Source organism: Lissotriton helveticus, chromosome 4_1, assembly GCF_964261635.1.
Source record: "Lissotriton helveticus chromosome 4_1, aLisHel1.1, whole genome shotgun sequence".
Taxonomy (NCBI): Eukaryota; Metazoa; Chordata; class Amphibia; order Caudata; family Salamandridae; genus Lissotriton; species Lissotriton helveticus.
Window position 1 is genome coordinate 58202998 of NC_136063.1, and position 144179 is coordinate 58347176.

Below are 144179 nucleotides of genomic sequence, written 5' to 3' on the forward strand. Positions count from 1 at the left end.
TACTATCTGGTCGATTGCCTGACTCAGAATCCGCATTAAATCCTTATAGTGCTGGTCTAAATCTCCTTTTAAGACTAATGTTTGGACACGGTCATGAAGGCTACAGGTCAAGGCTTGTGAATCCACTTTTGTCCACTGCCGGACTTTTTTCGATTTAGTTTTTTTTTGGGACAAATAGCTTTCAATCGGGATCTCACAGTTCACCAGGTAGTGGTCCGACCAAATACAAGGTACAATGTCCACAAGGTTTACCCTTGGGTCTGATGTCCAAATGAGGTCTAGGATGTGCCCCTTAACGTGAGTAGGGGCATCCACAAGCTGTCTAATCCCCAATGAGGACATAGTATTCTCCAGACGTCTAGTTGGCAGGTCTTTTTTGAACTTTATCCCAATGCATGTTAAAATCTCCTGTCACCACAATTTTTTGGTATCTAGTACATAAATTCGACATAATCGGAGCAAACAAATCATTAAAAACTGAAGTGGAGTTTGGGGGACGGTACACGGTGAGGATCATTAAGCATGAATTATTCAGCATGATCTTCACTCCAAGTGTATCAGCTAGTTCTATAGTTTCAGCAATTATTTTGACAACTTTTAGGTTTTTCTTAAACAGAATTGCTACTCCCCCACCCCGGGCATTTTCCGCACGGTTGTGCCATACCGCATCATAGTTACTGGGAAGGGCAGCTATAATATCTGGCAGGGAGTTTTCACCCAACCATGTCTCCGTGAGAGTTAGAATATCAATAGCATCATCCTGAAGAAGAGTAAAAACCTCAAGATGGTGCCTTTGAAGAGACCTAGTATTTAAACAGGTTACTTTCAAGGAGAGAGGGGCTAATCCGGAAAGACCCCTACAAGGTCGGAGAATATTTAAATCATTTAATGTGGTCACCATAACAGGATCCAGAATCTGCCTGCCCATATCCATATCTCGCAAGTCCTTAGATGAAAATACCTGTCGTCGACCAGAAGGCCTGGCCCCTGACCCCGACTGAGCACGGACGGGCGCAGACGGGCAAGACTCTGGCACGACTCTGGCGCAGATCCGGCGCGGAGTCATAGCCATCTTATTTAAGCGCTGCTAGAGCGCGTCACCTGCCTGACCCTCACCCAATATGGCCGCCAAAGAACCGGGAACCAGCCCTCGGTGTCGATACTCGGCCGAGAGCGGTCCGGAGGCAGAGGGAGGGGGGAAAGGGACACAGAGCGCAAGGAAGCGCTAAAGGAAGTCTCCAAATGCTTATTAAGTCAAGCTATTAAAAAACACGAATAAAATGCAGTTGAATGCAAATATCACAAAGTAAAGGAGAGAGACCTCCCGGCTTCCGCCTCAGGAGGGAAAAGTTGCTGCAATTAGTTGCTACATACGACCTGCATACAAACACAATATTTTCACAGATCAAACTGCATCAGAATTTTTATTTAAATGGCAAATATAAAAATATAATTGTTCAATACCTGAAAATGATTCCGCTTGGCCAAGTGAATATCCGTAAGATATATAAGATTCAACTCCATATACATAAATTTCAAATGTCTCCGACTGATGGGAAATTTCATGTTGCCCACCGATTTTTCCTAAATTCACTTCCCAACCGGTGAAGGCTTCCAGGCCCCGCACGGTCGATACATATTCACTCAGTGGTCTGTTGTCGAGAAGAAAGTCGGATGACGAGTTGGATGAGCGAGACACAATAAATAGGGAGTTGTTAAAAAAGGCATTGGTAACAAACTTGTAGTATCTCCTTGAAAAGTTGCTGGGTGGAACGGTTGCTATGAAAGGATCGAATATGAATGGTAATGAACTGTAGCCCCCCTGGAAGAGATATCCGACCATGATTGGCTCGGTTGCATTCACAAGCATCCCTGTTTCTAAGTCCATGCTGACCTCAGACCCAGGCTGAAGACTGTACTGTAGGGTGGTGCTTTTATCACGAAGAGTGACTGTGGTGTTTGGTCTTGCAGCGATGATAAAAATACGGTCTCTCACACCTTTAGTCATCAGCGGGAATACAACAAATTGTTGCCCCCAACTTTGCACAGGATATAGCTGTTCAATTAGAGTGTCACAGCCACTAGACGGGATAAAGTAACATTTACTACCACTGAAAACAGCCACAGGTGTTGAAGAAGCAACTCTGGTGCCAGTCAAGTCATTAGCGTCACTGAGCAGAATGACCTCCTGTGGAGCCAGTGTGATGGTGACCATCTGTTTGTCTTCATATCTGGTTCCATTAACGAGTAAGGAGCCGGACACTGTAATATTAACTTGAGTCTCAACATTTTCGCCATTGCCAACAGCAAAATGGCTTCCATAGGTACTTGCGGAGGTGGCTGTGAAAACGAAGTACTCTTTGCCCAAGACTTGTTTGGAGAGGCAGGCGAAGGCATCCGCAGTGTACTCACCTATGTTAAACGCAATGACTGAAATATCTGCATCTGAGCTCACCGTCACAAGCTTCCTTGATCTTTCACCCTCAGTGAGCATGTAGTTTGAAGGTAGGACCACCTCTGTTGTGCTGTTCTTCGCCAGGAGCACAGTCTGATTGTAGGGTGGAGAGGGGACTGTGATCTGCACCATGCATGGCTCATCATAACTGCTCAGCTCTAGTATGAGGTTGGCTGGAGTTACATAATTTTGCATGAAGGCTACAATAAAACTTCTTCCTATATAGCCAGAAAGAATACAAGGAAACAAAAAACAAATTTTTTAATGTGAGACCTTTTAATATGTAATGTTTGTTTATTGACAAAAAGGTACATAATGATAACAAAAAACATAAATGTAAGTAGATAAAAGTCTTCCACTTTTCGTGTGTCCAGAGTTCTATTAGCCCTACTTTCGCTCTATCGAAGACTGTTGGGTATATTTACTAAAGGCTCAGGCAACACATCTCAGCAACAAAAAATACAGTTTTTAATGAAAGGGAGAGAGCAGAATGGCAAAATATCCAAAGGGATATGGTAGTATCCTTCTCTCTCCCTAACGTTGGTGCATACAGCTTTTCACCATAGTACATAGTATCTGCCATAGGTTTTGTACTGAAAGAGAACCCTTCCTTTTTTTTTTTTTTTAGCAAGTAACCATTGGCAGAAAACATATATATAAACCATGAATACAGGAGAATAATAACAAAAAAAGAGGAAGACATAGAGCATTATACAAGTTGATCCTTCAGAGGATCATCTTAATGTATTGCAGATGTTAAGTGCTCAATAAGAGACCCACAGATCTTCATACTCAGTCTCTGTTTCTGTAACCCTTTGATGGCATGAAGGCTAGTTTCCAGTTTACATATATCATACAACCTTCCTCTCCACATTTCAAAGGTGGGAGGTTCTTTCTGCCGCCACAGTGATGCTATAGATAGTCTAGCCACTGCAACAGCAATATCTTTTAAGTATCTAAAAGTATACATTCCCTGTGCTAGCACACCATCTTCTAATACCCCCAGTAACATACCTGTAGGGGTTATCACAATCTGTTCCCCTGTAACTTCCGTCAAGAAGGTCTGCATTATATTAATTAATTGTTTCAGTTCTCGACATGGAGAGGACATATGGACTATATTTGTCTGATCCATTCCACACCGAGTGCACTTATCTTCATTCACCCCCCCCAGCAAGCAATTTTTGCAGGTGTGTAATACAAATTAAACAAGGTCTTGTACTGGTGAGTTTTGAGACTAGAGGAGAATAAAAGTTTTTCAGCTAATATAATAAATTCTTGTAGGATTTTTCCTCCGAGGGACAGCCTGCTGTTCCATTTAGCATTCTGTTCCTTTACATCATTGTTTTGTATTCAATACGGGCTTGGTATAAAGCCCCAATCCTCCCCCGTCCCTTTACTACCTCTAGTAAGTTATTTTTCTGTGCTAGGCGTGAAACAACACCTCTTTTAATCAAATAGTCACAAATCTAGCATCTTCGTTGAAAAGTCTTCTTTAGGAAGATCATACTTAGACATTAACAAAGCGTATGTCCTAGCACCACTGCTTTCTACTTAGTCTCCTAGAATGCCTTCACATTTCCATCTATTTATAATACCATCTGAAAAAATAGAGGGAAGTAGAGCTGGAGTATCCGTGGGGGTATAATAATTAATCCGACCAATGTGCAGATATCTCCGAATCTGAAGCCAAGCCTAATGGGCAGCCTGGACCACCTTGAAACCCATTATTTGTAATAGTTGGGCTGAAGAATCTTAAAAAAACTTCTCTCTGCTGTAGAATCCAATAATATCTTGAAAATATGCGGTATTTCATCTACAATTTCCTCTTTCTCCCCAACTAATAAGATTCCTATATGTAGTAGTAAACATGCCCAATAGTAATACTGAAAATTGGGAACCGCCCAGCCTCCTGGTACTTGCGGAAGGTCCTAAATGTCATAGCTCGGCAGGGTTTACCCTGAGCCCACAAGAAGTCACTACATATAGATTGTAATTTCTGATTCTATATCCCTGCAATTTCTAATGGGACCGGCCTGAAAAAATAAAGGACCTATGGGAGAATATTAATTTTAAAGACATTACATCTTCCCAGCATTGACAAGTGTAGGCCTTCCATCCTATCTAATTCCTTTTTAATCTTGTGTAACATAGTATCTCAATTGGATAGAACCATCGTATCAAGGTATGCATTCAAACACACCCCCAGATACGTTGCCTCCTTCAACACTCTCTGATCATTAAAGTGTGCTTGGTATGTACATATAACCTGTCTCTTGGCCAAATTTAATGTATAGCCTGAGCTCATCAGATATATCGATGCTAATTGTTCTGTCTCTACCAATGTGGTAGCAGGGTCCGGCAGATCTATTGCTATATCATCTGCGTACGCTAATATATTAACCCGCTTCTGCCTGAGGCTCTTTAGTTGTGTATTTAGCCTATATTCCAGTACGTTTAGGAGCGGGTTAATACATAACGCAAATAACAGAGGAGAGCAGGGGCAGCCCTGTCGGGTACCCCTTGATATTGCTATGGGGTTCAATTCAAGTCCCCACGCACAGACCGGTGCATTTGGGGATCTGCACATAGTTTTAACGGCCTGGATAAATTCAGTTCCGAACCAATGCCACCTCATAGTTGCCATAAAAATTGCTGTTATGGTATTTTTAGCCTCCTTTCATTTAATTTTCTTGGCCTAGCATCTACCAGTTGCCTCGCCAAACTCATAACACTCTCTCCTGAAAAGATTATATGTCTTTGCTATGTCTTTGACCCACTCCACATTTATCCTGGCTTTACAGCATGCAACCTCAGTTTGTACCTGTGTGGTGTCAAGTTTCCCCTTAACCGCCTTTATCAACGCGTATTCAACACATTGTAACTTAGATGCTGCCTAAGTTATTTTTGTACATGTGACCCAAAGCTCAATATATCTTCCTGGAGCCCTGCTTTCATAGCATCCCAAACTATGTCACATTTGGTGAAGTTTCAATTTATGGCTAAAAATTTGGTTCAGCATTGTTGTATATGACAAATAAATTCTTTATTTAAAAATTCCTTCCTATCAAAAGAAAATGTTCCTCGGGAGCGTGCCAGACCATACATTGTAAGTTTTAAAAGAACAGGGTTATGATCTGATGTAATTCAGGGAAAAGTCTGTTTATGTGCATCTATTAAATAAGTTTTGGTTACAAAGAAAGATTCTAACCTGGATAACTTTTGATGTGGGCAGGACTACTGTGTGTATCCTGGATCTGGATGTTTCAACCAGGACCAAAAATCAACTAAGACATGTTTGTAAATAAGCTGTTGTAAGGCTTTAAAGACCCGAGGATTCCTGCCATAATATTTATCCCCATAATATTTATCTCCCCCGGCCCATGGGTCACTTCTCCCAATTGAATATTAAAGTCCCCCGTCAATATCAAGGGAGTTGCCCAGGCAGCCAATTCTATATTCAAATATTCAATGACCTGAGTATCATCAGCGTTAGAGCCCTATACAGAACATATTGTAAATTTCTCATTAGCCACTACACACTCAATCATAGCCCAGCGATCATACTTGACTGCTAGACTTTTAGTTACTTTTAATAAATTATTATTGGCGAGGATAGCGACACCTCTGGTGGTAGTACCTTGAGAAGTACAAACTAGAAGCTCATTCCCTAACTTCTTTCGTATGTTATGTTTACTCCATGGAACGTGTGTCTCTTGGAGACAGACCACATCAGGGGACATATTCCTAATTTCTCATGCCACTCTTTGCCGTTTGGTCCTTTCTTTAGGGCCTCACACATTAAATGTAAATACTAATAAAGGTGCCATTTTTAGCCTAGTTCAGTACTACAGAAAACACTCCCTTTCTCTCTCAACATCTCTCTTCCTTTTATAAGTTCTGCACTAGCTTTTTCATAATTTTTACTCTACCTTCCCCATCTCGTTTGGTAGCCACCCCCCTCCCCATACCGACAGCCCACCCCTCCTCCCCTCGACTGTCTCCTCTACCAGCGAAGGCCTCCTCTCCTACCCTCCCCAACTTAGAGGCTGGTAGACCCAACAGTCTACAGTGATGGAGAGCCTCGTAAAGAACACCTATCCCCCTTATCCCCCCAGTTCACCAATACCTCCAAACAGTGTTTATTAAACAAAACAACTTAAGAAAAACATATAACTATAGCGGAATAGCCATGAACAAAAATCTAGAATACGGTTTAGCATGAACTTCTTGTAAATACTCTTTGGCTTTTAGCTCCGATGTAAATAAATCTCGTCTTATCTTTATATATTTTTTTCAATTTATCTGGATTTAAAAGAAATGCTTGTGTGCCTTTGTCCTGAAAGGGACTATTTAACTGTCGTACCTGCCACCTTTTTTCCACCGAAACATGGCAAAAATCCAGATGAGCAAAGAACTCAGTTCCTGCCGCTCTTCCCTGTCTATCTGGCCTGGTCAGGTCATATAGAGCCTGTCTGGACAGAAGGGTGGATAAACATATCAGAATAGCTCTAGGTCTCGTATTAGATTAATTTGATCCTGCCTGATTCTTCAGCCGGAAGGGTAACCGATGGGCATGTTGAATCTCCATGTCCCATATCCACTGTGTCAGTTCCGGGAAGGCTTCAGTAAAAAGTTTCACCACATACTTCCTGGGGTCTGAGCATTCAACCCCTTCAGGTACACCATGAATTCTTAAATGATTGCGCCAGAGGCGGTTTTCCATGTCATCAAGCTTTCAGGATATATCATTCCTTTGCGTTGTCAACGCATCCATGGCTGCTTACTGTACAATTATTTCATCTTCAAGAGTGGATGTTCGATTCTCGGCTTCGGAAATCCTTTCTGCGATCGCTGAACAGGATTTACCCACCCGCCGGATTGACTTTTGTAGTTTTCTACAAGCGCCTTGAGTTTTTTGGCTTTTCGTCCGACTTTCTTCTCTGTGCGACATCATTGTTGCATATATTACTGCTAGCGAAATTTCGCCTGGGCATTCTGATGGAATGTCCTGATCCTGTCTCGGGCCCCGTCCTCCTAGTGTACTCCCATAGTTGGCATCCTCACACTGCTTTTCCCCCGGCAGTTGACCAGAGATGGCAGGCCGTTGTGGTATAGATAACATGACAGGTACATTTTTTTAGGAATTGTCCCGGAGCTAGATATCCTATTATGCTTTCCAGGTGTCTCCCCTTCCTGACTTCTACTATTAGTTCAACTCCACCGCCTATTTGTTGTACCAAGAGGGTCGTCAGATATCTGTAGTGATTCCTCCCCTGACGAGTTGGAATGATTCAACAGTGAAAAAAGGGACCCTCGATATCCGTCTCCACCGGGTTTAAACCCTCTTTTAAACCATCATTGCCTTTTATTACTGGCAGCCTGTCCTCGAGTGCACTTAAGACCCCTACTTCTTGCCACTTGCCTGCTGACACTACAGACACCATGTTTTCTTTTTTTTAGTAGATTTGTCATGAAAAAAATGGGTGGCTGAATGGGAAAAGCCATGTATTACCCATGGAACGCACCTTTAATGCTAAATAATTCAAACCCCTGCTAGGCGTTGCTTTGTATAACTTTCAGGCTAATTTCCAATGCAAAATCAGTAAATTAGAAAAAAGATGTGTGCCATTGTGCAGCACTTTTATAATGGCAACACTACACTAAATCTTAGTAAATATACCCATTTGTGTTAGTGGTAAAAGAAGGTACAAGCACTCTTTACACCACATAAAGAAGAATGTGCTATTTAGAGGTGGGATGCTATAACAACAGGTTATACTGCTCAAGGTACTCACAGAGCAATCAAATAATAGTCTGTCTCTTACTTTGAGCACCACATCTCCTTTTCTAGCACTATAACATGGTGATGTGTCTCAACACTCCGACACCTTGGTTCTTAAAAGTAGACATCATTATCAAACCTGAACTTGGAGCTCAAGGCTGGGACCTAACTTGAATTCTGAGCTGTGTCCTGGCAGCTTAAAAATGACCAGCAGCAGTTTCATTTGCTTTAAGGAAGCAGTAGGCACAGGTCAATTAGATGTGTGTGACCTTGGGGAGGTCTTAGGTCCTCACTGGTCACTAAATCATTCTCCTATTCGTCTTTCCCACTTTACTGATGATGGAAACACTAATAAGATTGAAGATCATTTGAAGTCATAAATCATGATATACACAACCCTACTGCTCCTAATAAAACGTATGGGCCTGCATCACAAACATTTTTAGGGGCATTGGTGTGAGTTGCACCTACTCCTGAATTTCCAAGCTGCTGATGGAAACCAGATGCATGAATTGTTCTCCAAGCTTGTGATACAAATACGAGTTCAACTAACATTGAAAACTTTGAGCCTGTCTGTGCCAGAATTCCCAGCAAGTCATGTCACCATTTCTCACCACTTTGGAGCACTAGGGCCTTAATTAAGGTTGGGCCGATGGGTATACCGTCAGAAATGTGACAGGTATTCCATCTGATGCAGGGGCGTAACACAGGCCCCCGCAGCCCACGCGGTGCGGGGGGGCCTCTAAGCTCCAGGGGGCCCCTCGGGAGAACAGACACCACACCAGGCTGTGCCTTGTGTTGGTTATAAACTTCGCCACTGGCGCCACCCAGCACTATCATCAGTTTGTGCTGGTTTCATTATAGCTGATAAATAAGTGGAAGCAACTTCAACTTTCGCTTTGTATTGCGCAGCAGATTGAGGGTGTGTGCGAGGCCCGGGTTCACGTGACATGAAATTGTCAATGTATTTGAGCCTTTACAGGGTTGTTGGCGTACGTGACTGCCGCCCCCTGATTTGCTCTCTAGCCTGCTTCAATGCTGCTTGGCCCACCGGAAAATAACTTTCCAGTGGTCCCCTAATCACTGAAAACTACCACCAGCCAGAGCGAGATACTGCTTAGAGCTGCCTCTGTGTGACTCGCCGTGTGCTCTGAGACATACTGAAATGGCAGCACCCGGGTGAGTCATGCATTTCAGTTTAATGTTGACATCTTTCCGAGAGAAAATTACCGGGCATTAGTTGTATTTTCAAGTCTGCAAAGGCCTGGATTCTGGACATGACTTATACTAATTGGAAACAAAATCCTATGTATTCATTTGCAATTTCTTTACTTTAAGTATTAGTCCCTATAACACATTTAAACATGCTTTCTATTTATATATTTTCCATGAAGTATACAGATAAATGGTAAAAATATGTACCAGCTGTGATTTTGCTTTTCTTGTACTGGCTGGAACATCAGAATATCCACCCTGTGTTTATTTGATCTCTGAAGCAGGTACCTAACTGTATTATTAGGACACAGTGAAGTGCAATGACATGGAAGGGGGGTATGTAAGATGTTTTATGATGATGGCTTTACTTTTATATTTTCTTAGTATACCAAGCTTTGTATCAATATTTTAACCTTCAATTTCAGGGGGTTTGCTGCAGTTCAAAGATATTTTAGGGCTTCTCATTGATCAAAAAAGTGTCATTTCTAATATTTATCTTTTATCAACCACTTTTGCTTGGTTTTGCTTGCAGGAAAATGTTACACAAAGTGACACACATTTTGCATTTGAGTGTCACTCATGCACTGAAACCATGGAAATGTTGCACAGTCTGAAAACTTGGCAACATTGTGTATGAAGCTTTCTCACACCCCTCTGTCTCCAGGCAGCACCCCAATGTATGGAACCTTCTCCAACCTCCTTTCCTCAGACTCCTGAATCTGGTGACTGACTGCAGCGGCCCACAATCTCCAGGCAGCAAACCCATGTATCCTTCTTACACCTCTTCCTTCCCTCAAAACCCCTGAATCTGGAGCCTGGCTGCAGTGATTAACACCCTCCGTGCAGCACCCCTATGTAAGGGCACTAGGTTTGTGCCCTTCTATTTATGGTACTATGTAGCAGTTTTTAGCTCTTCTTAGAGTTTCTCATTGCTTCATTGGGTGTAATTGCTGACATTTATGTTTCTCTCGTCCTCCTTGTTGGATTTTGCTCGCGACAAAGTGTCACTCATAGTAGGTGAGTGTCACTCCTAATTACACTAAAGTTATGAAAATGTCACACATAAGCAATCTGAAACCTTGGCAGCTATGATTTAAATGTTAGTTACCAGAGTCGTAGTTATCGATAGTGCTGTAGGTGCACTGGTGCCGAAGCACAAGAGTGTAACGGGGCAGTTGCACCCCAGTACTCAAGGCACACATCCCTTGCTGGCATTGTGGCCTGTTGTGCCCTGGGTGTGCCACAGTTTGTAGCCATTGAGCTTGTGCAGGCGATGTAGTGACGTCGTGTTTGCTTGAAGCAAAACTGGTGCGTGGCGCTTGCCCTGTGTGCATCCCCCACCTGCTTCCAGACAAACTACCACAACAACAAAACAGGCAGCTACATTAGGAAGGCATCACCTCCTGCAACGCATTAGCAAAACATGTTGTCTTTTTTATTACATTAATGCAGGGAAGTGCGTTTTATTTTGTCAGTTTGAGTTTTATTGGCTTCCTCCTGTTGCACTGCGCTCCCCCCCCCCTCTGACGTCCTAAGGGCACCACTAGGAGCCTGGCGACAGCCAAATGTCTCTCCTGTGCAGAGAGCCGACAGTCCGTTGCTTGAGAGGCTCCTCTGCGGACCCCATCACTCCTCTTATTCAGTACTCTATGTGCAGAGGACCCAGGACGCACTCTTGGAATGGAGGTGAAGGAGGTGGAGGCAACCTCAAGTGAAGAGGGCGCTGAGCTGAGATTGGGGTGGAGGTGAGCATATGAAGAAGAGGTGTTGAGATGAAACTTTATTGTGGTTTACATTAAGGGTATACAGTATGTCTGGGCCATGATGCTTAGCCAGCCTCATAATAAACAAGAGGCTATGAGCCCGCGGTGTTCACGCGTTGCCTTGTGAACCAATATGCGTTTGTGCAAAATGTGTACTCTGAAATGTGCTGCTGACTTTAACCTCTTCTCTGCCCAGGGTAATGAATATTGAGCCAGGCCAGCTTTCAGTGAGCATGTTACTAAGGACTGAAAAACAAGCCAGCATGAGCTATGGTTAAAAAAAAACAAATACTATTTAAAGCAGCAGTGTTATGCTTCCACATTCAACAAAATGTTGGGTTTTGGCTTACTATGTATTTTCTAGCCAATGTAGTTTTCCAGGGCTTCAAGATAATTCAAATCATACTATTGACATAGATGGATGTAAAAGGTAGAGCCAAACCTAGCCTTTCAGGAAGGCCTCTGAATAGTACCTGCCCTCCCCGCCTACCACGGGATGATTGTGAAACGCCTGCCTTGGAGGTAGCATGGGAAAAACACAACCTTTAGGCTGCCAAACAACCCTAGGGCCACAACACCTGGCCTGGCCTCCCTGCGTGGCTTCTCAGCCTCCTGACACTCTCTTCTCCCCCGCCTGCCATTGCCTCAGTGCAAGGAGTGCTTGGCAGAGGAGTACTGCAAAGACACTGCTTTTGTGTTTAGCTGTTCCACCTACCGAGCCCCATGTCCCGCAGTGGCCGAGTTGTGAATGGTCTAATGACCAGAGGAACACCTGCCCCACCCCGACCACATCTATTAAGGCACAGTGTGATGGACTGGCGGGAATGAATGTGGAATAGCACTGCTTGTGGGGTCCGGGCTAAGGTGAAGGTGGCCCAAAACTACAGCCACAAAACTGGCCTCTCACTCGTCTCAGCTCCCCACCTCTAAGCACAGCCTTTTGTGCAGCGACCCGCCTACACATTCCATAGTGGCAATGCCGGCTCTAGGACGGTGCGATTGGTGCGACAGAACCGGACATTGACTAGGGGTGGGGACGTCATTAAAAAAAAAGTATTCTATCATTACCTTTTGCCGTGTTCCTGGCCTCCAGCAATTTTCAGACATCAATTAAAACGTCAATATAACTCAGGTGATTTATCATCTTCCTGGAAGGGTTCATTTGGGAAGAAAATAATTCTTATTATGAAAGAGAACTAACAATGATGTTACGTTTTAAATTCTGAATTTGTGCTTTAAAACTAAATGACACGGTTAAAGGGTGCGAGTGAGGGAATCCGTGGCAGAGGTGGTCATTGGGGGGGGGGGAAACAGACATTGTCGCACAGGGCGCCACCAGCGCTTAAGCCGGCTTTGCATAGTGGCCTATTCAGGTGGCCATAGTGGGGGCTGGGTGGCCAGTAGGATATTGTGGTTGGTTGTCCTCCATGGAACCAGCCCACAGGTGACACTAAGGCAGGGCCCATGCGCTTTGCCAATCCATCCCTGGCTGCTGCCCATATAACTAACCTTGATTCCCATCGGCTGTGCTACAATTTCACTGTCGGTACAAAAGGGGGTGGTGATGGACGGAGCATCTGAACCAATCAAACACTCACACCCAGTCAACAGATCTGGGTTTAATCCATCACCGTTCATTAGCCCACTCTGCCACCCCAGTTCAGACATGGCTATATGCAAATTAGTCTGACCCTGTGCCTCATGGGAACAGTCCAGCCCGAACTGCCAAGCCATGCCTTCCCTGGACCAGACTCAAGTTTCCTAGGACCGGTTTCTGGCATTACAGCCGTCTTCAGCCAGGCGTGCTTGAATCCAGTGGCAAAGTGAGCAAGGGACTCATGTCTGAGCAAACCCTGCCAACTTATGGCGAACAAAGTGGTACAAAAGGGGGTGATGATGGACGGAGCATCTGAACCATTCAAACACTCACACCCAGTCAACAGATCTGGGTTTAATCCATCACCGTTCTTTAGCCCACTCTGCCACCCCAGTTCAGACATGGTTATATGCAAATAAGTCTGACCCTGTGCCTCATGGGAACAGTACAGCCCGAACTGCCAAGCCATGCCTTCCCTGGAAGGCATAAGTTGGCAGGGTATGCTCAAACGTGAGTCCCTTGCTCACTTTGCCACTGGATTCAAGAAAGCTTGGCTGAAGACAGCTGAAATGCCAAAAACCGGTCCTAGGAAGCTTGTTTCCAGTCCAGGGAAGGCATGGTTTGGCAGTTTGGGCTGGACTGTTCCCACGCTTGAGTTTTGTATATTGCTGGATTGCTGATTCTTTTATTATGCACTTGGAAAGTATTTGCACTTTTTCCTTTGCTTCACTAGCTACAGTTAGTATCGATTCTGTCATTAGGTGCTTGCTAATATGGTTTGTTATTATCCTACATGATGCGCTATTGATGGTGGTGTTTGCACTTGCCTATAATATGTGCACCTGAAATTGTGGAATTAGCTTTGTTTACAATACAGAAATGATAAATACAGACACACATCTGCATCAATGTTCTGAAGCATCCAATCAGTTTTCATCCTCAGCCTTGTGTGCCTGCCTGTTTATGCCCTGCTTACTAATAAAGCCCTGATGGTAGATATTGAAATTGCATCCTCAGTTCATTTTAAATACTATAGAGTGGTTAATATTGTACAAAATCCCTGACCGACGCAAGTGTGTGGTATGCAGATAATTCACACCAGTTTATTTCTCTTGGTGCTGGCAGGATACTGGGTTATATCTTGTGTACTGCTCATGTATATTGTCAGTCGAGTCTGTTAAATTGAAGATTTGGGTTTGTCTTTCAAAGTTTCAAGTTATTTTCCATCAATGTCCATTCTAATTCAGACCCTATGTAGTTGTTCCTTGTTCTTCAGCGATAGTCAGTTTCTCAAAAATACAACCGCATTGCTCTGATTCCTGTTTCCGTTAAATAATCTGCCCTTGAAAATAATGTTACAAATGGTCTAGCTTATATGGTAAGAGTGTTTCTTACTTTCTTATTAGAATGTTGAGAACGCAAATATAGAGACATTTCATTAAATGTTGGAGTTTCAATTCAAAATATACCAGATTTGTGGGCCGTGGGGCAAAGTGGTGGGCGGTGGTTCAGGGGGGCCCCCTCCATGTACTTTGCAGGGGGGCCCCCTCAGGTTTCGTTACGCCACTGATCTGATGTTTACATATGCAATAGGATAAAATGCACTTGCAATAAGGAGGACGGGATATCAGTCAGGTTTGTGAAGGAGAAACCTGTCTTTCAAGCTATAAATCAGGCCTGTATTTACTTTTCCAAACACTAATTTAGATGTATTTGGCCCTAAATGTTTGTATTACTATTATTGCAGCTTTCATGTGATAAGCCAAAACGTGCATGTTTGTACTCACTTCTAAACGCTAATGTGGCACAGAAACTATATAAGTAGGTGCATGGTGGCTTTGTGTGGTTTCAATAAATCTGATAGAGTCCTGTGTCACACATGTACCACTTTATGTGGTGCAGGTAACGCAGGGCTCTCATATATAAGCCCCTTATTATCTGGAAATGACCCTCACCTACTTAGAAATTCGTGGAAGTACAGCGATGAATGCACCACACCGTAAGATAGCAGACTGAAGCCTGATCACTTCTCTCCAGCTGTAACCTTTCCCAACCTTATCACCCCTCTTAAATCCCTGTGCAGAAATCCATTTTCACTCAAAATCATAATTTATTTGCTGGGGACATCTGGTATTGTATCTCTGTATATTAGGTGTAAACCTGTAAAGTTGACATATCGATACATTGGTTAAAAAACAACTTTATTTCTGAGCAAAGATTTTCTGAAAATGCACAGTTCAATTATGGAACATGAGCTTCAAGGGAATATGTAATTCATTTGTAGCTAGAAAGATAACATACAAAAAACACGTTTTCTGCAGCAGACTGAAAGGCCTGCTTTTAAAAGTATAACATGAATGATACACAAGTTTCACACCTTTTACAAATAAACCACAAACTTCACATTTAAAAAGTGTAGGTCTTCTGGTATGAAAATACCATTGAAATCAGTAGGATTGTGTTATCTATATTTTCTATTTAGTCCATATTTTATATTTATAAAGCTATCCTGCCTGAAACTTAGCAGCAATAATTATGTTCACAATCTGAAACCAACAAGGTGATGGATGGAATGATTGCATTAGTCTCAGCCACTGGCAATCGATTGGTTTTTGCTCACCATGCCACTTCAGTTTGAACCCAGACATATCCAAACATGCCTAGAGCCTGCTACTCAAATGGACAGTACAGCCTGAACGGCCAAGCCCCCTGTTCCGGAAAGGAAGCTGTAAAAACCTTCTCTGATTAATGATTATCTCAAAAATGTATCACTCCTACCTGTCAAAGGCATGGCTTTGGGTGCCAGGATACAATCACCTTTACAATTACCCATTCATTTGCAATACACCTTGCCAGGATTCCCCAATTTAGGGTATCACCATGGTATCTCTGTGCATTTCTCACGAATGGACATCACGATGGTAGCTCGTTGCATTTCTTGAGCATGGGCATCACATGGTAGCTCTGCTACATCTCTCAATAATGGGCATCACATGGTAGCTCTGCTACATCTCTCAAGAATGGGCATCACCATGGTAGCTCTGCTACATCTCTCAAGAATGGGCATCACCACGGTAGCTCTGCTACATCTCTCAAGAATGGGCATCACCATGGTAGCTCTGCTGTATTTCTCAAGAATGGGGATCACCATGGTAGCTCTAGTGCATTTCTCAAGAATGGGCATCACCATCCAGCTCAGCTGAATTTCTCAAGTGTGGGCATCACCCTTTGCTGCTGCCGTGTAGTTCCTATATTACCCATCGAGGACCTGCGCGTTTGGATAACTTAAACTGTAGGGTTGGTAGCAGACTGACTCTGAACACCCCCAGCAAGAATGTTAGCCTTTCTGTTTTAACTAGCTCAAAGTGCCAATAAAATCTCCTCTTATCGGGGAGAGAATAGTTTCTGGCAACTACAGAACATGACAACCCTGATCCCCCAGGATCGTGGAAGCAATGTACTACCTTTCGCTCAGTCACTCGTGCTCACTTATTCTGTCTCAGAGAGTTACACAGAAGAACAGTTGGGCATCTTAAAATAAGAATTTATTGCACAGTTGTTCTTCTAGTGTAAAATAGATGTGCTGCAATAACCGTTAAACAATAGCAGATATAAATGATTAGCAGTACAGTGAGAATGAAAGGATAGTACAGTTCTACCATCTTGAAATAATCATGAATACATACATGAATATAAAATGCATGATAAAAGTGTGTACACTCCTACGTTGCCTATCTAGATGTACCTAAGTGTACTTAGCATGTGAATAGGTGTGAATCCAAGAATCCCTCTAGGATTAAAGTCTAACCCATTACCTGAAGAAAGAGAGTGTGGGAACCCGTCCTGGTCTCGAGTCGGACACCCCACAGGGGTTGTGTTAGACCACTGTCAGCTGGAGCATCTGCATGCAGGCGCCTCAGTGTCTATGGTCAGTGTGTTAGCTTTGGAAGTCTCGGTTCCCTCTATTGGACCATATCAAGATGTGCGGTATGTATACAGAAAGTATCTAGGGATTCTTTGTTGCCAGTGTTGGATTTGAGGATGACGCATGGGATGAACCTTGTACTTAGATATTATGCAGGTGGTGTAGCCTCTGCCTGGTTTCCAAGAACCCTTATGAATATTCATTCATACTGTATGAGTCTATTGATGAAGTTATAGAATGCTATTGTTCAGGGAAAAATCCTCATTCTGTGCCCAATACAAGAACTAGGTAAAGGTTCAATCCTAAAGGCTGGTTACTATGTAGTATAAGGAGATAATGTAGGTGAATGATAGTGGGCCTATGTTAGGGTACCTATATGAAACATAACACCCTCTCCTATTCCGAGCAATCAATAATGATAAAAATGCAAGTGAACTATTCTTTTTACTAGGTAGCAGTGCATAAATCAGTGAGCTTCATAAAATATGTAAAAGCTTTTAAAAATAGTCTAATGGGGGGGAGAGAGAAAAATTATTGTCGAAAGTTAGTATTGGAAAAGTCACTTTAAACCAAAGCCCTAGGCGAGTTTGTTTATATAAATCAAACCACTTCAAGCATCAGAAGGCCATGATTACCCAGTGAAAGTGTCAATTAACCTCTCCCATGCTCGTGAAGTCCAGGAGCCGTCATGCATCAAGGTGGGTGATTGCGCAGGACGGCCCCCAGGCCGTCTGAAACCCAGCCCACTAATGCAAACGCCCGCACAGTGCAGAAATTTAGCGTGCACGGAAGGGTTTAAAGGAAATGTTCCAAATTTAGTTGAGTATTGAAAAAGAAAAATTCTGAATTCTTTCCCAGCATACGATGAGCCAATTACAGATTAAGTGTCCTGGCTAGGAGACATAACATTGTTGTTAGTCGATGTTGCAGAGGACGATCCACGTAATACCTCACAGAGCACGTCAATTGAGCACAGATGATACTCAGAACTGTCAATAGCTGTTGCAGAGGCATCTGGTGCTGTAGTCGATACCTGAGTGCTAGTGAAAGAGCTGGTGCTCAACCCAGTTGTAGCATAAGGCACCTGCGGTGTGGAAATATGCCTTTTAATGTGCAGACTTGTGCAGGGTCACCCTTCGCTTGTCCACGTGTCCATAGACGAATAAATAGATATCTGCACTGGAGTTGGACTCAGAATAACAAGTTTATTAATCACTCATGAGCAGGACTATGTCAATACAACACCCTCAAGTGTTGCAGGAGTTAGTACATTGAATACACCGACCATGGACCTTTTATACACATTTGTTGCAAAGTAAGCATACAGACAGAAATGGAAAGAACGAATTTAGACACAGGAAAAGCTATCGACAAACGAGGGCAGATGGATGACACTTAGACAGCAGAGTGGGAGGAGAACAAAACTGTTTACAACAGCAATCAATGGTCGACAGTTATATCTTTAAGCAAGTGCAATTTAGCAGTTACAAGCCTTTTCTCTGCACGTACATTACTTTGGCTTGGGACAGAAAGGGTTAACTAAAGTTTATGACACAAGCAGAATAGAAGGACAAGCAACAGTGAATACAGAAGGACTACATAGCTAAATAAATGGATGCCACAACCAAGATGGCTTCAGCGTAGGCTGACAAAGATTATTTCAGATTTCCACAGCGGGCTCTCAAGGAATACAGCTATCAAGATAGGAATACGCTGGGGATATTGCCGAGCATGGACCCTCACAGGTTCCAGCATGGTATTTGTTAGACCTGGCACCATTGGCGTAGGTATCCCTTCCATTTTTGCTGTTGCCTGATGTGTTTTTGCTGGTGTTAGATGCTTTGGGCACTGTGCCACTGCTATCCAGTGCCACAGTGCAAGTACTCCCTATTGTAAATTGATGTATGAATCAGAGTTTCCATATTTAGCTATGGGGTTTACTTGTCAGACCCTAGTCTAGTGCACTGATTGTGCCCAGGGCATGTAAATCCAAACGCTGCTGGTGGGCCTGCAGCACTGGTTGTGCCACCAACAGAATCAGCCTGGTAAAATGTGTCTAAGGTCTGCCATTGCAGAGCCTGAGTGCAGTCTGGTACTGTCATGCTGACTGGGCAAGTGCACCCACTTGCTAGTCCCTAAACCTTCCCTTTTCTTCATATCAGTCACCCCTATGGTAGGCCCAACGACAGGGAGCATTGTAAGTATAAGGTAGGAAAAGCCCTGATGTGTGAGGCATGTCCTAATAGTGAATTACAGCATTTTTCGTTTTTCACTTTTGCAAGGCTACCTGTTCTCCATAGGCCAGAATGGGCTGTTAGAGTTATTGCATTTTATAATCCTAACTGTCTCAGAAAACATGGTAGAAATTCGAGTTTAGTATGCCTGTACTCAGAATAAAAAAATACATCTTTTAGTGAAGTTTATTTTAATATTCTGTGTTTGCAAATACCACTTTTAGAAGTAGGTATTTGCTTGTCTATCCATTCAAACCTGCTTCCGATAGGTTGTGTATTCCTTTGTCTGGTTTTGTGAGTGACAGGGCTGGGGAATTCCAAGAGACAGACTGAATCAACCAGTGGTAAATAGAGAGATCTGCATCTAGATGGGAGGGAAGAGTTGCACCTGAACCTTGAATAGGGCTGTTCCTGCCTTCCACACTGCTGGCTCCACCCCCTGGGGAGCAGCTGATGTCTCTGCCCTGCACACTGAAAGAAGAGAAGGAGTCCTGTAAACAAAGTGCTCCAGGATTGTACATGCCTTCCACAATGCTGGCTCCACCACCTGTGTGGCGTCTGATATGCCTGGCCTGCACTGTGAAAGGAAAGGAGAAGTCTGGTAAACAGAGTGTTTCAGAACTGGTTTGGAGTGGGCACAGGCCCCTCTCCCCTCAGAAAACAAAGGATTTTGGGGTATAAATATTGGGACCCTGATCCCATGAGATTAGATCACTTTGGACTACAAGAAGAAACCTTACTGAGAAGAGGAACCTGAAGAAACTGAGGAGAGACTATTCCCAAGCTGAAGTGCTGTTTGGGGAATTGGCTTGCTGCCAAAGGAAGGAGAAAGGAACTTTGTGTATGTTGCTTTCAACTTGTGAAGGATCTCCAAGGGCTTGGAAAAGAGCTTGCCTCCTGCTGAAGTCTCAGGGACAACAGACCTCACCCCCCAGCTCCTCAGAGTTCTTGTGGAAGAGCCTGCTGCTGTTTTGGGCCTTCCAAGGAACAGCGTGCCGCAAGAAGCTGGAAGCGCGATTCATTGAGAAGAGGCATGTCGCCGTCGCAACTTTGAAGGAGGGTGTTGCCGCTGTAGTTGTCGCACTGCACCGCATCAGGAGAAAAATCTTACAACGAGGTCGGAGCGTGTTGCAGTCACCGTGCCTGCTGTCGCAACTCAGAAGGAGGGTGTCACCGCTGGAACTGTAGCATGCACCGCATCGACCAAGAGCACCTTGCATCCCCGAGAACCGTGCCGCCATCGGATCTGCTGCCATCGCATCTTTGATGTCACCGCTGTAGTTGTCGCATCGAGCGGAAGCTTCACGCATCATGGGAGAAGAGCGTCGCCGCTGGAGCTGTTGCTTTTGCATCGTAAAGGTGTCGCCACTGCAGTCCCGCATCAAACCTAGAACTTCTCGCATCCCCGAGAAGCGTGCCGCATCTGGAAGATCTTCACGTCTTAATTTCTTTGCACCTGAACTTTGCCGCAGTTCCCATCACTGCGACATTGCTTGTAGTGGATGCACAACTCAACAAAAGGTACATTGACGCAAAGTGTTGCATGTAAGAACTGAACTGAACTAAGCTTAATCTACCATCTTAAAGTGATAGTATTGTGTATTTTTGTCGTTTATGGTCTTGTGGTAACGCTATATAAAGTATACTTATTTTTGATATAAAACCTGTGTGGTGTCCATTTGTGGTGTTGTCACTGGGGTACTGGATGTGGTCACAATTGCTTAACTTACAACGCCTCTGAAGTAAAGCTCTTCTGCTCGTGCCAAGCTACCAAGGGGGTGACCAAGGGTTATTTTAAGCAGTGTTAACCCCTTGTGATGACTAGTAGCAAGTGTCCCTATTTGTCACAAGTACCTACCTGTGCCAACTACAGACACCCAAATCTAACAGTATTCATGACTGGTGGCATTCCTGATGGAAGTGTCAGACAGAGATCTAAAACGCATTCTTCTCCGTAAAACAGGCATCGAGGAACAGGTGAGATGCAGTCCATCCAACTGGTCTAAATGTTTGGAACCATGAGGCGCTCAGTTCCAGCAGGCTAAGTGTGCCCAGATGTTGTACCATGCGTTCACAGTGTTTACGTTCCAGGAATCCTTTTGCCATCTCGTTGGTGATTGGGCCATCCATGGCGTAGCAGAAAAATAACAATCAGACTACTTGCTATTGAGAGCAGGATCAGCGGAAGACCTCCAAAAATACTTCCCAATACGGAGTGTATAAAGTTTTTAATAACTCTGAGGACTGTCTGAAAGGTGTTTAGAAATCCTGACAATAGGTGTCTTAAATTGTCACGGTCCAACGGCTCCTCAGGATCAGGGTGATGCTAAAAAGGGTTCCACCTCCAGCTTTCCCCGTTCTCTGATTACAATAGCTAACAGAGTACGATAGTAAGCAGGTGAGGGATAAAGCCGGGGCAAGGACTGTCGTGGAAGGGATGCCTGTAACAACAAGAACCGCACATTAATCCTGGCTCTGCGCTGACTATAGAAACAATGCTACAGATGAATACGGTCCCTACCTGATCATTCTCAGGCGTGGTCTCCCTTCCTGTGAATATTGAATAATGAGATAAATCTCTCATTAATGGGACGGTATCCCTGAAAAAGACAAACCCCTCGTTATTCTGATCTCTGATCTATTTCTCCTTCTAGGAAACACACATGACCATTGTGCATACCTACCATTTGTTCTCACCCCTTTTGAACTCCTAAAGAAATCCAGCACCAAAGAAACGATTCTCAATAGGCCCAGAAGATGGCGCTGTTGCTCCGTGTAGCCTGAAGTTAACAGGTCGAAATTACCTGTCGAATTCACTCCGATCGGCAAATCAAACTAAAGAATCCCACCTAATATTCCAATAGCTAGCCACTAATATACACGAATATTCCCGGCCACGGGAGGGGCATATCCGGCGTCTCCCGGCCAGGCAAGCAACTGAATGGTTTTGTACGGACTCGGGAGGGGGAAATCCAGCGTCTCCCGTTCCGGCAATTGCTCTTACTATTTACGGATTCCTGAATGACACGAGAGGGGGCAATCCGGCGTCTCCCGGCCTATTCCGTCTCCGCACTATGTCTCCGGTCACGGGAGGGCGCAAATCCAGCGTCTCCTGTTCCGGCAATGAAACGTTTCGCAAATTCACTCGGGCACCAACTCAGTGTCCCAATTAACACCGCAGCCGCGGGTTCTTTCCAGAAGTCTTCCGATTTAGGATACATTTCACAGGCAACGCTGGAGCAGAGCGTTCGCCATTACCAAATTCCAATCACAGGACAAAATCACGTGCACTGCACCAAACCTCTCACGTGAAGATATAGCTCCTACACTACCTCCCACAACAGATGGCCTTTTGGGAGATGTAGTTTGTTACATTCAGGTAGGCACACCACGAGCCCTGACATAAATGGGTGTACAATACCACTCATATCAGACATATTAAAGATACATCCCACCATTTCTGTGAAATGAGAAGGGCAGTTCATGAATATGAGAACCTGTATCTCAGCCGAGGTCCTTTGCGATTTGAAGATCAAGGGTCTCCTGGGCAGAGGTTAGGTGCACAGTTTGCTGTAAAAGCATGGCTTTCATTCTGCTCAAAGTATCACATTGTATAAAGGAAACATTTAGCGAAGGCCATAGCGTACCTCCCTGACTGTACATGCTGGGGAAAACAATACTTGCATACAGCAAGTCACCCTGGAGTGTACCATGACCAGGTAGGCAATCCCCAGAAGCATCCCACAACAACCTTGATCATTCAGCGTCAAGTAACTCCCATTCGAGAGCAGCTTGAATACTTTTGTAATCACAGCTGCTGGAGTCCCTTGCAGGTGGCAGGACAAGTTTGCTACTTAACCCATACAAGCTCCATGTAGTAAAATATCCTGGAACATGAGAGAACCACTCATTAGTCATTAGTCATAGTTTATTGTATACGATTACCTAAAATCGTTACAATTTACGAAATATAAAAAGTGTCACGACATACACAAAAAAAGGCACCAAATCAAGGTTGCAACCCAATAACAAAAGAACATACAAATATTAAAATCCGAACAACATTGATGAAGCACATAAGATGTTAACTAAAGTGCCAGTGCTAAGCCACAGGCATGTATTCTTTTAGTTTAAATGATTGTGACGTTTCCTAGACAAACGCGCATGGATTACTGAGTGAAAAATACCATTATGAGAATTCATGAACAGACGCCGTCTGCATTCACTGCTTGAGGAAACTCGAGTGGCAGAGTTAATCAAAGGATGTTTGGTGAACCAACCAAAGCGTTCTTGCAGTTTGTACCACTTAGAAACACTTCTCGATCCCCACTTTGGCTTCAAAATCTGTAGGTAATTCTCGAGATTCCTTAATTTAACCCTTACCCATTTTTTCTTATTTGCCAGCCTGCCGTTGCTCAAGGCAATATTGAAACTTAAAATTAGTGACCGGTATAGTTATGTGGCCATGGATTAGCCATTCCGTGGATGGTGATTCAGCTACCGTAAAATGGTAATCTATCTAGTTACGCAGCATTCTATATTTTGCTCACCTTTGTGCCATTTTGCCTGTTTATCAGTTAGACTATATTCAGAAACAGAGATGAACTGTTGATAAAACGGCAAGGCAAATAGCCTGCACCAAAGATTGCAGCTTCCAGCTCAATAACATAATAGAATGTAACTGAGATTGCCCGTGTTGTAATATGCCCAAATTTTGTTCCAGTATGCTTATTGCAGACAATACAATGATGCCTAAGGAATATATCCTGGACCTGTTAACCCATTATCCACCACCGCTAATGCCTTCTCCAAGTTATTATGGTTGATTTCCTGTATTCTCTCTGCAGCATCTTATTGGGATATTTTCCAAATTTCATAGTAGGCAGCATAAATGCCAGCATATATGAAACATCTCTGACATGGTTTCCTGGGGCCTAAGATACATATCATGTGTGAGTAAGGATAAGTGTTGTTTCACTTCTCTGGGTGTTGCGGTTTCTAGCCAATCAAGGCCCAACTTCCCAACACTGTATGCTGTCACTTCACCTGGATGTTTTCTTTGTACATATCATGGGTCTGGCCTGACATCTGTTTGTGTCTATGGGCAAACCAACCATCCTTTCCAATCAGCATCTGGTCCATTGTACCAACAAATGCCATCTACTTCTACCCCTTCTTGTGAAGTTGAATGTTGCCACCCGTCCATCTATGATGGTGTTGGAAACCGAGGTGTGTTCAGGTCCTTGTTCTTGGCTAGTCCAAGATAGGATGTCTGTTGTACAGTGTCATTTAGAAATATCATCTGCTGTGGAATGAGGCATGCTCTAAATAGGGCTTCTGTTCTCTGGAGTTGCCAGTCTCTAGAACCCCACACTGATTTTAAGTCTGTTGTGGCCGTTCATAGGACAAAAGCCTTTTCAGACAATCGGGCGATAAAGGAAATGATAAAGGAAGCAGAGAAAATCTGTATGGTGTTAGTCAACATATTTTTTGTGCTGATGGGGATGCCACTTTATAATAAAATGACGTCTGGTCAGAAGTGTTAAAACCTGAAAAATATGGGAATTTCTGTGCAAATGTTTTGTGAACTACCTTTTGGTGATGTAGGGCAATGTTCCCACTGGTGGTACTTAAACATATTTCTAAGTGTTATGAATTTGTGCAAGAAATGATGACCATAATGTTGGTGACAGTATAAAGTGTCATAGTCTGAAGTACCTTCTAGCATGTCAGTATTTAGAAATGCAGCAGTTTTCTCTAAATCAGACAATATGTTATTAACAGATTCAGAGTACTAATCACCAGAAAATGTACTGGAGGTAATGATATCACTAAATGAAATTTTAAATACATGAGACATTTTTAGAAGTTCGGTAGGACCGAATATATTGAAATTAACCTTGTCCCAAACTATACCATCCGGTATAGGAACTGCTATAATGCTCACTGATGACAAGTCTCTCTGTTCACGATGAGAAGATTGATGTGGCTTCAGAATCAAATCTACTTGTCCATCTGCAGGTCTGAGTTGAAGGTATCGTCCATTAATAAGCATGCGAAATTGTATATATAAGCATATCCAGAAAAGAAAGAACAGTATCCCAGTAATTACCCAGAGTTCTACCTAATGTGATACCAGGTAAGTCTTATTGAGAACATTTTGAAAGATTTTAACTTGCTGCTTGTGTGATTTGTGGTCTGGTGTAGTTTCTGGTTCACTTGGATAAAAAAAAAAGTATCAAAGTTTATGAAGTAGCCAAAAGCAGTTTGATCAATTGTTGGAATTGCATTAGGATTTGTTGAAATCTTAGTTTGCTCTCATCGAGGCATGTTAAATTAAACATCAGTATTTGCTCTTATTGCAACCTATGTGTTATTTTGAGTGTGATTTTGAAGTTGAACTTCGAGGCATGAGAAACAAGTTTCTTAGCATTGTTGCATAGTCCTTCATTACGTACAGGAGGCTCTTCGAAAGGGATGAGACTTTCTGTTTGAACTTCTTGAATTGTAGTGAGAGGAGGGCTTCTGCTACTTTGGAGTCCACGAGGCCTACTGTAGGAAGGTGGATATCTGACTATGGTTACCCCCAAACCTTTTGCCTGGTATTTAGCTGGTTTTTGACTTTAGTTGGCCTGGGATCCTGCTATTCAGGGCCCCAGGCTAATGGCTCTCTCCTTAAAATGAACTCCATGTACCTTAGGTACATACACAATTGGAACTGGTTCACCTTATTGGCCCCTGTAACAGTGTACCCCAGGTACCCAGGGCATAGGTGCTTCCATGGCCTACCAGGGGCTGCAGCATGTATTATGCCACCCCCGGCCTGGCCTCCATATTTGACACAACTGGCTGATCACTCAGCTGGGGTAAGTCGGTGTAATCACCCCTTACTTAGGTATAGTATGTCTATATCTAACCTAAAATGGACACATATGTTCCTATCAGCCACTCCTATGGATGGCCTCATCAATCCTGGTGGCAGAGTGCTTGGAAATATGTGAGATGGTGCTCTGGCATGAGCTGAGCCTGTCTGCAGCTTTCAGAACCAAGTCCTTTAGCTGTTTCAAGATCCTGCCATACCATATACTCTTAAGTGCATTATGAACCTCGCGGTTAAATGCTATCTTTGGTTTGGCTTTATCAAAACATGTCGAGTAAGGTGTCATACGAATTGGAATACGCCCAGTTCTGGCGACGGGGGTAGCATTCCACCCTTCTAGAGGGACACGACATGTACATAACCTGAAACCCGGGTAAAGTTAAACATGAGCCTCAGCATCACAAAATGGATGCTGCCACCACAGACACAAGTCTGACCTCCTGCTTGTGGGAGTCCTTCCAGCGAGGGAGGCTTGGACAATGGGTTTCCTGCCTTGGGAGGTGCTAGCACCACCCCAGACAGGATTTTGTGTATTGGGTACGACAGGGCTGAATAGAATCAGACATGCCTGGGGCACACAAGGTGTCCCTGTGCATTTGCCAGTTCAAACTGGTGCTGGGGCTCTCCAGCCTCAATCTTGGCGCGAAGCTGCACAAAGGAAAGGGGGTGTAACTGCCCCCCTTCCTGGTCCCACCCAGAGGAGGGACCTAGTAGGTGATCCGGCCCCCAGATTTGGAATAAGAGTAGGAGCTGTGTCCTAAGACTTGAGATCATCCTGAACTCGACTTGAAACTAAGAAGAAAACTGGACTTCGACATTCTGCTGCACAGAAGACTGAAGAGAATCTCCCTTGTGGCCAAGGAGTGACCACCCTGTGAATACAGGCACCAACCAGCAACTCGACGTCTGCTTTGCCGCCGCCGGATCCCGAGCCCAGAGGCCGACAAGACCTGGATTCCCAGACATCTCACAGCCCGATCCACAGTCCCTGAAAAGAAGAAACCCGTGGAGGCACCGAGAGACGTGGGACCGGACCTCTTGAAAGACCCCCGAAAAGCTGACTGCGCAGCACCCGAGGCACCCTCGATGCTGTGCTTTGGGGTTTGAGAAGCCCCAACACCGAGCAGCGTTTGCACAGAAGATCTGCCCCCCAGCATCTCCACGATCTGCGTGGGGCCCTTTTGCACTTCGCCACTTGACACGCCATCCCGGCCACTTGCCACGTGGCTAGCGGCCATCTTGGCAATGAAAACTACGACTTACACTGTTGCTTTGGTTGCTCCAGACTGGCCCTTGCTCTCCTGAAAAGGAGCACCCGCTCTGACCTTGCTGGTCCGAGTGAGAAGCTTGCATCGATTCCTGCGTGGCTTGCTTTAGCCAAGGCCTGTTTGCTCCAATCAAGTTGCCGACATCGCCATCAGCGAGAGCCTTTGTGGGACAGCTCATGACCAACGCCTGGACGTCCTTGACCTCTTCGTGTCCACGTGACAATCTTCACGTCTTCACCTGTTTGCACCCGACATTGCCTGGTTCCCTCTTGGTTCCCTGGTGGTCACTGGCTAGTGACTTTGAACATTGTCCCCTCTGCTTTCAGGTCTTCACTTCTTCAGATCCACCCTTGGATCCACCGGAACTCTCCTCGACGACCCGCCTGCAGCATCTTCAGCTCCAAGCACCATCGACCTGCGTGACGAAACCCGACACTACTTGGCACCTGTCCACCCGCTTCCTGTGGGTGAGGTAACTCAGCAACGCCGGTGTTCCGACACTGGTATACACATCTAGTGCCTGTGTCTAAAGTTTTGTCCTTGTAGGTCCATCGGAAGGTTCCTTAAACACTAACTTTGTAACTTTTACGCACCATTGACATTGCATTGGTGCATGCGTGCGCTTTAAGCGCTGCACCCGAGTCCCGTGGGCCTTTCCCGGCTTCATCACTGCTAGTCCCGAACAGCTCCAGCGATTCCCCAGGCCCTAGGCCTCTTTCCTTCCGCCATAGTGGTTCTTATACCACTATTTTAGTATATGGTTTAGGTGGCCCCTAGGGCTCATCCATAAAGTGCAACTTTTGTATATTTAAACTGTGTTTTGTTTTAACGCATTTGCTTCTGTGCTCATAAAGAGTATAGGGGATATTTGTAGTAAATAAATCTATATATATTTTCAATATATATCTGTGTGGTGTCCTTTCATTTGGTATTCAAGGTGATTGTGTATGATAAAACAGCTTGCTTCACATGCCTTTACAGAGTTTAGCCTAAAGACTGCTTTGTCCATGCTACCACTAGGATAGCTGGTCTACCAGGTTGACTTACAACCAATCATCATAAGGGTTGCTTGGCATGGTACAAGGTGATCACTAGAACTAGTGAGTATCATATGCCAGGCCAACTTCTCACACCTACTACTTAGTATCGGCCACACAGTGCGGTTTGATTACATCCATTGAGACAAATCTTTCCTCCTTTTTCCCAGCAAGAGGTGGTAGAAGTACAGTCCTTATTCCTTGAACTGCTACTTAATTGTGTCCTGGATTCATTTAGATCCTGTATAACAGCCACAAGATCATGGATATCAAATGGTTTCTCATCTGCCACTGCACCTTCACAATCAAGAGCAGGTATCCACATTTGCGTCCCAAATAGGACCTCGTAAGGAGTGATACCCCCTAGAGAACTTCCTGGCTAGTTATTGAGACCTCATTGTACCCCATATAAATTATTGGCCCAATTACCGCCCCTGCCTAAAACTCTAGCTGTTAATGTTATGTTATGTAATTTTATGTATGCTTATGTTATGTTATGTAAAGATATAGAGAGGCATTGGCACTCGCTAAAACCTATGACCACAGAGAAACCCTAACCCCCCCTTCTCACATTCAAGTATTCACCTGTATAGGTAGAGACACCCCCAACCTAGGCCCACTAAACGTCCCTCCCAATGCACAACCATCCCCAAACCCCCCCCACCCTATCCCACTCCAAGGGCGAAATGGTAAACTGCATGCTTATAAATTGCAGACATGCGGCCAAGCACGCTATAGAGCTGGCTGATGCCATACTGTGTAACAACACAGACATTGCGTTCCTCACCGAAACCTGGCTCCATGAAACATCTTACCCGCTCCTTGACCTTCTAGTCCCCCAGGCTTCTCCATCATTTAAAAAGACAGAATTGACCAATGTGGTGGCAGAATTGCCATTATCCACAAGAACAACTTCAATATAGCTGACCTCAAAACTCACTCCTTCTAAACCTTTGGATGCCTTAACACCATCATAACACGCCCAAACAACAAAACAACAAAATACCATCTCATCTACCACCCCCCAGGAAATTCTCCTCCTTTCAGTAACCAAATCTCGGACCTACTAACTCAGTGTTCCCTAGCAAACTCTGACAGCATCATCCTGGGTGACTTTAACCTCCCTTGGAACAATGAAAATGACACTGTTATACAGTCCCTAAATGAACTCCTTCTCACAAACGAGCTCACCCAACATTGCAAGGGTAAAACCCACAACAAGGGCTCTACCCTATATGCTATTATAGCCAGAAACGAAACTATAACCATAAATGATATTCTCCCAGTCGACTGGTCAGACCACCACATAACCCTTTTCAGTATCAACCAAACAGTAGCTCCTCCAATCAAGTCTCAAATCACCCACCAATGGTACAGAAATGTCAAAGACATCCCCTTCCCTGCCCTTCAAGAAACCATAACATCACTGCTCCCAACCTGTTCGGACAACCTCAACACGGTCGAGCTCACCACTCTGTACAACAAAACAATGACAACTGCCCTTGACCAACTAGCCCCCCTAAACCTTAAAAGAGTTATAGATATCCCCTCCCAAACCTGGTTCAATAACGACCTTAACTCTGAACGTTGAAAAGTAAGAGCAGCTGAGAGACTCTGGAGAGGGAACCCATCCACAATCAACCTCTACCAACTCAGGAAAGAACGTATTAACTACAAAAAACACATAATCAAGGAGAAATCCTCCTTCTTTCGGAACGCACTAGACAAACCCAATAACTGCCCAAAGAACTTTTCAACATCATTCACAGCTAGACCACCAAGCCCACCAAAGCTAACCCGCCTGCCTCCATACTGCATTGTAGCAACCTCTCTAAATTCTTCTATGACAAAATCTCCAATATTGAGCTCTCCCTAGACCACCACCCCCAACCACAACACAGTAAATCCGCACCCCTAATGAAACCTCTCCCATTCCCAGCCCACTACTCACTTACGGAAGCCGAGAACGCTCCTCCATTGACCCCCATAGTCACCCCTCACCCTTGCCTCCCATCCCCTCCCAAGCGGTGGAAAGACTTCAGACGCCTCTCTGGAGAGGACATTTCTAATGTGATTGCTAACTCCAAACCCTCCAACCATTTCACAGACACTTTACATGCCTCCCTAGCCAAGAACATCAACCTCACCCTAACCCCACCGTGGAAAAAGTTTATCAACAGCTCTCTAAACATTGGACTTATGCCCGACTGCCTCAAACTAGGCCAAGTAACCCCCTTCTAAAAAAACCTGAGGCCGACCCAAATAACCTCAACCATTTTAGACCCATCACCAACCCCCCTTTCCTAGCCAAAATCCTAGGAGAAATGTGTTCTCTCCCAACTGAACCAACACCTGGAATCTAATAACCTACTCGACTCACACCAATCAGGGTTCAGAAAGGGATGCAGCACAGAAACCGCTATACTGAGCATTACAGACGACATTCACAACTCCCTTGACTCTAACAAATGCTGCCTACTTGTCCTCCTTGCCCTATCAGCTGCTTTTGACACAGTTGATCACAACCTACTGTTAGACTCCCTACAAAAACGCATCGGAGCTGATGGCAATGTCCTGAAATGGTTCTCCTCATTTCTACATTTCAGCTCACAACTCTTAAATGTCTGACAACTCCCCCTCAACTCAAGGTGTTCCTTAAGGCTCAGTCCTCTCCCCCACACTCTTCAACATTTACATGGAACCACTCACTGCCATTCTAAAACAAGCAAGCATCGACTACCATCTCTATGCTGACGACACCCAGCTGTACCTCAAACTCTCTTCCCTCAATGACATCATCTGCCTAAACTCCACTCTTTCAAAAGTAGAACATTGGCTAACTCTCAACCACCTCAAACTCAACCAAGAAAAAACTGAAATCCTTGTCTTCTCAAATCACGAGAAACCCTCTCAGATCCAAGAATGGCTAATTTGGGAATCCCACCTCGAGCTGATTTATTTTCGGAGCTACCCAGAATGGCATTTGTTCATGTATCGTGGGCTTTTTGCCCATTACAAGGGAACTAAGGTTTTATGCACACTTTTAGGAACACTGTGTCCTTCAAGCTTGATTAACCAGCAGCCAATAAATAGGATATTTCGCCTACTCAGCTGTGGCAGAGTTAGTGCCGACCCACTCCAGATGTCTCTAGTGTTTTGTGAGTAGGGGTCTCTGAAAATTAGCACAATTGAACAGCTCATATTCTACTGCTAAATAAGTACCCAACTAATGTTGGCTGTGCCATGTTGTGTAGTTCCTATATCACCCATACAGGACTTGCGCATTTGGATAACATAAACTGTAGGATTGGTGGCAGACTGACTCTGAACACCCCCACCGAGAATGTTAGCTTTTCTATTTTAGCTAGCTCACAATGCCACTAGAATCTCCTCTTATCAGGGAGAGAATAGATTCTGGCAACCTCAGAACATGACAACCCTGATCCCTTTGGAGCGTGGAACAATGTACTACCTTTCACTCAGTCACTCGTGATCACTTTTTTCGATCTCAGAGAGTTACACAGAAGGAACAGTCGGGCGTGTTACAATAAGAATTTATTGCACCGTTTTTCTTCTAGTATAAAATAGATGTGCTGTAATAAGTGTTAGACAGTAACAGATGTATATGATTAGTAGCACAGCGAGAATAAAAGGATAGTACAATTCTACCATCTTGTAATAATCATGAATACATACGTGAATATAAAATGCATGATAAAAGTGTGCGTACTCCTACCATGCATGTGAGTAGGTGTAAGGCCAAGAATCCCCCTAGGATTTAGTCTAACCCCACTACCTGAAGTGAGAGAGTGTGGGACCCTGTCCTGATCTTGAGTTGGGTGCCCCGTGAGGCATGTCTTAGAACAACTATCAGCTGGAGCGATTGCATGCAGGAGCCTCAGTGTCTCTAGTGAGTGTGTCGGCCTGGAAGTTTTAGTTCCCTCTTTCAAAACCTAGCAAGATGTGCAGTATTTTATACAGAAAGTGTCTAGGGTTTCTTTGTCCCATGTTTCTTGTATTAGCCATTGTTGGATTTGATGATGATCCATGGGATGAACCTCGTATGTAGATATTATGCAGGTGGTGTAGCCTCTACCTGGTTTCCAAGAACCCTTATGAATATTCATTCATACTGTATGAGTCTATTGATGAAGCTATCAGATGCTATTGTTCAGGGAAAACCCCTCCTAATGTGCCCAGGACTAGAACTAGGTAAATGTTCAATCATAAAGACTCATAACTGTCTAGTATAAGGGAGATAATTTAAGCAGAGGTGTATGATATTACCCAGGCCTATATAAGGGTACCTATATGAAACATAACACTGTGTTTCACAATAATGGAAATCATCATGTTAGCTATGTTGCCTTTCTCAAGAATAGCCATCACCATGAAAGCTCGGTGCATTTCCCAAGAATGGGCATCATAATGGCAGCTCGGTTTTATTTCTCATGAATGGCCATGGTAGCTTTGTTACATTTCTCAATAATGAGCATCATCATGGTAGCTCTACTGCATTTCTCCAATATGGGCATCACCATGGTAGCTCTTTGCACTTCTCAAGAAGGGGCATCACACTTTGCTGTATTTCTCAAGAATGGGCATCACCATGGTAGTTTTGCTTCATTTTTCATGTATGAGCATCACCATGGTAGTTCTTCTGCATTGTTCATGTATGTGCATCACCATGGTAGATCTGTTGCATTTCACGAGGATGAGCATCACTATGGTAGCGCTCCTGCATTTCTCAGGAATGGGCATCACCATGGTAGCACTCTTGCGTTTCTCAAGAATGGGCAACACCATGATAGCTCTGCTGCATTTCCCATGAATTGCATCATAATGGCAGCTCTTTGTATTTCTCACGAATTGGCATCACCATAGTAGCTCTGCTGCATTTCTAAATTATGGGCATCAGCATGGCAGATCTGTTGTATTTCTCAGTAATGGATCCCCTGGTTGCTCTTTGCATTGCTCAAGTGCAGGCATCACAATGATAAGTCTTTTGCATTTTTTTTTTTTTTTTTTCTCAAGAATGGCATCGAAATTGTAGTTCTGCTGCATTTCTCAAGCATGGGCATCACGATGGTAGCTCTGCTGCATTTCTCAAGAAAGGACACCACCATGTTTGCTCTTTGCATTTCTCAATAATGGGTATCAGTTCAGTTCAACAAACTTTATTTCGGTCAATATGACCTTAAAAGTGAAATCACAATAAATACAAATACATTGAAAACTGCATAGAAATCAATTGCATGTAGTGAAAAACAAGTAAATATTAAAAACAATAATGGGCATTGTTGGCACACATATGAATTAAATAAGTTCCACACTCAATTTCAAAATGCCCACTATTCTCGTTGCTTCTCCAAAAGAAATCGAGAGCAACAAACATAACAGAGGGTTGTTTAAAGCAGGGGATAAGGATTCACTTTTGGAAAGTGCATAGTGCGAATAAATAAATAATTTAGATAAAAACAATTTTCATAAAAAGATGACCGCTATTCTTGCCTTAGAGTAGTTGGTGAGATAAAGCACTGAGAGCCCTACGATGCAGGCTGCTTCTGCATGAGGTTTTCACAACAATTGTGGTAGTAGACTAGTAAACTACACAAAAACAGGGAACAATAGTACCATTTTAAAAAACATTAATAATATATAAAAATATACATACTTTAAAATCATATAAGATAGAAGAACAATTTCCCAGTGACATGATTGGGAAGCCCACATACATGCTCATTAAAACTAATCATATGAAAAACAAGACCTAGTTTTAAAACTGGCAGAGGTGACCATGAATAAATGTATTTTCCGGATAATTGATGATAAGATTGTTTCATTTTCTCCAGAATCATTATCTTAACTTTTTTTTAGGATGCTTTTAAAAATATCCTGTGGGTACACCACAAGGAAAATAAGAAACCTGTAACAATCGGGATATTACAATCATTTTTCAGTATCCTGAAAGCCTCAGAGCAGCGCCTAGTGTGCACCAGCCATTGTTTTCCTGCCTTATGGTAGCCAGGACAACTAAAAAAACACATGGAGTACTGACTCTGCAGGACAGTCACATGCCGGGCACTTCAGAACTTGCGAACCCCACACTTGTGTGTAAAACAACGGAGAGGCAAAACCCCACGCCTAAACTGATGAAAAAGCTTTCTAGCAGCTGCCGGCTTGATATCATCCAGGGTCGGCTCAATGCTGAACCTAACTTTCATTTCTAAAAAGGCTGAAGTTAACTTGCCTACTCGGGCGCTACTATGATGCTGTGCCATTTTATACTCCCCATAGTGGGCCTTTAGCAATTTCCTTGGGAGTGAGGTGCAGGCGATCTCAGGGTCAACCCAGAGTTCCCCCAACCCCATACTGGCTAGCATGCGCTTGATTTACGCAAGCCACAGCAATTCAGCTACCCCCCCCGCAGGTTCATCACTTCTTTTAGTTCATCCCTGTATGATAGAAGTTCTGGAGTAACCCACAGGCGACGCCAATACATTAAAGGTCTACGGTTAGATTCATTGGCGATTGCCCTAACACCCAGATCTAATCAGAGCGGAGTTAGCGGAGTGCTCCGTGGGAGATTTACCAAACTGTCTAAGAAAGTGGTTCTCAAAATGCGTTAGGTTCTCAGAACTAGAGTGGCCCCATAGTTCTGCGCCATATAGCGCCCCTCCATGGGCTTGAACCTTATCAATTTCAATGGCAGGACTCAATGATTTCTCGCTGGACATTCAGAAAACCTTCATGATACCACCTGACGATTGTGACAATTTTAGTGATGATTTTTTAATTTGTGCCCCCCAATCCATGGTCTCGGTAATTGTAATGCTGAGATAATTAAAAGAGGAAACTCTCTCGAGGGGTTTACCATTTAATGAAGGGTTTGCTCGTGTGCTTTTGGGGCTATTGAAGGCCATAAATTTGGTTTTCTGTAGGTTAGTTTCTAATCTTCTTACACTACAGAATGCTTCAGTTCTATTGAGTACCCTCTGAATCCCCATGGGTTATTTAGATACTAATACAGTATCATCAGCGAACATAATTGCTGGGATTATACAGGAGGCTAGCTTAGGTGCATCAAGGTCTTTCTCTACAAGTAAATAATTTAATAAAACCATTTAGGTATAGACTTAAGAGAGAAGGGGTAAGCACACAGCCATATCGAACACAGCGTTTAATCGGGATGGGTGCAGTTAGCTTTCTATCCTTACCAAACCTAATTTGGGCAAAGTTTTCTTCATGCAGCCGCTTAATACACCCACAATTTTTCCCTTGGGACCAAATCAAAAGCTGACCTCAGGTCTACAAATATTAAGTAGAGGCTGCCACCCTCTAGACACATGAACTTCCAGTGTAATAGTTGTAGCCTGAGTATTTGGTCCAAAGTAGATCATTTTTCTCTGAACCCTACCTGTAAGGGGGTAAATATCTTCCGTTTCTCCATCCAAGTTTGTAACCTAAGCAGCAATACACGCATTTTTTTTTGTGTAATGTCTATCAGGTTGATTGGCCTATAATTGGTTGGTAAAAGCGATGAACCTTTTTTATAAATGGCGATTATTTCCGCTCCGGCCCAGCCAGGGGGAATCTTCATGCCTAGAAATATGGCATTAAATAACACCCAGAGGTATGGAGCCCATACTGATGCTTCACTGCGAAAAAGATCCCCAGGAATTATATCTAGGCCAGGTGCTTTACCTGGAGCTATTTTAGCTAGGGCTCCCTAAATCTCGTTTAAACGTAGACTTTTACTGGAACTAATGTCATGGTGTTCATTGGTTTCCCCTATGTTGGCAGAATAGTCAGTCCCCATAGGGTTCCATGTTAAAATATCGATTACAAAAATATAGATTACAAAAATATAGATGTAAAAATATCGATTACAAAAATATCGACTCCCTATACTTAAACAGGTAAGTACAATAATATCGACTCAAAAATATAGATGTAAAAAATATAGATGTAAAAAATATCGACTTTAAAAAATATTATAACTTAAATTAAATAATTCAATATTATTAATATTATTAACAAAGTAAATTACATTACATTTATATTTTAACTATGTATAACAAATAAACTTAATTTAATCATTATAAACTTAATAAATGTGTACATATACATTTATTTTCTTAAATACATTTTATTATTATCTTTATTTAATTAATAAACTTTAATAAATATATAAAAATAAAATAAAAACATATATAAAACATTTTGAATAAAAAACATTTTCTATATTTAACTAACACATAAAAGTATTTAAAATTAATAATACATACATTTAATAATAAAATTAAAACATTAGTAGTTAAAACAGTTGATAGCGAAGGGGTAAAAATTACTATTCCCACTCCAAAGGGTGCAACAGTAGGGCAAGCGCTGGATAGCGTAGAGGTAAAAATTACTATTCCCACACCAGAGGGTGCAACAGTAGGGAAAGTGCTGGATAGCGTAGGGGTAAAAATTACTATTCCCACTCCAGAGGATGCAACAGTAGGGAAAGCGCTGGATAGCGTAGAGGTAAAAATTACTATTCCCACTCCAAAGGGTGCAACAGTAGGGAAAGCGCTGGATAGCGTAGGGGTAAAAATGACTATTCCCACTTCAGAGGGTGCAACAGTAGGGAAAGTGTTGGATAGCGTGGGAGTAAAAATTACTATTCCCACTCCAGAGGGTGCAACAGTAGGGAAAGCATTGGATAGCGTAAGTGTAAAAATTAATATTTCCACTCCAAAGGGTGCAACAGTAGGGAAAGCGTTGGATAGCGTAGGGGTAAAAATTACTATTCCCACTCCAGAGGGTGCTACAGTAGGGAAAGCGTTGGATAGCGTAGGGGTAAAAATTACTATTCCAACTCCAGTGAGTGCAACAGTAGGGAAAGCGCTGGATAGCGTAGAGGTAAAAATTACTATTCCCACTCCAAAGGGTGCAACAGTAGGGAAAGCGCTGGATAGCGTAGGGGTAAAAATGACTATTCCCACTTCAGAGGGTGCAACAGTAGGGAAAGCGTTGGATAGCGTGGGAGTAAAAATTACTATTCCCACTCCAGAGGGTGCTACAGTAGAGAAAGCGTTGGATAGCGTAGGGGTAAAAATTACTATTCCAACTCCAGTGAGTGCAACAGTAGGGAAAGCGCTGGATAGCGTAGAGGTAAAAATTACTATTCCCACTCCAAAGGGTGCAACAGTAGGGAAAGCGCTGGATAGCGTAAGGGTAAAAATGAATATTCCCACTCCAGAGGGTGCAAAATAGGGAAAGCGTTGGATAGCGTAGGAGTAAAAATTACAATTCCCACTCCAGAGGGTGCAACAGTAGGGAAAGCATTGGATAGCATAGGGGTAAAAATTACTATTCCCACTCCAAAGGGTGCAACAGTAGGGAAAGCGCTGGATAGCGTAGGGGTAAAAATTACTATTCCCACTCCAGAGGGTGCTACAGTAGGGAAAGCGTTGGATAGCGTAGGAGTAGAAATTACTATTCCCACTCCAGAGGGTGCAACAGTAGGGAAAGCATTGGATAGCATAGGGGTAACAATTACTATTCCCACTCCAAAGGGTGCAACAGTAGGGAAAGCGCTGGATAGCGTAGGGGTAAAAATTACTATTCCCACTCCAGAGGGTGCTACAGTAGGGAAAGCGTTGGATAGCGTACGAGTAAAAATTACTATTCCCACTCCAGAGGGTGCAACAGTAGAGAAAGCATTGGATAGCGTTGTGGTAAAAATTACTATTACCACTCCAAAGGGTGCAACAGTAGGGAAAGCATTGGATAGCGTAGGGGTAAAAATTACTATTCCCACTCCAGTGAGTGCAACAGTAGGGAAAGCGTTGGATAGCGTAGGGGTTAAAATTACTATTCCCACTCCACAGGGTACAACAGTAGGGAAAGCGCTGGAACCCAAAACAATAAAAAAAAAAACTATCACATTTTTTATTACATTTAATTTCCAATATAAACATAATTAATATATACATTTAAATATTTTATTATTAACAAAGATAATAAAAAAAATATATAACTGCACAATATTTAACACTATAATATCCACCAAACACCTAAAAATAATTACACAATTACATTTAATATTTACTAATTAATTAATGATAATTAAATTATTTTTTTAATTCATTAATTATTTAATTGACAGATTTCACACCATATACACTTATAAACACCACAACACAAACCTAAATTTAATTACACATTCACAATTAATAATTACTAATTAATTAATGGTAATTAATTTATAAAGTATTTAATAATCAATCAATAACACTTTAATTACTTCACACCATTTACACATGTAAACTCCACTACACACACCTAAAATTAATTAAACAATTACCATAATTAATTAACATAATTAATTAATTAACACAATTAATTAATAATTGACTAATTGAAATTAATTAACAAATAATTATTATTAACACATTAATTAATCAATTAATTTTATATATTTAAATTACTTCCCACCCTATTCCCCTATAAACCCACAACCCGCTACGGAACTTATAACACAAAATTCAACATAATATATATTAATAACTATTGAAATTCAACAACATATATTAAAATGACAAACAATTATCATTAAAAACACTAAAATACATGACATTATTAAAAAATCGATATTTTTGTAAACTATATTTTTGTAAACGCTATTTATTACAACTATATTATTGTTATCGATATTACTTACCTTTCTGTCGATATTCTGGTCAAACTATATTTTTGTTATCGATATTTCTTCAATTCGATATTTCTGCGGGGATATTTATGTCAGACGATATTTCTCTGACGATATTCCTGCTCTGCACCCCCCATAGGGCATCCTTCAATTATCTCATCGTTCAGCGTATCTCCCCTTAAAGTAGAGAGATTCGAAATGTTTCCGCCAGACCTCTTCTTGCTCTACCGGTGATTTAGCACCAGAGCTACCTGTGCTGACAACTTTCCAGAAGGTCCTCATATCCCTGGCCCCCAATGCGCTTCTCAAAGCATCCCACGTGTCCATTTCCCACCCTTTTTTGGCTTCAGTGATGGCCACCTTATAAGCCATCCTAGCAGTTTTAATTAACGGGCGATCATAATTGTACAGTGTGTTACTGCCTTCTGTCTACCAACTCATTTTTCATCAGGGTTGGGTGTGGAGCGCCAAGATGCTCCTCGGAGCGATAGTTGCGCTATAAAAATGTGTGCTTACATTACATTACATTACATTACATTACATCATTAGCCTTGATGGACGATACCAGTGATCTTTTGGCGTTACGGCAATGATCATTATAACAAGGGTGGGGGGTTTCCTACTTGGCCGGTTTGTTTTTTGGGATAGAATGTGACTTTTCCTAGTCTACTGTGGTTCATTATAACCATCTTGTAATTTATACTATCTCCATGGTGAGTTATTGAGTTAGATGCTGTCAGAGGCACCGGGATCAGGGCTTTGTATAAAGTGCTGAGTTTGTCTTGTGATTGTCTGATATCAGACCATCGCACTCTTCTCCTGCAATTTGAAAGTGTCAACCTAGCATCAATCGGATTATCCAGATTAGGGACACTCCCAGGATTGGCCTCTTTTAATTCGAGTACTAACGCATAATGATCACTGTCTAGCCATGGAATAACCTTAAAATCAATTAGCCTGTCCCAGGATTTGCAGTCAATTAAAATATAATCTAATAGTGAACCACACTCATTTCTATGGAAGGTATAACTACTCGATGTATCAGACAAGTTCTACCATTGCAAGCTCTTAGGGACTGTTTCAAAGCAAGGCGGTACATCTGAATCATCAGAGGGCACCATTTTTTAACTGATGGGCATCAGGTCTCTGGGATTGCCCAAAATGTGTCCTCATCATATAGGCTATCCTGGAGCATTCCCTCTAGTGGCTCAAACTGACAATTGAAATCCCCTCCTACAATCACCATATGTTTGTCAGCAATGGTACGTAAAATGTAGTTAGCTCTTCCAGCGTTGTAGACTCCTTTCCCTGGGCAGTTGGTCTGGAGTACACATTTAAAAGAGCTACTGAAATCTTTGATGGAAACTGCACTATAACACATGAAATATCATTGTATCCTGTGTCAATCTGCTGGGCCGTAAAACCTAGGTGAACTCCCTCCCATGTACTAAGGCCTCCCCATGGTCTCCCTTTACCCCCTGATGTTGTGGGGGTACTAAAAGAGGCAAAACCCAATTTGGTAACCTCCCCTCTGGCCCATGATTCCTGGAACATGCAGATCTCGAATTGGCTAATAAAGAGACCCCAGTTTGGGTCATCTAACTTGTTATTCAGACCCACAATGTTCCATGAATTAACCATTGTCTTTGGGCAATTGCGGAAGTTCGGTTTGTAAGCCACTATAGGGGATGGTTGCAATGGGGCCGTTCTCTTCACACAATCGTCCTTCAAATCGGTCCCTCTGGTTAGTCGGAGTTTTAGATTACCCTCAGAACAGTGTCACAGCCATCGTAGGTGCAGCCAGGGGAGCCGCTCGTGCTCCCACAGGCTTTACCCTCCCCACGTGGTGTGCAAGGTCCTATATAACTAGCCTGGGTCTCAATTTCTATTAGGGGCAGGCGTGTTTGGTCTTTAATGTTGGGGGATGATCCTTTAGTCAGTCTACTCCAGCTAAGCTGCGGGAATATTAAAAATAAATTGCCTTTGCCAATGCTGGTCAAGGGGAGGTAACTTGCAATTATTGGGGTCATTTCTCCAGCCCTGCTCAAAATGCCTAATGGCATGGTGAGGCCTGTTGGGCGGGTAGAAATAACCCAATGGGAGGACTTAGGTGCCGCCCGTCTTTCTCCCATCCTCTCTAGCTAAATATTATTGGGCCATCAATGGGTTTCTAAAATTAATATCTATACAATCTCCATGTAAATCTTGTGTTGCCTGCCCATCCAACCCACCCTGCGTGTGGTTAAAATCTCTTCCACATGATCATAGCTAAAATGTCTGTGGTTTGTTTGCAAGCCAATGTATACATTTATTCTTTAATTCTTGGTGGGATTCATATTGGTCCCTTCTAAGTTCAGGGAAACCCGCAAGGATAAGGACGTAAGGAGTCGATGCAGGGGGGAAGTTTATGACTGGAGGGGGGAAGAAGTGATTGGTAGCTTCTGTATTTATGGGAGCGCCTCCCCCAACCTGCTGAATTTTTGTTTGTAATTGCCTTCTAGATTTATGGAGTAAGGGTGGACAATTAACTGAGTTAGAGGTAACCAGATGGGGGCCTTACAATACAATCTCTGGTAGCCTCCAATGTATGTATCTCCCCATTTAATGTTGGGAGCAGAGCTTGTTCACTGGGGTTGGGGCCTGAATTGACCGGTGTAATACTTGCAGTGGTCTGAACTCGTGTTCTGCTTTCAGGACCAGCATTACAATGGGTTGCCCCCCTAGAGCTTGTCCAGTCATTAAAAAGTACTGTCAACCTGTCAACCCTCTCTTGTAAAAATCTAAGTTCGTCCTTAACTATATCCCTCATTTTGATCTGTAGGTCCACCACTAGCTTTGTGACCCACACTGGCTGATCGCTTGTGGTTTTTTTGCTGTCTTCTGGGTCCCAATCCCAGAATTCCCATTGTCAGGAATCGCTCCTGCGGGCTTCTTCCTTCTTACAGTTGCTTTCGCTTTAGGTTTGGATTTACCTTTTCTACCTGATTGATTAGATATGACAGCCCTAGATTGCGCGGGATTAACTGCTTCAGTTATTGATGTTTGGTCACTAGGAGAATCAGTTATCAAAACCCCTATGATTTGTGAGGTGCTAGGGTCAGTCAGTGCGATTTCTAAATTTGGGGTCAAGGATAGTCATATCTCAGTCCACACTATTTCGGTGGCCACAGCTCCTAAAGCCTTTTCCAACATCCTATCAATAGAGGTTGGTTTGGTGTTTGGTTTGGGCATGGTCAGGGCCTGTTTCTTTTCAATGCAGGTTTGTCTCCCCATTCTACAGTATCTCTGAGTTAGACTCTAGCATTGGTTAAATGGTTTAAGTTTAGAGTGGGCACAGGAGCTTACAAATCTCCACTACAAGGCTCTATAGGTATGCACAACAACAAGAATACCTATTAGAGAGACCACTAATGGGGAGCACTATCTGGGACCAACATGGTTAGAATACCATATTCTACAGACACAAAATTACAAAGTTGATGCAGGTGACCACTTATTTTATTTGCTTTCCAAAAATCAAAGATAAAAAGAAGAAGGTCTTGCAACTCAAACAAACACATAAAAAAATGAGTGCGGAATAAATGTTCCAGGATTATTCTCAGCATAAATTCATTTGAGCTGTGTGCTTTGGTAACTGTGTGCCAGTAAAAGGGAAAACAATTCCGATAACGATACAATCTGGGGGACACGGCCACAGTACCTTGTTTGCAGATCCCAGGACTAAAAAGTTAGGGTATAGGCCCAGCCCAGTCTCCTCTGGCCTCTGACGGGTGCGGATGTGCCCACCCTTGGCCCGGACTTTGCCTGAGCAACGCCCGTGCACGCCCGCGAGTGTCCCGCGCTGCGGGAGGGCCACGGTAAATTTGAAGGCCTCTGGCGCCTTCAGGTGACGCCCTCTGTCAGCGTCGCTCGATGCCTGCTGGGGGTTGTAGTTCTAGGCGGGAAACATCCTTTACGACGCAGTAATGACACCGCAGTGCCATTACAACGTGGGTTTCACAACGCAAGTTGTTACCACGACTTGCGCTGGAGGGCGCTCTAGGACAAGGAATAGTGCAATTTACTATCCAACACCTTCCCTACGGTATGTAGACTGGAGTTGGAATAGTAAATTACACTACTCCTAAGTCCAGCACCCTCCAACGCAAGTCGTTGTAACGACTTGCATTGTAATACCTGCATTGTGATGGTCTGCGGTGTTTTATACCGCGTTGTACCATCATACATCCGTTCTAGGCAGAGCGGCATGTGGATGCTTGCAGCTGTTTCCCTCATGGTGAAAAGAAGGAGACCAGACCTGCAGCAAAGATGGCTATTTGGGCAGCCGTTCCCCTCATGGCATCGGTGAGTTCTTTCCTTGTGTCCCGCGCTGCGGGAGGGCCGTAGTGAATTTGAAGGCCTCTAGCGCCTTTAGGTGATGCCCTCTGTCAGCACCGCTCAATGCCTGCTGGTGGTTGTAGTTCTAGGCAGAGCGGCGTGTGGATGCTTGCAGCCGTCCCCCTCACGGAGAAAAGAAGGAGACCAGACATGCAGCGATGATGGCTATTAGTGCAGCTGTTCCCCTCACGGCATCGGTGAGTTCTTCCTGCGTAATGGGTATCACCATGGCAACATTGCTGCATTTCTCAGGGATGGGCATCACCATGGTAGCTCTGCTGCATTTTTCAAGTATAAACATATTTGTGATAGCTCTGCTGTATTTCTCATGCATGGGCATCAAAATGGTAGTACTGCTGCAATTCTCAAGAATAGGCATCACCATTGTAGCTCTGCTGCATTTCTCATGTATGGGCTTCACCAGGGTAGGGCTGATGCATTTCTCAAGAATGGGCATCTCCATGGTAGTTCTGCTGCATTTCTCATGTATGGCCATCACCATGGCAGCTCTTCTGCAATTCGCAAGAATAGGCATTAATATTGTAGCTATGCTGCATTTCTGAAATGTGGAGATGGGCAAAGAGGGCTCTGGCACAGGGCCCCATCCTTTCAATGGGCCCCTGATAGAGCTAGCTCTGTTCTGCAAAAAGACCTGCCTTGATGACCTTGAATTTTTTTTAAACAGATTGTTTTAAAAAACGTTTTCCTTTAATTTCCTTTTAAACTGGGTGTAGTATGAGAGTCTTTCACAGACATTTAGCAGAAAAATGATGCATTTATGTTTCATTCTTTGAGATCAAAACAGGACCACACATATCCATATGTCACAGAGATTATTTGCAGTAATATTAGTGAGCTACTGCTATGAAACAACAACAAAACGTCAGGTCACTATTGCTAAATGTTATATGTAAACACATTTAGAATTCGAAACAGATGCTTCCTTCACTTGGGAAACACACATGCCGCTTTAATTCACAGCGCACCATCAGTACCTGTTCAAGAAAAATGATATATTCCCAAGGATGTCATTAAGGATTTTATGAAGCATGAGGACATTGGGCAATGGTTTAAGGCCTTTGAAGTTCCGATGAAGTCCCACCGGGTACTTGAGAGAGATTGGGGAGCGGGGTTTTGGGGTCGCTTTCTGGGTGAAGGAAGGGACATCTTACTTGCATTGCCCACTGAGGATCAAATGTCCACTGAGGATCGAATGTGCTATGCCCCCATGAAGGAAGCTCTAGTTGCCTGGTATGGGGTGACGGTGGAAAAACACACTTTCTTGCAGGGCTAGAGGGATGTTTATAGACCAAGCCTAAGTATTATCCCCCATGAGAATCAACAAACAACTACAAACTTAGGGGTCTAATTAGGGATCCAAAAGTAATCCTCTACTTATAGTAACCTTATCAATAGTACAAGGGTACGATGACAGTGATATTAACAAACCAGATCACAAGATGTGAAGAACCAGTAGCGTAAGTCACCCCTGGTTTAGGATTCCCATCAACTGTCTTGTAATGATCAATATTATCATTTGGTAATCCTTATCGGGTATTGTGTCTCTAGATCATTGAGACCGGCATACCCAGATAAACAGATACGGGGTAGCGACCCACAATCACTCGGTACTACCACATGATGTTGATATGATGGGAAGTGCAGTGTAAACTAAAAATGAGTGGTGGTCTAAAAAAGGATAGGGAGCTCAACCAAGGATACTTTTAATAATTGTTGGCCCCTTCCCTAATAAAAACAAGAACAGTGTAGTATCATCATCGCAGTCCACACAAATAGCTGCGAGGAGACCAACATGTTTCAGCCACTAAAGGTTAACGCCTCAGGCTTTCGTCAGGGTCTCTGTTCAATAAATATACTACTGCTTAAATGTGAATAAAGTGTGAAAAAATATAGAAAAAAACTCCCCCTGACTCAGTCACGGCCTGAGACAACGACGGACAGAGCGGGGTCTCACATATCCTGAGCCAGGTCCAGGAAGAGGTGAGGTCCACTCCCAGGACACTCTGGTACATATTCAACCAGGTGCCGAAGAGAGGAGTTGATACAGTCGAAGGAACATTATATCCTTTACTGGTTTTCACTTGTGTGTTTTTTTCTATATTTTTTCACACTTTATTCACATTTAAGCAGTAGTATATTTATTGAACAGAGACCCTGACGAAAGCCTGAGGAGTTAACCTTTAGTGGCTGAAACATGTTGGTCTCCTCGCAGCTATTTGTGTGGACTGCGATGATGATACTACACTGTTCTTGTTTTTATTAGGGAAGGGGCCAACAATTATTAAAAGTATCCTTGGTTGAGCTCCCTATCCTTTTTTAGACCACCACTCATTTTTAGTTTACACTGCACTTCCCATCATATCAACATCATGTGGTAGTAACGAGTGATTGTGGGTCGCTACCCCGTATCTGTTTATCTGGGTATGCCGGTCTCAATGATATAGAGACACAATACCCGATAAGGATTACCAAATGATAATATTGATCATTACAAGACCGTTGATGGGAATCCTAAACCAGGGGTGACTTACGCTACTGGTTCTTCACATCTTGTGATCTGGTTTGTTAATATCACTGTCATCGTACCCTTGTACTATTGATAAGGTTACTATGAGTAGAGGATTACTTTTGGATCCCTAATTAGACCCCTAAGTTTGTAGTTGTTCGTTGATATGGGGTGACCCCAGAACTTTATAGGCAGCAATTTAGATATTGCAAGAAACTGGAGTCAAGCACCCGGTGGGACAATGTGTCTTTTTTTTTCAGAGCATTGTATGGTTGGGTGAAGGGTAGCAAGGTAAATGATTTTCAGGCGCTCTATGATTTGATTGCATGGGAGCACTTGTCCAGTAGTTTTTTTCCAGAGCTACACCAGCACCTGATTGATAGCAAGCTGACTGACCCCAGGAAGCTTGCTGTGGAGGCAGACTGCTGGGTCAGTACCAGGGTCCACAAGGGTGTTGAGGGAGACTCAACCAAAGGTGGGTAGGGTCCCCAGCAGAAGAGTGGGGGGACAAGGGTAAACAAAAGGAGTTCCAGGAAGAGCCCCAAAGTAATCCCCAAGGGAACCAAGGTATGGGTTCCCAGCCTCCCGCTGAGAAAAGACCATGGGTCCTGCCAGGTAAGCCTGAGCAGAAGGGTCCCAAGACCTGTTTTAGGTGTGGACAGGTGGGTCACTTCCAAGGAAATCCCAAGTGTCCCAACACAGAGACCACTACACCCACTGGTGCACCGCCGCAGGAAATGGCTAGTGCAGCCTTGGAGGAGGAGATGGGTGCCCAAGGTGGGTGGAGTCTGGCAGAGATGTCCCTGGTCTCTTTAGGAGATGGTTAGATGGTCCTAAGGACTCATCAGTGTGATAATACTAAAATGGACAGACAGTGGGCTCTGTGAGACACTGGAGCCGTTGTGACTGCTGTCAGTTGTCCGCTGGTGTCTGAAAACCAGGTGGTCTCGACACATTTTACCATGTAATTGCCGCTGACAACTCAGAGTGCCTCTGCAAAGTGGCACAGATTCTCTTTGAGTAGGGGGTCTCAAGTACCTTGAGAGTAGCTGTGAGGCCAGCTATGCCTGTTGACTGTCAGCTAGGCAACGATTTGGAGAGCTCCCCTTGGGGGAAGGTGGAGCGGAGGTCTCATTTGGAGATGTTGGGTCTGCCTGAGTGAGCATGTGTGACCACTAGGTCAATGGCAGCCGGTAAGGGCATACAAGAGGACTTGGAGCCTGAAAGAGTGGCCCAGGTGTCTGCCAGGAAGAGAAGAGGCAGGGTGTGTGGGAACCCAGCCCCCCAAGTTCTCATGGTCCAGGAGAAGGTAGACCCTGAGGGGGATGCCCTGGAGCCTACAGGGGAACAAGTGGTTGAACTTTGGGACCTGTCTGAGCTGACCCATTGGCAGCAAGAAGGACGGCCCACCAGGGAAGAGTCATGCCCTTCTCTTATTGGTTTGCGGCAGCGGGTGATCAGTCCAGATCACATTGTATAAACTGGGAGAATGGTCTCCTGTTTAGCGAGCCTAAGGTTGCTGAGCCTGGGTCAGCCTGTGTGCTTTTGGTACCCCAGCGCTTCAGAGCCTTCCTACTGGGTCTGGCTCATGATGTGCCTTTAGCAGAACATTTGATGCAAGACAAGACCTTTGAAAGGCTTTTCACCCACTTTTACTGGCCCCAAATGTGCAAGCATTCGGATGCTCACTGTAGGTCTTCCCAGACTTGCAAGGCAAGTGGTAAGAGTGGGAGGAAGTGTAAGGCTCCTCTCCAACCTTTCCCTGTGGTCAACACCCCCTTTGAGAGGGTGCGCTTTGAAATTGTGGGGCTTCTGGATCCCAAGACAGCCATGGGCAACAGGTTCATCCTGGTCTTGGTGGACTATGCAGCCCGGTACCCGGAAGCCATCCCTCTCTGGACTGTGACGGCCCCATGGTAGGTCGTGCATTGATGGGGATTTTCTCCGTGTGGGTTCCCCAGAGAGGTGGTGCCCGACCGTGATACCACCTTCATATCGAAGTGTATGAAGTCCCTGTGGCAGGAGTGGGTATACCCATGGCCTCTCATGCGTTGCATACAAAAACACCAAAGGTAATGGAAGGAATGCAGTCAAATAGTCTAACCCACTGGCATTCTCTCTGGATAGTATTCCAAGCCATCATGCTTACCTCAATGTGCCACTCCAGAGACAAGCTCACCTTATGCAAATCATTACTGGCCATACTCCTCATGCAATGAACATCCCAACTCCCAGACGAGGCCCTCCTGAAGGAAACACAATCAATCGTAACCTCAAGCGGTAATTCACGGAGGAAATCTAAGTAGGCTGAAAAAGGTCTGGGGTTTCTCTGGTCCCCATCTGGAGGAGAGCTTGTATCAAAGAAGAAGTCTCCAAGATGTTAGCGTAAGGGGTCTTTGCGCCCTCAGACAGCCCTTGGGCCAGCCCAGTGGTCTTAGTCCCAAAGGCTGCTGCACCCTGTGCCATACCAGACCTCTAGCTCTGTGAGGACTACCAAGGGCTCAACTCAGTCACCAGGACTGTCACACATCCCATCTACAAAGCTGATAAGCTCATTGATTGGTTGGGGGCTGCCAGGTACCTCAGTACGTTTGACTTAATGTCTGGGTACTGGCAGATCACCTTGACTGATAGGGCAAGAGAGAGGTCAGCATTCTCCACACTAGATGGGCACTATCAATTCTGGGTGATGCCCTTTGGGATGAAGAATGCCCCTGCCACCTTTCAGAGGTTGGTCAACCAGGTGTTGGCTGGACTGGATGACATTGCAGTGTTCAGTGTCACTAGGGAAGAACAGCTGCACCACCTCTGGGAAGTGTTGAAGGCACTGCGGAGGGCAGGCCTCATAATCAGGGCGAGTAAGTTTCAGATCAGGCAGGGTTCTGTGGTGTACTTGGCACACCAGGTAGGGAGCGGCCAGGTGGCACCCCTACAGCCAAAGATTGATTCCATTCTGGCTTGGGAACCCCCCAAGACTCAGACAGAGTTGAGGGCCTTCTTAGGACTCACCGGGTATAACAGGAGATTTGTCAAGGGGTATGGCACCATTGTTGCTCCCTTGACAGAGCTGACTTCCAGGAAGCAGCCCAGAAGAGTGAACAGGACTGATGCCTGCCAGAAGGCTTTTGATGGCCTGAACTATGCCACGTGCACAGTGCCCGTGCTTAAGGCACCCAATTTCTCAAGCGAATTCATTGTGCAGACATATGCTTCAGAGCATGGTGTGGGGGCTGTGTTCTCACAGCTAAATGAGGAGGGGTAGACCAACCTGTAGCATTCAATAGTAAGAGGTTATTTCCACAGGAACAGAGTTGAAGTGCGATTGAGAGTGAGACATTTGCTGTGGTCTGGGCACTGAAGAAGCTGAGACCATACATGTTCGGGACTCACTTCCGGGTTCAGACAGACCACAGCCCCCTCAGATGGTTGATGCAGATGAGGGTTGAGATTCCAAAACTGTTGAGGTGGTCCATTTTCCTACAGGGGATGGCCTTTACAGTGGAACTCCGCCCTGGTACAGAACACGCCAATGCTGATGGTCTGTCCAGATTTTTCCAACTTAGTGAAGAGAACTCCCAAGTGAATAGGTAGTTCTCCCCACATTTCAGCTGGAGGGGACATGTGTTAGACTTGGCACCATTGGTGTGGGTCTCCCTTCCAATTTTTCTACTGTTGCCTCTTGTGTTTTTGCTGGTCTAGATGCTTTCGGCAATTTGTCACTGCTGTTCAGTGCCAAAGTGCAAGTGCTTCCTTTGTAAAATGTTGTCATGGATTAGTGATTCCATGATTGGCTATTTGATTTACTAGTCAGACCCTAGCACAGTGCACTATGTGTGCCCAGGGCCTGTAAATCAAATGCTGCTTGTGGGCTTGCAGCACTGATTGTGCCATTCACAGAAAGAGCTTGTAAAACGTGGCTCAGGCCTGCCATTGCAGAGCCTGTGTGCAGTCTGGGACTGCCATGTCGACTTGGCAGGTGCACACATTTGCCAGTCCCTAATCCTTCTCTTTTCTACATATTAGTCACCCTGAATGTAGGGTGCATTGTATGTGAAAGGTAAGACATGCCCTGATGTGTGTCCAGTTAAAAGTGAAATACTGCCAATTTCGTTTTTCACTATTGCAAGGCTGTCTGTTCCCATAGGCCGGAATGGGAAATAGTTTATAAAATCTTATAAATCTAATAGACCCTAGAAATAAGATAGGAAAATAAACTTTAGCATTCTTGAACTCAGAATGTTAAGATGCATCGTTTAGTAAGGATGATTTCTACATTCTGTGTTTCTGTTTCTCCTACTCTAGAAACACGCCCACCTTATGCACACCAGTACTGACCCTGATCCTCCTGGGGATACTTCATCCCACAGTGCCATCTGATGCCCTCTCCTGAAGAGCACACAAGCAACCCCAAACCGGTTTTCGCCTTGTAAGGCTTCATCAGTGAGGTATAGCTTGGATTCTGTGGCAAAGTAAGCAAGGGACCCTGGTCTGGGTATACCCATGGCCTCTCGTGCGTTGCATACAAAAAAACCAAAGGTAATGGAAGGTATGCAATCAAATAGTCTAACCCACTGGCATTCTCTCTGGATAGTATTCCAAGCCATTATGTTTTCCTCAATGTGCCACTCCAGAGACAAGCTCACCGATTGCAAACCATTACTGGCCATACTCCTCATGCAATGAACATCCCGACTCCCAGACGAGGCCCTACTGAAGGAAACACAATCAATCCTAACTTCATGCGGTAATTCACGGAGGAAATCTAAGTAGGCTGAAACCGGTCTGGGGTTTCTCTGGTCGCCTTCTGGAGGAGATGTAGCCTTAATGATGATTGGTCTGGACTGTTCATATTGGAGCAGGACCAAGATCGATTTGCTTATGGCAGGTCTCTGTTTAGAGTGACATGGTGGACAAAAACAATGGTCTCCATGTGGCCCAAACAACCGACAGATGCTGAGATAAAATCAAAATGTTCCATCCATGACTATATTCTTTGTTCCACCTATTTTTAAGGATATGAAAAATACATACACATAAACAAGGCTCTGCAAAACCTTGGATTCCTACTACCTTGAGAGAAATCACAGCTGATTCCATGCCAGGTTCGAGCATTAATTTAGCCAAGTTCCACACAGATCGAGGAATGGGCTTTCTTCCATTTCTTCTACAGTTTCCTCAAAGAGCGGGAGGGGTTTGAAATCTGTGAACTCTAGCGTAAGTAAGCCCATAGTATTTGATTTGACACACCCTGCATCAGGATAAACTGTGCTTGATAATAAAGAGTAGGGTAAATTACTTTTACACTGCTCTTCATTATCAAGCACAGCTCCTCCGGTCTTGACCAATATTCCCCCAACCCCAATTTCCTCAATAATTCCCTCAAGGTACAAAACCAGGGAATTTTACTTTTCTTGGGCTATGTCATAGGATCCCTAATAACCACTCGGTAGGGAGAAAGCTCCTCAATTGTCCATAGGTGATGCCAGAACAATAAGTACTTATAGTCCAGCTTGTGAACAAATATTCTTTGGGCCAAATCGAGAAGAAAAGGAGTCAGGGGAGTGCTGGCTGGTACATTGAGAACTAATCTTATAAAACGATGTTCAGTGGGGGAAACATTCAGTGAACGCATTACCTCACAATTCTGCTCAATGTAAAACTGCTCCTAGGGCTTTAGTATTATATATTTCTAGTGATGGCGGCACTTCCCTAGACACTGTACTTTTATGGATCTTATTTATGTGGACAGTCTGCTGGATTAAGGACAGGCGGCCTTTCTCTATATGACGGGCCCTACATAAATTTGGGGTTAAATAAATCAAATAATCAAAGACAGAAACAAATTCAATAGTATGGTCCCTTACATACATACTCTCTTGGATGTCTTCAGAGTACCATTGGAAAATATCATATATTTGCTTTTGCATCATTGAGCTCCAACCGCACTCATCACAGAAAAGTTTGAAATCATTTAATAGCTGTTTCAGCACTTGGAGAGACTTTGATATTAATAACCTGTCATCTGCAAATAGTTGAGCCGGTGCTCTTCTCTCCCAGACATTTGGGGTGTCACAGCCACCCCTGTTAAGGAAACCAACTCCCCCATGCATCCACAGAGCCAGAGCAGGTGGAAGATCGTTCTCCCACGTGGCAGCTAAATCCTACAACGAGCTACCAACAGACATCAGGTGCGCCCCCTCCCTGAACACCTTCAAGAAGAACCTCAAGACCTGTCTTTTTGGCTGAAACGGATCTGCATACCCCCTCCCCCTTCCTCCCTCAGCGCCGTGAGACCCTCACGGTGAGTAGCACGCATACAAATCCCTGATTGATTGATCGATTGATTAATAAATAGCGAGAACACACCCCTGCCTCACTTCACAGTATATCTCGGTTATTGGTCCCTCCTCCCCCGCCTAACTTGGACTTTATTTGCTGAATGTAGCTGAACAAGAATATCCAATACATTTTGAGGAATTCCCAACTCCTATACCACCTTCCAAAGTTTGCATCGAGGGACCAAGTCAAAAGCCATACGCAGATCCATGAAGGCGACTTACAACTTTCCCTCTTTAATAAAAGACTTCTTTCCAATTAATACAAAGGAAGTGGAAGATACAGATGTTGGTATGGAAACCCTTCTGGTAATTGGAAAAGATATATTTTTCCAAGATCCAATCCTGTAACAGGCCAATAACCGTTTGCAGAAAATAATTTTCTGCGCAGAGACAATGAAACTAAGGGGTCGATAGCTACCCAGATTTGCCATATATCCTTTCTTATAAATAGGTGTGATCTCGGCTAAATTCCAGTAGGAAGGAATTTCCATGCCTGAGAGGATAGAATTGGTTAGCATATTAATATAGGAGACCCAAACACCTTAGTCTTTTCTGTATAAATCATTAGGAATTCGATCAGGGCCAGGAGCTCTGGTTGAGATACAGGAGCTAATTGCTTATGGGTTTCTTCAAGAAAACTTTCTAGAGCTTGTACAGTGCCAGATTAAACTATCTCATACTTACATTCTCCTCATCCTATTTATTTCCAAGAGCATACAGTCAATATACTCTAACTGATTAGCTGTCATTTAAAGTAAAATTTCACAGTAAAGAATATGCTTATTTCCTCCTTGTATCAACCCCGGAAGATATAATAAAGATCTTGTTCCCTTGGCAGATATGTTGATAAAGTACAAAACCTTCAAGGGTAGAACCACCTTAGGAAAGGTATATATTACCATACAAGTGTCAAATCTTTTAGGTTGGAAGCACTCTTCACAGAGGACGTATGTAGGAAAGCACCCCTTTTTGACATGTTCACCCCTGCTTGTTGCCTGATAAATGATGTGATTTTGAAAGTGCACAGGGTTCCTGCTAACCAGGTCCCCAGAGCCTGAGCTCTTTCCCAAAACTGTACAGTTGTTGCCCTCAGGTTGCAAAACCTTAGGATCCCCTGTAAGTTCCTAGTAAATGGTACCCTGGTACCTAGGGCCTGAGATCCTAAAGAGGGCCCCTAAGGGCTGCAGCACAACGTTTTCCACCTTACGGGTCCCCTCACGAAGCACATGCAGGACTACCATTGCAGACTACGAGTATTGATGCAGGCAAAAGTGAAATCACGCCTGTCCCCTACCACAGCATGTTATATTTGTAAGTCAACCCATCAGCAGACCTAACAACCCTATGGCAGGGTGCTGAATATAACATGGGAGAGCATACCATCATGAGCAGATACGGCCTTAGGCTGGTCGGTCCTATTACTGGCAGGGCAAGTGGACAGGGAAGCCATTTTAAAACATGTGCTGGACACTGGTGAAAATGAGTTCCGCAGCTACATGATGGCTGCACTGAACATAGGGACGTTTGGTATCAAATATCTCAATTTGGTAAACCCACACTGATGCCAGTCATATTTACCAAAACATGCACCCAGAGGGCACTTAAGAGGTGCCCCCTGAAAACCTACCAGCCTCTAGTGTCCTTGCTGACTAGTTTCTGACAGCCTTCCACCTGAGACGCTATTCTGACCTCATAGGGTGAGAGCCACAGCCTGACCTGCTGATTAGCCTCCTTGGGCCAGTGGGATTCAAAGAAGCTGACATCTTTGGAATGCAAATCTGGCTCTCCTCACAGGAGAGCAAGCCACACCATTCTCCCACCCCCAATCCAGAATCCACTTGGCACCTGGACAGGTGGGAAAATTAGCTGGTCAGGTTGGTGGGCCACCTCCAGGCTAGTAACACCCCTAAGGTGGGCTATTTTGAGGTGGACTCAATATTTGGCCATCTTTGTGATGGCATACTTAGGAGTTCTGGGACACAGTTATGCCCACTTTTTACAGGCAGTGGTCACGTAGGGGGCACAATGACCCCAAGGGTTAGTAGCCCATTGGCTACTACCCTACACTCCCCTAATGCCACTAAATTCAGTATTATGGAGAGTTCCTGTCACCAGAGAAGCAGATACAGATAAACTAAGAAGATAGAGGACAGCGAAGAGCCACAAAAGCAGATGAGAGAGAAGAAGCAGCTGACCTGGTATCCACCCTGCCGGCCTATCTGCATCCCTCGTCGAATTGGTACTAAAGTCAACTCATCCTGCAGGTCTGACTTCAGAAACTTGGTTGGACTGCCTGCCTTCCAAAAAGACTCAAGGCCTCCCATGAACAGAGGACCTGTTCTAAATAATCTCCAAAAGAGAAAACTCTGAGGTCTCATGAACTGCCAAAACCCTACACCCAAAGCCACATTTACACCCATCGCAGCAAGCCCGAGTGTAAGTGGGTACCAGTGCCAATATGGTTCCCCAGCCCTCCAGAGCTCAGGTGCATCATGGGTTCAGCCCTCCTGGACTCCTCGACATCACTTAAAGCCTCTACACACAGGGCAACTACAATTACTCTGGTAAAGAAAACCCAGATGCTAAAGGACACCCTGCACCCATCGCCCCTGGGCCTTGGAGAATCAATCAATCATAGCATTTGTAAAGCGCACTACATACCCATGATGGTCTCAAGGCCCCTGGGGGCGGAACACTGCTACTGTTTGAAGAGCCAGGTCTTGAGGAGTCTCCTGAAGGTTAGGATGGGGAGGATGGGGAGGACGTTCCACGTCTTGGCGACGAGGTGGGAGAATGATCTGCCGCTGGCGGTCACTCTTCGGATGGGGGAACAGTAGCCAAAGGTGTGGTCTGCAGAGCGGAGCTGGCGGGACGGGGTGTAGAGGCTGAGTCCGCTGTTGAGGTATGCTGATCCGGTGTCGTGGAGTGCCTTGTGTGCGTGGGTGAGGAGCTTGAAGGTTATCCTCTTGTTGATGGAGAGCCAGTGCTGGTCTCTCAGTTGGGGTGTGATGTTGCTGCAGCATGGGATGTCGAGGATCAGGTGTACGGAGGCGTTCTGGATGCGTTGGAGCTGTTTCAGGAGTTTGGCCGGGGCTCCTGCATAGAGTGCGTTGCCGTAGTCCAGTCTACTGCTGACGTGGGCCTGGGTGACCATCCTTCTAGTTGTGGTGGGGATCCACTTGAAGATCCTGAGAAGCATGTGGAGGGTGTTGAAGCAAGAGGAGGAGACAGCGTTGACCTGCTTCGTCATGGAGAGTGTGGATTCGAGGATGACCCCCAGGTTTTGCGCATGGTCGGTGGGTGTAGAGGGTGCTCCTAGTGCCGTCGGCCACCAGGAGTCGTCCCAGGCTGAGGGGGTGGAACCGAGGATGAGGACGTCCGTCTTGTCCGAGTACAGCTTCAGACATTCCTCATCCAGTCGGCGACGGTCTTCATTCATTCGTGGAGGAACCCAGACTGGGAAGGGTCCAGGTTGTTGTTCTCTGCGAGGAAGCTGGTCAGTTGTTTGTTGACAGCCTTCTCGATGACCTTCGCCGGGAACGGGAGCAGGGAGATGGGTCGGAAGTTCTTTAGGTCCTTGGGGTCCGCCTTGGGTTTCTTGAGTAAGGCGTTGATCTCTGCGTGTTTCCAGCTCTCAGGGAAGATCGCTGTCTCGAAGGAGATGTTAATGGTTTTCCAGAGGTGGGGTGCTATGGTGCTGCTGGCTTTGTTGAAGATGTGGTGTGGGTGGGCAGGGGTCTTCAGGGGATCTGGAGTGGATGGTGTTCATGTACTTGATGGTGTCGTCATCGTTGATGTTGGTCCAGGGGAGCAGGCGGTTGGTGCGGGTGGTGGTCTTGGGAGCAGGGGTCCCGGCGGTTGCCGGGGTGATGACGGTGTCGAAGCTGTCGTGGATGTCTTTGATCTTGCAATAAAAGAAGGTGGCCAGTGAGTCGCACAGGTCTTGTGACGGTGGAATATCTTTGGTGTTGGAACTGGGTTTGGAAAGTTCCTTCACGATGCTGAAGAGCTGTTTGCTGTTATGTGCGTTGTTGTCAATGCGCTCTCTGACGGTCGTCCTTTTGGCGGATCTGATGAGTTGGTGGTGTCGGCGGGCGGCGTTCCTGCTGGGCTGTGTAGCTTTCCGGTGTTCTTTCGCGGGTCCAGTTTTTTCCAGTTTTCAGCAGGTTCGCCTGGAGGTCTTCGGTGAACCAGCTGGCTCTCTTGCTGGTCGGAGGGTGTTGGCGCAGTCATCGATCCATTGTCTGAGGTTGCGGGCTGTGGCGTCGGGGTCGGTCAGGTCTGCGAGTGGGCTCTGGGTGAGGGTGGTGGTGAACTGGTCCTAGGTGATCTTGCCCCAGCTGCGGCAAGGCATCAGCTGGGGGCGGTGGGTTTCTGGAAGGTGAAGTGGATGCAGCAGTGGTCGGTCCAGTGGAGTTTGTGGTGCGGTCAAAGGAGACGTGGGTGCTTGCTGAGAAGATGGGGTTGCTTGTAGACAACTGAGTTTTAGAAAGGAAATAGAATGTATACATAGCAAGAGTGAGCTTTGGAGCCTGTCTTACTGCAAAGTCTCATAGTACAGCTATGTCTTGTATTTTCTTAGAGCGGGGCCTCAACTTCCCGAGTGGGTGCCGGGTGAGGTGAGGTCACTTCCCACATAATGTTGGGTGAGTACACTTCTTTTCAAAATAAACGAACTATTTCTGTTAAGTTTTGAGTCAGGAGAACTGTTTGTCTCTTGACATAGTGGTGAATACTTTTGTTCACCACTACAATGTGTGTTGCTTGTCTTGTCATTCTGTTAGATGTGGATTACTAAGGACAACAAGTCTTACATTACGTTTTTTGTATGCATTTGTTTCCTTAGGAAAGGACGATTCTTTTATAGTTTCCTCCAGCTAACATTGGGTCTCCAAGTTCCTGGTAGGAGTACTGTTTATTATTGGAATAGTTGTTACTTTATACTTTGCAGTTGCATCTTTTTACACCAAGGTCCTGACGAAAGCTGCGTAACATCCTTAATAGCTGAAACATGTCGACCACACTGCACGGCACTATATTATAGTTATAATTTTGAACTGTACAGCGCTTGTTTTATTTTATGACACCAGAACAGTGCCTAATAAACATATTTTCTGCTCTGGTAGTTATTTTTAAACACTCTTTCTCACGCATATATACTTTCTCACTGAGCACTGCACACTCATCATACACCACTTGGAAACACACTGTGGCTAGAAGCTAATCTCGATTTTCCTGTCTCTACACCATCAATTGATGTGTTGGGTGAGACTTGGATTATAGCATTCGTATCCCAGATGACGAGTGAATCCGCCACGTTGGTGGTCTGTTGGGAATTTTTTCAGCCGAGTGTTACTCCACACCACTCTATTTTCAAGACAGCACACACCACTTCTGACTAGGTGCCTCCTTTAGTATTTACTGCTTTGTCTAGGGTTGTGAGGCATAATGGTCAATAAACTAACCCACGTAGACCCCCCCACAAATTGATTTTTGGTTAAGTGGTAGGCCAGAGGAGTGAGTGGGCGCTGTGATGAGTTGTCTGAGCCCGAGGTTGCTGAGGTTGTCGATCAGGGTGGAGGTGTTGGACTCATTGCTGTTCTAGATGTGGAAGTTCAGGTCCCCGAGGAGAATGTAGTCGTGGAGGCGAGGGCGTGTGGGCTGATGAAGTCGGCGATGGAGTCGCTGAACTGTGGTCGGGATCCGGGGGGTATGTAGATGAGGGTGCCTCTGAGGGTGGTGTTGGGGTCAGTGTGGATCTGGAAGTGCAGGTGTTTGGCGTTGCTGAGGGTGTCATTGGCATCTGTCGAGATTTTGAGTGTGTTTCTGTGGACGATGGCAATTCCTCCACCTACTCCATTGGTGCGGTCCTTGCGGGTAATCTTGTAGCCTTCTGGGATGGCTATGGTGAAGTCGGGCGCCAAGGTGGGGGTCAGCCAGGTCTCCGTCAGGAAGGCAACGTCTGGGGCGCTGGGTGTCGAGTAGGTCCCAGAGTTTGACGGTGTGTTTGCTGGCGTAGCGGGTGTTGAGCAGGATGCATCTGAGGAAGTTCGGGTCTTCGGTGGGTGGGTTGGCGGGCCAGATGCTGGTAAAGCTGCAGCTCCAGCAGGAGAAGGGTCCTTGGGTGTGCTTCAGGGTGGAAAGGCAGCAGGTGCGTGACTGTCCGGTGTTGAGTGCGTGGAGGTTGCTGGAGTCGTAGTGGTGGTGTGCGTCGTGGTGAGTGTGGGGGCCAGGGGTCCTGGCACTGGTCGTGGTCCAGGCGCGGACGTGAGCAGGCGGGCTTACCTTAGGCGTGCCTTTGGTGCACCAGTGGCAAGCCTGCTGCGCGGCCTCCATATGAGGGGGAGTAGGAGGGAGGAGTAGCTGGGAGATGGGAGTGGGCGGCGAATGGGAGTTCAGGGGGTGGGGCCTCAGGGGATGCAGCAGCAGGAAATGAGCGTAAATGGGGAGGAGCGGGGGATACAGAAGGCAAAGTGGGGCACAGAGGGGTACAAAAAGTACCAAAAAAACAACAATGCTAACAAAGCAGGTGGGGCGAGCGGGGGATACACAAGGCAAAGTGGGGCACAGAGGGGCACAATGTACAAAGAGAACAAAAATGCTAATCACGCAGGCACAAACCAGTTCGAGCGGCAGCAGCGGCTCAGGGCACATAGGAGGGCTGTGTGGTGGCGCAGGTGAGCAACCTGCCTGGTGACAGGGTCAAAGATCCACATGTGAAGAGGACCACATGTGTCCCTCCATTCCCGAGCATCACAAGGCCTGTGCCCACTTGCTGGCTCAGCCCGACTGACTTCCTTGCCAGAACCTGCAGGCTCTTTATACAGTAACCGATCACCATTAAAATGCATTGGGCTCCCAAGCTGATTTGCCCTCTGCACCAGGCCACCCTTGTGCGGCTGGTGATCTACTCTTCATGCTGCCTTGGACCTTGCCCAACACTCACCTTAACTCCTTGAGGTTGGTCCTGTAAGTCGATGTACTGTACATGTTTAAAGAACTTGTTCTTCCTTCTATAGGACAACATTGCAGAACTCAGATATTGCTCTGTGTCCACGTTTTAAAGCAAAAATAAATTATATTTGAAAACCTAGGTACCTGAACAATTTTTCGCTAATACCATGGGGTCAATTCACAGACCTAATCTGAGATAAAATCCTAAACTTACTACTTTTGGTATTCACAGAAGGCATTTAGTAGTAGTAAAGGTAGGACATTTTACAGAACAGCGGGAATCTGGTGATTACAGACTTTGAAGTGCAAGAACATGTGAATGCCAATGCTCCTTTAAAAATAACAAGACCCATTGATGTTGCCAATTCTCAGAATTTTGGTTTTTCTTTTCCTCACTCTTGGTCAAGGCAGTAAAGTGAATCTTTGGCAAGGTAGGTGGGGTGAACCAACCCTGCACTTTTTCACTTCCGTAGCATAAGAGAACATAAATCCCATCTCTGCCCATCACAAAGGCTGGAGAAGAGTGAAACAGATGATTCTCCTCCTGCTAGCATGGAAGGCAGGGTGGGCAAAAACTCCTGGCTCACCCCTAATAACAAACCCGCTCAATTTTGGGCTGAGGAAGGGGCTCTGAATGGGGGCATTTAATACTGACCTTCTTGGCCCTGGAGCAAAGCCATAAAGGTCAGACATGGAAGTTGAACACTGGCTCAGAGCACATACTGCCCCCCTGCCCCTGTGCAAGATGGAAGGGTGCAAGATGGAAGGGTGTAGGATTCACCCCTCCACAACCCCTGGGCCAAGTTTGTGAGGGAAGAACAGTAGGCTCTCTATCCCAGAAAAAGGTGTGGGTGTATTTTCAAAAGATTTCTAAACAATTTCTTCTGAAGATTGTTATGCAAATGGTTATTTGGCCCTGTTAAAAAAAATCATAGCTGACAAATTTTATCATAAACTCAAATTATGAGTGAGTCATTTGTACTAAAATGGGTATTTGTTTTTATAGAAACTGATTGTAACTGTTTTCATCTGGGTCTTGTATTGTCTTATTGTGTAACTAAAAGAGTGTTCAAGGTGTAAACTAAATTTAGGAGTGTTTCTATTTGTTGGTGTGACTCTTTTCTGGCACCCTGATATTCTGTGGTCAGTTGTTTCTAACCAAACAAACAGCAACAAAGATGTGACGGAAGGAATGCTTGAATTAATCTCATTCGCTGGCAGTCACACTCGCTCCCCATGCCACTCTGGAATAAGGACCGCCTTATGTAAATCAGTACCATCTATGCATGGGAGTAGTCTGCTTATTAGTGCCAGGCCTCCTCCAGAAGGGGCCACAAAGAGTCTGTCCTGGGTTACTTGTGTTCCTTCAGAGAGGACCTGGCAATTCGGGCAGGACTCTTCCTATTACAGCAGGACCAAGACTGCTTTGCATATGGCTAAGTCTAATCTGAGGTGGGGTGAACTGGGATGCAGCCTGAGTAATTGCCAGTATCTGATATTAAACTAAGCATTTTCCCAATGACTCTTTTCTTTTCTTCAGTGCCAAGGGTATGCCCAGCCGTGGGTCCTGTGCTCACCATGCGACTGAAACCAAGCTGCATCCGACTGAAGAGCCCCCAACAAGGGAAAACAAGTCTTGCATTGCCTGATCTGGTTCAGAGATGGTCTCGCTTGGCAGTTCGGGCTGTAGCAGAACCAATGCTCATTTGCATATGGATGGGCTTAATCTGAGGTGGCAGCGTGGGCACAATAGGGTGGGTTGCGATGTAGCCTCAAGTCATTACCAAGGACTGAGATTAATGTAATCATTCCACCTGTCACTTTTTTGTTTAAACCAACACAAAGCAATAAATACATTTGACAAACGTCTTGCAAATTATATTTTGACACGGTGTGGGTAAATCCTATCACTGGTATATATTTAATATTGCACCTGCACAGAATTGATATTACTGGTACATATGCCTGCAGAGAAGCGCTGGCAGTGCATACACATAATACATGCCTTCATAGAGGAGCTACTACTGACGCATTTAACATTACATCCATGCAGAGTGACAGAGTAGAGGCACTATTGGAACATTAACTGGTGTGTGTCTGCTAAGAAGCCCTAGTACTGCACATTGAATAAAACATGCCTGCACAGGAGGGCTCCTAATGCCCCATTAGATATGACATGGCTGCACAAACTCCTTGGACCCTAACAATCGATTTCAGAGCAATGGACAGCATAGAAACCATACTAATGGCAGTCGTAGATACCATTAGACGCTCCTTGGAAGCAGAAATTCTAGTATTGCTGGTTCTGCGGAATCTGTCAGCAGCTTTTGACGCGGTCTCACATTCCACTCTATTCTGCAGGCTGCACGATGTGGGTATACATGGCAGGGCCCTACAGTGGCTAGGGGACTTTCCTAGCAAATGCACCCAAACCATTGCAGTAGACTCCTTCAGTTCCCTCTCTGTGCAGGTTATCAGTGGAGTGCCGCAGGGTTGTTCATTATTCAGTGTCCACATGGCCCGCTTGCGCCGATTGTCAGATCATGCAGGTTTTGATGATCGTGTCCTATGCTGATGATACCCAACCAGTCATCTCTTTTGGGCAAGCGCCAGATATGGCTAAAACAAGGTTTGAGGACTTCATGAGGAAAATCACTGATTGGATGGCTAACTACTGTCCTCAATTACATGGAGAAGAACCTGACATAATGCAGTCAGCAAGGCTCAGGAGTATTGGACAATGGACTGGTGGTAGCTAGACCAGGCACTTTCTATGAAGGAGCAAATCAGCATCCTATGTGTCATCTGTTTTTCCCCTCTGTGGCTGCTCAGGAAAACCTTCCAGTGGCTCCCTGCGTCATCAAGAAAAACCCTACTCGGGCCCTGATCATCAGTCGCCTGGACTATGGGAATGCACTGCTAGAGGCAGCAAAGGAGGAGATGCAGGCCAAGCTCCAGGTGCTGCAGAATACCTCAGCCAGGGCCGGATTGGCTGTAGCCGGCTCCGGCAATTCCCCCGGTGGGCTGCCAGGGTGGGGGCCGTTTATGTTATAGGGCCATTTTTGCAGATTAGCTGTAATGTTGGCCCCTGTAACATAATCGGCCAAAAACGGCCCTAGCAAACAGCTCGGCATCACCCCCAACCCCCCGTGGGGGACAGCTGAGCACTTTGCCAGGGCGGGTTTTTGTCCCCAGTCTGGCCCTGACCTCAGCCCGCCTAATCTGCATATTCCCCTGCCCATCCTCCACTCCTATTGTGTAAGCCCCTCACTGACTCCCCATCAGAAGGCAGGCTTTATTATGATTGTGCTGCGTAACGCACAAAGCATTAACCATGCTGCTTCCCTCGAACTTGCATAACCAAGCTCTTCTAGAATTCATCCCATTTGTACCTCTAGCTTTGGTGGCCCATCCTTCTCCCACCTGGCCCGCCCCAATGGAACAAGCTTCCTTTGCCAATTCAAATATGCAAAGATCTTTTCTACAATTAAAAACCTTTTTTAAACATTGCTGTTTTAATGAGATTCTTGCCATGTCTGGTTGCTAGTGCCAAGATACACCTCCAGCTGTGAGTCGTTTAGCACTTCATGAAATGCCTCTAACATAACATAACATGGCTACAGAAAGGTTCCCTTATTGGCACAGTAAATATCACATGCCTGCACAAAAGTGCTAATACTGTACAGAAGCATGAGTACCGCACATTAAAGGACACACTTATATGAAATGACTGCAAATAAGCACTAGCTCTGCACATTAAATATCACATGCCTGCACACAAGGGCTAATACTGTATGTTACATATCAAATGCCTGCACAGAAGAGCTAATACTGAATGTTACATATCAAATGACTGCACAGAAGTGCTAATACTGTATGTTCACAGAGAAGCACAAGTACTGCACATTAAAAGACACACGTATGACATGCCTGCAAATAAGCTCTAACACTGCACATTAAATAAGACATGCCTGCACAGGAGAGCCCCTACTGCCCCATTAGATATTACATCCGTGCACAGAGGCGTCATTATTGGCACAGTAAATATAACATGCATGCATAGCAGTGTTAAAACTGTATGTTACATCTCCAATGCCTGCATAGAGGCAAGAGTACTGAACATTAAATGGCACATTAATATGACATAACTGTACAGAATTGGTAAAACTATACATTAAATGTGGCATGCCTTCAGAAGTGCCAATATTGGAATATATAATATCCTCTTCTTGCACAGGAGTGTCTGCAGCCCCTGTCGGTCCTCAAGATGAGGTTTTGTGCTGCCCAGAGCCTGGTAGCACTGTCTTACCTGTAGTGGACTGTCCCCCGGTGGTTGCAGTCCAGATGAGCAGGAAGCCCAGGATTGGAGACTGATTGTGCCAAGCCATGTCCAACTACTAAACACAGAGAGTCTGCAGGAAGTAACTCAGGTGACAAAGTGCAGCAAGAGTGGGGTGACTGCAGAAGGCTGGTGTGGGGGCAGATCTGCAGAGGTGTCCTGGGCTCCTTGTATCCACCTGCATCCAAGGGAGGGCACATGATGGGAGGGAGGAGAGAGCAGTGAGTGACTGGTCCCTTCTGTTCCAGTCCCTCAGGTAAAACATAAACCGGTTTATCCACCACCATAACACAGCAATGAGAGGAATGTGTGAAACCATGTGTCAAGGTCATTTAATTAACTAACCTCCTGGCCAGTGTGCATTGTGTCCTGGGGACACACACTGGAGGTTCTGACTGGTTCACATACACATGGGTGAGTGACAGCGCATAACCAGGCAAGGGAGAAGGGCCGTTGCTTGTGTGAAGGTTGCTGTAAATGACTGCATGTAAATAGAGGGGGAAGCACCTGGAGCAGTCTGGTGAGCCCAGGTTGATGAGCCTTGTGATCTTGGGAGCTTATACAGATTCACTCAAAACTTCAAGATCAATTCAATATTGAACTCTCATTAAAGGGCAGGATATCATTCGTCTATAGATTCAGGACCGGGTGATGACGTCAACGCTCCATTTGCGAGGGGGCCATTGTTGGTTCTTCCAGCAAATTTGCAATTAATTTAAAATGTCTTTCTTCACTCATTTCATATCTTTCTTCCTCTTAGGGATGCTTAGTACCCCTGGAAGTGACATGGGAAGAAGGGGAGCGAGGAAGCAGAAACTGAGAGAGAAGACAGACTGATGCCCCACAGAATGGGCTGAGCTGGCTCTCTAGGACTGCGGCATCATCCAGGGACTGGGGCCTCAGGCAGCCGTCTTGGCTGATGGCATTTTGCTTCTTTAACATTTGAGACCTCTTTGGCGATGGGAGAGCCCTGAGAGGCAAATGTGGGTCAGCTCCGTGATAGTGTACAGCAGCACTGGTGACCACTGGAGGAGGAGCGGCATGTCTCAGCATCCTTTGAAGGTTCCCTGCTCAGACCCTGCTGCAGTGCAGCACTGGGGACCATCTGACAGACACCAGCACTAGAGGAGCTGCATGCCTCAGCATCCTCTGAAGGTTCCCTGCTCAGACCCTGCTGCAGTGCAGCACTGGGGATCATCTGTTAAAGCACTGGAGGAGGAGCAGCATTCCTCAGCATCCTCTGAAGGTTCCCTACTCAGACACTGCTGCAGTGCAGCACTGAGGACCATCTGACAGACACCAGCACTAGAGGAGCTGCATGCCTCAGCGTCCTCTGAAGGTTCCCTGCTCAGACACTACTGCAGTGCAGTGCTGGGGACCGTCTGCAGAGCACCAGCACTGGAGGAGCTGCATGCCTCAGCATCCTCTGAGGGTTCCCTGCTCAGACCCTGCTGCAGAGCAGCACTGGGGACCATCTGCAGAGCACCAGCACTAGAGGAGCGGCATGCCTCAGCATCCTCTGAGGGTTCCCTGCTCAGCCCCTGCTGCAGTGCTGCACTGGGGACTATCAGCCACAGCACCAGCACTAGAGGGGGAGCTGCATGCCTCAGCATCCTCTGAAGGTTCCCTGCTCAGGCCCTGCTGCAGTGCAGCACTGGGGACCGTCTGCAGAGCACCAGCACTGGAGGAGCTGCATGCCTCAGCATCCTCTGAGGGTTCCCTGCTCAGACCCTGCTGCAGAGCAGCACTGGGGACCATCTGCAGAGCACCAGCACTAGAGGAGCGGCATGCCTCAGCATCCTCTGAGGGTTCCCTGCTCAGCCCCTGCTGCAGTGCTGCACTGGGGACTATCAGCCACAGCACCAGCACTAGAGGGGGAGCTGCATGCCTCAGCATCCTATGAAGGTTCCCTGCTCAGATACTGCTGCAGTGCAGCACTGGGGATCATCTGCAGAGCACCAGCACTAGAGGAGCTGCATGTCTCAGCGTCCTCTGAAGGTGCCCTGCTCAGGCCCTGCTGCTGAGCAGCACTGGGGACCAGCAGCCACAGCACCAGCACTAGAGGATCTGCATGCCTCAGCGTCCTCTGAAGGTTCCCTGCAAAGACCCAGCTGAAGTGCAGCACTGGGGACCATCTGACAGACACCAGCACTAGAGGAGCTGCATGCCTCAGCGTCCTCTGAAGGTTCCCTGCTCAGACACTGCTGCAGTGCAGCACTGGAGACCTTCTGACAGACACTAGCACTAGAGGAGCTGCATGCCTCAGCACCCTCTGAAGGTTTCCTGCTCAGGCCCTGCTGCTGAACAGCACTGGGGACCAGCAGCCATAGCACCAGCACTAGAGGATCTGCATGCCTCAGCGTCCTCTGAGAGATCCCTGCTCAGGCCCTGCTGAGAGAAGGACAGGGGACCATCTACCAGAGCACCATCAATGGGGCAGACGCATGCTTCAGCATCCTCTGAAGGTACCCTGCTCAGACACTGCTGCAGTGCAGCACTGGGGACCATCTGTCAGATCACCAGCTGTAGAGGAGCTGCATGTCTCAGCATCCTCTGAAGTACCCATGCTCAGGGCCCGGCTGCAGTGCAGCACTGGGGACCATATGCAGATCACCAGCACTAGAGGAACGGCATACATCAGCATCCTCCGAAGGTTCCCTGCTCAGGTGCTGCTGCAGTGCAGCACCGGGGACCATCTGACAGACACCAGCACTAGAGGAGCACTCTATTCTGCAGGCTGCACAATGTGGGTATACATGGTAGGGCACTACAATGACTAGGGGACTTTTCTAGCAAATGTACCCAAACCATCACGTTAGACTCCTTCACTTCCCTCTCTGTGCAGGTTTTCAGCGGAGTCCCGCAGGGTTCTTCATTATTTAGTGTCCACATGGCCCGCTCGTGCCGATTGTCAGATCATGCAGGTTTTGATGATCGTGTCCTATGCTGATGATACCTAACTAGTCAGCCCTTTTGGGCAAGCTCCAGATATTGCTAAAACAAGGTTTGAGGACTTCATGAGGAAAATCACCGATTGGATGGCTAACTACTGTCCTCAATTAAATGGAAAAGAACCAGACATAATGCAGTTCGGCAAAGTCAAGTCAAGTCAAGTCAAAATTTATATAGCGCACTACATACCCATAGGGTCTCAAGGCGCTTGAGGAAGGGGGGGGGGGGTTTACTTATCGAATATCCAGGTTTTAAGTTGTTTTCTGAAGGCTAGGTGGTTTTGAGTAAGGCGGAGGTGGATGGGAAGGGAATTTCAGGTTTTGGCCGCTAAGTAGGAGAAGGATCTTCCCCCCATGGTGGCTTTGTGGATGCGCGGAACAGCGGCGAGGGCTTGGTTGGACGAACACAGCTGGCGGGTGGGGGTGTAAAAGGAAAGGCGCGTGTTGAGACAATCAGGTCCAAGTTCATATAGGGCTTTGTGTGCGTGGGTGAGGAGACGGAACGTTATTCTCTTGTTGACGGGGAGCCAGTGAAGGTCTTTCAGGTGAACGGAAATGTGGTCTGTGCGGGGGATGTCTAGTATGAGTCTGGCTGAAGCATTTTGGATGCGTTGGAGTTTTTTCTGCAGTTTTGCGGTGGAACCGGCGTGAAGGGTGTTTCCGTAGTCCAGACGGCTTGTAACCAGTGCGTGGGTGACCGTTTTTCTTGTTTCGGTGGGGATCCAGCGAAATGTTTTTTTGAGCATGCGTAGGATGTTGAAGCATGAAGATGAGACGGCGTTGACTTGTCTGGTCATCGAGAGTGAGGAGTCCAGGATGATGCCCAGGTTCCGTGCGTGGTCCGTCGGTATGGGGGCTTTTCCTAGGGCCATTGGCCACCAAGAGTCGTCCCAGGCGGAAGGGGATGAACCTAAGATGAGGACTTCCGTTTTGTCCGAGTTCAGTTTCAGACGGCTGTGCTTCATCCACTCGGCTACTTCTTTCATCCCTTCATGTAGGTTGGTTTTGGCGGTGGTTGGGTCTTTGGTGAGTGAGAGGATCAGCTGAGTGTCATCAGCGTAGGAGATGATGTTGAGGTTGTGTTGGCGTGCGATGGTTGCGAGGGGGCTCATGTAGACGTTGAAGAGGGTGGGGCTGAGTGATGATCCTTGCGGAACGCCGCAGATGACTTCGGTGGCCTCTGACTTAAAAGGGGGGAGGCGGACTCTCTGAGTTCTTCCAGCGAGGAACGAAATGATCCAGTCCAATGCTTTTCCTTGAATTCCGATGTTTCTGAGGCGTTGTATCAGGGTGCTATGGCAGACTGTGTCGAAGGCTGCGGAGAGGTCAAGGAGGATGAGGGCGACTGTGTCTCCATTGTCCAATAGTGTTCGAATGTCGTCTGTTGCTGCGATGAGGGCGGTCTCGGTGCTGTGTTTGGCTCAGAAGCCAGACTGTGAAGAGTCGAGTGATTTGTTGGTTTCGATTAAGGCGGCGAGCTGATTATTGATGGCTTTCTCAATGACTTTGGCAGGGAATGGGAGGAGCGAGATGGGGCGGTAGTTTTTGAGTTCGGTGGGGTCAGCTGTGGGTTTTTTCAGAAGGGCGCTGAGTTCGGCGTGTTTCCAGCTTTCTGGGAATGTGGCGGAGTTAAGGGAGCAGTTGATGACATCTCGGAGATGGGGTGCGATAATGGAGTCTGCTTTGTTGAAGATGTGATGGGGGCATGGGTCTGTAGGGGATCCTGAGTGGATGGAGTTCATCAGGCGAATGGTGTCTTCTGTGGTGATTGGGTTCCCGGCGAAAAGGTTATTCGGTGGAGGTACAGGTTCGGAGGTGAGTGGGGTGGACTGGTTTACGGGCTGGTTGTCAAAGCTGTTATGAATGTCGGCGATTTTGTCATGGAAGAATGAGGCGAGGGAGTTGCAGAGGACTTGAGAGGGGGTGATGTCGTTAGATCTGACGGTGGGGTTGGTGAATTCTTTGATGATGTTGAAAAGTTCCTTGCTGTTGTGGGCGTTGTTGTCTAGTCGGTCTTTGAGTGCTGACTTCTTGGCTTTCCGGATTAGTTGGTGGTGTTTGCGGGTGGCGTTTTTGAAGGTGGCTTGGGTGATAGTGTTTGGGTCTGTTTTCCAAGTTTTCTCAAGGGAACGACAGCTTCTTGGATTTCTTAAGGTCATCGTTGAACCAGGGGGCGTTCTTGCTTCCTTGCTTGATTTTTTTTTTAAAACATTTTTATTAGCATTTTTAAAACAGTGCGATACATTGTCACCTGGAAATACAAAATATGTTAAGCATTTCAGTTTGGGATCAGAAATCCTTGTAATTACATCAGTAACACATGAGCTGAACGTTATACATGGCAAATCAAGGGTTGCGGAGCTCACCCTGGGTGGAGCCACATTATTCGGTATCCGAGCCCGTGCCGTCTGTATCAGAAGGTGGGTCGCAAATGTCTCCCCTGTATTTATTCCACGCCCCCATATCCTTTTCCATTTCTTAGGACATCTTCTGTTTCGATACACAGCCCGTTCTGCAATCATCGCAGCATCCATGTCCTGTCTCCAGGTCGCTATGGACGGTGGTAATCCCCCACCCCACCTTTGTGCTATATTCCTCTTCGCCACCATCATACCTATTGTCATCCAGTTCTGCCCATATCGCGTAAGATCGTTGGGCTCCCACACGTTCAGGAGGCATCGCTTGGGATCTGGGAGTATTGATAGTTCTTCAGATTGTGACATGGTGCGCATCACTTGAGCCCAATAGTGCGCAATTCGGGGGCATTCCCATATCGTGTGGTAGAAGCTATCTATTTCCCCGCATCCCCTCAGACAGTATGGGTGTGCAATCCTTTTCATCTTGTGTAGTGCATCCCTCGTGTAATATGACCTGTGCAATATACGGAGTTGTACCAGGCGAAAACGCGTGGGGACACCTATTTCTTTTGGAGATGAAGTCGCCTCCTGCCACTCCGTGTCATCCATGTCGCCACAGTCATGTACCCATTTCTTCCGCAAGGCCTCTAGGGGGTCAGGCAGATTATTTACAAGTTTTCTATAGGTTAGAGATGTTGCTTTTGAAGGCATAAAGTCTGTCAGTAGTCTGTCCTCTAGTGGGGACGCCTCCGGGATATCTGTACCAGGTTTGAACATTGTTGTCAAGGCATGACGTATCTGTGTATATCTGAAACGCTCAGTCAGCGCCAGCTCATATTGTTGTTGCAGTGTTTCGAAAGGTAGTACTTGCCCTCTCTGCCACAGATCTCCAATGGTGGAGATGCCAATTGCATCCCAACGGTCGAAGCCCTTGGAGTGCCTCAATTGTCCAAGTTGTTTTACGTCCCATAACAGGGTGAGCTGCGTCAGCACTCCTCGCCATTTCAGCCTGCGTAGCGCCGCGTGCCACACGGTGAATGTGTGTCATAGTGGGCCGATCTTCGATGCGATTAGCGATGCATCGTACAGGGGAGTCAGCATTCCAGAGAATCCCAACTGCGCCCTGTCCGCCTTTAGGGCCGGCTCAGACTGGGGAAGATGAAGCCATTGATTAACAATCTTCAGCTGTGACGCCCAGTAGTACAGGTGTACATCTGGGAGCGCTATGCCTCCGTCGTACCAGCCACGCGTGAGTTTGGCTTGCGCTATTCGAGCAGGTTTAGAGCCCCACAATAGCACTGAGACTTGCGCTGCGATGGTTTTAAAGTATGCGTGAGGGACGGGATAGGGCGTGTTTTCTAGATCATATAGGAAACGGGGCAGGGCCATCATTTTGAATAGGGCAGCCTTACCCAGCAGTGTCAGCGGTAGCGATTCCCAGTGTCGAATGTCACATTTGAGGCGGTCAAGGGGGGGCTGTAGGTTTTGCTTGTGGAAGGAAGCAGGGTCAGCTGTAATGTATATCCCTAAATATTTAAACCCGTCGACCGAGATCCTCAGCGGGCAGGTGTCCGGCAATCTCGGCGCAGGTCCGCGCAGTACGTGCATGGTGGATTTGGACCAGTTGATCGAATAGCCGGAAGCTCGACCGTAGACCGTGCAAACATCCAATAATGTGTTAATCGAGCTCCTGGGAGCGGTGAGATATATCAGCACATCATCGGCGTATAAGGAAATTTTATCTTCCCAGTCATCCGTCCAGCGGATACCACTGATCGTTGGTTCCCACCTTACCCATGCAGCCAAAGGTTCCAGGACCATGGCGAACAGTAACGGGGAAAGTGGACAGCCCTGTTGCGTGCCTCTATACAAGGGAAAATCCGCCGAGATATGGCCATTCGCCGCCACATGTGCCATCGGCCTTGCATAGAGCAGACGGATCCAGGAGCAGAATTTCTGGCCGAAACCGAAGTGACGTAGGACCGCAAATAAAAAGGGCCAGTGGACTGTGTCAAACGCCATATGGGCGTCAAGGGATAATATCACCGCGGGCTCTAACAGATACTTTGCTCGCGCAAGTGCACCGTGCACTCTGTGCAGGTTAAGCGCCGTGCTTCTGCCCGGCATAAATCCGGATTGATCTTTATGTATAAGCTTGGTCAGATAAGGCGTGAGACGTTGCGCCAACAGTTTCGCAAGTATTTTGGCCTCCGCGTTAATGAGGGAAATTGGGCAGTACGACGTACATTGGTCCGCGGGTTTCCCTGGTTTGAGGATCGCCACAATTGTGGCCGTTCGCTGATATAACGGGAGTTCACCTGTCTCCAGGCTATCCTTGAACATATGCAGCAAGTGCGGTGCGAGTGTTTCCGCCTGTTGCTTATATAAGTCTACTGGTATCCCATTGGGCCCCAGCGCTTTACCCGTCTGTAGGGCTTTAATCGCCAGTCGTATCTCCTCGGTCGTTAAGTCTACGTCTAAGGCCCGTGTCTCCTCCTCAGTCAACACTGGCATTTTGAGATCTTTGATGTAAGTGTATGCCTCGTCTTCCGAGATCGTGGACGCGGACGCGTACACCGTTTCGTAGTGAGTCGCCAGCGCTTGCACTATTGCACCGGGATCCCTAATGGGGACATCGCCCTCTACCGTCAGTTGTGCTATCCACCTGTCTCGTCTGTCCCGCCTGTCCAGCCAGGCCAGTAATTTGCCTGCTTTGTCCCCCATCTCGTAAACCCTGTGTCGTGTGGCAGACAGTTGCAATTGGACTTCCTCTGTGAGATGTGCTTTGTGATGTTGTATTGCTATTTGCAAAGCGTGCGCTGTAGTGGGGTTTGGATCTGCCGCATGCTGCACCTCAGCTCCCGTCACCGCTGTTTCTAGGGTTAACAGCTCTGCCTGCCCCTCCCGCTTAAGCGCTGTGATGGAGACTATCGCACAACCCCGAAGTACCGTTTTATAAGCCTCCCACAGATTGGCAACTGAGGACACCGAACCCGTGTTGTCCCTGAAGTACTGTTTGTTTCCCACCCTCAGCTCCTTTCTGACCATAGAATTGTGAAGGTATGATGCGTGGATAGGATAAATCCGACGCCGTGTGGGTTTGTGATGCGTATAGGTAAGTAGCAGTGGGGAGTGGTCTGAAATACCTCGGGGCCTTATCTCTATCCTGGATACAGTACCAGGCCCACCCGGGGAGCTAAGAAAATAGTCGAGCCTAGTGAGAGTATTATGAACGCCGGAGTGGTATGTGTATTGTCGGCCCTGGGGGTTGTATTTCCTCCATTGGTCTTCCAGTCCCATCGCAGTCATGAAGCCTGCCAGGCGAGTTGCGTTAGCTGGGGCCAGTTTCGGTGGGACCCTATCCTGCAGACTATTAGCTACCAGATTGAAATCTCCCCCCAGAAGTAAACCTCCCTCAGGGAGCCCAAGTATAAAAGTGCTAAGGTCTGCTAGGGCTGTTGCCTGTAGTGCAGGTGGAATGTATACGGAGACGATGTTGATGGGTTTTCCCTCCCACTGTGCGTGTATAGCGGCAAATCTACTTGCCGTATCCGACCTGACAGACTGGACAAGTAGGGGGAATTGCTTCTTCACTAAGACGCCTACTCCCCTTGACCCAGAGGTGAACTCAGAGTGTACCACCATCTGGAAACCCCAGGGATCCATAGCTTTCATAGCTGTGCCAGTGAGGTGCGTTTCCTGTAGGAGGACCACTGCCGCCCCCTCCCTCTTGATGTGTTTCAGGACCAGACCTCGCTTGACCTTGTCCCCAAGGCCCCGGACATTCCAGGAAAGTATCGACAGAGACGGTGTCACAGTAGTCCCACTTCCCCGTCGAGTCAAGAGTGTGTCAACCCCCATCATCCTGGACCAGTGTGCTCAGCAAACAAATACTCGTTTCTGTGGTTCCCAACATTTTGCCAATCAGTGTAGTTAAGTGTATCGCTGCAACTAAAACCATAACTAACAATATAAAACATTCCCCCCTTCCCTCCCCCCTCCCTGCCTCCCTGCTTCGCGGACTCCAAACTGCCCGCCACCCCAACTCAGCAGAGTGCTTACTACCCCAGTCAAAGGACAACGTTGCTTACAAGAGCTTGAGGGGGGGTGAAAGTACAAGGGGGATCAGTAGCCCCCGACAGTTTCAGAGTCCCAGTTCACTTGTAAAGTCTCAGTAGTACACCAAGGAAGGTGAGTGTCCATAAGGATTAGTTCAACGCCTCTGCGATAGTTCTCAACAATAAGAAGAAAATAAAAAGGTTTAGACACTTCCCTCAATGCAGCAGGAGTCAGTCACCAGAGTCCTCGATTGGGTCAGTCTCAGCCTTCTCCTCCTGCCTGTTCAATTCATGCTCGCCGGATTGTTCTTGTCTCCTCCGCCTGCTGTTCTGCTTGCCAGAGCCCTCCGCCGGTCTCCACCCTTCGAGCCAGTCGTGTGCCTCCCCCGGCGTGTCGAAGAACCAAGTTTTTTTCTCAGCCACCACCCTGAGGCGCGCCGGGAAGAGCATGGAGTACGGCAACTCACGAGATCGCAGTGTTTTTTTCACCTCGATGAAACTTCTCCGTTTCGCCGCCACCGCCGTCGTGTAGTCAGGGAAAATTAAAACTTTTGAGTTCTGTATACGTATGTGCGGCGCGACCCTTGCCGTTTGCAGGATGGCATCTCGATCCCTAAAGTTGAATATGCGCGCTACAACGGGTCTTGGTCGTGCCCCTGAGCGTGGACGCCCCCCCGGGACTCTGTGCGCCCGTTCCACCGAGAAGAAGTTAGAGAGGCCTTTAGGTTGCAGCACATTCCTTACTAGGTCTTCCACATAGAGGTCCATGGCAGGCCCCCCCTCCGATTCTGGCAGGCCAATAAGGCGGATATTATTGCGCCTGGAGCGCCCTTCCTGGTCATCCATCTTGTCTGCCAGGACTTTATTGTCTTCCTCCAATCGCGCCACTCTTTTTAACAGCGACGCCATGTCCGAGGTAAGCGTTGTAGTGACCTGTTCAACCGTTGATACTCTTGTTGACATCTTTTGTAGATCCGCCCGCAGGAGCGTGACGTCCGTGGAGATGGAGCCAACCGTGGCCTGCACCTGCGTCAGGGCCGCCATAATGTCTTCCAGGGTTATGGCCGAAACCGCGCCACCCTCTGCACCCTTTACGCTGGTTCTTTTTTGCTCCGGCAGCGGGGGAAATTCCTTGGCGTAAGCAAATTTATCCAACTTGCTTTGCTGGGTCCCTCGGTTGCCCCTGCCGCCCATCGTGGATCAAGGGGGATAGGCGCCGCTCCAGGTCACACCGGGGCAGGAGGGGGGATGTGCCGCAGACCGGAGTTTGGGTCGGTAGGCCAGGAGGGTAAAGCCTGTTCCCCCACGCGTCGTCAGGTGCCTCTCGGGGATATCAGACCCAGGTTTCTATTGCTGCCGTTGTGCCACTGAGAAGCAGGGGGGCAGGAGTGGACCCCTCGCTCGGCGTGTGTGCCGGTCTCCGAGGTGGATGCAGGAGGAATCCTGCCGCTGCGGGCTTGGTGGGTCGCTAGGGTCGCGAGTCAAGCCGCTGCGGGCTTGGTGGGTCGCTAGGGTCGCGAGTCAAGCCGCTGCTGGGCCTGGTGGGGGTATCAGTCCCAGGTTTCTATTGCTGCCGTTGTGCCACTGAGAAGCAGGGGGCAGGAGTGGACCCCTCGCTCTGCGTGCGTGCTGGCCTCCGAGGTGGATGCAGGAGGAATCCCGCCGCTGCGGGCTGTGGTGGGTCGCTAGGGTCGCGAGTCAAGCCGCTGCTGGGCCTGGTGTTGTCAGCAGTCACCGGCGGCCCGGGCCCAGTCTCTCCGACGGGGGGTGGGACGCAGCAGGCCCTCCCGTGTGGTCTTCTATGAGGCGACATCGGGCAGGGGGGATGCGGGGGGTCAGCCACGTCGTCACTCACCCGCCTCCAGGCGTCCGATTCAGCCCCGCGCCTACACTCGATGGCCGCGAAGGCGCCCCCTCGGTCGGTCCTCCAAATCTAGGCCGGTGCTTCTGGCGCCGATGTAGGCCGCCGTCCCTCACACGACGTAACTCGGGGCTCCGGTGTCGTGGCGAGCTCTGAGAGGGGTCGCTGCACGTCAATTCACCTCCGCTAAACGGTTGTTGCGTCTGGGTCCCAGAATGACAGGATAAATGCCCGGATTGATACTGGGCTACGGTCTCACCCTCGGAGCCTCACCAGAACGCGGCCATCTTGGTCGATCGCCGACCACGCCCCCTCCTTGCTTGATTTGATGTTTTTTCAAGGGTGCTAGTTTGTCGGCGGTTTGGGTTAACCATTGTGTGAGGTTGATGGCGGCTTGGTTAGGGTTCGTTGAATAGGCAGGGGGTTTTTGAAGAAGCGATGTTGAGATCTGGTCGATGGTGATTTTGTTCCAATTTCTTCGCAGAGTTGGTTGTGGGTGGTTGTGGATCGAGGTCTTATTGTAAATAAAGTGGATGCAACTGTGGTCCGTCCATTGGAGGGGTGTGGTGTGAGTGAAGGAGATCTGCTTGCTGGAAGTGAAGATAGGGTCGAGTGTGTGTCCTGCATAGTGTGTGGGGGTGTTAACAAGTTGTTTGAGTCCAAGATTGGCGAGATTGTCCAGAAGGGTGGTAGTGTTATTGTCGTTGCTCTTTTCCAGATGGAAATTGAGGTCTCCCAGTAGAATGTATTCTTCCGAGGGAAGGGTGTGTGGGGTGATGAAGTCAGTGATGTCTTCGCTGAATTTTGTACGGGGTCCTGGTGGCCTGTAGAGGAGGGTGCCTCTGAGTGTGGTCTTGGGGTCGGTGTGGATCTGGAAGTGAAGGTGTTCGGCGATAGCGAGATTGTGTTCTGAGCTGGTTGAGACGCGGATGGTGTTCTTGTGGAAGATGGCGATGCCTCCTCCTGTTTGAATGGTGCGGTCCTTACGGATGATCTTGTAGCCGTCCGGGATGGCTATGGTGATGTCTGGAGCTGAAGAGGCATTCATCCAGGTTTCTGTTAGGAAGGCGATGTCCGGAGAAATGGTGTCGAGTAGATTCCAAAGGTCGATGGCGTGTTTGGCAAAGGCTCAGGAGTCTTGGTCAATGGACTGGTGGTAGCTAGACCAGGCACTTTCTATGAAGGAGCAAATCAGCATTCTATGTGTCATCTGTTTTTCCCCTCTGTGGCTGCTAAGGAAAACTTTCCCATGGCTCCCTGCGTCATCAAGAAAAACCCTACTCGGGCCCTGATCATCAGTCGCCTGGACTTTGGGAATGCACTGCTAGAGGCAGCAAAGGAGGCAATGCAGGCTAAGCTCCAGGTGCTGCAGAATACCTCAGCCAGTACCGGATTGGCTGAAGCGGGCACCAGGCATTCCTCTGGCGGGCTTCCAGGGTGGGGGCAGGTTTTGGGCCCATGGGGGGCCGTTTTTTTTATAGGGCCATTTTTGCAGCTTAGCTGCAATATCGGTCCCTGTTACATAATCGGGCAAAAACGGCCCTGGCAAACAGCTCGGCATCACCCCCAAACCCCCCATTGGGGCCAGCTGAGCACTTTGCCAGTGCCGGTTTTTGTTTCCAGTCCGGCCCTGACCTCCGCCCGCCTAATCCGCAAATCCCCTTGCTTATCCTCCACTCCTAATGTGTAGGTCTTTACTGGCTCCCCATCAGAAGGTGGGCTCTATTATGATTGTGCTGCATAACGCGCAATGCATTACCTACGCTGCTTCCCTCATACTTGCATAACCAAGCTCTTCTAGAATTCATCCCATTTGCACCTCTAGCTTTGGTGGCCCATCCTTCACCCACCTCGCCCACTCCACTGGAACAAGCTTCCTTTGCAAATTCAAATATGCAAAGATCTTTCTACAATTAACAACTTCTTTAAAACATTGCTGTGGTAATGGGTTTCTTGCCATGTCTGGTTGCTAGAGCCGAGATACACCTCCAGCTGTGAGTTGTTTAGCGCTTCATCAAATGCCTCTAACATAACATAACATGGCTACACAAAGGTTCCCTTATTGGCAAGTAAATATCACATGCCTGCACAAAAGTGCTAATACTGTACAGAGGAGTACTGCACAGTAAAGGACACACTTATATGACATGAATGCAAATAAGCACTAGCTCTGCACATTCAATATCACATGCCTGCACACAAGGGCTAATACTGTATGTTACATATCACATGCCTGCACTGAAGTGCTAATACTGTATGTTACATACCAAATGCTTGCACAGAAGAGCTAATACTGTATGCTACTTATTAAATGCCTGCACGGAAGTGCTAATACTGTATGTTACTTATCAAATGTACGCAGAGAAGTACAAGTACTGCACATTAAATGACACACGTATGACATGTCTGCAAATAAGCTCTAACACTGCACATTAAATAAGACATGCATGCACAGGAGAGCTCCTACTGCCCCATTAGATATTACATCTCTGCACAGAGGCAGCAATATTTGCACAGTAAATATCACATGCCTGCATAGCAGTGTTAAAACTGTACGTTACATGTCCAATGCCTGCAGAGAGGCACGAGTACTGCACATTAAATGGCACAATAATATGACATACCTGCACAGAAGCGCTAAAACTATACATTAAATGTGGCATGCCTTCAGAAGTGCTACATTGGCATATATATTATCCTCTTCTTGCACAGGAGTGTCTGCAGCGCCTGTCGGTCCTCAAGATGAGGTTTTGTGCTGCCCTGAGCCTGGTAGCAGAGTCTTACCTGTGGACTGTCCCCCTGTGGTTGCAGTCAAGATGAGCAGGAAGGCCAGTAGTGGGGCTAGACTGTGCCAAGCCATGTCTAACTGCTAACCACAGAGTGTTTGCAGGAATTAACCGAGGTGACAAAGTGCAGCAAGAGAAGGGTGACTGCAGAGGGCAGATCTGCGTGAGGTGTCCAGGGCTCCTCGTATCCACCTGCATCCAAGGGAGGGCACACGATGAGAGGGAGGAGAGGGCAGTGAGTGACTGGTCCCTTCTGTTCCACTCCCTCAGGTAAAACATAAACCGGTCCATCCACCACCATAACACAGCCATGAAGGGAATGTGTGCAACCATGTGTCAAGTCATTTTCTGAACTAACTGCCTGGCCAGTGTGCATTGTGTCCTGGGGATACACACTTGAGATTCTGGCTGGTCACACATACACACGGGTGACAGTGCATTACCAGGCAACGGAGAAGGGCCGTTGCTTGTGTGAAGGTTGCTGTAAATGCCTGCATGTAAATAGAATGGGAAGTGCCTGGAACCATCTGGTTAGCCCAGGTTGATGTGCCTCGTGACCTAGGGAGCTGATATTCACTCACAACTTCAAGATTAATTTAATACTGAACCCTCATTAAAGGAAAGGATATTATTCATCTGTAGATTCAGGACCGGGTGATGACGTCAACCCTCCATTCACGAGGGGGCCATTGGTTCTTCCACCAAATTTGTAATTGATTTAAAATGTGTTTTCCCACTCATTTCACATCTTTCTTTCCCTTAGGGATGCTTAGTACCACTGGAAGTGACATGGGAAGCAGGGGAGCATGGAAGCAGAAACTGAGAGAGAAGACAGACTGATGCCCCACAGAATTGTCTGAGTTGGCTCTCTAGGACTGCCGCATCATCCAGGCACTGGGGCCTCAGGCAGCCGTCTGGGCTGATGGCATTTTGCTTCTTTAACAATTGAGACCTCCTTGGCAATGGGAGAGCCCTGACAGGCGAATTTGGGTCAGCTCCAGGATAGTGTACAGAATCCTCTGAAAGTACCCTGCTCAGACACTGCTGCAGTGCAGCACTGGGGACCATCTGCAGAGCACCAGCACTAGAGGAGCTTCATGCCTCAGCATCATCTGAAGGTTCCCATCTCAGGGCCCTGCTGCAGTCAGCACTGGGGACCATATGCAGAGCACCAGCACTAGAGGATCTGAATGCCTCAGCATCATCTGAAGGTTCCCTACTCAGGACCCTGCTGCAGTGCAGCTCCGGGGACCATCTGACAGACACCAGCACTAGAAGAAGAGTTGCATGCCTCAGCATCCACTGAGGGTTCCCTGCTCAAACCCCTGCTGCAGTGCAGCACCGCAGACCATCTGACAGACACTAGCACTACAGCAGGAGCTGCATGCCTCAGCATCATCTGAGGGTTCCATGCTCAGGCCCTGCTGCAGTGTAGCACTGGGAACCATCTGCCACAGCACCAGCACTGGAGAGCTGCATGCCTCAGCGTCCTGTGAGAAAGATCCGAAACGAGTACAACAAAAAAGTACTCAATTCCAAGAAGGAATTGTTTAGATCGGAACTAGACAGCGCCAAAAAAAGACCGCAGAAACTATTCGAGATGTTAATACAACAATCAAACAAATTGCCTAAATCTGCACAAGAAACCACTAAAACTCATTTGAGCTATGAAGAAATCTCAACTTTCTTCAATGATACGGCCAACATGCTAGAAAAAGAGCTCAGGTTAGCAGTCGACAACCTTCCCAGACAACCACCAACACAAAACATTGTTACCACGACAAACGATCAGGACAGACTTAAAAACAACGCACAATGGGCAACCTTCGAGCTATATGACCAGAATACCATTGACAAAACGCTATTGGATATCAACCCTATTAACCACTACAATGACCCCCTCCCCTCTAAATGCCTGAAAAGAATCAATCATATCGTCGTCCCAATATGGACAAAAATAATAAATGCCTCAATATCACAGGGATACTTCCTGAATGTCTAAAAACTAGTCAAGTCATCCCCATCATCAATAAACCTACAGCAGATCCAACAGAGCCGAATAACTTTCGCCCAGTAACCAATATTCTGATACTTGCCAAACTAATCGAGAAATGTGTACAAAATCAACTGAGCAAACACATTACCAATTTCAAGCTGCTAGACGACTGCCAATCCGGATTCATATCAGGCCACAGTACAGAATCAGCAATCTTACACATAGTGGATGATGCGCTGGAGGCCCTAGATCACAATCAACCATGCCTACTAGTCCTTCCTGACCTGTCATCTACCTTTAACACTGTAAACCGTGAGAAATTGCTAGCCAGACTTCAGTACAGGATGGGACTATCTGGAATTGTTCTGAAATGGTTTGAATCCTTTCTCCAGAACAGAACCCAAAGATTCTTAGTCAACCAGTCTCTTTCCCCATCTTGCCCGAATTCGATTGGAGTCCCTCAAGGATCTACACTATCCCCTTCACTATTCAACCTCTATGTTGAACCCCTCACAGAAATTCTCCGAGACGCAAACATATCCTATCACATGTACGCAGATGACACTCAGATATACATCAAAATAACGTCACTGGAAGACATAAAGAAAATGAATGAGGCCTTGAGAATGTCACTACACTGGTTAACTAGCAATCATCTGAAACTAAACGCACAAAAAACATAATTCCTATTAATTTCTCCACCTAAGAAATCAACAGAAGTCAAGTAATAGACCAACTTGATCACAGCACTAAATTGCACCCCTACTCTAGTCGAATCTGCAAAATCACTAGGAATCACGCTTGACAAGAACCTTGACATGAAAGCCCACATCAACTCAATGGCAAAAAGTGCCTGGTTTCACCTGAACTATATTTGAAAAGTGAAACCACTCATCTCCACTGCGGACCCCAAACTGGCAGTTCAGTCATTAGTTATTTCAAGGATCGAATATGGATGTACAACTCTAGCAAGTCTATCAAAAATTTCCACAGATCCACTAAAAGCATGTCTAAATGCGGCAGCAAGACTCATTACTGGAACCAGAAAATATGACCATATCTCCCAGCACCTGAAAGCATTAAACTGGCCACCATACGAAGCTAGAATTCAATTCAAACTGGCAAGTACTACACACAAGCGCTCCACTACAAAACTCCAAGGTATTTATCTCAGAAAATAGAGCTCTCAGGAGGAAGCAGACCAGCTAGGAGTGCCATAGATCAGCTGTTGAAACCACCCATCTTCCGAAAGCAGAAAACATATGACAGAGCTTTCTCCGGAGCGGCCCCCAGAATCTTGAACTCACTCCCTCCAAGCATGAGAAAAATTTCAGAGATAGCAACATTCAAGAAGGACGCAAAGAACTTCCTAATGAGCAAGTTCCTTCCATAGACGAGACTACACACGTTTTCATCATGTCTATGTCCTAAACGCTCGATCATGAACCGATTTCTGCGGGAGAAATAACGGAAAGCACATCAGAACCGTGTGGATAGAAATACTGTTAAACAGTGTAAAAATGTATGTTCGATGAAAATGACAAGAAAGACATGTACCAGAATGCTATTTATAATAATGTTGCTTTTCAATCTGTATCTCAATTGTTTCAAAATTAGGTTCAAAATGTAAATGTTAAGCGCTCTGATACCCAAGGGTCAAGTCCGCGCTATATAAAACTCTATAAATAAAAAAATAAACAAATAGATCCCTGCTCAAGGCCTGCTGAGAGAAGCACAGGAGACCATCTACCAGAGGTCCATCACTAGGGGAGACACATGCCTCAGCATCCTCTGAAGGTTCCCTGCTCAGGGCCCTGCTGCAGTGCAGCACTGGTGACCATCTGCAGAGCACCAGAACTAGAAGAGCTGCAAGCCTCAGCATCCACTGAAGGTTCCCTGCTCAGATCCTGCTGCAGTGCAGCACTGCGGACCATCTGCCACAGCACCAGCACCGGAGAAGCTGCATGTCTCAGCATCCTCTAAAGGTTCCCTGCTGCAGTGCAGTGCTGGGGAACATCTGCAAAGCACCAGCACTAGAGGAGCTGCCTGCCTCAGCATCATCTGAAGGTTCCCTGCTCAGGCCCTGCTGCAGTGCAGCACTGGGGACCATCTGACAGACACCAGCACTAGAGGAGCTGCATGTCTCAGCATCCTCTGAAGGTTTCCTGCTCAGGCCCTGCTGCAGTGCAGCACTGGGGACCATCTGACAGACACCAGCACTAGAGGAGCTGCATGTCTCAGCACCCTCTGAAGGTTCCCTGCTCAGGCCCTGCTGCAGTGCAGCACTGGGGGGCATCTGCAGAGCACCAGCACTAGAGGGGGATTTGCATGCCTCAGCATCCTCTGAAGGTTCCCTGCTGCAGTGCAGCGCTGGGGACCATCTGCAGAGCACCAGCACTAGAGGAGCTGCATGCCTCAGCATCCTCTGAAGGTTCCCTGCTCAGACCCTGCTGCAGTGCAGCATTGGGGACCATCAGCAGAGCAAAAGCACTAGAGGAGGAGCTGCATGATGCCTCAGCTTCATCTGAAGGTTCCTTGCTCGGGGCCCTGCTGCAGTGCAGCACTGAGGACCACCTGCAGAGACCAGCACTGGAGGAGGAGCTGCATGCCTCAGCATCTTCTGAAGGTTCCCTGCTCAGGCCCTGCTGCAGTGCAGCACTGGTGACCATCTGCCAATGCACCAGCACTGGAGCAGGAGCTGCATGCCTCAGCATCCTCTGAAGGTTCCCTGCTCAGACCCTGCTGCAGTGCAGCACTGGGGACCGTCTGCAGAGCACCAGCACTAGAGGAGCTGCATGTCTCAGCACTCTCTGAGGGTTCCCTGCTCAGGGGTGAGGGCATCTCAGGGGGAGCAGAGAGGCTCTGCCCGTGGTGCCACTTGATTGCCCACATGCCATTCCCACAGGTAAATTCCAGAAGACAAGTCGCCCTAGAGCCTGCAGGAAGTGAAGATGTCAGGGTGTGCGCTTTATGTCCTGCCAATAGAGGGCGACTGTGCACCTCCCACCTGCTGCAGCTCACTAGTGCTGCACTGCTGGCCCCGGACCTGCGGTGACACACTCTTGGTTGCAGCCACAATCACGTCTCTTTCTCTGCTGCCATCGAATAACCCAGTCTCCCGGCAGAATTTCGCATCTTCTGAGTAATTCCTCATGGTGACACGTCCATACCGTAATATGCGTAGATGCAGTGGCGTAGGGACACTTGAGGGGGTCCTCCTGCAAAGTAAATGCAGCCCCCCCTCTACGCTCTGGACCCATTCCAAAGCTCTCAGGCCAGTGGCAGAGGGGGACCCCAGAGCTCAGGGGCCCCCACACTGCAGGGCCTCCTGGTGCTTTTGTTATGCCACTGCGTAGATTATGTATTTCTGTGCTCCTGTAAAGGAATGACACGAGGACCATTATGGTGATATTGTAAAATCTCCAGCCACAAGGTGTCATGGAAATCATTAGTCGTGAGAGTATTGGCGACCCTGATAAGTGGCTACAAACACAGGGACAGTGGCCTGCAAAAGCACCATCCTTGAGTTTACATTTACAAACCGGAAATGCAGCTCCTTTTTTATGAAGGAACTGGAATGTTTTAGTTTTTTATTGCATTTTGAAAATCATATGAAGGAGTGGGCAGGGGACTTCTGTGTAAACCCCCCATTACCCCTCTCCCCAAGCTTCTGCCCCCCGCCCCTCCCCCAAAGCTCCCTCAGTGAGGCTGCTGACACTATTTTCAAAGCATACGGTGACTCATGGGGACATCTTCCTCTTTACCAATCTGTTATCAGCAACTTGTTTGGTTTCACCTGCGCATGCGCCGTGCTTTCGAAATCTCTTGTTTTAAATCTATCTTAAAAGGGGCTCTTATCAGTTCCCAACTCCAGATTACTGGGTTCATTCGCTTTTGTGTGGAACTTTTTTTTCAACTTCCCCCGACTTCACGCATTTATGATACTTCTCCTAAAGCTGTTCACATTGTTTAAGCCCCATTGACTGTCAAGATGAGATCTCTCCCACTGAACAGGCAGACAGCTTCCATCAGTATACTGGAATGTTTTCTTTGTATTACTTAGTTGTGTAAAGCAGATGCTTCACCTTAGAAGGTTTGTGGCTTTTCCCTTTCATGCCTCAGTACCTTTCTTTGCACTTTGTAGACATTATCAGATTGATTCTTTCAACGTAATCTTTTTGGTCAGTAATCTATTTGGCCATTATAATCAATTTCTAAATGTTATAATAAACATTGCTAAAAATAAAGTTGATACAAAAGCTATTCTATATTATACTACTATACAGGCAGCCACAAGCGCAGTTACATTGCAGAAAACAGGGTCATGATTTGAATGGTGAGGCAGGTGCAGTAGCACCGGACCCAGAAGTTGTCAGAACTCCTCTGAGCACATAATAATTCTATATTTGACTGCTAAACAGACAGTCACAATTGTAGTTACCTTGCAGTTAAAAGGGACTTAAATTAAATGGTGCAGCAGGTTAAGTGGCACCATGGTCAAAATCTGTAGGGACCCAACTAAACCCAGACTATTGCTAAAATGTTCAACTAAACGGGCAGTCACAAGTGCAGTTACCTTGCAGAAAACAGGGTCATGACTGAAATGGTGCAGCGGAGGCAGTAGCACCAGGCCCAAAAGTTGTCAGAACACCTCTAAACACATATTATTGCTAAATGTTACTACTAAACAGTCAGTCACAATTGTAGTTACCCTGCAGACAACAGGGTCAAGATTTCAAGGGTGCAGCAGGTGCGGCGAAACCAGGACCAAAAGCACTAGACACCCCACTAAACACCTTAAATTGCTATATTTTACTATGAAACAGGCAGTCACAAGTGAGGTTAGCTTGCAGACAACAGAGTCATGATTTGAACGGTGTTGCAAGTGCAGTGGCACCGGGCCCAAAAGTTGTCAGAACACCTTCAACCCCTTCCATGCTCATGACGAGCTGAGCTCGTCATGAGTTGCGCCGCTCGCATGCTCATGACGAGCGCAGCACGTCATGTAACGCGGTAAATCAAAAAAAGTCGCACAGCGCAAAAATGACCGCAGCACGCATGCGGATAAACACCTAGTATTGCAATATTTTACTAATATACAGGCAGACACAATTGCAATTATCTTGCAGCTTGGTTCGAAAGGTGAAGCAGGTGCAGTGGCCCTGCGCCAGAACTGAAATGCGACAGCAGACAGAAAGGCATAATCATGCACCTGATTCAATTCAAACAAGTATTCAGAAAGTGAGATCCTACAAGTTGCGGTTCCCACACAGAAGTGTTCAAGTCAGGAAACGGTAATCCCAACTTATAGGGCCCCAAGCAAAACAAGGAGAGGTAGCCAATCAGACAAGCCATGTGTATTGCAAATGGTTATAAAAAACCACTACGAGAATGATTCTACAGATATACTAAAGTTTCTGTGCAAGAGTTAAGTTGATCAGGTAATTTACCTACAAGGCCGCGTGTTGTGGTAAAACCAGCGCGGGTGTAACCGAGATTCGCGGCTCCTTATCGGACACCAATATTCCTGGGGACATATCTTTAGCTGTATGCAAACACTTGCAAAATTGTACTCCATCCCATCGTTATCAATGCTATCTCTGCGAAAACACCAACATGTCAGTCGATAACTATGCAAAGTGTAAAAATCGCATGCACGACATTCCACTGGCGGATAGAGCAATAAACATAAAGAAGGGGGCATGGGATGTAATACTGTCCTTATTAAAGATAAAGGGGCAGATCTATGAGGAAGTGCCACAGCGTGCAGCCGCAAGCCCTCTGGCTGCGCCCCACTGCAGCACTTCTAAGCACAGGGATGCAGCATATTTACAAGAATATGTCGCATCTCTGTGCTTCCCCCTGCGCTGGCGCACAAACTGCAGCCATGGTCCAAGGATGCTTGCGTTGTGGGGAGATTGTTTTTGTGCAGGAAGGGGCACCTTCCTTAACAGAAACAATCACTACAGGCATTTTCCTCCTTCTATGTGTGCTGTAGAATGCAGCACGCATTGAAAGACGAAAAACGAGGAGAAATGAAAACATTTCTCCTCGTTGTGCCTCGCTACGCAACCTCTAGGGTGACGTGGCGTTCATACGCCTCTGCAGATTTACGATTTCTCTTAAATCTGGAGATGTGTCTTGTTCCATGGGTGTTGTGTCGGAACACCCACAGCATGGCTGCAGTTTGTGCGCCAACGCAGGGGGAAGCACAGAGATACGACATGTTTTTGTAAATATATCCCTGTGCTTCGGAAGCACCGCAGCATGGCGCAGCCAAAGGGCTTGCGGTGCCACGCTGCAGCACTTCCTTGTATATCTGCTCCATGGAACGCCCCTTCAACGCAAAGTGCTGCGTGGTAAGGGGCCTTATTACAAGGAGAGGAAAAGCCACGCAGGGTGGATTTTCCTCTCCTTGTAAATATGGAGGAGCCCCCTGCGCCACCAGTACGTCATGAACTGATGGCGCAGGGGCCTTGTAAATCTGCCCACAGTCATTATTAAAGTGCGGAGAGACAACCGCAGAACTTAATCTGGCACGGTCATACCTCCGACAAAATATGTATTTTAGGGAAACAAGAGTCATTCTCATATTGGTAGTGATATAGTTGGTAAGTTGCAAGGTTCCACCAGAGTCCCAAATCAAACGTTTCACACTAATGAAGCAACATCGTCCAACGGGTCACCAATTCATCTGCAGTTTTCCACGATATAAAATTGGTAAGTGCAATAAAACGAACTGTAAGATAGGCACAAAGTGCACGAGGCTGGATATTGTAAGGATCCCACGCGCTTCATACCCGTGAGGGGCCCGGGAACACAACACAGTGAAAATTGCAAATGGTTATCAAAAACCACTACGAGGAACGATTCTACAGATATACTAACATTTCTGTGCAAGAGTTAAATCGATCAGGTAAATAACAAAGAAGGCCACGTGTTGTGGTCACGTGACCCAGAATCGCGGCTCCTGGGCGAACATCGAGACCGGATCTTACGGCGACCCCCAGGGATACCGACAGCCAGTCGGGCCCTTATGGCACACCAAGAGTCCTGGGGACAAAGCTTTAGCTCTAAACAAGCACTTACAAAATTAATTTGGGTATCAATGCTATCTCCGCGAAAATACCAACATGTCAGTCGATAATTATGAAAAGATTGTTATCACCGGCTCCAGAGCACGCACACAGGTGCAACGCCCCGAGGACAGACCAACAACCAGAGTCCCACTGCACGTGAACCTGTGAAACGGCCCGAGGACAGGTCAAGGGCCAGTGTCCTTTTCTAGTTTGTAACCTCAAGTATGCAAAGTATTACAAACCTCTAACTCCACGGGGGCCCTTGGAGCCCGCGCGTCACCCATGGGTTCGTGTTTCACCTCAAGGCGGGTCCCTCGACTCTGGAAGGGCCCCGGACGCCCCCACACGTGGGATCTTCCAGTGTGGGGGGTGCAGCACTCTTCATCATTATACATCTTTATTCCATCTCTTTTTAAAACAGACAATAAAAGCAACATTTCATCAAGCAAGCCATACAATCAGTATTATAAAAACCGTGCAAAAGCGATTATGAAACAATTGAGATCTGTGTGGGGTTGTAGACAATTTCATGAAATGAGCCCTGATCGATTAAAGATAATATTTTAAAAAGACTTACAAGAACAGTCAAGGTCTTAGAAAAAGTGTTAGGGGTGCTGAGGCCCGCCTCACTTAAATATGTCCGTTTTCCCATTATTGCATCAGTTTAAGACAGCAATCCCGGATCCTCCTCTTCCTCACACAGACTCACAGGAAACGAGCCACAGAAAAGCAAACACAGGGATCAGAGAGTGTCTTTAAAATTAAAGTGCCACCCTGCATTGTGTGAACTTGTAACCCCTTAAAATTGGGAGGATAAAAGCTTTTCTTTCAGTATGGCAACATTTACAAAATAATACCAAGTGTAGATCCGTCTGAGGCGAGTGGTTATCAGACGGGCAGGGGGCAAATCTGAGTGTTTAAACTTCCTCTCTGGGAAACCTAACATCAGTGGGATGAAATCCAGGCGGAAATGCAATACAATGAATCTGTGTTGGACAATTCTAATTGGGAGAGATACCAGAACCCATTTCAAATGTTGTTGGGATAGGATCATATGCAAGGGGCACCTTTTGTCGCTGGCTCTTTTTAATCCAGATGGAATTGGCCCTCCGCAGGTATAGCTCAAAGATTTGCTGTTTCAAGGCGCTCCTGCAAGATGAGGGATCCCTAAATAAATTTCCCCTTCCGATTCAGTCAATTTTGCCTCTATGTATCTGAGCCAGCCAATCTTTTTATAGTGATCCAGCTTCAGACAATCGCCAATTATGCATTAACAGTGGACCTACGCCAAACCGAAAGCAACAACACGATTGGGGCCAGTCCAATAGAATCTAGCAAATAGGGTAACCCTAATTCAGGGTGTAAAATGTAGTTGGAGAATGAATGAGGTATTGATACCCTATTTTTGAAGGTGTCTTCCATTCTCGAAAGTTGGTCCATGTTTGCCATCCGGTCATTATAATAGGATCAAAGGGGGAAGAAAAGGGGAAAGAGGCCGCCCCCCCACTCACCCCCCCCCACTCAAACCGAAGTATACAAAATGTGGCCTCACCCTCAAGACACTGAATCTTTATTTTCTGTGACAAAAAATATATAAATGGGTTTGCTCAAGCTTTCACAATACCCTACATGTATTTAATCCAACCTTTTATCTAGGTCACAGTGTCGCCTTTTATTGGAAGTGTATAAAAAAGGGTAAAAAGTATGTCGACTACCATCCAGACACCCCACCTTTCATTCAGTGAAAATATGTGGGAGAAGAGAGAGAGTCCCTCACGGTAAAACCGCCAACGGGGTTGCTGGCTGACAATTGCCAGTATACCCACTTCTCATCATAGGAACGCTCTCTCTTTAAGTGGAAAAGAAAATAGGAGAAGAAAGGAAAGAAAAAGACAAGACAACATGGAACAGTGCTTTTTCTTCACGAAAACCAAAAATCCTGGTGGTCACTCGTGTAATAGTAAGTCAAGACAGACAACACTTACTATTGTGTATACATATAGACCTAAAGAACCCCAGTGAAAAATAATAAATGTGATTCTCACCATTAAAATTAAAGAGCTAGCTGGCCACTCACACTGTATGCTGGGCTGCAAGCTCTCCAAATTAAAAATAGTTCAAACTAAACCAATTCTAGTGTTTTATTACTGTCGCTAACCCCTGTTAGCCCTGAAGAAGTTGCGTAAAATACAGCAACGAAACATGTTGGCGACAGTAATAAAACACTAGAATTTGTTTAGTTTGAACCATTTGTAATTATACACCCAGTCACCTATTAATACAGCCAGTCAGATACCTATTTAGAAAGTTATACAGCTTAACACAAACCCAGTCAGACAGCAACAAAGGCACTCACACATACATTCACACACACACACACACACACATATCATGCATTTATGTATTCACCACTAATAGAACCATTTGCACAAACAGTTACACATGCTAATACTAACTTACACAGCCAGTTATTGATCCATAGAGCCCCTTACATATCCATGTAGTCACCTTTGTAGTCACTAACACACACAGCCACACACCAGCACAGCTACGTACATATCCAGTGATACGCCTACACAGGCACTGATACACTCACTCACATATCCACTCACCCACTCACACACCCAGTCACTCACCTGTACAGCCACTTATATTCGCATTTATAAACCCATACTCAGACACTTACACATACTCTTGTACACCCATTTAACCACTTATCTAACTTATGCTATGTAATCTAATAGTATGTAATCTCAAGTCTAATGTACTCTATATTTGCTTTTCAAATATCTACCAGTGTCTAGAGAGGATGGAAGATGGAAGGATGAGATGAAAAAATAGTAAAATATATGCTTCTTGACAGCATCCATATACTGGCACAAGATGATATATTTAGTACAACTGGCATATGGCATTTCGCACAATGAGCAACCATGTCTTGCAGTTTTGCTGAAACTGCGGGGAAGGTTCTAGTGAGATAATGAGGCTCCCACAGATGGTCCGACTGCTGATGCATGATGTTCCCTCTCTTATCATCCTCTGATACATCCTTGTATGTATAGTTATCAGGTGTTTCAAAACAGACGAGGTGCCTTGTGAACAGCTCTTGACAGTCTATTGCTGCATAGATTGCATTGCACAATTTTTGGAAGAACGTTCTTTTCCCCTGAAAGAATGAAGAAATATTTCTAAATGTCAGAGGAATTCTTTCAAGGTGGTAACTCTTCTTCTTATTCATCTTGCACTTTCCATTCTCTTCTATCTTCAGCATAAGAGATCTTAACTTTGAAACTCTCTTCTTTTGAAGGAAAGGGAAAATAGGGTGGAGCTGTGCTGCAGAGACTGTCTCCAGAAGAGACGAGAAACTGAAATAACTGATTTAGGGTATGGTTTTTAATGTGTATGGGTGGCCAGATTTGTGGTAGCATCACAGCTGATCTCTGGATCCATAAAATGAATGAAAAACAGACAAACACTTTGCGTTTCTCATTGTAAAAACTGTAATAAGTTATGTTATAATCATATGTTGTTTGTTTATTTTAAATTGTACAGTAATGATTTAGTTAAGAAAAAGTATTTATACACTTGTGAAAATGTATATTAGTAAATTGAACTTATGGGTTAAATTGCAATACAATTTATCTGAAACAAAATGTGATATTCAGTTAAAAAATCAATGGTTACTAGGACATTATAGTTAGGAAATAAAATTAAAATAAACGTTATAAATTCACTGAAACCATGAAAGGTTACATGGACGTAGTTAGGTTCACATAAGAGACATTTCACACCGAATAGTACTGTTTTTTTATAAACCACTACTGGAAACACTAATGACCAAAGTAACACATACATAATCACTAAAAAACTGGAGGTTACAGGGATGATATAGTTAGGTTCAGATGTCAAACTCATAAAACAATAGAAATACAGTAGTATAGTTAGAGTTCTCACAAGCAACTATTGCCTGTTCCCTAAGGTAATTATAACTCGCACCCCCGCTATGCACAGTTTTTTCATCAGTAATTCTACTGCAAATGTTGCAGTGATATTAATAATGTCATAAAAGATGTCATGATTGATGTAATATGTGGGGAAATTAGCAACGCATGGCAAGAGTACGAGTTATAGTTAACTTAGGCCATGAGGTATAGTTACCTGAGAGAATGAGTTGTAGTTACCTGAGAGTACTCTAGTTCTAACTGCTGAATTTCTATGGTTGTGTGTGTTGAAAATCTGAACCTAACTATTACATCCATATTACCTTTCGTTTTTTAGTGAATTTCTAAGGTTTTTTAAAATTCTATTTTTTAACTATAACATTCCTGTAACCCTTCCTTTTTATTACTGAATTTCTGGGACTTTTTAAAGGTAAAGTAATATTATTTACCCTACATTACTGCGGCCAACTCCCTCGCATGCAGCCTACCCCATGCTGAACATTGCCGGTGAGACGCAGGGCCTGGCTTGTGGTCAAGCACTGTACCCAACCCCACAAAGGTAGCCACCTGGGAGGGTGCCATGCAGCCCCCTTACTGGATCTGATTCAAACCCTGGGGACACCATCGCCTGAGACCCACCACAGTTAAATAGGGTTAAGGTATATGTGACCTCCCTCCCCGGGTCGTATTTGGACCCAGGGACCCCATCCTACAGGGCCCACTGCATAATTTATGGAGGAGGGGGCTAAGCAGCCCCCTCCCCTGGCTGATTTCTGGCAGTGGGGACCAAGTCTCCTGGGGCCCAGCCATATTTTAAAGGAGGAGGAGAGGAGGAAATGCAGTCAACTCCCTGGACCAATATTACAACACAGAAATTACCATAGAAATTCAACAGCTACAGTTATAGTTATATCAAGTGATAATAACTCGTGCTCTAAGTTAACTATAACTCATACCCCCGCATGCAGTTTTCTCATCAATCATTTCACTGCAAATGTTGCAGTGATATTATCAATTATATCATAGAAGAAGTCATCAGTAATGTAATAAGAGGGGTAATTTGCAGTGCATGGCAAGGGTACAAGTTATAGTTACCTTAGAGCACGAGTTATAGTTACTTGAGTGAACTATAATTGGTGAATTTCTGTGGTTTTAGAGTATAAAATGTTATGCTTAAACCTAAGTATAAAGTTACTTTAACCATTTTTTGTTTTTCAGTGAAATTGTAGGTTTTTAAAAATGTAATACATTAGGCCAACCCTAGGTTTCGGGCAGGGGGTTGGCCACAGGGCCTGGCCTAAGCCTAGGCACTCTGACCAACCCCCCCTTCTCCGCACCCAGCACCCTATATTTAAAGCAGATCTATCATCGTTCCCCAAACAATTTTGATTATTTTAATCAAATGTACATTTCAATAATACACACAGTACAATGTTTATCTTTATTATTTACTTAAAAAAAAAGTTTTATTGAACTTCATGTATGGGATACTTTCTTCTTTGTAGTTTTTATTATTATATTTTAGGGGTGGAAATTGTGAAAATAAGTTGTCTGAAATACATTATTATTCCTTTAAAACATCTCTTGCTTGTACTTTTTCACATTTCACATCCCCAAAAATAAAAACAAGCACATACAGGCTGTGTAGTTTATGTGATATACTGCATCACATAAACTACAAACAGTCCCTAGGTGACACTTGAATCTCAGCTGCAGAGCAAAAGCATCAGCCTGGGTAATGCTGTAAAAAGAAATATGGCCATGATTTCAATGACCCAGGAGACTTATATTTTTTCTCTGGCATTGCAGAACTCCCTGCAGCCCTCCAGCAACCTTAAACAAAATGTTTGTCATGTCCCTGCCCCTTCTAGTCACATCATAGAAAGCTAAATAGGCCTCACAGGGCAGTTCATGCTCCTGCCCGGTGAGAGAACCTTGTATTTTCCGTGCCCATGCTCGCACGCAGGGAAATAGATGCTATCCCAGGTGTTGCTGATACCGTCACTGAGTCAGCCTAGAGGGATCGAGTCTCCAGGGGCCATTCCATGCCTCTGGGAGGGGGCCATGTGGCCCCTCCCCTTGACTTAATTTACTGGCCCCGGGGATGATGTCCCCAAAGCCTCTACTGGCCCAGAGAGAGGGGCATGGCTCCCCTCCCCTTCAATATAGTCAATGGCCCTGGGGGATTGGGTCTCCACGGCCTCTCCTGGCCCAGAGAGGGGGAGGTAGCATAGCCCTCCTCACTTTCAATGTATTTACTGGTCCTGGGGGTTGGGGTCCCTGGGGCCTCATTGAGGCTTGGGGGGCATGCTCTCGTCTCCCAATTAACTTAATGGCATACCTACCCCCGGCCATGGCCCGTGACATCCTGGGAGCCCCACTTTTATTCCCCTGAAGATTCACATATCTTCAAAAAATGTACAAACGTAGAAATCTTCACCATGACTTAGTCTATCGGATCCCCGACGACAACGCCTCCTGCTCGAACAATGCCGACTGCCTTGCCCCACTGAAATTTAACTTCTTAGAACTTTTTCTCCAAAATTCCTTTTAAGTTCAAAATTAAGCGCATACTGCACCCAATTCACTTTGTGTACCCAATGTGCGCTCGATCGTAGTCGGCCACAACTTTTGACTTTGCTGCGGTATTGCTCAACTGAATGTCTACAGTTAGCACTTTAATTTTTACATTTGTTTTCCTATTTTTTACTTCAAGCTTCAAAATTAATAACTCTGGTTCTACTGTTTGGATTTGTGTTGGTTTGGTGTCAAATAATTTATTATATGTTACTTTGTTTCTTTAAATTAGTGTGGTTGTTTCTTTTGTTCAGCTTTCACTTTATTGCTGTTTGAGTGTTGCATACATGCTTTAACCTTTATCTCTAAGTTAAGCCTGACAGTCAATCTGGTGTTGAGTGGAAGGGCGTTCCAGAGCCGAGGGGCCAATACAGAGAATCTGACACCTCCTAGTCTCTTCTTTTTAGAAGCGGAGATAGTCAGAAGGTTGGGATGAGATGATCTCAAGTAACGGGACGGAGTGTGCTTTTGAATTCAGTAAGAAATTATCTCAGGGCTATTGCCATAGAGGTCCTTCACAATGATACATCCATCCTTAAAGGCCACATGCTGATTCACCAGGAACCAGTGTAATTTCTTCATCAAAGTGGTAATATGACCACTCCTAGGTTGCTGGTTGCCGGTAGATCAGCTGTGCCGCCTGGTTTTGTAGCAGTTGCAGTTCTTTTGTCAGGTAGTCCGGGAGACAAAGATAGAGTGAGTTGCATAATCGATTTGTGGGGTCACGATAGTGAGGATAACTTTGATGAGAGCATCAAGAGTGAGGAATCTTATGATTTACCTTATCATCGTGAGCTGAAGACAACAGGATGGCACTAGTGCTCCTACTTGAAGCTTCATCGAGAGTTTTTTATCCACGAGGACTCCAAGACTTTAACTGAGTTCTTTGGTTGAGGGGTATACCCATTTCAGTCAGCCAGAAACTGGAGTTACAGAGATTTTGTGTGCCTTCAGCCTGGACACACTCTTTCTTATTGGAGTTAAGTTTAGGTTGATTGATATCCATCCAGTCACGAATAAATAGCAGTGTGTCTTGAAAAAGCGACAAAAACATTAAAGAAAACAAAAACAATGAAAGAAAACAAAGATATTCAGCCTAACGAAGTACAAGTATTTTGGGGGAAAGGGCCTTGTGCATGAACTATAAAAATAAAAGATGTATCAGTGTGTATGATTCATTACACATATAAGGGTTTCAATGGCACATTCTAAATAATTTGTTTTATTTATTTCTTTTATACCCCTAGTCATCCTAGTAAAGGCTGTCAGGGAGCTTTACATGACACAATAAATCTTACAAGTGTGTGACTCAGTTTACGGAATATGTTACTTAGGACAATGAGGGTTATAAGTTGCAGGAATCACATATTGTCCATACTTGTAGATATTATATGTTAAGAGTACATGTTCAGGGGAAACAGAAGGACTGTCTGTGCAAACAAGGCTCTAATTCCCAAAGAAACCTGTTGTAATCTTCTTTACACTTTCTTGTGGTACATTCCTTTTCCCCCCTTTTTTCCCCTCCTCTGTTGGTATGTCCTGCCAGAGCTTGCCTTAGAATGTTGACATTTCTCAGGCAGTCTTGGAGAGTCGGTGACAGAATAAAGACTGTTCTTACCTTCTTCTGCCTCAAGTTTAATCTTTATAACACTGGCGACGACAAAACCCTTCTTTGCAATCTTAGAATAACAACAGATGGTAGAATAAAAGCCAATAAGGATCTCAACCCATGATGGAAGGTTTTCAATTAGCTTCTTTATGCCTACAAATAAATCCCTGTGTTATATAAGGAGCACTCAAAGAGCTCTACTGCAGGTGTTATTCTCTGTGGGCTATTTTACAATGCGGCTTCTTTGTTTCCAATTAAGTGTTCTAAAATTGATTACTGTATCATTGGTTCTCGTCAATTTATTCACAGCAGATTTCTTTTGACTGTGAGACTCTGATTTTCAAGCTCCACTCCGCATGATGCCATTGCTTTTCAAATTGGATGATGGGGACAAATGAATATGCAAAGGGAACTCTGTTATTTGCTATCACTCATGGTAAAGATGGAAAGGTTACAGCTGTGTGAGTACTCCCATTTGTATTATGATTAAATATGCTTCTTTTCTTTGTCTTCTGATCAGCTATCCGATTTTTATAGGTGTGTGTTTAAGATTCGAACTTACATTGTTCTTTTTTTATTATTGCAATCATTTTGACTGATCGAACAATGCTCTTTGTTGTTGTTTCTAGAGATTTGTGTCATTGGCATATTGGAGAATCTTGATACTGTTAGTTGCAAGTACACACCCAGCAATGCACTATTTCATTATGTGTTCTAGAGCACTACATATGAGCACCTTTGTTTCCTTGTTCTCTCCCCCTTTATTGTCGGTATCAGATCACTAGTGTGCTCTCTTTTCCCTTGTCCCACATACTTTTCACCACCCTATTTCTCACTTCCCTTTCTACCTTTGTTTTGTGTATTTATGGGGGTCTAGCAGCTGAAGAGTGCTTCTGGGTCACTCTTTCATGTGCACCTTTGTAAACATTGTATTTTACTATTCTTACATGGTATTCAGACCTGTTAAAACGGTAATTTTAAAATGGGCATGTGTCGTACAAGTCTTGATGAGGGTACATGCATTCAGGACCCACAGCCATGCATACATCACATGCTTACATGCACATCTGCAGACATCTTAACATGAGTTTCCTTTCATGGAAAAAACATTCGAAGATTGGTAGCTTTGCATTTAGGGTTCACATCTCCTTTAGTTCTCCAAACTCGATCAGATGCCTTTGGGTGGTAGGGCTTTCTTTGTGGTGGCTGTCACCTAAGCAAATTCCATGTGGCTTGTGCTATGGATAGCGCTATTGCTAGTTTCAAATCTTCTGCAGTTGAGGAAGGCTTTGAAGACCTGGTTAAGCAGTGGTTTTCTCTCAGTTGCAATATGTCCCTCGGATGAATAGCTGCACTTCATAAAAGTCTAACCTGGACTAGTACTGATAACCCGTACTGCAGCTTGCCTGGAAAATATTTGTTTCTGACTCGGATCTCTAGTGACAGCCAAAGGTATTCCAGGCTGATTACAGCAAGACCATATATCTTACTCCAGTAACTTCGAGCTCAAGTATTGTAATCTGCTAAAAAAGATTTATTTTTTCATTCCAGGGATGTCGAATAAGCATCTAATAGACTTCAGCTAGATATGGAAAAGGATTTATGTCTGACACGAGCGACAGTGTTTTGATTGGGTGAGTTGTATGGTCCCACTGATAATGCCACAGAATGATTTTTTTGTTTGATATATTGATTTAAAATCCACTCCAGCAGATGCCAACACTAGTAGCAGTTGTGCTTCACTTTCACACTCCCTATCCTTGCAAGTGCCTGCTATTAGTTATGGATGTTAGTGTGAGTATCTGGCTACGGTATTGTGCCCTGCATCAGATATTGATTTGTGTCTGTCCCAAGAGACCTTGCTTCTGACTGCAAGGACCTCTAGTAACTATCCATGTGACTTCAGTCTGCTTACACCATGTGTCTGACTCCAGAGACTCCTTTTAACAGCTTAATGTACTACACCTTTCTTCTGAAAACTTGTGTTTCTGTCAGGATGAGAATGTCTCCAATACTGTATGGTATTGGAAAATTGCTTTTTCTACAGGTTCACTCTATTTTTTGTGCTGAATTCTATGTTTGATGTCTGTGCACTTCAATCCTGCTAACCAATTGTAAAGTGCCTATTCTCCCCCTTTCAATATGATGAAATTGGTCAATCTCAGTTTTGAATATTTAATTTACCTTAAAGTCCCTAGTATATGGTACCAATGGCAGAGTAAAGAATGTCTCCAAGCCTACCAATGCAGCCCAGCTGTTGCAGTGTTGAGCTTCAATTTTGGCCCGTCAAAATAGCCCACTTTGGCAGGTCAAACCATTCCTATTAATATTTAAAAAACATCCTCTAAGTAGGACTTATTGTCCATAAGGTGTGGTGCATGGTATTTAAAAGTAGGACATGTAGAAATTAAATGTTACATATGCCTTTACATTGAAATTTGCTCAGCTTACTACCACATTGATGTGGCACTTAAAACGACTTGCCAAGTCTTAATCTCCCCTTTTAGTACATGTAGGTTACCACTAATGTAGGCCCTAGGTAGCCCTATGGGCAGGGTGTTATGTAAGTAAAAGGTTGGACATGTGTGTTTATCATGAGGCTTGTGCTGGTAGTGACAAACAGCCTATTTTATTTCTCACAACTAGGAGGCCTACTCCTCTCAAAGGCTAGCATGGATATTTCTCTTATATGTGCTTAAGTGGTTGTTCCGGATCAAAAAGAAGCAGTGTTGCCATGTTTGGTACATTTAGAATAGTAGTGATAAATCCTCCTTACTGTTGTAGGTGGATTTTACATTGGCATTTAGAAAGTGGACATTTATCTGTGCTTATAACTCTGTATGCTTTGCAGCCTGGCTCCAGTCCATGTCTGGGCCTTATTGATAGATAAGGAAATCCTCAGCACACGTCTGCAGTGTATCTAAACATTTATCTGCACATTGTATGCATAAATATTAAAACTGTATTTTGAGTTTCTTGTTTTTCTTTCCTTATTCTTATAGTTTCCCTCAGCCGACACGTATTTCGTTGCATACACTGGGAAATCATCCCGCGACTTTTTAAAGGCTCTACAATCGAAGGTATATCCCTTTCTTATGTGGTGATAATTCCAACCCACAATGGGTAAAATATCTGTCTTCTGTGTCAGGAAAGGTCTCTATCTGACCAATCTACGAGCTCATAAGGACAGCCTTGTCATCAACGTAGCCCACAACCGTGACTCTCGAGTGTGAGATTTCCCAGTGTATGCGGCGAAACACGTGTCGCCTGAAGAGAAACTATAAGTATAAAGAAAGAAAAACAAGCATTGGAAATGCAATAGGTCTCGGATTTATTTGAGTTAGAGCTAATGGCATTGTAAATGGCAATGTCTTTTAGCCATGTGTTATGGAGTGTATGCATGTGGTGTGTAATGGAAATATGGGGTTTGGATTGGAATTGTTCACCCTGCACGCTCACACACTGTTGACCCTGCACGTTCACGCACTCACCACTCTGCACTCACCACTCTGCACTCACCACTCTGCACTCACCACTCTACACTCACCACTCTGCACTCACTACTCACTACTCTGCACTCACTACTCTGCACTCACCACTCACTACTCTGCACTCACTACTCTGCACTCACTACTCTGCACTCACTACTCTGCACTCACTACTCTGCACTCACTACTCACTACTCTGCATTCACTACTCACTACTCTGCAGTCACTACTCTGCACTCACTACTCACTACTCTGCACTCACTACTCTGCACTCACTACTCACTACTCTGCACTCACTACTCACTACTCTGCACTCACTACTCACTACTCTGCACTCACTACTCTGCACTCACTACTCTGAACTCACTACTCTGCACTCACTACTCACTACTCTGCACTCACTACTCTGCACTCACTACTCACTACTCTGCACTCACTACTCACTACTCACTACTCTGCACTCACTACTCACTACTCTGAACTCACTACTCTGCACTCACTACTCACTACTCTGCACTCACTACTCTGCACTCACTACTCTGCACTCACTACTCTGCACTCACTACTCTGCACTCACTACTCACTACTCTGCATTCACTACTCACTACTCTGCACTCACTACTCTGCACTCACTACTCTGCACTCATTACTCTGCACTCACTACTCACTACTCTGCACTCACTACTCACTACTCTGCACTCACTACTCTGCACTCACTACTCTGCACTCACTACTCTGCACTCACTACTCACTACTCTGCACTCACTACTCACTACTCTGCACTCACTACTCAATACTCTGTACTCACTACTCTGCACTCACTACTCTGCACTCACTACTCTGCACTCACTACTCTGCACTCACTACTCACTACTCTGCACTCACTACTCGCTACTCTGCACTCACTACTCTGCACACACTACTCACTACTCTGCACTCACTACTCTGCACTCACTACTCTGCACTCACTACTCTGCACTCACTACTCTGCACTCATTACTCTGCACTCACTACTCACTACTCTGCACTCACTACTCACTACTCTGCACTCACTACTCTGCACTCATTACTCACTACTCTGCACTCACTACTCACTACTCTGCACTCACTACTCTGCACTCACTACTCTGCACTCACTACTCACTACTCTGCACTCACTACTCTGCACTCACTACTCTGCACTCACTACTCTGCACTCACTACTCTGCACTCACTACTCTGCACTCACTACTCTGCACTCACTACTCACTACTCTGCACTCACTACTCACTACTCTGCACTCACCACTCACCACTCACTACTCTGCACTCACCACTCTGCACTCACTACTCTGCACTCACTACTCTGCACTCACTACTCTGCACTCACTACACTGCACTCACTACTCTGCACTCACTACTCTGCACTCACTACTCACTACTCTGCACTCACTACTCACTACTCTGCACTCACTACTCACTACTCTGCACTCACTACTCACTACTCTGCACTCACTACTCTGCACTCACTACTCTGCACTCACTGCTCACTACTCTGCACTCACTATTCACTACTCTGCACTCACTACTCTGCACTCACCACTCTGCACTCACCACTCTGCACTCACCACTCTGCACTCACCACTCTGCACTCACCACTCTGCACTCACTACTCACTACTCTGCACTCACTACTCTGCACTCACCACTCACTACTCTGCACTCACCACTCACCACTCTGCACTCACTACTCTGCACTCACTACTCTGCACTCACTACTCACTACTCTGCACTCACTACTCACTACTCTGCATTCACTACTCACTACTCTGCACTCACTACTCTGCACTCACTACTCTGCACTCATTACTCTGCACTCACTACTCACTACTCTGCACTCACTACTCACTACTCTGCACTCACTACTCTGCACTCACTACTCTGCACTCACTACTCTGCACTCACTACTCACTACTCTGCACTCACTACTCACTACTCTGCACTCACTACTCAATACTCTGTACTCACTACTCTGCACTCACTACTCTGCACTCACTACTCTGCACTCACTACTCACTACTCTGCACTCACTACTCGCTACTCTGCACTCACTACTCTGCACACACTACTCACTACTCTGCACTCACTACTCTGCACTCACTATTCTGCACTCACTACTCTGCACTCACTACTCTGCACTCATTACTCTGCACTCACTACTCACTACTCTGCACTCACTACTCACTACTCTGCACTCACTACTCTGCACTCACTACTCACTACTCTGCACTCACTACTCTGCACTCACTACTCTGCACTCACTACTCTGCACTCACTACTCTGCACTCACTACTCTGCACTCACTACTCTGCACTCACTACTCACTACTCTGCACTCACTACTCTGCACTCACTACTCTGCACTCACTACTCACTACTCTGCACTCACTACTCACTACTCTGCACTCACTACTCAATACTCTGTACTCACTACTCTGCACTCACTACTCTGCACTCACTACTCTGCACTCACTACTCTGCACTCACTACTCACTACTCTGCACTCACTACTCACTACTCTGCACTCACTACTCTGCACTCACTACTCACTACTCTGCACTCACTACTCACTACTCTGCACTCACAACTCTGCACTCACTACTCAGCACTCACCACTCTGCACTCACTACTCACTACTCTGCACTCACCACTCTGCACTCACCACTCTGCACTCACTACTCTGCACTCACTACTCTGCACTCACCACTCTGCACTCACTACTCTGCACTCACTACTCTGCACTCACTACTCTGCACTCATTACTCTGCTCTCACTACTCACTACTCTGCACTCACTACTCTGCACTCACTACTCTGCACTCACTACTCTGCACTCTGCACTCACTACTCTGCACTCTGCACTCACTACTCTGCACTCACTACTCTGCACTCACTACTCTGCACTCACTACTCTGCACTCACTACTCTGCACTCACTACTCACTACTCTGCACTCACTACTCACTACTCTGCACTCACTACTCACTACTCTGCACTCACTACTCACTACTCTGCAGTCACTACTCTGCACTCACTACTCACTACTCTGCACTCACTACTCACTACTCTGCACACACTACTCTGCACTCACTACTCACTACTCTGCACTCACTACTCACTACTCTGCACTCACTACTCACTACTCTGCACTCACTACTCTGCACTCACTACTCTGAACTCACTACTCTGCACTCACTACTCACTACTCTGCACTCACTATTCTGCACTCACTACTCACTACTCTGCACTAACTACTCACTACTCTGCACTCACTACTCACTACTCTGCACTCACTACTCTGCACTCACTACTCACTACTCTGCACTCACTACTCTGCACTCACTACTCTGCACTCACTACTCTGCACTCACTACTCTGCACTCACCACTCTGCACTCACTACTCTGCACTCACTACTCTGCACTCACTACTCTGCACTCACTACTCTGCACTCACTGCTCACTACTCTGCACTCACTACTCACTACTCTGCACTCACTACTTACTACTCTGCACTCACTACTCACTACTCTGAACTCACTACTCTACACTCACTACTCACTACTCTGCACTCACTACTCTGCACTCACTACTCTGCACTCACTACTCACTACTCTGCACTCACTACTCACTACTCTGCACTCACTACTCACTACTCTGCACTCACTACTCAATACTCTGTACTCACTACTCTGCACTCACTACTCTGCACTCACTACTCTGCACTCACTACTCTGCACTCACTACTCACTACTCTGCACTCACTACTCTGCACTCACTACTCACTACTCTGCACTCACTACTCTGCACTCACTACTCTGCACTCACTACTCTGCACTCACTACTCACTACTCTGCACTCACTACTCTGCACTCACTACTCCGCACTCACTACTCTGCACTCACTACTCTGCACTCACTACTCCCTACTCTGCACTCACTACTCTGCACGCACTACTCACTACTCTGCACTCACTACTCTGCACTCAGTACTCACTACTCTGCACTCACCACTCTGCACTCACTACTCTGCACTCACTACTCTGCACTCACTCCTCACTACTCTGCACTCACTACTCTGCACTCACTACTCACTACTCTGCACTCACTACTCTGCACTCACTACTCTGCACTCACGACTCACTACTCTGCACTCACTACTCACTACTCTGCACTCACCACTCACCACTCACTACTCTGCACTCACCACTCTGCACTCACTACTCTGCACTCACTACTCTGCACTCACTACTCTGCACTCACTACACTGCACTCACTACACTGCACTCACTACACTGCACTCACTACTCACTACTCTGCACTCACTACTCACTACTCTGCACTCACTACTCACTACTCTGCACTCACTACTCTGCACTCACTACTCTGCACTCACTACTCTGCACTCACTACTCTGCACTCACTACTCACTACTCTGCACTCACTACTCTGCAGTCACTACTCTGCACTCACTGCTCACTACTCTGCACTCACTACTCACTACTCTGCAGTCACTACTCTGCACTCACTACTCACTACTCTGCACTCACTACTCACTACTCTGCACTCACTACTCTGCACTCACAACTCACTACTCTGCACTCACTACTCTGCACTCACTACTCTGCACTCACTACTCTGCACTCACTACTCACTACTCTGCACTCACTACTCTGCACTCACTACTCACTACTCTGCATTCACTACTCACTACTCTGCACTCACTACTCACTACTCTGCACTCACTACTCTGCACTCACTACTCACTACTCTGCACTCACTACTCTGCACTCACTACTCTGCACTCACTACTCTGCACTCTCTACTCTGCACTCACTACTCTGCACTCACCACTCTGCACTCACTACTCTGCACTCACTACTCTGCACTCACTACTCTGCACTCACTACTCACTACTCTGCATTCACTACTCACTACTCTGCACTCACTACTCTGCACTCACTACTCTGCACTCATTACTCTGCACTCACTACTCACTACTCTGCACTCACTACTCACTACTCTGCACTCACTACTCTGCAGTCACAACTCACTACTCTGCACTCACTACTCTGCACTCACTACTCTGCACTCACTACTCTGCACTCACTACTCACTACTCTGCACTCACTACTCTGCACTCACTACTCACTACTCTGCATTCACTACTCACTACTCTGCACTCACTACTCACTACTCTGCACTCACTACTCTGCACTCACTACTCACTACTCTGCACTCACTACTCTGCACTCACTACTCTGCACTCACTACTCTGCACTCTCTACTCTGCACTCACTACTCTGCACTCACCACTCTGCACTCACTACTCTGCACTCACTACTCTGCACTCACTACTCTGCACTCACTACTCACTACTCTGCATTCACTACTCACTACTCTGCACTCACTACTCTGCACTCACTACTCTGCACTCATTACTCTGCACTCACTACTCACTACTCTGCACTCACTACTCACTACTCTGCACTCACTACTCTGCACTCACTACTCTGCACTCACTACTCTGCACTCACTACTCACTACTCTGCACTCACTACTCACTACTCTGCACTTACTACTCAATACTCGGTACTCACTACTCTGCACTCACTACTCTGCACTCACTACTCTGCACTCACTACTCTGCACTCACTACTCTGCACTCACTACTCACTACTCTGCACTCACTACTCACTACTCTGCACTCACTACTCTGCACACACTACTCACTACTCTGCACTCACTACTCTGCACTCACTACTCTGCACTCATTACTCTGCACTCACTACTCTGCACTCACTACTCACTACTCTGCACTCACTACTCTGCACTCACTACTCACTACTCTGCACTCACTACTCACTACTCTGCACTCACTACTCTGCACTCACTACTCTGCACTCACTACTCACTACTCTGCACTCACTACTCTGCACTCACTACTCTGCACTCACTACTTTGCACTCACTACTCACTACTCTGCACTCACTACTCACTACTCTGCACTCACTACTCAATACTCTGTACTCACTACTCTGCCCTCACTACTCTGCACTCACTACTCTGCACTCACTACTCTGCACTCACTACTCACTACTCTGCACTCACTACTCTGCACTCACTACTCTGCACTCACTACTCACTACTCCGCACTCACTACTCACTACTCTGCACTCACTACTCTGCACTCACTACTCACTACTCTGCACTCACTACTCACTACTCTGCACTCACAACTCTGCACTCACTACTCAGCACTCACCACTCTGCACTCACTACTCACTACTCTGCACTCACCACTCTGCACTCACCACTCTGCACTCACTACTCTGCACTCACCAATCTGCACTCACTACTCTGCACTCACTACTCTGCACTCACTACTCTGCACTCATTACTCTGCTCTCACTACTCACTACTCTGCACTCACTACTCTGCACTCACTACTCTGCACTCACTACTCTGCACTCTGCACTCACTACTCTGCACTCTGCACTCACTACTCTGCACTCACTACTCTGCACTCACTACTCACTACTCTGCACTCACTACTCACTACTCTGCACTCACTACTCTGCACACACTACTCTGCACTCACTACTCTGCACTCACTACTCTGCACTCACTACTCACTACTCTGCACTCACTACTCACTACTCTGCACTCACTACTCACTACTCTGCACTCACTACTCACTACTCACTACTCTGCAGTCACTACTCTGCACTCACTACTCACTACTCTGCACTCACTACTCACTACTCTGCACTCACTACTCACTACTCTGCACTCACTACTCACTACTCTGCACTCACTACTCTGCACTCACTACTCTGAACTCACTACTCTGCACTCACTACTCACTACTCTGCACTCACTACTCTGCACTCACTACTCACTACTCTGCACTCACTACTCACTACTCTGCACTCACTACTCACTACTCTGCACTCACTACTCTGCACTCACTACTCACTACTCTGCACTCACTACTCTGCACTCACTACTCTGCACTCACTACTCTGCACTCACTACTCTGCACTCACCACTCTGCACTCACTACTCTGCACTCACTACTCTGCACTCACTACTCTGCACTCACTACTCTGCACTCACTGCTCACTACTCTGCACTCACTACTCACTACTCTGCACTCACTACTCTGCACTCACTACTCACTACTCTGAACTCACTACTCTGCACTCACTACTCTGCACTCACTACTCTGCACTCACTACTCTGCACTCACTACTCTGCACTCACTACTCACTACTCTGAACTCACTACTCTGCACTCACTACTCTGCACTCACTACTCTGCACTCACTACTCTGCACTCATTATTCTGCACTCACTACTCACTACTCTGCACTCACTACTCACTACTCTGCACTCACTACTCTGCACTCACTACTCTGCACTCACTACTCTGCACTCACTACTCACTACTCTGCACTCACTACTCACTACTCTGAACTCACTACTCAATACTCTGTACTCACTACTCTGCACTCACTACTCTGCACTCACTACTCTGCACTCACTACTCTGCACTCACTACTCACTACTCTGCACTCACTACTCGCTACTCTGCACTCACTACTCTGCACACACTACTCACTACTCTGCACTCACTACTCTGCACTCACTACTCTGCACTCACTACTCTGCACTCACTACTCTGCACTCATTACTCTGCACTCACTACTCACTACTCTGCACTCACTACTCACTACTCTGCACTCACTACTCTGCACTCATTACTCACTACTCTGCACTCACTACTCACTACTCTGCACTCACTACTCTGCACTCACTACTCTGCACTCACTACTCTGCACTCACTACTCACTACTCCGCACTCACTACTCCGCACTCACTACTCTGCACTCACTACTCTGCACTCACTACTCACTACTCTGCACTCACTACTCACTACTCTGCACTCACTACTCAATACTCTGTACTCACTACTCTGCACTCACTACTCTGCACTCACTACTCTGCACTCACTACTCTGCACTCACTACTCACTAGTCTGCACTCACTACTCTGCACTCACTACTCTGCACTCACTACTCACTACTCTGCACTCACTACTCACTACTCTGCACTCACTACTCTGCACTCACTACTCACTACTCTGCACTCACTACTCACTACTCTGCACTCACAACTCTGCACTCACTACTCAGCACTCACCACTCTGCACTCACTACTCACTACTCTGCACTCACCACTCTGCACTCACCACTCTGCACTCACTACTCTGCACTCACTACTCTGCACTCACCACTCTGCACTCACTACTCTGCACTCACTACTCTGCACTCACTACTCTGCACTCATTACTCTGCTCTCACTACTCACTACTCTGCACTCACTACTCTGCACTCACTACTCTGCACTCACTACTCTGCACTCTGCACTCACTACTCTGCACTCTGCACTCACTACTCTGCACTCACTACTCTGCACTCACTACTCACTACTCTGCACTCACTACTCACTACTCTGCACTCACTACTCTGCACTCACTACTCTGCACTCACTACTCTGCACTCACTACTCACTACTCTGCACTCACTACTCACTACTCTGAACTCACTACTCTGCACTCACTACTCACTACTCTGCACTCACTACTCTGCACTCACTACTCTGCACTCACTACTCTGCACTCACTACTCTGCACTCACTACTCACTACTCTGCATTCACTACTCACTACTCTGCAGTCACTACTCACTACTATGCACTAACTACTCTGCACTCACTACTCACTACTCTGCACTCACTACTCAATACTCTGCACTCACTACTCACTACTCTGCACTCACTACTCTGCACTCACTACTCTGAACTCACTACTCTGCACTCACTACTCACTACTCTGCACTCACTACTCTGCACTCACTACTCACTACTCTGCACTCACTACTCACTACTCACTACTCTGCACTCACTACTCACTACTCTGAACTCACTACTCTGCACTCACTACTCACTACTCTGCACTCACTACTCTGCACTCACTACTCTGCACTCACTACTCTGCACTCACTACTCTGCACTCACTACTCACTACTCTGCATTCACTACTCACTACTCTGCACTCACTACTCTGCACTCACTACTCTGCACTCATTACTCTGCACTCACTACTCACTACTCTGCACTCACTACTCACTACTCTGCACTCACTACTCTGCACTCACTACTCTGCACTCACTACTCTGCACTCACTACTCACTACTCTGCACTCACTACTCACTACTCTGCACTCACTACTCAATACTCTGTACTCACTACTCTGCACTCACTACTCTGCACTCACTACTCTGCACTCACTACTCTGCACTCACTACTCACTACTCTGCACTCACTACTCGCTACTCTGCACTCACTACTCTGCACACACTACTCACTACTCTGCACTCACTACTCTGCACTCACTACTCTGCACTCACTACTCTGCACTCACTACTCTGCACTCATTACTCTGCACTCACTACTCACTACTCTGCACTCACTACTCACTACTCTGCACTCACTACTCTGCACTCATTACTCACTACTCTGCACTCACTACTCACTACTCTGCACTCACTACTCTGCACTCACTACTCTGCACTCACTACTCACTACTCTGCACTCACTACTCTGCACTCACTACTCTGCACTCACTACTCTGCACTCACTACTCTGCACTCACTACTCACTACTCTGCACTCACTACTCACTACTCTGCACTCACTACTCAATACTCTGTACTCACTACTCTGCACTCACTACTCTGCACTCACTACTCTGCACTCACTACTCTGCACTCACTACTCACTACTCTGCACTCACTACTCTGCACTCACTACTCTGCACTCACTACTCACTACTCTGCACTCACTACTCACTACTCTGCACTCACTACTCTGCACTCACTACTCACTACTCTGCACTCACTACTCACTACTCAGCACTCACAACTCTGCACTCACTACTCAGCACTCACCACTCTGCACTCACTACTCACTACTCTGCACTCACCACTCTGCACTCACCACTCTGCACTCACTACTCTGCACTCACTACTCTGCACTCACCACTCTGCACTCACTACTCTGCACTCACTACTCTGCACTCACTACTCTGCACTCATTACTCTGCTCTCACTACTCACTACTCTGCACTCACTACTCTGCACTCACTACTCTGCACTCTGCACTAACTACTCTGCACTCTGCACTCACTACTCTGCACTCACTACTCTGCACTCACTACTCACTACTCTGCACTCACTACTCTGCACTCACTACTCTGCACTCACTACTCTGCACTCACTACTCTGCACTCACTACTCTGCACTCACTGCTCACTACTCTGCACTCACTACTCACTACTCTGCACTCACTACTCACTACTCTGCACTCACTACTCACTACTCTGAACTCACTACTCTGCACTCACTACTCACTACTCTGCACTCACTACTCTGCACTCACTACTCTGCACTCACTACTCTGCACTCACTACTCTGCACTCACTACTCACTACTCTGCATTCACTACTCACTACTCTGCACTCACTACTCTGCACTCACTACTCTGCACTCATTACTCTGCACTCACTACTCACTACTCTGCACTCACTACTCACTACTCTGCACTCACTACTCTGCACTCACTACTCTGCACTCACTACTCTGCACTCACTACTCACTACTCTGCACTCACTACTCACTACTCTGCACTCACTACTCAATACTCTGTACTCACTACTCTGCACTCACTACTCTGCACTCACTACTCTTTACTCTGCACTCACTACTCGCTACTCTGCACTCACTACTCTGCACACACTACTCACTACTCTGCACTCACTACTCTGCACTCACTACTCTGCACTCACTACTCTGCACTCACTACTCTGCACTCATTACTCTGCACTCACTACTCACTACTCACTACTCTGCACTCACTACTCACTACTCTGCACTCACTACTCTGCACTCATTACTCACTACTCTGCACTCACTACTCACTACTCTGCACTCACTACTCTGCACTCACTACTCTGCACTCACTACTCTGCACTCACTACTCACTACTCTGCACTCACTACTCTGCACTCACTACTCTGCACTCACTACTCTGCACTCACTACTCACTACTCTGCACTCACTACTCACTACTCTGCACTCACTACTCAATACTCTGTACTCACTACTCTGCACTCACTACTCTGCACTCACTACTCTGCACTCACTACTCTGCACTCACTACTCACTACTCTGCACTCACTACTCTGCACTCACTACTCTGCACTCATTACTCTGCACTCACTACTCACTACTCTGCACTCACTACTCTGCACTCACTACTCTGCACTCACTACTCTGCACTCACTACTCTGCACTCACTACTCTGCACTCACTACTCACTACTCTGCACTCACTACTCTGCACTCACTACTCTGCACTCACTACTCTGCACTCACTACTCTGCACTCACTACTCTGCACTCACCACTCTGCACTCACTACTCTGCACTCACTACTCTGCACTCACTACTCACTACTCTGCATTCACTACTCACTACTCTGCACTCACTACTCTGCACTCACTACTCTGCACTCATTACTCTGCACTCACTACTCACTACTCTGCACTCACTACTCACTACTCTGCACTCACTACTCTGCACTCACTACTCTGCACTCACTACTCACTACTCTGCACTCACTACTCAATACTCTGTACTCACTACTCTGCACTCACTACTCTGCACTCACTACTCTGCACTCACTACTCTGCACTCACTACTCACTACTCTGCACTCACTACTCGCTACTCTGCACTCACTACTCTGCACACACTACTCACTACTCTGCACTCACTACTCTGCACTCACTACTCTGCACTCACTACTCTGCACTCACTACTCTGCACTCATTACTCTGCACTCACTACTCACTACTCTGCACTCACTACTCACTACTCTGCACTCACTACTCTGCACTCACTACTCACTACTCTGCACTCACTACTCTGCACTCACTACTCCGCACTCACTACTCTGCACTCACTACTCACTACTCTGCACTCACTACTCTGCACTCACTACTCTGCACTCACTACTCTGCACTCACTACTCACTACTCTGCACTCACTACTCACTACTCTGCACTCACTACTCAATACTCTGTACTCACTACTCTGCACTCACTACTCTGCACTCACTACTCTACACTCACTACTCTGCACTCACTACTCACTACTCTGCACTCACTACTCTGCACTCACTACTCTGCACTCACTACTCACTACTCTGCACTCACTACTCACTACTCTGCACTCACTACTCTGCACTCACTACTCAGCACTCACCACTCTGCACTCACTACTCACTACTCTGCACTCACCACTCTGCACTCACCACTCTGCACTCACTACTCTGCACTCACTACTCTGCACTCACCACTCTGCACTCACTACTCTGCACTCACTACTCTGCACTCATTACTCTGCTCTCACTACTCACTACTCTGCACTCACTACTCTGCACTCACTACTCACTACTCTGCACTCACTACTCACTACTCTGCACTCACTACTCACTCACTACTCTGCACTCACTACTCTGAACTCACTACTCTGCACTCACTACTCACTACTCTGCACTCACTACTCTGCACTCACTACTCACTACTCTGCACTCACTACTCACTACTCTGCACTCACTACTCACTACTCTGAACTCACTACTCTGCACTCACTACTCACTACTCTGCACTCACTACTCTGCACTCACTACTCTGCACTCACTACTCTGCACTCACTACTCTGCACTCACTACTCACTACTCTGCATTCACTACTCACTACTCTGCACTCACTACTCTGCACTCACTACTCTGCACTCATTACTCTGCACTCACTACTCACTACTCTGCACTCACTACTCACTACTCTGCACTCACTACTCTGCACTCACTACTCTGCACTCACTACTCTGCACTCACTACTCACTACTCTGCACTCACTACTCACTACTCTGCACTCACTACTCAATACTCTGTACTCACTACTCTGCACTCACTACTCTGCACTCACTACTCTGCACTCACTACTCTGCACTCACTACTCACTACTCTGCACTCACTACTCGCTACTCTGCACTCACTACTCTGCACACACTACTCACTACTCTGCACTCACTACTCTGCACTCACTACTCTGCACTCACTACTCTGCACTCACTACTCTGCACTCATTACTCTGCACTCACTACTCACTACTCTGCACTCACTACTCTGCACTCACTACTCTGCACTCATTACTCACTACTCTGCACTCACTACTCACTACTCTGCACTCACTACTCTGCACTCACTACTCTGCACTCACTACTCACTACTCTGCACTCACTACTCTGCACTCACTACTCTGCACTCACTACTCTGCACTCACTACTCTGCACTCACTACTCACTACTCTGCACTCACTACTCACTACTCTGCACTCACTACTCAATACTCTGTACTCACTACTCTGCACTCACTACTCTGCACTCACTACTCTGCACTCACTACTCTGCACTCACTACTCACTACTCTGCACTCACTACTCTGCACTCACTACTCTGCACTCACTACTCACTACTCTGCACTCACTACTCACTACTCTGCACTCACTACTCTGCACTCACTACTCACTACTCTGCACTCACAACTCTGCACTCACTACTCAGCACTCACCACTCTGCACTCACTACTCACTACTCTGCACTCACCACTCTGCACTCACCACTCTGCACTCACTACTCTGCACTCACTACTCTGCACTCACCACTCTGCACTCACTACTCTGCACTCACTACTCTGCACTCACTACTCTGCACTCATTACTCTGCTCTCACTACTCACTACTCTGCACTCACTACTCTGCACTCACTACTCTGCACTCTGCACTCACTACTCTGCACTCTGCACTCACTACTCTGCACTCACTACTCTGCACTCACTACTCACTACTCTGCACTCACTACTCACTACTCTGCACTCACTACTCTGCACTCACTACTCTGCACTCACTACTCTGCACTCACTACTCTGCACTCACTGCTCACTACTCTGCACTCACTACTCACTACTCTGCACTCACTACTCACTACTCTGCACTCACTACTCACTACTCTGAACTCACTACTCTGCACTCACTACTCACTACTCTGCACTCACTACTCTGCACTCACTACTCTGCACTCACTACTCTGCACTCACTACTCACTACTCTGCATTCACTACTCACTACTCTGCACTCACTACTCTGCACTCACTACTCTGCACTCATTACTCTGCACTCACTACTCACTACTCTGCACTCACTACTCACTACTCTGCACTCACTACTCTGCACTCACTACTCTGCACTCACTACTCTGCACTCACTACTCACTACTCTGCACTCACTACTCACTACTCTGCACTCACTACTCAATACTCTGTACTCACTACTCTGCACTCACTACTCTGCACTCACTACTCTGCACTCACTACTCTGCACTCACTACTCACTACTCTGCACTCACTACTCGCTACTCTGCACTCACTACTCTGCACACACTACTCACTACTCTGCACTCACTACTCTGCACTCACTACTCTGCACTCACTATTCTGCACTCACTACTCTGCACTCATTACTCTGCACTCACTACTCACTACTCACTACTCTGCACTCACTACTCACTACTCTGCACTCACTACTCTGCACTCATTACTCACTACTCTGCACTCACTACTCACTACTTTGCACTCACTACTCTGCACTCACTACTCTGCACTCACTACTCACTACTCTGCACTCACTACTCTGCACTCACTACTCTGCACTCACTACTCTGCACTCACTACTCACTACTCTGCACTCACTACTCACTACTCTGCACTCACTACTCAATACTCTGTACTCACTACTCTGCACTCACTACTCTGCACTCACTACTCTGCACTCACTACTCTGCACTCACTACTCACTACTCTGCACTCACTACTCTGCACTCACTACTCTGCACTCACTACTCTGCACTCACTACTCTGCACTCACTACTCTGCACTCACTACTCTGCACTCACTACTCACTACTCTGCACTCACTACTCTGCACTCACTACTCTGCACTCACTACTCTGCACTCACTACTCTGCACTCACCACTCTGCACTCACTACTCTGTACTCACTACTCTGCACTGACTACTCTGCACTCACTGCTCACTACTCTGCATTCACTACTCACTACTCTGCACTCACTACTCTGCACTCACTACTCTGCACTCATTACTCTGCACTCACTACTCACTACTCTGCACTCACTACTCACTACTCTGCACTCACTACTCTGCACTCACTACTCTGCACTCACTACTCTGCACTCACTACTCACTACTCTGCACTCACTACTCACTACTCTGCACTCACTACTCAATACTCTGTACTCACTACTCTGCACTCACCACTCTGCACTCACTACTCTGCACTCACTACTCTGCACTCACTACTCACTACTCTGCACTCACTACTCGCTACTCTGCACTCACTACTCTGCACACACTACTCACTACTCTGCACTCACTACTCTGCACTCACTACTCTGCACTCACTACTCTGCACTCACTACTCATTACTCTGCACTCACTACTCACTACTCTGCACTCACTACTCACTACTCTGCACTCACTACTCTGCACTCACTACTCTGCACTCACTACTCTGCACTCACTACTCACTACTCTGCACTCACTACTCACTACTCTGCACTCACTACTCAATACTCTGTACTCACTACTCTGCACTCACTACTCTGCACTCACTACTCTGCACTCACTACTCTGCACTCACTACTCACTACTCTGCACTCACTACTCGCTACTCTGCACTCACTACTCTGCACACACTACTCACTACTCTGCACTCACTACTCTGCACTCACTACTCTGCACTCACTACTCACTACTCTGCACTCACTACTCACTACTCTGCACTCACTACTCTGCACTCACTACTCACTACTCTGCACTCACTACTCTGCACTCACTACTCTGCACTCACTACTCTGCACTCACTACTCACTACTCTGCACTCACTACTCTGCACTCACTACTCTGCACTCACTACTCACTACTCTGCACTCACTACTCAATACTCTGCACTCACTACTCAATACTCTGTACTCACTACTCTGCACTCACTACTCTGCACTCACTACTCTGCACTCACTACTCTGCACTCACTACTCACTACTCTGCACTCACTACACTGCACTCACTACTCTGCACTCACTACTCACTACTCTGCACTCACTACTCACTACTCTGCACTCACTACTCTGCACTCACTACTCACTACTCTGCACTCACTACTCACTACTCTGCACTCACAACTCTGCACTCACTACTCAGCACTCACCACTCTGCACTCACTACTCACTACTCTGCACTCACAACTCTGCACTCACCACTCTGCACTCACTACTCTGCACTCACTACTCTGCACTCACCACTCTGCACTCACTACTCTGCACTCACTACTCTGCACTCACTACTCTGCACTCATTACTCTGCTCTCACTACTCACTACTCTGCACTCACTACTCTGCACTCACTACTCTGCACTCACTACTCTGCACTCTGCACTCACTACTCTGCACTCTGCACTCACTACTCTGCACTCACTACTCTGCACTCACTACTCACTACTCTGCACTCACTACTCACTACTCTGCACTCAATACTCTGCACTCACTACTCTGCACTCACTACTCTGCACTCACTACTCTGCACTCACTACTCACTACTCTGCACTCACTACTCACTACTCTGCACTCACTACTCACTACTCTGCACTCACTACTCACTACTCACTACTCTGCAGTCACTACTCTGCACTCACTACTCACTACTCTGCACTCACTACTCACTACTCTGCACACACTACTCTGCACTCACTACTCACTACTCTGCACTCACTACTCACTACTCTGCACTCACTACTCTGCACTCACTACTCTGAACTCACTACTCTGCACTCACTACTCACTACTTTGCACTCACTACTCTGCACTCACTACTCACTACTCTGCACTAACTACTCACTACTCTGCACTCACTACTCACTACTCTGCACTCACTACTCTGCACTCACTACTCACTACTCTGCACTCACTACTCTGCACTCACTACTCTGCACTCACTACTCTGCACTCACTACTCTGCACTCACCACTCTGCACTCACTACTCTGCACTCACTACTCTGCACTCACTACTCTGCACTCACTACTCTGCACTCACTGCTCACTACTCTGCACTCACTACTCACTACTCTGCACTCACTACTCACTACTCTGAACTCACTACTCTGCACTCACTACTCACTACTCTGAACTCACTACTCTGCACTCACTACTCTGCACTCACTACTCACTACTCTGCACTCACTACTCACTACTCTGCACTCACTACTCACTACTCTGCACTCACTACTCAATACTCTGTACTCACTACTCTGCACTCACTACTCTGCACTCACTACTCTGCACTCACTACTCTGCACTCACTACTCTGCACTCACTACTCACTACTCTGCACTCACTACTCTGCACTCACTACTCCGCACTCACTACTCTGCACTCACTACTCTGCACTCACTACTCTGCACTCACTACTCTGCACTCACTACTCACTACTCTGCACTCACTACACTGCACTCACTACTCTGCACTCACTACTCCCTACTCTGCACTCACTACTCTGCACGCACTACTCACTACTCTGCACTCACTACTCTGCACTCACTACTCACTACTCTGCACTCACTACTCTGCACTCACTACTCTGCACTCACTACTCTGCACTCACTACTCTGCACTCACCACTCTGCACTCACTACTCTGCACTCACTACTCTGCACTCACTACTCTGCACTCACTACTCACTACTCTGCATTCACTACTCACTACTCTGCACTCACTACTCTGCACTCACTACTCTGCACTCATTACTCTGCACTCACTACTCACTACTCTGCACTCACTACTCACTACTCTGCACTCACTACTCTGCACTCACTACTCTGCACTCACTACTCTGCACTCACTACTCACTACTCTGCACTCACTACTCACTACTCTGCACTCACTACTCAATACTCTGTACTCACTACTCTGCACTCACTACTCTGCACTCACTACTCTGCACTCACTACTCTGCACTCACTACTCTGCACTCACTACTCTGCACTCACTACTCACTACTCTGCACTCACTACTCACTACTCTGCACTCACTACTCTGCACACACTACTCACTACTCTGCACTCACTACTCTGCACTCACTACTCTGCACTCATTACTCTGCACTCACTACTCACTACTCTGCACTCACTACTCACTACTCTGCACTCACTACTCTGCACTCACTACTCACTACTCTGCACTCACTACTCACTACTCTGCACTCACTACTCTACACTCACTACTCTGCACTCACTACTCCCTACTCTGCACTCACTACTCTGCACGCACTACTCACTACTCTGCACTCACTACTCTGCACTCACTACTCACTACTCTGCACTCACCACTCTGCACTCACTACTCTGCACTCACTACTCTGCACTCACTCCTCACTACTCTGCACTCACTACTCTGCACTCACTACTCACTACTCTGCACTCACTACTCTGCACTCACTACTCTGCACTCACGACTCACTACTCTGCACTCACTACTCACTACTCTGCACTCACCACTCACCACTCACTACTCTGCACTCACCACTCTGCACTCACTACTCTGCACTCACTACTCTGCACTCACTACTCTGCACTCACTACACTGCACTCACTACACTGCACTCACTACACTGCACTCACTACTCACTACTCTGCACTCACTACTCACTACTCTGCACTCACTACTCACTACTCTGCACTCACTACTCTGCACTCACTACTCTGCACTCACTACTCACTACTCTGCACTCACTACTCACTACTCTGCACTCACTACTCACTCACTACTCTGCACTCACTACTCTGAACTCACTACTCTGCACTCACTACTCACTACTCTGCACTCACTACTCTGCACTCACTACTCACTACTCTGCACTCACTACTCACTACTCTGCACTCACTACTCACTACTCTGAACTCACTACTCTGCACTCACTACTCACTACTCTGCACTCACTACTCTGCACTCACTACTCTGCACTCACTACTCTGCACTCACTACTCTGCACTCACTACTCACTACTCTGCATTCACTACTCACTACTCTGCACTCACTACTCTGCACTCACTACTCTGCACTCATTACTCTGCACTCACTACTCACTACTCTGCACTCACTACTCACTACTCTGCACTCACTACTCTGCACTCACTACTCTGCACTCACTACTCTGCACTCACTACTCACTACTCTGCACTCACTACTCACTACTCTGCACTCACTACTCAATACTCTGTACTCACTACTCTGCACTCACTACTCTGCACTCACTACTCTGCACTCACTACTCTGCACTCACTACTCACTACTCTGCACTCACTACTCGCTACTCTGCACTCACTACTCTGCACACACTACTCACTACTCTGCACTCACTACTCTGCACTCACTACTCTGCACTCACTACTCTGCACTCACTACTCTGCACTCATTACTCTGCACTCACTACTCACTACTCTGCACTCACTACTCACTACTCTGCACTCACTACTCTGCACTCATTACTCACTACTCTGCACTCACTACTCACTACTCTGCACTCACTACTCTGCACTCACTACTCTGCACTCACTACTCACTACTCTGCACTCACTACTCTGCACTCACTACTCTGCACTCACTACTCTGCACTCACTACTCTGCACTCACTACTCACTACTCTGCACTCACTACTCACTACTCTGCACTCACTACTCAATACTCTGTACTCACTACTCTGCACTCACTACTCTGCACTCACTACTCTGCACTCACTACTCTGCACTCACTACTCACTACTCTGCACTCACTACTCTGCACTCACTACTCTGCACTCACTACTCACTACTCTGCACTCACTACTCACTACTCTGCACTCACTACTCTGCACTCACTACTCACTACTCTGCACTCACAACTCTGCACTCACTACTCAGCACTCACCACTCTGCACTCACTACTCACTACTCTGCACTCACCACTCTGCACTCACCACTCTGCACTCACTACTCTGCACTCACTACTCTGCACTCACCACTCTGCACTCACTACTCTGCACTCACTACTCTGCACTCACTACTCTGCACTCATTACTCTGCTCTCACTACTCACTACTCTGCACTCACTACTCTGCACTCACTACTCTGCACTCTGCACTCACTACTCTGCACTCTGCACTCACTACTCTGCACTCACTACTCTGCACTCACTACTCACTACTCTGCACTCACTACTCACTACTCTGCACTCACTACTCTGCACTCACTACTCTGCACTCACTACTCTGCACTCACTACTCTGCACTCACTGCTCACTACTCTGCACTCACTACTCACTACTCTGCACTCACTACTCACTACTCTGCACTCACTACTCACTACTCTGAACTCACTACTCTGCACTCACTACTCACTACTCTGCACTCACTACTCTGCACTCACTACTCTGCACTCACTACTCTGCACTCACTACTCACTACTCTGCATTCACTACTCACTACTCTGCACTCACTACTCTGCACTCACTACTCTGCACTCATTACTCTGCACTCACTACTCACTACTCTGCACTCACTACTCACTACTCTGCACTCACTACTCTGCACTCACTACTCTGCACTCACTACTCTGCACTCACTACTCACTACTCTGCACTCACTACTCACTACTCTGCACTCACTACTCAATACTCTGTACTCACTACTCTGCACTCACTACTCTGCACTCACTACTCTGCACTCACTACTCTGCACTCACTACTCACTACTCTGCACTCACTACTCGCTACTCTGCACTCACTACTCTGCACACACTACTCACTACTCTGCACTCACTACTCTGCACTCACTACTCTGCACTCACTATTCTGCACTCACTACTCTGCACTCATTACTCTGCACTCACTACTCACTACTCACTACTCTGCACTCACTACTCACTACTCTGCACTCACTACTCTGCACTCATTACTCACTACTCTGCACTCACTACTCACTACTTTGCACTCACTACTCTGCACTCACTACTCTGCACTCACTACTCACTACTCTGCACTCACTACTCTGCACTCACTACTCTGCACTCACTACTCTGCACTCACTACTCACTACTCTGCACTCACTACTCACTACTCTGCACTCACTACTCAATACTCTGTACTCACTACTCTGCACTCACTACTCTGCACTCACTACTCTGCACTCACTACTCTGCACTCACTACTCACTACTCTGCACTCACTACTCTGCACTCACTACTCTGCACTCACTACTCTGCACTCACTACTCTGCACTCACTACTCTGCACTCACTACTCTGCACTCACTACTCACTACTCTGCACTCACTACTCTGCACTCACTACTCTGCACTCACTACTCTGCACTCACTACTCTGCACTCACCACTCTGCACTCACTACTCTGTACTCACTACTCTGCACTGACTACTCTGCACTCACTGCTCACTACTCTGCATTCACTACTCACTACTCTGCACTCACTACTCTGCACTCACTACTCTGCACTCATTACTCTGCACTCACTACTCACTACTCTGCACTCACTACTCACTACTCTGCACTCACTACTCTGCACTCACTACTCTGCACTCACTACTCTGCACTCACTACTCACTACTCTGCACTCACTACTCACTACTCTGCACTCACTACTCAATACTCTGTACTCACTACTCTGCACTCACCACTCTGCACTCACTACTCTGCACTCACTACTCTGCACTCACTACTCACTACTCTGCACTCACTACTCGCTACTCTGCACTCACTACTCTGCACACACTACTCACTACTCTGCACTCACTACTCTGCACTCACTACTCTGCACTCACTACTCTGCACTCACTACTCATTACTCTGCACTCACTACTCACTACTCTGCACTCACTACTCACTACTCTGCACTCACTACTCTGCACTCACTACTCTGCACTCACTACTCTGCACTCACTACTCACTACTCTGCACTCACTACTCACTACTCTGCACTCACTACTCAATACTCTGTACTCACTACTCTGCACTCACTACTCTGCACTCACTACTCTGCACTCACTACTCTGCACTCACTACTCACTACTCTGCACTCACTACTCGCTACTCTGCACTCACTACTCTGCACACACTACTCACTACTCTGCACTCACTACTCTGCACTCACTACTCTGCACTCACTACTCACTACTCTGCACTCACTACTCACTACTCTGCACTCACTACTCTGCACTCACTACTCACTACTCTGCACTCACTACTCTGCACTCACTACTCTGCACTCACTACTCTGCACTCACTACTCACTACTCTGCACTCACTACTCTGCACTCACTACTCTGCACTCACTACTCACTACTCTGCACTCACTACTCAATACTCTGCACTCACTACTCAATACTCTGTACTCACTACTCTGCACTCACTACTCTGCACTCACTACTCTGCACTCACTACTCTGCACTCACTACTCACTACTCTGCACTCACTACACTGCACTCACTACTCTGCACTCACTACTCACTACTCTGCACTCACTACTCACTACTCTGCACTCACTACTCTGCACTCACTACTCACTACTCTGCACTCACTACTCACTACTCTGCACTCACAACTCTGCACTCACTACTCAGCACTCACCACTCTGCACTCACTACTCACTACTCTGCACTCACAACTCTGCACTCACCACTCTGCACTCACTACTCTGCACTCACTACTCTGCACTCACCACTCTGCACTCACTACTCTGCACTCACTACTCTGCACTCACTACTCTGCACTCATTACTCTGCTCTCACTACTCACTACTCTGCACTCACTACTCTGCACTCACTACTCTGCACTCACTACTCTGCACTCTGCACTCACTACTCTGCACTCTGCACTCACTACTCTGCACTCACTACTCTGCACTCACTACTCACTACTCTGCACTCACTACTCACTACTCTGCACTCAATACTCTGCACTCACTACTCTGCACTCACTACTCTGCACTCACTACTCTGCACTCACTACTCACTACTCTGCACTCACTACTCACTACTCTGCACTCACTACTCACTACTCTGCACTCACTACTCACTACTCACTACTCTGCAGTCACTACTCTGCACTCACTACTCACTACTCTGCACTCACTACTCACTACTCTGCACACACTACTCTGCACTCACTACTCACTACTCTGCACTCACTACTCACTACTCTGCACTCACTACTCTGCACTCACTACTCTGAACTCACTACTCTGCACTCACTACTCACTACTTTGCACTCACTACTCTGCACTCACTACTCACTACTCTGCACTAACTACTCACTACTCTGCACTCACTACTCACTACTCTGCACTCACTACTCTGCACTCACTACTCACTACTCTGCACTCACTACTCTGCACTCACTACTCTGCACTCACTACTCTGCACTCACTACTCTGCACTCACCACTCTGCACTCACTACTCTGCACTCACTACTCTGCACTCACTACTCTGCACTCACTACTCTGCACTCACTGCTCACTACTCTGCACTCACTACTCACTACTCTGCACTCACTACTCACTACTCTGAACTCACTACTCTGCACTCACTACTCACTACTCTGAACTCACTACTCTGCACTCACTACTCTGCACTCACTACTCACTACTCTGCACTCACTACTCACTACTCTGCACTCACTACTCACTACTCTGCACTCACTACTCAATACTCTGTACTCACTACTCTGCACTCACTACTCTGCACTCACTACTCTGCACTCACTACTCTGCACTCACTACTCTGCACTCACTACTCACTACTCTGCACTCACTACTCTGCACTCACTACTCCGCACTCACTACTCTGCACTCACTACTCTGCACTCACTACTCTGCACTCACTACTCTGCACTCACTACTCACTACTCTGCACTCACTACACTGCACTCACTACTCTGCACTCACTACTCCCTACTCTGCACTCACTACTCTGCACGCACTACTCACTACTCTGCACTCACTACTCTGCACTCACTACTCACTACTCTGCACTCACTACTCTGCACTCACTACTCTGCACTCACTACTCTGCACTCACTACTCTGCACTCACCACTCTGCACTCACTACTCTGCACTCACTACTCTGCACTCACTACTCTGCACTCACTACTCACTACTCTGCATTCACTACTCACTACTCTGCACTCACTACTCTGCACTCACTACTCTGCACTCATTACTCTGCACTCACTACTCACTACTCTGCACTCACTACTCACTACTCTGCACTCACTACTCTGCACTCACTACTCTGCACTCACTACTCTGCACTCACTACTCACTACTCTGCACTCACTACTCACTACTCTGCACTCACTACTCAATACTCTGTACTCACTACTCTGCACTCACTACTCTGCACTCACTACTCTGCACTCACTACTCTGCACTCACTACTCTGCACTCACTACTCTGCACTCACTACTCACTACTCTGCACTCACTACTCACTACTCTGCACTCACTACTCTGCACACACTACTCACTACTCTGCACTCACTACTCTGCACTCACTACTCTGCACTCATTACTCTGCACTCACTACTCACTACTCTGCACTCACTACTCACTACTCTGCACTCACTACTCTGCACTCACTACTCACTACTCTGCACTCACTACTCACTACTCTGCACTCACTACTCTACACTCACTACTCTGCACTCACTACTCCCTACTCTGCACTCACTACTCTGCACGCACTACTCACTACTCTGCACTCACTACTCTGCACTCACTACTCACTACTCTGCACTCACCACTCTGCACTCACTACTCTGCACTCACTACTCTGCACTCACTCCTCACTACTCTGCACTCACTACTCTGCACTCACTACTCACTACTCTGCACTCACTACTCTGCACTCACTACTCTGCACTCACGACTCACTACTCTGCACTCACTACTCACTACTCTGCACTCACCACTCACCACTCACTACTCTGCACTCACCACTCTGCACTCACTACTCTGCACTCACTACTCTGCACTCACTACTCTGCACTCACTACACTGCACTCACTACACTGCACTCACTACACTGCACTCACTACTCACTACTCTGCACTCACTACTCACTACTCTGCACTCACTACTCACTACTCTGCACTCACTACTCTGCACTCACTACTCTGCACTCACTACTCACTACTCTGCACTCACTACTCTGCACTCACTACTCACTACTCTGCACTCACTACTGACTACTCTGCACACACTACTCACTACTCTGCACTCACTACTCTGCACTCACTACTCTGCACTCACTACTCTGCACTCACTACTCTGCACTCATTACTCTGCACTCACTACTCACTACTCTGCACTCACTACTCACTACTCTGCACTCACTACTCTGCACTCACTACTCACTACTCTGCACTCACTACTCTGCACTCACTACTCTGCACTCACTACTCTGCACTCACTACTCACTACTCTGCACTCACTACTCTGCACTCACTACTCTGCACTCACTACTCTGCACTCACTACTCACTACTCTGCACTCACTACTCACTACTCTGCACTCACTACTCAATACTCTGTACTCACTACTCTGCACTCACTACTCTGCACTCACTACTCTGCACTCACTACTCACTACTCTGCACTCACTACTCTGCACTCACTACTCTGAACTCACTACTCACTACTCTGCACTCACTACTCACTACTCTGCACTCACTACTCTGCACTCACTACTCACTACTCTGCACTCACTACTCACTACTCTGCACTCACAACTCTGCACTCACTACTCAGCACTCACCACTCTGCACTCACTACTCACTACTCTGCACTCACCACTCTGCACTCACCACTCTGCACTCACTACTCTGCACTCACTACTCTGCACTCACCACTCTGCACTCACTACTCTGCACTCACTACTCTGCACTCACTACTCTGCACTCATTACTCTGCTCTCACTACTCACTACTCTGCACTCACTACTCTGCACTCACTACTCTGCACTCACTACTCTGCACTCTGCACTCACTACTCTGCACTCTGCACTCACTACTCTGCACTCACTACTCTGCACTCACTACTCACTACTCTGCACTCACTACTCACTACTCTGCACTCAATACTCTGCACTCACTACTCTGCACTCACTACTCTGCACTCACTACTCTTCACTCACTACTCACTACTCTGCACTCACTACTCACTACTCTGCACTCACTACTCACTACTCTGCACTCACTACTCACTACTCACTACTCTGCAGTCAATACTCTGCACTCACTACTCACTACTCTGCACTCACTACTCACTACTCTGCACACACTACTCTGCACTCACTACTCACTACTCTGCACTCACTACTCACTACTCTGCACTCACTACTCACTACTCTGCACTCACTACTCTGCACTCACTACTCTGAACTCACTACTCTGCACTCACTACTCACTACTCTGCACTGTTGGACAGGCCACATGAAGGGCCGCTCTCCCCCGGCCCAACCAGGCCCGAGCCAGCCACGCAAGTACCACACACCACCATTGCACGTCCACCGTCCCCGCAGGGACCCCTACACTCGAACCTGTTGACCGCGTAGGTCGACCCACTACCGGCCTGCGCGCCCATCCTGGGCGCCATCTTGGACACTCCACCACGAGGCCGCCTGGCCCCCGATCGACCTCAACCCTGGGCCTGGCCAGGCCTCAGACATTCCGGCACCAACATCCACCCAGGAGGTGAGCGGGCTACTTGGTCAGTCAATGGGAGCAAGAGGTGTCGATGGCTCTCCCCCGCCAAGTACCGCTCGCCCATCGCCTCCCCGGGCGCTGGCTCCACCCCCCTGCTGGGTGTCTGAACTCCCTCATCCCGGACCTCCCGACCTCCAAGTGCGAGGGTCCGGACATCAAAGCACACCAGCCCTATAACTGGGGCAGCTCCAGAGCAGGACGGGAGTTGTATCTTGGAGTCGAGAGACGCAAAGAAGAACTCATCCTTGACGGACTACTGGCGCTGCCGTAGCTCTGTCTTGTGCACCCTCGTCTTGCCTGCTGGCGCTGCCGCGGCTTTGGGAACCACCCTATCCTTCATCGTCGTCGGGACCTGCTGGCGTGGCCGCGGACCGTTTGTACCCACCACCTTCATCGGGACCTGCTGGCTCTGCCGCGGACCGTCGTCTTCCTTCATCCATCTCGGGACCTGCTGGCTCCGCCGCGGCCCGTTCATCTACACCCCCGAGCTCGAGGATTGAGAGCTATTGCCATCTTTTTGGTAACAAGACTGTCCCGCTACCCTCCTACCCTCTTCCCAAACAGAGACCAGAATAGAGGGGACCCCTGAGTCCAGACCTCCTTGTACCATTCTACCGTACTTGAAAGAATTCCCTATAAAGTATCGTTGAACTTTATCCTTGTGTGGTGTCCGTCTGTGGGGGGGGGGAGTTACTTGTCTGTACGATTCGCTGGAGACGGCTCTCCCCGGAGACCTCTCCCCTTATCCTCGGCCGACCCTCCCGGTCCGTCTAACATTGGTGGCCAGCGACGGGATCCGAATCACCGCATAAACCGTACAGAGAGTAGCTCACCCCACGGCGAATCACGATGTCAACTAAAGACAGCGGATCAACGGAGAAATTCCAGATGGAGAAATTGGACGAGTACAGCCATCGTGAACTTAAACAGTTCTGTATCGAATTAGGTATCGCTACCACCGGACTAAATACCAAAGATGACTTTAAGCAGGCCCTAGAATCTTGGGCAGAAACCGGGGCTGCCGGAACCCCCGATCAAGACATCGCAGCACAAACCCCCATGGCCCCTGAAGAACGAAGAACGGGTCTCTCGCCAGACGAGATCCAGGAACGAGAAAGAACCCGACTACACGAGCTGGAAATGGCCCGGCTCAAAATGGACGTTGAACTGAAGTTGGCCGAACAGAAAATCAACTTAGAGCACCTGCGTCTCCGAGAAGAAAGAGAGGAGAAACAGAGACAAAGGGAGCTCGAGGAAAAGAAACTGGCATATGAACATGAGCGGAAATTAGCTGAAATCGACCTACGCAAACAGAATAAAGAAGCAGGGGTGCCCGAGCAACCCCACACTCCAGGGGCAACAGAGAAGAAGGTACACATCCCCAAGGATGTCGTTCGAGAATACTTCCGAGAGGACGACATCCAGCAATGGTTTAAGGCCTATGAAATCGCTATGACTGCACACCGGATCGATAGAAGCGATTGGGGGGCCGGTCTGTGGGGGAGATTCCTCAATGAGGGCCGCGACGCCCTGCTGCAACTCCCGGACCACCAGATGACCTCCTATGACCATATGAAAGCTGCACTCCTCACCCGCTATGGCCTCACACCCGAGATGTACCGTCAGAGGTTCCGAGACTGCACCCGCATCCCAGGTACAACTTGGGTGGACTATGTCAATTACTTTAGCCGAGCCTTCGAGGGCTGGATCAAAGGAAGCAAGGTCACAACCTACGAACAACTGTTCAATCTTATGGTATGGGAGCATCTGTCGAACAATTGCTTCATTGAACTTCGCCAGCACCTCCTCGACAGCAAGTTAACGGATCCCCGGCAGCTCGCAGCCGAAGCAGACCGGTGGGAGATCACCAGAGTGAGTCGAAATGGGTCCTCCGAACAGAAACGGAACAACAATGGTCAGCACCGTCCCCGAGGAGGTGGAGGCCAAGGACGCGGAAGAAGCAACGCTCCGGTCACCCCCACTACCAGCCCCACCCCCCCGGCCAACCGGGGCAGCACCCCAGCGCGACCGGGACATCGAGCCAATGTTACCTGCCATCGATGCCAACGAGTCGGACACTATGCAAACGACCCAAACTGCCCCCAGTACCAGAGCCCAAGACCCCGCCAAGTAGCCGCTGCTGCTCTGGGGGAGGAACAGATCTCAGAGGAACAAGAAGAATATGAACAGGAACACCAAGAATGGGAGCCAGCCGCCATGGCTCTCGCCTGCCTAGGGGGGAGAGACATGGTCCCGCGGGTCCCCCTACCCGCTAATACCCAGAAGTACAGCCAATGGGTGGGCATCAATGGACGCCGGGCTGAAGCCCTTCGTGACACTGGGGCCAGTGTAACAGCCGTCCGCTGTCACCTGGTGACCCCCGAACAATACTTACCAAACATTCTCTGCCCTGTACGTTCAGCCGATAACTCAGAAAGTCTGTGTCGGATGGCCTGCGTCCCCTTCGAATGGGGAGGGGTCTCCGGCATGTTGAAGGTGACGGTCCGAGATGATGCCCCCGTAGACTGCCTCCTGGGTAATGACCTGGAAAGCTCTCCATGGGCAGCAGTCGAACGAAAAGAGCACCTGGGGATGCTGGGCGTCCCGGACTGGGCGTGCGTCACCACCCGGTCCATGACCGCCCGTGCCAACACCCGCCCAGAGGAACTCGAATGGCCGGCGCCACCGCCTCCGGTCGCCCCCGCCGAAACCACCGACCGTGACGTCCCCCCCGAACCAGCTCAACCTCCAGACCTCGCTAACCTCGACCAGTGGCCTCAAGAGGGGGGGCCCACGCAAGAACAATTTCGCCAAGAACAAAAGACCTGTCCCTCCCTCGAGGGACTCCGCCAGCAAGCGCTAGCCCAAAGCGCAGGGGATGCCTCCGGAACTCACTGGGTCTACTGGGACAATGATCTGCTGTACAGTGAGCAAAGAATCGCGGAGCTGGGGGCCAGCCGAGTCCTAGTGGTACCCCTCCGTTTTAGAGACTTTCTGCTAAACCTGGCCCACGATGTCCCCCTGGCAGGACACTTGGGTCAAGACAAAACCTATAGCCGCCTGGTGACCCACTTCTTCTGGCCCAAAATGAGGGACAATGTACACCAGCATTGCCGATCTTGCCCCACGTGCCAAGCCAGTGGGAAGAGCGGCCGCAAACTGAAAGCCCCCCTGCAACCTTTTCCCGTGGTCACCACCCCGTTCGAGAGGGTCGGAATCGATATCGTCGGGCCCCTGGACCCGCGCACAAAACAAGGCCATCGATTCATCCTGGTGCTAGTGGACCACGCCACCCGCTACCCGGAGGCTGTTCCCCTGCGGACTGTGACAGCCCCGGTAGTCGGCCGGGCTCTGATGGGGATCTTCTCCCGGGTGGGCTTCCCCCGGGAGGTCGTCAGTGACAGAGGCACGAACTTTATTTCGAAATATATGAAATCTCTCTGGCAACAGTGCGGGGTTACCTACCGGTTCACGACCCCCTATCACCCTCAAGGAAACGGACTCGTTGAGCGGTTCAACCGCACGCTCAAAGGGATGATCGGGGGGTTGGAAGAGCCCCTCCGTCGCCAGTGGGATGTGCTGCTGCCGTGCCTCCTCTTCGCATATCGAGAGGTTCCCCAGAAGTCCCTGGGCTTCAGCCCATTTGAACTGCTATATGGACACCCCGTGCGCGGGCCGCTCAGCCTAGTTAAGGAAGGCTGGGAGATGCCCCCTCTAAAGAACCCACCAGATGTTTTCCGCTACCTCCTAACACTCCGCAACCAGACCCGGCGATTCCGAGAACTAGCAAAAGCCAACCTAGAGGCCAGTCAAGAGGACATGAAAAGGTGGTATGACCGGAATGCCTCCTCCATCGAATTTGAACCTGGGCAACAGGTATGGGTGATGTCCCCCACCGAACCCTGCGCCCTACAAGACAAGTGGACAGGGCCCTTCAAAGTGGTCGAGCGCAAGGGTCCGGCTACCTATCTCATCGACTTGGAATCTTCCCGGAACCCCCTCCGGGTCCTCCACGCTAACAGACTGAAACCGCACTTTGTACGGACAGAACTCAGCCTCCTGATGGCCACAGACAATGGGGCTGAAGAGGACTCCGAGCCCCTCCCGGACCTCCTCCGAACGCGGGAGAAAGACGGTTCCGTAGATGGGGTCCGACTCTCAGAGGCCCTCACCCGAGAGCAACACCAGGAGTGCCAAGTTCTCCTGTCACAATTCGCCAGCCTGTTCTCCCTCACCCCAGGTGTCACTTCCTGGTGTACGCACGATGTGGACACGGGGGACAGCCCCCCTATCCGCCACCGGGCCTACCGCGTGCCAGATCGGGTACGGGCCTGCATCCAGGAGGAAGTAGCCAAAATGCTCACGCTCGGGGTCATCGAGCCCTCAGACAGCCCCTGGGCCAGCCCTGTAGTACTGGTCCCCAAAGCAGCTGCCCCCGGCACCACACCAGAACTCCGGTTCTGCGTCGACTACCGGGGCTTGAATGCGGTCACCAGGACAGACGCACATCCCATCCCCCGGGCAGATGAACTAATCGACCGCATGGGAGCTGCCCGCTACCTCAGTATCTTCGACCTGACGGCGGGCTACTGGCAAATCGGCCTCACACCCCGGGCACAAGAACGTTCGGCCTTTTCCACTCCCGATGGCCATTACCATTTCACAGTCATGCCCTTCGGCATGAAGAATGCCCCAGCAACATTCCAACGGCTCGTCAATCAGGTCCTGGCGGGGCTCGAAGGATTCAGCGCCGCCTACCTAGACGACATCGCTGTATACAGCAACCAGTGGTCCGAGCACCTCCACCACCTCCGAGCAGTGCTGCACGCCCTTCAGCAAGCTGGCCTCACGATCAAGGCCAGCAAATGTCAAATTGGGCAAGGGTCTGTAACCTACCTCGGGCACCAGGTGGGAAGCGGCCTGGTGGCCCCTCTGCAGCTAAAAATTGCCGCCATCCAGTCCTGGCAGCCCCCCATTACCCAGACCGAGGTACGAGCCTTCCTGGGCCTCACGGGCTATTACCGAAGGTTCGTGAAAGACTATGGTACTATCGTGAGGCCCCTCACAGAACTCACGTCAAAAAATCAGCCCCAGAAAGTCAACTGGACCCCAGAGTGTCAAGCTGCATTTGAACAATTGAAAGCCGCCATGTGCTCCGCCCCTGTGCTCCAGGCCCCCGACTACAGCCGGGAGTTCATCGTCCAGACGGATGCCTCCGACCATGGCATTGGGGCAGTCCTGTCTCAAGTGAACACCGAAGGCCGTGATCAACCGGTGGCCTTCATCAGCCGGCGACTCCTACCACGGGAACAACGCTGGAGCACCATAGAGAGGGAGGCCTTCGCGGTGGTATGGGCCCTCAAGAAGCTCCGGCCCTACCTTTTTGGCACACCCTTTCGGGTACAGACCGACCACCGACCCCTGCAGTGGCTGATGCAGATGCGGGGGGAAAACCCGAAGTTACTACGCTGGTCCATCTCCCTACAAGGGATGGACTTCACAGTTGAACATCGGCCTGGGCCAGATCACGCCAACGCAGATGGCCTGTCCCGGTTCTTCCGCCTCGACGAGAAGAGTCCCCAAGAGAATGGGTAACTCTCCCCGCCTTCAGCTGGGGGGGACGCATGTTGGACAGGCCACATGAAGGGCCGCTCTCCCCCGGCCCAACCAGGCCCGAGCCAGCCACGCAAGTACCACACACCACCATTGCACGTCCACCGTCCCCGCAGGGACCCCTACACTCGAACCTGTTGACCGCGTAGGTCGACCCACTACCGGCCTGCGCGCCCATCCTGGGCGCCATCTTGGACACTCCACCACGAGGCCGCCTGGCCCCCGATCGACCTCAACCCTGGGCCTGGCCAGGCCTCAGACATTCCGGCACCAACATCCACCCAGGAGGTGAGCGGGCTACTTGGTCAGTCAATGGGAGCAAGAGGTGTCGATGGCTCTCCCCCGCCAAGTACCGCTCGCCCATCGCCTCCCCGGTCGCTGGCTCCACCCCCCTGCTGGGTGTCTGAACTCCCTCATCCCGGACCTCCCGACCTCCAAGTGCGAGGGTCCGGACATCAAAGCACACCAGCCCTATAACTGGGGCAGCTCCAGAGCAGGACGGGAGTTGTATCTTGGAGTCGAGAGACGCAAAGAAGAACTCATCCTTGACGGACTACTGGCGCTGCCGTAGCTCTGTCTTGTGCACCCTCGTCTTGCCTGCTGGCGCTGCCGCGGCTTTGGGAACCACCCTATCCTTCATCGTCGTCGGGACCTGCTGGCGTGGCCGCGGACCGTTTGTACCCACCACCTTCATCGGGACCTGCTGGCTCTGCCGCGGACCGTCGTCTTCCTTCATCCATCTCGGGACCTGCTGGCTCCGCCGCGGCCCGTTCATCTACACCCCCGAGCTCGAGGATTGAGAGCTATTGCCATCTTTTTGGTAACAAGACTGTCCCGCTACCCTCTTCCCAAACAGAGACCAGAATAGAGGGGACCCCTGAGTCCAGACCTCCTTGTACCATTCTACCGTACTTGAAAGAATTCCCTATAAAGTATCGTTGAACTTTATCCTTGTGTGGTGTCCGTCTGTGGGGGGGGGAGTTACTTGTCTGTACGATTCGCTGGAGACGGCTCTCCCCGGAGACCTCTCCCCTTATCCTCGGCCGACCCTCCCGGTCCGTCTAACATGCACTCACTACTCTGCACTCACTACTCACTACTCTGCACTAACTACTCACTACTCTGCACTCACTACTCACTACTCTGCACTCACTACTCTGCACTCACTACTCTGCACTCACTACTCTGCACTCACTACTCTGCACTCACCACTCTGCACTCACTACTCTGCACTCACTACTCTGCACTCACTACTCTGCACTCACTACTCTGCACTCACTGCTCACTACTCTGCACTCACTACTCACTACTCTGCACTCACTACTCACTACTCTGCACTCACTACTCACTACTCTGAACTCACTACTCTGCACTCACTACTCACTACTCTGCACTCACTACTCTGCACTCACTACTCTGCACTCACTACTCACTACTCTGCACTCACTACTCACTACTCTGCACTCACTACTCACTACTCTGTACTCACTACTCTGCACTCACTACTCTGCACTCACTACTCTGCACTCACTACTCTGCACTCACTACTCACTACTCTGCACTCACTACTCTGCACTCTGCACTCACTACTCTGCACTCACTACTCTGCACTCACTACTCACTACTCTGCACTCACTACTCACTACTCTGCACTCAATACTCTGCACTCACTACTCTTCACTCACTACTCACTACTCTGCACTCACTACTCACTACTCTGCACTCACTACTCACTACTCTGCACTCACTACTCTGCACTCACTACTCCGCACTCACTACTCTGCACTCACTACTCTGCACTCACTACTCTGCACTCACTACTCTGCACTCACTACTCACTACTCTGCACTCACTACTCTGCACTCACTACTCTGCACTCACTACTCCCTACTCTGCACTCACTACTCTGCACGCACTACTCACTACTCTGCACTCACTACTCTACACTCACTACTCACTACTCTGCACTCACTACTCACTACTCTGCACTCACTACTCACTACTCTGCACTCACTACTCTGCACTCACTACTCACTACTCTGCACTCACTACTCTGCACTCACTACTCTGCACTCACTACTCTGCACTCACTACTCTGCACTCACCACTCTGCACTCACTACTCTGCACTCACTACTCTGCACTCACTACTCTGCACTCACTACTCACTACTCTGCACTCACTACTCGCTACTCTGCACTCACTACTCTGCACACACTACTCACTACTCTGCACTCACTACTCTGCACTCACTACTCTGCACTCACTACTCTGCACTCACTACTCTGCACTCATTACTCTGCACTCACTACTCACTACTCTGCACTCATTACTCACTACTCTGCACTCACTACTCTGCACTCACTACTCACTACTCTGCACTCACTACTCTGCACTCACTACTCTGCACTCACTACTCTGCACTCACTACTCACTACTCTGCACTCACTACTCTGCACTCACTACTCTGCACTCACTACTCTGCACTCACTACTCACTACTCTGCACTCACTACTCACTACTCTGCACTCACTACTCAATACTCTGTACTCACTACTCTGCACTCACTACTCTGCACTCACTACTCTGCACTCACTACTCACTACTCTGCACTCACTACTCTGCACTCACTACTCTGAACTCACTACTCACTACTCTGCACTCACTACTCACTACTCTGCACTCACTACTCTGCACTCACTACTCACTACTCTGCACTCACTACTCACTACTCTGCACTCACAACTCTGCACTCACTACTCAGCACTCACCACTCTGCACTCACTACTCACTACTCTGCACTCACCACTCTGCACTCACCACTCTGCACTCACTACTCTGCACTCACTACTCTGCACTCACCACTCTGCACTCACTACTCTGCACTCACTACTCTGCACTCACTACTCTGCACTCATTACTCTGCTCTCACTACTCACTACTCTGCACTCACTACTCTGCACTCACTACTCTGCACTCACTACTCTGCACTCTGCACTCACTACTCTGCACTCTGCACTCACTACTCTGCACTCACTACTCACTACTCTGCACTCACTACTCACTACTCACTACTCTGCAGTCACTACTCTGCACTCACTACTCACTACTCTGCACTCACTACTCACTACTCTGCACTCACTACTCTGCACTCACTACTCACTACTCTGCACTCACTACTCACTACTCTGCACTCACTACTCACTACTCTGCACTCACTACTCTGCACTCACTACTCTGAACTCACTACTCTGCACTCACTACTCACTACTCTGCACTCACTACTCTGCACTCACTACTCACTACTCTGCACTCACTACTCACTACTCTGCACTCACTACTCACTACTCTGCACTCACTACTCTGCACTCACTACTCACTACTCTGCACTCACTACTCTGCACTCACTACTCTGCACTCACTACTCTGCACTCACTACTCTGCACTCACCACTCTGCACTCACTACTCTGCACTCACTACTCTGCACTCACTACTCTGCACTCACTACTCACTACTCTGCACTCACTACTCGCTACTCTGCACTCACTACTCTGCACACACTACTCACTACTCTGCACTCACTACTCTGCACTCACTACTCTGCACTCACTACTCTGCACTCACTACTCTGCACTCATTACTCTGCACTCACTACTCACTACTCTGCACTCACTACTCACTACTCTGCACTCACTACTCTGCACTCACTACTCACTACTCTGCACTCACTACTCTGCACTCACTACTCTGCACTCACTACTCTGCACTCACTACTCACTACTCTGCACTCACTACTCTGCACTCACTACTCTGCACTCACTACTCTGCACTCACTACTCACTACTCTGCACTCACTACTCACTACTCTGCACTCACTACTCAATACTCTGTACTCACTACTCTGCACTCACTACTCTGCACTCACTACTCTGCACTCACTACTCACTACTCTGCACTCACTACTCTGCACTCACTACTCTGAACTCACTACTCACTACTCTGCACTCACTACTCACTACTCTGCACTCACTACTCTGCACTCACTACTCACTACTCTGCACTCACTACTCACTACTCTGCACTCACAACTCTGCACTCACTACTCAGCACTCACCACTCTGCACTCACTACTCACTACTCTGCACTCACCACTCTGCACTCACCACTCTGCACTCACTACTCTGCACTCACTACTCTGCACTCACCACTCTGCACTCACTACTCTGCACTCACTACTCTGCACTCACTACTCTGCACTCATTACTCTGCTCTCACTACTCACTACTCTGCACTCACTACTCTGCACTCACTACTCTGCACTCACTACTCTGCACTCTGCACTCACTACTCTGCACTCTGCACTCACTACTCTGCACTCACTACTCACTACTCTGCACTCACTACTCACTACTCTGCACTCAATACTCTGCACTCACTACTCTGCACTCACTACTCTGCACTCACTACTCTTCACTCACTACTCACTACTCTGCACTCACTACTCACTACTCTGCACTCACTACTCACTACTCTGCACTCACTACTCACTACTCACTACTCTGCAGTCACTACTCTGCACTCACTACTCACTACTCTGCACTCACTACTCACTACTCTGCACACACTACTCTGCACTCACTACTCACTACTCTGCACTCACTACTCACTACTCTGCACTCACTACTCACTACTCTGCACTCACTACTCTGCACTCACAACTCTGAACTCACTACTCTGCACTCACTACTCACTACTCTGCACTCACTACTCTGCACTCACTACTCACTACTCTGCACTAACTACTCACTACTCTGCACTCACTACTCACTACTCTGCACTCACTACTCTGCACTCACTACTCACTACTCTGCACTCACTACTCTGCACTCACTACTCTGCACTCACTACTCTGCACTCACTACTCTGCACTCACTACTCACTACTCTGCACTCACTACTCACTACTCTGTACTCACTACTCTGCACTCACTACTCTGCACTCACTACTCTGCACTCACTACTCTGCACTCACTACTCACTACTCTGCACTCACTACTCTGCACTCTGCACTCACTACTCTGCACTCACTACTCTGCACTCACTACTCACTACTCTGCACTCACTACTCACTACTCTGCACTCAATACTCTGCACTCACTACTCTTCACTCACTACTCACTACTCTGCACTCACTACTCACTACTCTGCACTCACTACTCACTACTCTGCACTCACTACTCTGCACTCACTACTCCGCACTCACTACTCTGCACTCACTACTCTGCACTCACTACTCTGCACTCACTACTCTGCACTCACTACTCACTACTCTGCACTCACTACTCTGCACTCACTACTCTGCACTCACTACTCCCTACTCTGCACTCACTACTCTGCACGCACTACTCACTACTCTGCACTCACTACTCTACACTCACTACTCACTACTCTGCACTCACTACTCACTACTCTGCACTCACTACTCACTACTCTGCACTCACTACTCTGCACTCACTACTCACTACTCTGCACTCACTACTCTGCACTCACTACTCTGCACTCACTACTCTGCACTCACTACTCTGCACTCACCACTCTGCACTCACTACTCTGCACTCACTACTCTGCACTCACTACTCTGCACTCACTACTCACTACTCTGCACTCACTACTCGCTACTCTGCACTCACTACTCTGCACACACTACTCACTACTCTGCACTCACTACTCTGCACTCACTACTCTGCACTCACTACTCTGCACTCACTACTCTGCACTCATTACTCTGCACTCACTACTCACTACTCTGCACTCATTACTCACTACTCTGCACTCACTACTCTGCACTCACTACTCACTACTCTGCACTCACTACTCTGCACTCACTACTCTGCACTCACTACTCTGCACTCACTACTCACTACTCTGCACTCACTACTCTGCACTCACTACTCTGCACTCACTACTCTGCACTCACTACTCACTACTCTGCACTCACTACTCACTACTCTGCACTCACTACTCAATACTCTGTACTCACTACTCTGCACTCACTACTCTGCACTCACTACTCACTACTCTGCACTCACTACTCTGCACTCACTACTCTGAACTCACTACTCACTACTCTGCACTCACTACTCACTACTCTGCACTCACTACTCTGCACTCACTACTCACTACTCTGCACTCACTACTCACTACTCTGCACTCACAACTCTGCACTCACTACTCAGCACTCACCACTCTGCACTCACTACTCACTACTCTGCACTCACCACTCTGCACTCACCACTCTGCACTCACTACTCTGCACTCACTACTCTGCACTCACCACTCTGCACTCACTACTCTGCACTCACTACTCTGCACTCACTACTCTGCACTCATTACTCTGCTCTCACTACTCACTACTCTGCACTCACTACTCTGCACTCACTACTCTGCACTCACTACTCTGCACTCACTACTCTGCACTCTGCACTCACTACTCTGCACTCTGCACTCACTACTCTGCACTCACTACTCACTACTCTGCACTCACTACTCACTACTCACTACTCTGCAGTCACTACTCTGCACTCACTACTCACTACTCTGCACTCACTACTCACTACTCTGCACTCACTACTCTGCACTCACTACTCACTACTCTGCACTCACTACTCACTACTCTGCACTCACTACTCACTACTCTGCACTCACTACTCTGCACTCACTACTCTGAACTCACTACTCTGCACTCACTACTCACTACTCTGCACTCACTACTCTGCACTCACTACTCACTACTCTGCACTCACTACTCACTACTCTGCACTCACTACTCACTACTCTGCACTCACTACTCTGCACTCACTACTCACTACTCTGCACTCACTACTCTGCACTCACTACTCTGCACTCACTACTCTGCACTCACCACTCTGCACTCACTACTCTGCACTCACTACTCTGCACTCACTACTCTGCACTCACTACTCACTACTCTGCACTCACTACTCGCTACTCTGCACTCACTACTCTGCACACACTACTCACTACTCTGCACTCACTACTCTGCACTCACTACTCTGCACTCACTACTCTGCACTCACTACTCTGCACTCATTACTCTGCACTCACTACTCACTACTTTGCACTCACTACTCACTACTCTGCACTCACTACTCTGCACTCACTACTCACTACTCTGCACTCACTACTCACTACTCTGCACTCACTACTCACTACTCTGCACTCACTACTCTGCACTCACTACTCACTACTCTGCACTCACTACTCTGCACTCACTACTCTGCACTCACTACTCTGCACTCACCACTCTGCACTCACTACTCTGCACTCACTACTCTGCACTCACTACTCTGCACTCACTACTCACTACTCTGCACTCACTACTCGCTACTCTGCACTCACTACTCTGCACACACTACTCACTACTCTGCACTCACTACTCTGCACTCACTACTCTGCACTCACTACTCTGCACTCACTACTCTGCACTCATTACTCTGCACTCACTACTCACTACTTTGCACTCACTACTCACTACTCTGCACTCACTACTCTGCACTCACTACTCACTACTCTGCACTCACTACTCTGCACTCACTACTCTGCACTCACTACTCTGCACTCACTACTCACTACTCTGCACTCACTACTCTGCACTCACTACTCTGCACTCACTACTCTGCACTCACTACTCACTACTCTGCACTCACTACTCACTACTCTGCACTCACTACTCAATACTCTGTACTCACTACTCTGCACTCACTACTCTGCACTCACTACTCTGCACTCACTACTCACTACTCTGCACTCACTACTCTGCACTCACTACTCTGAACTCACTACTCACTACTCTGCACTCACTACTCACTACTCTGCACTCACTACTCTGCACTCACTACTCTGCACTCACTACTCACTACTCTGCACTCACAACTCTGCACTCACTACTCAGCACTCACCACTCTGCACTCACTACTCACTACTCTGCACTCACCACTCTGCACTCACCACTCTGCACTCACTACTCTGCACTCACTACTCTGCACTCACCACTCTGCACTCATTACTCTGCTCTCACTACTCACTACTCTGCACTCACTACTCTGCACTCACTACTCTGCACTCACTACTCTGCACTCTGCACTCACTACTCTGCACTCTGCACTCACTACTCTGCACTCACTACTCACTACTCTGCACTCACTACTCACTACTCACTACTCTGCAGTCACTACTCTGCACTCACTACTCACTACTCTGCACTCACTACTCACTACTCTGCACTCACTACTCTGCACTCACTACTCACTACTCTGCACTCACTACTCACTACTCTGCACTCACTACTCACTACTCTGCACTCACTACTCTGCACTCACTACTCTGAACTCACTACTCTGCACTCACTACTCACTACTCTGCACTCACTACTCTGCACTCACTACTCACTACTCTGCACTCACTACTCACTACTCTGCACTCACTACTCACTACTCTGCACTCACTACTCTGCACTCACTACTCACTACTCTGCACTCACTACTCTGCACTCACTACTCTGCACTCACTACTCTGCACTCACCACTCTGCACTCACTACTCTGCACTCACTACTCTGCACTCACTACTCTGCACTCACTACTCACTACTCTGCACTCACTACTCGCTACTCTGCACTCACTACTCTGCACACACTACTCACTACTCTGCACTCACTACTCTGCACTCACTACTCTGCACTCACTACTCTGCACTCACTACTCTGCACTCATTACTCTGCACTCACTACTCACTACTCTGCACTCACTACTCACTACTCTGCACTCACTACTCTGCACTCACTACTCACTACTCTGCACTCACTACTCTGCACTCACTACTCTGCACTCACTACTCTGCACTCACTACTCACTACTCTGCACTCACTACTCTGCACTCACTACTCTGCACTCACTACTCTGCACTCACTACTCACTACTCTGCACTCACTACTCACTACTCTGCACTCACTACTCAATACTCTGTACTCACTACTCTGCACTCACTACTCTGCACTCACTACTCTGCACTCACTACTCACTACTCTGCACTCACTACTCTGCACTCACTACTCTGAACTCACTACTCACTACTCTGCACTCACTACTCACTACTCTGCACTCACTACTCTGCACTCACTACTCTGCACTCACTACTCACTACTCTGCACTCACAACTCTGCACTCACTACTCAGCACTCACCACTCTGCACTCACTACTCACTACTCTGCACTCACCACTCTGCACTCACCACTCTGCACTCACTACTCTGCACTCACTACTCTGCACTCACCACTCTGCACTCACTACTCTGCACTCACTACTCTGCACTCACTACTCTGCACTCATTACTCTGCTCTCACTACTCACTACTCTGCACTCACTACTCTGCACTCACTACTCTGCACTCACTACTCTGCACTCTGCACTCACTACTCTGCACTCTGCACTCACTACTCTGCACTCACTACTCTGCACTCACTACTCACTACTCTGCACTCACTACTCACTACTCTGCACTCAATACTCTGCACTCACTACTCTGCACTCACTACTCTGCACTCACTACTCTTCACTCACTACTCACTACTCTGCACTCACTACTCACTACTCTGCACTCACTACTCACTACTCACTACTCTGCAGTCACTACTCTGCACTCACTACTCACTACTCTGCACTCACTACTCACTACTCTGCACACACTACTCTGCACTCACTACTCACTACTCTGCACTCACTACTCACTACTCTGCACTCACTACTCACTACTCTGCACTCACTACTCTGCACTCACTACTCTGAACTCACTACTCTGCACTCACTACTCACTACTCTGCACTCACTACTCTGCACTCACTACTCACTACTCTGCACTAACTACTCACTACTCTGCACTCACTACTCACTACTCTGCACTCACTACTCTGCACTCACTACTCACTACTCTGCACTCACTACTCTGCACTCACTACTCTGCACTCACTACTCTGCACTCACTACTCTGCACTCACCACTCTGCACTCACTACTCTGCACTCACTACTCTGCACTCACTACTCTGCACTCACTGCTCACTACTCTGCACTCACTACTCACTACTCTGCACTCACTACTCACTACTCTGCACTCACTACTCACTACTCTGAACTCACTACTCTGCACTCACTACTCACTACTCTGCACTCACTACTCTGCACTCACTACTCTGCACTCACTACTCACTACTCTGCACTCACTACTCACTACTCTGCACTCACTACTCACTACTCTGCACTCACTACTCTGCACTCTGCACTCACTACTCTGCACTCACTACTCTGCACTCACTACTCTGCACTCACTACTCACTACTCTGCACTCAATACTCTGCACTCACTACTCTTCACTCACTACTCACTACTCTGCACTCACTACTCACTACTCTGCACTCACTACTCACTACTCTGCACTCACTACTCTGCACTCACTACTCCGCACTCACTACTCTGCACTCACTACTCTGCACTCACTACTCTGCACTCACTACTCTGCACTCACTACTCACTACTCTGCACTCACTACTCTGCACTCACTACTCTGCACTCACTACTCCCTACTCTGCACTCACTACTCTGCACGCACTACTCACTACTCTGCACTCACTACTCTACACTCACTACTCACTACTCTGCACTCACTACTCACTACTCTGCACTCACTACTCACTACTCTGCACTCACTACTCTGCACTCACTACTCACTACTCTGCACTCACTACTCACTACTCTGCACTCACTACTCTGCACTCACTACTCTGCACTCACTACTCTGCACTCACTACTCACTACTCTGCACTCACTACTGACTACTCTGCACTCACTACTCACTACTCTGCACTCACTACTCACTACTCTGCAGTCACTACTCTGCACTCACTACTCACTACTCTGCACTCACTACTCACTACTCTGCAGTCACTACTCTGCACTCACTACTCACTACTCTGCACTCACTACTCACTACTCTGCACTCACTACTCTGCACTCACTACTCACTACTCTGCACTCACTACTCTGCACTCACTACTCTGCACTCACTACTCTGCACTCACTACTCACTACTCTGCACTCACTACTCTGCACTCACTACTCACTACTCTGCATTCACTACTCACTACTCTGCACTCACTACTCACTACTCTGCACTCACTACTCTGCACTCACTACTCACTACTCTGCACTCACTACTCTGCACTCACTACTCTGCACTCACTACTCTGCACTCACTACTCTGCACTCACCACTCTGCACTCACTACTCTGCACTCACTACTCTGCAATCACTACTCTGCACTCACTACTCACTACTCTGCATTCACTACTCACTACTCTGCACTCACTACTCTGCACTCACTACTCTGCACTCATTACTCTGCACTCACTACTCACTACTCTGCACTCACTACTCACTACTCTGCACTCACTACTCTGCACTCACTACTCTGCACTCACTACTCACTACTCTGCACTCACTACTCACTACTCTGCACTCACTACTCAATACTCTGTACTCACTACTCTGCACTCACTACTCTGCACTCACTACTCACTACTCTGCACTCACTACTCAATACTCTGTACTCACTACTCTGCACTCACTACTCTGCACTCACTACTCACTACTCTGCACTCACTACTCAATACTCTGTACTCACTACTCTGCACTCACTACTCTGCACACACTACTCACTACTCTGCACTCACTACTCTGCACTCACTACTCTGCACTCATTACTCTGCACTCACTACTCACTACTCTGCACTCACTACTCACTACTCTGCACTCACTACTCTGCACTCACTACTCACTACTCTGCACTCACTACTCACTACTCTGCACTCACTACTCTGCACTCACTACTCTGCACTCACTACTCACTACTCTGCACTCACTACTCTGCACTCACTACTCTGCACTCACTACTATGCACTCACTACTCACTACTCTGCACTCACTACTCACTACTCTGCACTCACTACTCAATACTCTGTACTCACTACTCTGCACTCACTACTCTGCACTCACTACTCTGCACTCACTACTCACTACTCTGCACTCACTACTCTGCACTCACTACTCACTACTCTGCACTCACTACTCACTACTCTGCACTCACTCCTCTGCACTCACTACTCACTACTCTGCACTCACTACTCACTACTCTGCACTCACAACTCTGCACTCACTACTCAGCACTCACCACTCTGCACTCACTACTCACTACTCTGCACTCACCACTCTGCACTCACCACTCTGCACACACTACTCTGCACTCACCAATCTGCACTCACTACTCTGCACTCACTACTCTGCACTCACTACTCTGCACTCATTACTCTGCTCTCACTACTCACTACTCTGCACTCACTACTCTGCACTCACTACTCTGTACTCACTACTCTGCACTCACTACTCTGCACTCTGCACTCACTACTCTGCACTCTGCACTCACTACTCTGCACTCACTACTCTGCACTCACTACTCACTACTCTGCACTCACTACTCACTACTCTGCACTCACTACTCTGCACTCACTACTCTGCACTCACTACTCTGCACTCACTACTCTGCACTCACTACTCACTACTCTGCACTCACTACTCACTACTCTGCACTCACTACTCACTACTCTGCACTCACTACTCACTACTCACTACTCTGCAGTCACTACTCTGCACTCACTACTCACTACTCTGCACTCACTACTCACTACTCTGCACTCACTACTCTGCACTCACTACTCACTACTCTGCACTCACTACTCACTACTCTGCACTCACTACTCACTACTCTGCACTCACTACTCTGCACTCACTACTCTGAACTCACTACTCTGCACTCACTACTCACTACTCTACACTCACCACTCTGCACTCACTACTCACTACTCTGCACTCACTACTCACTACTCTGCACTCACTATTCTGCACTCACTACTCACTACTCTGCACTCACTACTCTGCACTCACTACTCTGCACTCACTACTCTGCACTCACTACTCTGCACTCACCACTCTGCACTCACTACTCTGCACTCACTACTCTGCACTCACTACTCACTACTCTGCACTCACTACTCGCTACTCTGCACTCACTACTCTGCACACACTACTCACTACTCTGCACTCACTACTCTGCACTCACTACTCTGCACTCACTACTCTGCACTCACTACTCTGCACTCATTACTCTGCACTCACTACTCACTACTCTGCACTCACTACTCACTACTCTGCACTCACTACTCTGCACTCACTACTCACTACTCTGCACTCACTACTCTGCACT

At 47.1% G+C, this 144179-nt stretch overlaps 1 protein-coding gene across 1 annotated transcript; it reads right to left on the minus strand.

Moving 5' to 3' along the window:
* Positions 1-1405: 1405 nt before the first annotated feature.
* LOC144827856 (IgGFc-binding protein-like) lies at positions 1406-71425 on the minus strand. The gene is made up of 2 exons (XM_078686021.1): positions 71020-71425; positions 1406-2673 (listed from the first exon to the last, which is right to left on the minus strand). The coding sequence occupies exons 1-2, from the start codon at positions 71423-71425 to the stop codon at positions 1406-1408; spliced, it is 1674 nt and encodes a 557-aa protein (XP_078542147.1).
* Positions 71426-144179: the final 72754 nt, after the last annotated feature.

What these genes read in the sequence shown, in the direction of transcription:
- LOC144827856 (XM_078686021.1), bottom strand. Translation starts at nt 71,425, where the DNA reads ATGGGGGACAAAGCAGGCAAATTACTGGCCTGGCTGGACAGGCGGGAC. An exon ending in CAAGGATAGCCTGGAGACAG is followed by an intron (nt 2,674 to 71,019) that starts GTGAACTCCCGT and finishes CTGGCTATATAG; the next exon opens with GAAGAAGTTTTATTGTAGCC.